This window comes from Glycine max, chromosome 14 (genome assembly GCF_000004515.6).
Source record: "Glycine max cultivar Williams 82 chromosome 14, Glycine_max_v4.0, whole genome shotgun sequence".
In the NCBI taxonomy this organism is placed as follows: domain Eukaryota; kingdom Viridiplantae; phylum Streptophyta; class Magnoliopsida; order Fabales; family Fabaceae; genus Glycine; species Glycine max.
In genome coordinates this window covers 1,971,569-2,113,073 of record NC_038250.2, presented here as the reverse complement: position 1 = coordinate 2,113,073, position 141,505 = coordinate 1,971,569, and the positions used below count along the sequence as shown (strand labels likewise).

General features: G+C 31.3%; 14 protein-coding genes, 1 non-coding gene and 2 pseudogenes across 28 annotated transcripts; 9 read left to right on the top strand and 8 right to left on the bottom strand.

Annotated features, from left to right (window-relative positions):
- Positions 1 to 12,589: 12,589 nt before the first annotated feature.
- Positions 12,590 to 15,412, bottom strand: LOC100806016 (WRKY transcription factor 71). The gene is made up of 3 exons (XM_003545098.5): positions 14,586 to 15,412; positions 13,970 to 14,110; positions 12,590 to 13,489 (listed from the first exon to the last, which is right to left on the bottom strand). The coding sequence occupies exons 1-3, from the start codon at positions 15,065 to 15,067 to the stop codon at positions 13,105 to 13,107; spliced, it is 1,008 nt and encodes a 335-aa protein (XP_003545146.1). The 5' UTR covers positions 15,068 to 15,412; the 3' UTR covers positions 12,590 to 13,104.
- Positions 15,413 to 23,399: 7,987 nt separating this feature from the next.
- LOC100790457 (uncharacterized) lies at positions 23,400 to 25,645 on the top strand. Its single transcript, XM_003545138.5, has 4 exons — positions 23,400 to 23,677; positions 23,992 to 24,191; positions 24,775 to 25,250; positions 25,427 to 25,645. The coding sequence occupies exons 1-4, from the start codon at positions 23,500 to 23,502 to the stop codon at positions 25,461 to 25,463; spliced, it is 891 nt and encodes a 296-aa protein (XP_003545186.1). The 5' UTR covers positions 23,400 to 23,499; the 3' UTR covers positions 25,464 to 25,645.
- A 16,937-nt stretch (positions 25,646 to 42,582) lies between these two features.
- On the bottom strand, positions 42,583 to 45,901 carry LOC100804411 (pentatricopeptide repeat-containing protein At2g42920, chloroplastic). Its single transcript, XM_003545095.5, has one exon. It carries the CDS (start codon positions 45,899 to 45,901, stop codon positions 44,297 to 44,299), a length of 1,605 nt encoding a protein of 534 aa, XP_003545143.1. The 3' UTR covers positions 42,583 to 44,296.
- Positions 42,758 to 43,519, top strand: LOC100804941 (AT-hook motif nuclear-localized protein 16). The gene has a single exon (XM_041009201.1). It carries the CDS (start codon positions 42,758 to 42,760, stop codon positions 43,517 to 43,519), a length of 762 nt encoding a protein of 253 aa, XP_040865135.1.
- Positions 45,902 to 49,434: 3,533 nt separating the features above from the next.
- On the top strand, positions 49,435 to 53,389 carry LOC102664492 (PLASMODESMATA CALLOSE-BINDING PROTEIN 5). The gene is made up of 4 exons (XM_006595691.4): positions 49,435 to 49,901; positions 50,936 to 51,439; positions 52,713 to 52,743; positions 52,883 to 53,389. The coding sequence occupies exons 1-4, from the start codon at positions 49,841 to 49,843 to the stop codon at positions 53,058 to 53,060; spliced, it is 774 nt and encodes a 257-aa protein (XP_006595754.1). The 5' UTR covers positions 49,435 to 49,840; the 3' UTR covers positions 53,061 to 53,389.
- Positions 53,390 to 58,747: 5,358 nt separating this feature from the next.
- On the bottom strand, positions 58,748 to 61,382 carry LOC100803875 (glycerol-3-phosphate acyltransferase 1). The gene is made up of 2 exons (XM_003545094.5): positions 60,216 to 61,382; positions 58,748 to 59,759 (listed from the first exon to the last, which is right to left on the bottom strand). Exons 1-2 carry the CDS (start codon positions 60,945 to 60,947, stop codon positions 58,869 to 58,871), a joined length of 1,623 nt encoding a protein of 540 aa, XP_003545142.1. The 5' UTR covers positions 60,948 to 61,382; the 3' UTR covers positions 58,748 to 58,868.
- Positions 61,383 to 66,102: 4,720 nt separating this feature from the next.
- On the top strand, positions 66,103 to 71,223 carry LOC100778725 (DNA primase small subunit-like; annotated as a pseudogene).
- A 5,210-nt stretch (positions 71,224 to 76,433) lies between these two features.
- LOC100305373 (MAPK) lies at positions 76,434 to 86,175 on the top strand. 2 transcript variants are annotated; one of them, NM_001251280.1, is made up of 11 exons: positions 76,434 to 76,516; positions 80,477 to 80,528; positions 81,938 to 82,346; positions 82,714 to 82,841; positions 82,978 to 83,037; positions 83,269 to 83,298; positions 83,577 to 83,732; positions 83,972 to 84,117; positions 84,308 to 84,409; positions 85,235 to 85,392; positions 85,480 to 85,916. In NM_001251280.1, the coding sequence occupies exons 1-11, from the start codon at positions 76,434 to 76,436 to the stop codon at positions 85,914 to 85,916; spliced, it is 1,761 nt and encodes a 586-aa protein (NP_001238209.1). The 2 variants fall into 2 exon arrangements, with proteins under 2 accessions (NP_001238209.1, XP_006595489.1); XM_006595426.4 differs by lacking the exons at positions 76,434 to 76,516; positions 83,269 to 83,298 and adding an exon at positions 83,317 to 83,466 and having other exon boundaries at positions 80,316 to 80,817; positions 83,972 to 84,183; positions 85,480 to 86,175.
- Positions 86,176 to 90,500: 4,325 nt separating this feature from the next.
- On the top strand, positions 90,501 to 91,614 carry LOC100817215 (transcription factor PAR1). Its single transcript, XM_006595690.4, has one exon. The coding sequence runs from the start codon at positions 90,938 to 90,940 to the stop codon at positions 91,355 to 91,357; it is 420 nt and encodes a 139-aa protein (XP_006595753.1). The 5' UTR covers positions 90,501 to 90,937; the 3' UTR covers positions 91,358 to 91,614.
- Positions 91,615 to 95,805: 4,191 nt separating this feature from the next.
- LOC100814031 (peroxisomal and mitochondrial division factor 2) lies at positions 95,806 to 97,747 on the top strand. 3 transcript variants are annotated; one of them, XM_041009200.1, is made up of 2 exons: positions 95,806 to 96,006; positions 96,392 to 97,747. In XM_041009200.1, exon 2 carries the CDS (start codon positions 96,400 to 96,402, stop codon positions 97,339 to 97,341), a length of 942 nt encoding a protein of 313 aa, XP_040865134.1. In that variant the 5' UTR covers positions 95,806 to 96,006; positions 96,392 to 96,399; the 3' UTR covers positions 97,342 to 97,747. The 3 variants fall into 3 exon arrangements, with proteins under 3 accessions (XP_040865134.1, XP_040865133.1, XP_003545158.1); XM_041009199.1 differs by having other exon boundaries at positions 95,847 to 95,991; XM_003545110.4 differs by having other exon boundaries at positions 95,980 to 96,132.
- Positions 97,748 to 100,385: 2,638 nt separating this feature from the next.
- Positions 100,386 to 103,881, bottom strand: LOC100803344 (uncharacterized). Of its 3 annotated transcripts, none has more exons than XM_006595687.4 (4): positions 103,607 to 103,881; positions 102,460 to 103,280; positions 102,227 to 102,319; positions 100,386 to 100,670 (listed from the first exon to the last, which is right to left on the bottom strand). In XM_006595687.4, the coding sequence occupies exons 1-3, from the start codon at positions 103,701 to 103,703 to the stop codon at positions 102,233 to 102,235; spliced, it is 1,005 nt and encodes a 334-aa protein (XP_006595750.1). In that variant the 5' UTR covers positions 103,704 to 103,881; the 3' UTR covers positions 100,386 to 100,670; positions 102,227 to 102,232. The 3 variants fall into 3 exon arrangements, with proteins under 3 accessions (XP_006595750.1, XP_025981075.1, XP_006595752.1); XM_026125290.2 differs by lacking the exon at positions 103,607 to 103,881 and adding an exon at positions 103,509 to 103,570; XM_006595689.4 differs by lacking the exon at positions 103,607 to 103,881 and adding an exon at positions 103,379 to 103,510.
- A 1,791-nt stretch (positions 103,882 to 105,672) lies between these two features.
- LOC100807077 (probable xyloglucan endotransglucosylase/hydrolase protein 16) lies at positions 105,673 to 107,230 on the bottom strand. Its single transcript, XM_003545100.3, has 3 exons — positions 106,961 to 107,230; positions 106,585 to 106,778; positions 105,673 to 106,054 (listed from the first exon to the last, which is right to left on the bottom strand). The coding sequence occupies exons 1-3, from the start codon at positions 107,228 to 107,230 to the stop codon at positions 105,673 to 105,675; spliced, it is 846 nt and encodes a 281-aa protein (XP_003545148.3).
- Positions 107,231 to 111,500: 4,270 nt separating this feature from the next.
- LOC100802819 (taxadiene 5-alpha hydroxylase-like) lies at positions 111,501 to 113,591 on the bottom strand (annotated as a pseudogene).
- A 3,610-nt stretch (positions 113,592 to 117,201) lies between these two features.
- LOC100799601 (uncharacterized) lies at positions 117,202 to 125,540 on the bottom strand. 9 transcript variants are annotated; one of them, XR_005888421.1, is made up of 3 exons: positions 125,377 to 125,540; positions 123,994 to 125,240; positions 117,202 to 117,420 (listed from the first exon to the last, which is right to left on the bottom strand). XR_005888421.1 is itself a non-coding variant. In XM_006595686.4 (2 exons), the coding sequence occupies exons 1-2, from the start codon at positions 125,448 to 125,450 to the stop codon at positions 124,184 to 124,186; spliced, it is 1,131 nt and encodes a 376-aa protein (XP_006595749.1). In that variant the 5' UTR covers positions 125,451 to 125,540; the 3' UTR covers positions 123,774 to 124,183. The 9 variants fall into 9 exon arrangements, 1 of the variants encoding a protein (XP_006595749.1); XR_005888425.1 differs by having other exon boundaries at positions 125,373 to 125,514; XR_005888422.1 differs by lacking the exon at positions 117,202 to 117,420 and adding an exon at positions 117,445 to 117,616.
- Positions 119,607 to 121,400, top strand: LOC121173472 (protodermal factor 1). Its single transcript, XM_041009198.1, has 3 exons — positions 119,607 to 119,855; positions 120,045 to 120,792; positions 120,894 to 121,400. The coding sequence occupies exons 1-3, from the start codon at positions 119,687 to 119,689 to the stop codon at positions 121,216 to 121,218; spliced, it is 1,242 nt and encodes a 413-aa protein (XP_040865132.1). The 5' UTR covers positions 119,607 to 119,686; the 3' UTR covers positions 121,219 to 121,400.
- On the bottom strand, positions 122,620 to 122,777 carry MIR10186I (microRNA MIR10186i). The gene has a single exon (NR_161722.1). It is a non-coding gene; the product is annotated as a microRNA MIR10186i (primary transcript).
- A 7,690-nt stretch (positions 125,541 to 133,230) lies between the features above and the next one.
- On the top strand, positions 133,231 to 139,511 carry LOC100802290 (probable galacturonosyltransferase 15). Its single transcript, XM_003545091.5, has 6 exons — positions 133,231 to 133,614; positions 135,266 to 135,309; positions 136,465 to 136,611; positions 136,729 to 137,310; positions 137,765 to 138,067; positions 138,930 to 139,511. The coding sequence occupies exons 1-6, from the start codon at positions 133,413 to 133,415 to the stop codon at positions 139,224 to 139,226; spliced, it is 1,575 nt and encodes a 524-aa protein (XP_003545139.1). The 5' UTR covers positions 133,231 to 133,412; the 3' UTR covers positions 139,227 to 139,511.
- Positions 139,512 to 141,505: the final 1,994 nt, after the last annotated feature.

The following is a 141,505-nucleotide window of genomic DNA, read 5'->3' as shown; positions in this document are numbered from 1 at the left end:
AGTTCAACATAATGCCAATCCAAGGCTTAATTGTGTAAAAGGTCTGTTGGACAGCAGTGTAAGCGTAACAGCTTTCCAAACACAGCCTTGCACATTGAAAATTTTAAAACTTATGTGGTAATAGGGCTTATATAAATTAAGAAGTTAAATAGCTTGTGGAGATGTTCGTATGCAGTATTTTGACTTATTTGTGTTATTTTCTCAACAATTTGATTCCTTATCATGCTGCTTCTCTCCCCTCTCCAAATTATTGGGCTTTACGGTTAGATATAGCTAAGGTTTGTCTCTACAGTCACTTATGTGCTTATTATACGTGTAGAAGCAATGTCCCCATGGTTCAAATTCCAACTTGCACAAATTATCTGACAAGAAATGGGCATTAAATCTTTTTTCATTTCTAACAGTATAGTTAATTAAGTTTTCATTTCAAGATGGCCAGCACCGAATGATGCAGTACCCCAATAATTTGTAAAAGTGGTTACTTTCCTTCACAGCACATTGTTGGTTCATGCACTAAAATTGTGAATGGCTAAGCTAGTTATGATTATCTTTTGATTCTTTTCAACATAATTTTTGTTCCATTCCATTGATGCTAGTGTCATAAAGGAATCTTATCTTTCACCAATAAATTAAATTGTACAAACATTTTTGTGGATCTTAGAGAAATAATGAGAAGGGAAAAACTTTTAAATTTGCATTTGTTATTTCAATCCTTTTTTTATTCTCTTATTTCACCCAAACGGAAAGAGAATCTAAACATGGGAGTTTCTTGAGGAAGAACATATTTGGCAGACAGGCAAACAAATGATTCAAGTTGAAGGCTTCAAACGGTGGAAGTGGAATACATAATAATTCAATATTCTGATAAAGTAGACCTATTTTCACGGACTAGCATCTAGGCTTCTTGATAACTATCTTTCTCTTCTGCTACGTTCCACTTTACAAGCTCCATGAGGAATGGGGCAAGTTGGCCCATATTTGCCACAGTTTTTGACTTCTCCTTCCTTCCTTTTATAAACGTGTTATTTACTGCATGTTTTTAAATTAATACTTGGTTCACATGTATAATTGTTAACCTTTTGAGTTGATTATGTTAACCTTTTTTATATTAGTATTTATTTTATTGAAAATTTACAATTAATGGTCTTTTATTTTTTTTTCAATATGTTAACATCTATTTATAACTTACAAACATGTACTACTTCTATACAAGCAATGTTAAGTATGTTTGTTGGAAACATGGTAGTTAGGAACAGAAGAAAAAAACGCATCTATTTTTTTAAAGACGTGGAAGCTATCAGCTACTATTTATTAACTTTAGAGATAATATAGAAATCTACGAATAATTAACCTGCATGTAAGCAACACATGCTAGTTGTACATACAATTTTCATTAGTAAGACTCTGTCTAGTACATGTGAAATATTGAAGAAAAAAAAGTGAAGGGGATAGAAATGCAAAGAAGTGTACGACTTCCCTCGATTGGTACACGTGAAATAAACGAGAAATATTAAAAAAAAAAAAAAACAATTGATGGAGTCCATAGTCATTAACTTCCACTCACTACAGAGAAGATTTGAGTGAAAAACTTGAGGCAACTATCAATAGATATAAACAAAATGAAGATCATATATAAAATGCAAAAAACTTAAACTACAATCCTAACTACCGTAATTGTTTTTAAAATATTATCTTTTTAAAGTAATAAAATTCAAAAGACATTATTAAAAAATAGAAACAAGCCACGTGTAAGACAATTGGGTATGTTTTAAGAGCCCAGCCAGGTTCGAATTGGTTTTTAAACTAGTTTTGAGCTATTTTTTTCAAATAAACATATTTGAATGAAAATTAATTTGGTTAACCAAATTGATTTTGTAGAAACAATATGTTAACCAAATTAGTTTTATAAAATAGTACACTCTTTTTTCTTGAATTAGATTGAGAAAAAATCAACTCGATTTAGATTTGAATACAATTTGATTCAATCCAAACAGATTTTCTTCGCACTCTTACATTTATGGGTGAAATCCAAGTATTGTAATATCTCACAATCTTTTTTATGAGAAAAAACAACATTTTCTTTCCACACGGCAAAACACAAAACGCTACTTTTTTCTCTTAACTGTGAAAACAAGCTCTCTGGTAGACTATGGAGTATGGAAGATGCACATTGCATATAGACAATTTGAAATTTAAAATTCTAAGGGCATCTCCATCACTAGTTCTTAGAAGGAAATTTTAACTTCAAGATCTTAGGGTGTGTATGGTTTATATTTTCATTTTATATTTTCATCTGAAAATTATTTTTATTTTTAAAGGATTAGAATTTTGAAAACATGTTTGATTTGATTTCTTATTTTCTGTTTTCAAGAAATAAAAACACTGAAAATGCATTTTCAAAAGGAAATGTATTTTTAGATTTACTTAAAATTACATTTCTTGCTACCGCGTTTTCATTTTACTCAAAATGAGGTTTCAAAATGTTTTCAAAAATCTAATCAAACGCATTTTCATTAACATTTTTTATTTCTAATGAAAATAAAAATAGAAAACAGTCAAATCAAGCATCCCCTTATTTTTTAAAATTTATTATTGGAGTTAACAGTAATGCAAATCTGATTCTTCCATAACAACCATCAAAATCTACGCTGTTTCCAAAAAAAAAAATTGTCTCTTTGCCCAAAAATCCACGAGAAGCAACTATCATAAATGGGAAAAAGGTGAATTCCCTGAGGATACTATTCACAGGAAGACAATTTGCTATATTCATCTCTAGTGCAAAAAGGTTCAACTTAGAATTTTAGGTTTAGTTTATTGAAGAAGCCCAAAATTCACCTCACCCTCTATGTGTTTGACTTAAAAAAGAAAATGCTACTTGAATAATTAGAGAAATGTAAAAATTCTTCTCCTTTATTATTATTAGTAACATTTTTGGAAGTCACAGAAAGAAAACAAGTTGAAAAAATTCTTCTCCTTTATTAAAAGTTCTTCCACTTTGAGATTTTCTTTGTTATAATGGATTGATTTTTCTCCTAGCTACTTACTATCTTCCAACTTAAATGTTTTCGTTTATCTAATCATACTAGAAAAGTACTTACTAGAACTTATTTCAACTTCAAAGTGGTCATTAAAAGACTGTTTATGTCTAATCCCAAATTATATTACCTTTATTTTTGTCATATGATGTAATGGAAGAAGGGGGCACAAGAGAAAGAATAATTATGTATCAAAGCGATGCGTGGCTATCAATTTTAAATGTCTACTCTAAATAGCACTTGCAAAAACAAAGAGAAAGAAGTTAAATATGAGAATATGATATGATTAGAAGAAAAACTATACATAGCAAATTACTACCCAATTTTATCAATACCATTTAGATAATATTTTTCATTTTTTTTTTACTTCCATCACACGATATACTTGCCAATAAATAACAATGTTTATTGAATAAAAAGAATTGGTTATAAACGCTCCCCAAATGAAATGGGTCTCGATCATTTTTTTTTTGTCGTGGTTAGTGGCAGCAGTATTGAAACAGAAATAAAACCACTAAATATTGATTTGGAAATAAATTCTCATTCTTAACTTTTTTTATGTCCTAACAAACAAAACACAAAATAAAAATTAAAAGGTAATAATCGTCAATTGTCATATTTTCATTAAAGGTGTCGCATAAGTATAAATTTTAATGTTAACGAGATTGGGCTAATGGCAAGATTAATATATTGTACTTTTTATCATTGATTAAATTTAACTTTTTAATTTTTAAGGAATCAATTTGTCAGACTAAATTGAGTATTTATCCTAAAAAAATAATAAGAAAGTTTAATCTTTTCTATAAAATATGAAGAATTTGTTTTACTTAACTCAAAATAAAAAATTTACCTTAATTATTAGCTTAAAGTTTGAATTACTCGGAAGAAATTGCGTTCTATTATTATAATAATTTAAATATAAAAATATTATCCTCTTAATTACTATATTCTGACTTAACTAATTTAATTAATTTTTTCATTTTATCTAACAAAATTTTAAATTTCTCTAGAGTAATTAGTTTTCATTTAATTAGATTGGATGTCATAAATTAAATTTCAATTAAAAAATTAGTTAAAAAAAAAGTCCGTGCATTGAACTGATAATAAAACTATCGTCTCTTACGAAACTGACCCTACAGTCCTCATGTCTTCTTCCTCTTTTACTCTTTTCATCTCGCGTTGTTGGTGTCTTCTTCTTCGTCACAAGCTCCAGCGTTCGATCTCCAACATAATCAATCGTGTATTTAACATAACGATTATGTTGGCCAACAGTAAAAAAAAAAAACATTTTCTTTGTGTAAGTGTAAAATGGTATTATTTTTATTTTTAATACCATTTCTTTGTGTAAGTGTAAAATGGTATTATTTTTATTTTTAATACCATTTTCTTGGTGTTTGAAAGTTTTTTTTATTTTAGTCTTTCTAAGTTTTTTTTAATTTCAGTCCATTTAAGATTTCAAAATTTTCATTTAGAGTTCTAATAAATTCACATAGATCAAAATTAAAAAAAATTATATAGACTAAAAATGAACAGAAATCAAAATTAAAAAAATACAAACTTATAATAATTAAAATTAAACAATTTTTTTACAAAGACTAAATTTAAAAAAATATATATTTAAACTTTTAAAATTTATTAAATTTCTTTGCTTTTCCTACTTTCAAACCAAACAACTTTATCTTATTTTTACTCAACTCCCCTTCTATTTTTCTCAAACGAAACAACTATAATTTTGTCACTCTATTTCTTATCTATTTCTCTTTTCTTTTATTATTTACTTGTTTCTACTCCCTCTATCTTCTTTCTCTCTATCAAACAAAACCGTTTTTCACATAATTTTATATATATTACACGCATACTACTGAGTATTTGGACTTCTAAAATAGAGTAGTATAAATCTATGCTAGTTTCCATAGTAACTAGTATAATTATTTCAAATGCTATTAGAAGAGTATGTAACATGAGTAACCAGCTGTTTCTTATAAATTAGCTTGTTTGGACCCTAGTTATAACATGAAATTAAAAAAATGTAAATCCACCTTCTGCTACTCTTACTTTTGATCGAGTTAACAAGTTGGCAATATTCAAGTCACGTTGATTATGCAATTGGAATGTGATGGAAAGTATTGCCGTTTTAAGGCATTGCTTTGAGGTTGGAACTTGCAAGTCAGACAAAACAAGTCTATTTCTATAAGCAATAGCCACAAGCATGTCACTTTTTCAACCACGGAATCGATTCAAATATCAAAAGTAGAGGGACTTTGCGAGATTGTCGTTGGTGCTTCAATACTTCTTTAGTTCTCCTTCATACACGGCGTCTACTTTTTTGCCAGATAGATGCACCACTTCTTCTGTCTGCATGTCTAATTCCACGTCAACTGATCTTTTTTTCAAGGCTAATGTTATATACCATAACAAAAATATGACTATTCAGTAATATTATTTCGTTGGTATGATGAAATTAGACTTAGATTCTTAGTTAATCAAGATATTAGAGGTGATCGGTTAGAATTTTTAATAAAGATTAATTATTGCTAAAATTCTTACACTCTTAACATTTATGACATGATAAAAAAATCCAATGTACAAATAAGTAAAAGGATTTAGTACGAAAATATTATAATTTGCTCGAGGGATTAAAATTTTATTTTTATAATAAATTGATTTTAAAATTTCCACAATCATTTATAAATTTTAAAAAACTTTAACTGCATTGTAAAATTTACTTGGATTTTTTTAACATGTTTTGTATTCATAAAAAGATTAAAAATAAAATCGTACATGAAATACTACTTCAGTAATGAATTTATTTCTACAAAATAGGATAATTTTTACTGTCCCACATTAATGAAACACTTTCCTTATTGTATCAAGATATGCCTTGCATGTCACTCAAACTTTTATTGGGCAACAACTTTGTTTGTATCCGTATGTGTAGACAAATGAAAAGTCGCTATTGCAAACAAGTTGGGCAACGACAACTGGTGCATTTATATAGCTAGACTATTTTTTCAATTTTGGGGACGGGTAAAAGGGGTTAATTTTACAAACAAATCATAAAAGTAGATCCCTTTTGAAATATTTTATCAAATTGTGGTAGACAACACCGGAAAACTCTAATAAAGTTTCAAATAATATTTGTATTGTTGATAAAATTTGTGTGGCATTCTATTTGTCAATGAGAGATATGTGTCAACTTTTCACATCGGTCTTGTTACAAGAGTGTAGATGTCTCATCCGCTGTTAAACTTTTCACCAAACAGGTATCTCTAACCTATTAATATTTAAATCAATGTATTATTTTATTGATTGAAAGATATTAAATTATCTATAAAGTCACACATTATCTATAAGATACGATTATATTTTACCTTCTATGTATAAGCAAGTGTTTATCTCTGACAATGTCTGCAAGCTCTTAGTTATTATCTATAAGTCAAAAATTATCTATAAGACTACAACAACCCCTATAAACAAGAACTAGTAACGATGTTCAACTAATATAAATACAGGTTTCATCAAACCTCTTAACATAACAATCATATCTGATCAGTCACAAACTCAGCACACGGCAACAAGCATGTGCCCCCTCTCTCTTTCACTCATACGAGCCTTATTAATCATATATTTGAGCGTCAGAGTCATTTATTTTACAGCTCTCTCCTCCTATTAAAGGCACATCTCCTAGCCAACATGTGAAGTTTGAGATCTCACTCAACTACGTTCATCTTGACGTGTCACAATTCTAAATTTTAGTAAGAATAATATTTAAAAATATTGATTTATCAATGCTATGTAGTTATTTAGTGTCCATGTGAGAAACTACGATTTGCTACTAGTATTGGAGTGTCTTAATATTAATAAATCGAAAAGTATATATGACATTATTTAATTAAATTAAAGGCTTTTAGTATTGATTGTCTCAATTTGGTGAAATATTTCAAATTATTTAATACTTCATTTGTAAATTTACCCAGGTTAATCCGCCTTCATTTTTCAATAGGCATCTTGAAAGTGAACTACAATTTCAAGTTAGTCTCTTATGCTAATAAATTAAAAAGAGTCCCTCAAAATAACTTTTGTCTTCCATATTTGTCTTCTATTACAAATAGGTCTCTGAATAGTATCGTTAAAATGTAATTTAATCGTTGCATATAAGTACTAAATTAAATTGCACTTTAATGATAATATCTATCTTAAATGTGTGAGGAAGAATAAATATGAAAGCTATAAACTACTTTTAGGGGCTTCTTAATTTATTTGATTTAGAGATTAATTTAAAATTATCATAGATTTTCAGGGACTAAATTGATCATTTAACCTTTTTAATATGAATGAATCCATAATTCTTTGTGACATTATGGAAACGATTATTGTTAATAACACTTTCTAACACACATTTTTTATTATTGATTAAAACTTATTAAAAAAATAAAAAATCAAGAAAATTTATTAAATAATGTGTCTTATGGAACTCATTAATTTTTATAATTTTTAATAATGAGAGATAATGCCTTCAAAAGAATGAATTAGAAAATAAAACCTACAACATTTTTCTCTCTCCCTTCTCATTTTACCACCAAGTCAACCCTAGAGAAATGATCATAAAAAAATAGTGTAAGAATGCTAATTTCATTGTGTAAACAAAATTTATCTTTTCTATTTAAAAAAAAAAACATGTAAGCGTCTGTTTCCTTGAAATTTTCATTTGACAAAATTTGATATGGATCGATGTATGATTTTTTTTTCTTTAGTTTCTTCTTTTGAAGATAATTTTGTCTAAAACATAGGGAGACGTACACTAAATATGAATATATTTTTCAATGGAGATCAAAACCTTATTTTGTTACATTGTGAGTAATTAATCTCTTTCATTAGACTTAATCTAGCTTAATGGTAATTTCCTATCTGTGTATAGATAGAATTTAACCAATATTTGTTTTGATTAGCTTGGTTAAGTGTGATAAGTTTCCATTTTTTAATTTTTAATTAACAAACTAGTCTCTTGTTCTTTTTTAAAATATTTTTGTTAAAAGAGCTAAAGTATAATATTGTAAATTAATTAAATATTTCACTTGAAATACTAATAAATGAATATATTTTTGGATATGCATGTATTAAAATAAAAAATATTGTCCATAGTGTTGTATTTGACTTGAACAAAATTTATTCTAATAAAAGATACATATAATCTATACTAAAAAAATAAATGAAGATATATTAGAATAAATAATAGGTCTTGATTTTTTTAAGTAGCAAATATTATGATGTTGAGATAGTAATTTTGTGTTGACTAATCGTTGTTAGAATAAACTAAAAGCACACGAGACAGACAAACTGTTAAGGATTCAAATTTTGTCGCGAGAAAGGTGAAGCTTATTAAAAAGCTTCTATGGCGACAGAGAAAACGATAAATCAATAATGGAGGCACTAAATGATTCATTCATGGAATTAATTAAGACGGTTTGGATGGTACACAGTTTGTTAATTAGTTCCGTTAATTATGGTAAACCGAATTTATAGCCATAATGATTTGGACTTCTGCGATCTACAAAAGTTGTGATAATGTTTTACGTGGGAAAAAAATAAATCAGTTTTGTCACTTTTTATTTGTCTCGTGATCATTTAGAATTTGTTTATATATGGAATATTTTTCCTTCGTTTTCACAAAGTTATCAATTATCGAAATAAAATTAACAGTAAATTATATCATTTTTTAGTTTTAATGTTTATATATTAAAATGTTTTAAACCTTGGAGCAGCCCTCAGCTATACCGTTAGCTTCACCTGCTTTGACTTTGTATGCCATATAACACTCCCCCGTTAACGTTAATGTTACCTGTGTCAAATTTCCAATCAACATTCTATTAAGAATTTAACATGGTCTAGTTGTTCAGTATTTTAAGATATTACTTATCAGTAAAAAAATTAATATATATTTTTAATTTAAATACAATAGAAATTACTAAACTCTCATGTATATTAAATATATGGATAAAAAAGGGAACTTTGAAAATGATAATGTAAAATTTTGTACAATATAAAAAATATATACTATAGGTTACACTAAAATATTGCTTTTAGAGATTACTATTTTAAATTATTTACAATAATATAATTATACATAACTAATTAAGAAATAATGTATACTATTAAAAATAAATTCCATATATAAAAATTATCCATAACTTTATTGAAGCGTTGTAAGCATCATCGAGACTTTATATATTGTCTTGTCTTTGGAATACAAATTTGAAATAACAAAATGTCCTTTTAATTTAGGGTGCATTTTTAGAATACATGTATTATAATGTGAATCACACATTTCTGAACCAACATCCCAGATAGAATGTTCATTTATTTTATCTGAATATATCACACTTTCATGATTATTTGCCTTGATGGTAAATATCAACATTTTTCTGTCTTTTTTAACTTTAGATTTTATCATTAAAGAATGAAAAACTTTAAAAGAATTGCTATAAAAATAATTGTAGATAATAATATATCTAATATTAAATTTTTTATGTTCAAATAATAAAACAATAAACACAAGTTAGTACAACATCGCAGAAAAATAATCAACACAGTAACTCTTCTCAAAAAGGTCAGAGCGAGGCAACTTGCTAAGCAAATGAGTATGAGAGCACTGAAATTTTAAGCAACTTGTTTTTTTTTTCCTTTTTAAGTATGATTTGATCTGCGGAAAACATGCATTTAGGATTTTAGGCCCCCGTGTTTGAATAGTTACACACAAAAAAAATTGCGTATTTAATTTTTAAGTAGAAAATAAATAAAAAAATAAAATATGCCCATTATAGTCATATACTAGTATACATTTATAAGTTAGAACCAGTAAAGGATTTTATGGATATCACGTAGCCTAAAACGTGCATTTCCATTTTCCAATGCATTACTTTTTTCTTATAAAATTCTCAACTTGGATAGCTGTATGGCTAGTTGGATTATCATTAATTCATCGTAAACAACTAAACAGGATACGATTAATTATGAAAGTGATTGGTAAACGTCAAATAATTGTTTAATAATGAACATGGAAAAGTTAAGGGTAACTAATCCCCATTTTATAGTGTATGAGATCAGATGAAAAGAAGGGAAGAGAATAAAGAGGGTGAGAAATATATTTGATAAATAATATGATGAAAAAGGAAAAAAGAAATACATAAAAAAAAGTAGAAAAAAGAAAGTTATTTTGCAAATGTCACAGCATTCAACAGACATCTTAACTACTTATAATTGTCTTTCTAAAACCTGACGGCATTAACTTTTAAACCCATATGGTCTTTGCAATATTTATTCTAGTCCAATATATACATAATTTCAGCCAATATATTTCAATCACAAATTCTGGCTTGTATATATCATGAATTTATAGGTTGGTCGTATATACTCGTATTAATATAAAGCTCGTGAATCAAGGATAAAAAATATAAAGCTCGTGAATTAATGATAAAAAAATATAAAGCTCGTGAATCAAGTTATTTTAAACAGGAAAATTAATCCAATCGTATTAGTTTTGGAATTCTAAAATGATAATGCTCCTGAATATTGAAAGTTTAGAGCATAAATTTTGCAATAATGAAAAAACAAACAAATCTAGAAACAAGATTCGAGAAGATGCCTGCAACATATTGTTCTTAAATCAAGAATAAAATTTCTCTCATTTTCTTGCTTTTTTTTTCGTTGCATATATTTTCTTGGTTTATCTGCGCTTATTTTTTAATTATTGTCTTCGTATTACTTTAATTATCATATGCCTGGCATGGATGGAAGAGGTACATACCATTTCGCCATGTTGATTAAGAAAGAGGGCTTTAATTAGAATGTCATATTTACACAATAATAAGAATTTGTATACTTATCTCAACTCTTTTTAAAAAGTATATTAAAAAAAAAGCCTTAACATAGAGAGTGTTAATATAGCCTATTAACTGTGCTAGTTTAGGTTTAAGTTTGAGTAAAATTTCGAAAAAATTGTCCTTTTCAGTCAATCATCTTACTAAATTCAAATAAGTTAAAGTGAATTCTCAATAATGAAAATCTAAATCAAATAGAAAATATAGTATTAGTATAACCTAAAAAGTACACATGCACACAAGTTAAAACTACACTACAACATAAACACGAGAAAATTAATATTTTAAAAATGAGCCAAAAAATTATAATTTATCTAATTATTATGATATTAATATGATCTATATTGGTATAATATTTTTTTTAAAAAGGAAAGAAATATGTAATTACAATTTCAAAGTGTTCATATATGAATATGGCACGACATGATTATTATTTTAAAGTGTCTAAATTTCCTAAGTATAACAAAGAATTTTCATGATATGTTTGGATTTTTAAAATATATGAATAACAATTATGGATGTACTAGAGGGTAAAACGAATAGAATAAAATTACTTTCATTTGAAAGACTAATAAGACAGCAAATGCAAACTCTATTACCCTTGTTTTCAAGTTGCATTGTATAAAGTAGCGAGACAGAATTATTGTACTTATTAATTAATCTATTAAAAAAATTCAGTTCCCACTTTTACCCTAATTTTAAGGGTGAATTAATTAAAATAGGTTCTCTGAGGAAAAGAATGGAGAAATAAAACCTCCAGTTCCTTTTCTTTCATTCCTTTCTATTTGTAAATCATATGGGGATCTAATAGTAAGCAAAAAATGCTATGATACCATTGGTTCTTCTTTTTTTTTTTTTTAAATAAACAAATAAAGGAGACACTGAATTAATTTCTAACAATTTGTTTATTATTATCCTTAAAGAAAAATAGATCATTAATTCTAGATAACTTCATCTCGAACTAGTAGACCCTAATATACAAATGGTTTAGTTGGTAAAGATTTATTGTTATTTCAGCTTGCATTTGAATCATCTGGAGCTATATTGATTCCTCCATTTGGTTTCACGACAAAACAGAAAAAAGAAGATAAATAGTAAAACAGTAGCTGAAGATCATATCAATCTTAAAAGTTAGGTATTTATCGACAACCAAAAGTATAGTTACACACGCAAGCTCGTACACTACAACTGAAACGTCGATATATATATATATATATATATATATATATATATATATATATATATATATATATATATATATATATATATATCCCCATAATTTGTAATATAAAAACTGTAAAATGATTGACATATATATGAAATTATCAATGCAAAAAAATAAGGACCATGAATAGGAATTAATTAATCAATAGCTACGTTACCATCGTGTTATATTGAAAACTTCTATTTCTAGTAGCGTACTCCTTGACCACTCTTTAACTGTGTTAGCTGGTGATCCAAGAAACCTTCACTAAGTAGTCCTATCAATATATATACCTTTCACTGAAAAAGATCAATCATTAATGGTACGTTAATCGTCTTGTCAAAACTATCTTTCTCCACTACATATCCGCAACTTGTAAAGTACTGAGATGCAAAACACACCGCCCATCTCTGACATTTTTGACAAAATTTACCAAACTATATTTAAGAATATTAATCAAGATCAATGTCATCTGCAGTAATTCTAAATACTCATTTAATGCTCTTAGATCCCCGGCCACAACCATAGACCTGTCTTTCATTTCCATACAAATCTAGGTACATATATATATGACTTAAAGAGAGAAGGAGGTAATTAACCAAGTAAGGGGAAGCTACTGCTTAATTACTACACATACTTATATATAGACAGTGTGAAAATACACTGCAAGCTCCACCATATGCTAATAGAAATGGGTTAAGTGCATGTTTCATTCTGTTTATCTTGAAAAAATAACTATTTTTTTTAAATCCTAGAAATGTATACTACTAAAAATTAATAAATCAGTGATCAAATTTAGTGATAGAAAATTACTTTTCCTTCACCAGTTAATTTCGGGATCACTAAATTTTAGTAACGGAATTTTTTTTTAAACATATATAGATCATTCCGTTACTAATTTTAATTTTTCTAGTAGTAACATAAAATATAAAACCATTATTTTTCCTAGATAAAATAAATCAAAACATGCACTAGGTTTTTAGTAAGTTCATGGCACTTGTTTGCCAGGGAATGATGGTAGTAGGTCTTGCAACAAACCATAGTCACGAGAGAGTTGGAACTGCTGCTGCTGTTGAGGCTGGGGATGGAGATTATGGGAAAGGTTTTGGTTAAACATTGGATTTTGGTGATCATTTTGGCTATAACTTGGAAGCAACTGAGCAAGAAAATCTTGGGGTAAGCTTGACGCCATATAAGAGGAACCAAAAAAGGAAGGTGATGACAACATGCTTGCAGCACTGCCCCTTAGTGTTGCTGGACAGTGATGGTTGTGTTGCCCTTCATATGTTGTGATCACGATTGTTGGGTCCTGGAATGATCTCTCCACCCTTTTCTTTACACCGCACTTCTGACTCGTGCATCTATAATAGCTCCTGAATTATATATAAAGAATCAATGTTACATTCATACGTGAAATGTGCAATTAATTGATGAGAAGTATATAATTTCTTGATGAACTAATAATTTCTTGGTATTGTTGAATATATATACGTAAGTGTAATATTATGGCCATATTTACTATATATATGGTATGTCTCCAATTTCATCATTAGATAGTTGATAACAAAAACAAGCCTCAATAAGTACTTAGAAATAAGCTGTTACACAACCTCAGTATGACAAGAATATGAATCATTACATCGATATGGCAACAAATAAATACACAAATAAATAGAAGACTTTGTGTGTCAATATGTGATGATTTTGGCACACCCCAATATTCCACAGCCCTTCTTAATCATTTTTTTCGGCTGATACAAATACAAGAGCCCTCATCATTTTTGCCTTAAAAGGTTAATATTAATGTACAAGTAACTAGATTAGAAATTTAGAAATTGGAAAAAATAATTAACCTTGGGTATGGACTATTCTTGACCGCTTTCTGTCCATATTTTCTCCATCTGTATCCATCTTCAAGGTGATCGATCTCACTTTTAGTCAAGAAGGAAAAGCGAGGCTCTCTTGGCTTTTTCTCTTTCTTTTTGGGTTTGTTCCTGAAACGCTCCAAAACATCAGTCAAATTCTCCGCAAGATGGCAGATAATACTCACCAAACCGATAACAATTATTTTAGGGTTAAGTGCCTATCATTGTTCCACACTCCACCATTTTAGTCATACACACAAAAACCTACACACAACTGGATATAGTATAAGAGAGTAGAGACAAGATTGACCAAATTCATTCATAAGAGACACTGAAAGTCATAAACAACTGAAAAGACACGAAATGATATATGGGCATACTATAATTGCATTAGTAAATACTACTAAATAGTAATTCAAAATTCAACATACCCTCTAGAAAATAACAGTTAATAATTAATAAGATAATCATGTCCTATTCATGAATTGTTAAAGGAAGAAAGAGAAAGTCTATGAGGAAATTAAAATCTTCTTACCCTCCATTGATCTATAAGAAATCACAAAGAAAGAGGGGGGAAAGAAGAAGAATTTTAATTTAAACCTACTCTTTCTTAGACTTTTCATCTCCTTCTTCACACCCTTTTGGCTGCTTATCTTTCTGGCTCTTGGTTGAGTCTTCTTCTATGATTGCTTCAGCTTCATTGGATGATGAAGACACAGATGAATTAGGTGTTGATTGTTGGTTCCCACTGACCCCCACAGAGTCTCCTCCTGCACTAGGCTTCTTGGGGTTTTCAACAATATTGGAGGAGATCACTTCAGAAGATGAACAAGACATGTCAAAGGCTCTTGAGAGGGTGTTGTAATCCATGGAACCATGTAAGCAGTCAGTGAAAGTGGTGTGATGATGAGAAGAAGGGTTATTATGATCATCAAACCCTTGAAAGTTTAATTGTGAGCCAATTGGTGCTGAGTTGTTGTTGTTGTCCCTAAAGAATGGAAAGCTTGATGATGAGTGGTTGAGTTGCTGATCATGGTGGTGGTTGTAATGAAAGGGATCATAAAAACGGTCCTTCTCATTCTCCATGGAAGAGAGAAACTGAAGAGATGGGAGAATTGGAGAAGGAGAAGGTTGGAGGAGGAAGGGCCAGATCAAAAAATAAAGGTAGATTTGAGAATGATATTTCAGCTAAGACTTAAATTCGATGTGGTTGCTTGTTATGGGAAAGTGAGCTTTTGGTTTAGAACTTTGTTTTTCTTCTTGCTTTTATTCCCTTCTACTTTTGCACCTCACTTTAGTGTTTGGAGCTAATTGGGGAGTGTTTCTCTATCTTAATCTTTCTAAAGTCAGTGTGTGGTTCATTTTTTTTCTAAAGCAAATCAATTTTTCTTCTTTCAAAATAAATAAAGGAACAATTGTTTATATATACCTGCTTGTGCATGTGGCGTGATATCTTGATTTAATAGTGATACACCGTATATTCTCAAACAACATCTAATCATATTTTACGTATATCACTTGTTTAACACACTTTAATTTGTGTTGTATTTTTTTTTTTGTCTTATGAGAACGTTAAAGTTGTCGTCGCATGACTTTAAGGTCAGGAGTTCAAATCTTAAAAATAGTAAGTCGCTTTATTTTTTTTTTTCTGTTCATATATTATGCAATTTGACATATTTTAAAGGGTGTAAAAAAAGTATATAAAATAATTAACATGAGGCAAATATTTTAATCCTCAAAATGCAATTGATTCGAGAATTATTAGTCAGTTGGTTGAAAGATTTATTACCTATATAGTTGATAGCGACTTGTCAATTAATTAAAGCACTCCTTTATTAATTTATTTGATCGTTTTGAATCTAATCAAAAGAGAAAGAAAAATAACAAGTTGAATAATGCTTGCATGCTAAGATGTTTCTCTTTTTATATAATAAAAGATAATTGATGTTAAGAAGGCAACAATGCTATGTATTTTTTAATATAGAGGGTTTTTGGCTTGCTTTGTAATGTTTAAGAAGAAAAATTAATAAAAACCTCAACCTCAAATTTACATTCTATGTTCATTTGAGCTCCACGTATACGGTTTGGTTTGGTAGGATCTTATATGATAGCGTGATTGATTATCCGGGGTCCTTGCATTAGTATGTTGACAAGGCACAATACCTTCTAGCTAGTAAACAAATGAATATAAAATAATTTGTATAAATACAAATAATTAATATGTATTATTAAATAAACAAATGAATATAAATAATTTGTACTCATATACATTATCATTACTATCATTGTTGGAGATATTTTTTGATAGAGAAGGAAGTGTCATTGGGGGGTCACGTTGTTAACAAGGGAGTGGTGTTAGTCAAGAATTCCGACTATACACAGTTTGTTTTTGGAGGATTATTCTTACACGTGTCATGCGATTGGGCACCGGCATTTGACCGGAGAGTGACACGTACGAGAGATTCGTTCGCTGCTATTGTTGATTGTTCGGCTCCAACGTAAATTCTTCGGTATAACAATAGTTCTATGTTATATATTAATTAAATACATGAATCCATTTAGATACAGTAAAATTAAAATCATAGTAAAAAATAAAATAAAAAGCATAATGCATAAATAGTAGCATAAATTTAATAATGCGGATTTTATTCTTTCTATAACAACATACAGGGCAAAAAAAAAAACTTATGCTGTTCCTCATCACGCCTATGTCTATGACTATGGCTATATATGTGTTGCTGAGTGGGTTTTCACGTCACATTCCTTTTTTCCCTTTCTTGCTGCCCGAAGTTTGTGGCACGCATCTGGTTCCCTTTCCCTCCCTTATGCCTGATCATATGCTCATATGCTCACACTATCATATTCACATCAAATCAAAAGAGGAAAATAAGATGATCAAAATGTGATGTATATGTATATATCCAACGCCAACCCCATTCCCCCACTCGATCTTCTGTATTTATAAACTTCTCATTTGTCTCGTATAGTTGCATACACTGTTTTTAATTAACTATAAGCAAGAGAATAAGTCTAAGCAGATCCAAACAAACTTATGTTTATGTATGTGCAATAGGACTTCATACGTGAAGCATATCAATGTGTGTGTAAGCATTAAGGTTGTTTATGTATGAACTTTTAGACTTTAGCTCCAAATATAAAGTTTCCTGTCCTCTTTTAATTAATTAGATGTACAAGTCAAAAAATTCAATCTAAAGAATAGAGGTAAAGAGTAGATCAATCCGCTAATGAATTATTAATTAACTTCAGGCGTCTCATACATAAGACGAATCAAAGTCTACCATTTGTCGAAATAATTAGTCCCTTACTATGTTATTTAGGTCATCTTTATATTTAATTAGTTATTCATTCACACTCTTCCATAACTCAATTATCACTTAGATAATAATATATTGCCCCTTCAAGTGTCTCCTAACCCGAATTTATGATGGGAAAGAAATCTAGCATCGAATGATTTCTAGGATATATGATAAAAAGTAGAAAACGCCTTTAATTTAATTTTAGTCTGAGATCTTTTGTACATCGCTACCTTTTTTTTTTATTTCCTTTTTCTTTTTCAATTCACATCAGAAATTAAAGATTTTTTCCACATGTCAGTGTAGACTAGGAGACTCTAAAATAGCAATTTTTTAGATAAAAATATATTTTTACAATCTGTCGCCATATATCGGTGCAATTCTTATTTTGTCTTGTCTTTATAAAGGAGGCAGCGTATCTACTGTATGATGTCAAAAGAACTCACTATTTCTTTATTTGCTTAAGTTTTTTAAGAAAATATATAAATAATTTAATTTATATCTATTGTTAGCGTTAATTTAACCACCACACCATTCTTTTAATTAATATATGTGGTGATTGGGTAAATTCCTATTGTGTAAAAAATACTTTACAATACATATAAACAAAAAATAATAATTATTTAATTAGATTTTGATTATGATATAATATATGAATATAAGTTAGTTAATCTGATTAAAATACAATAGACTAATTTAAAAGCGAATATTTTTAGAAAACAAGAATTCATAACTTTATTTGAAGATTACCATATACAATACTTACTACTTAAACCGTTAACAAGTGACAGTGTAGCAAAATATAATCGGGAAAAAAAAATAGCATAACAAAGTTTTAGCTTCTTACAGGTAAAGAAGTCAAATTCAATCGTTGAATATATAATTAAACTTTCTGGCATTCATCCCTTCATGTATAGTACGCTGAAAACAAAAACCTCGATTGAATCCTGGGATGTTCACTAATGAACAGACCCTCAACTTAAAGCTAAAGCTGTTTGTTACAAATTTACAATAATATTTAATAGCAAATTAAACATGAGAGTTGAGACCTCTTTTTAATCCCTTTTGGAGACAAACTGGTGAATGATCCCTTAAAAATAACAGATAGGGTTGCTGAATAATATATATGTCTGCTCCTTCTCAAAGTAAGACCTCCCATTCCCAATTCCCATATATATCTGAGAAGAAAAGTTGGTAAACCAAAGACTTTTTCTTCTGTTTGGTGGGTGCAAATGCAAACACAACAATCAGAGCACCGCCCATTCAACAATCATAGCACATCCTAATGTCCCCACCAAACCAAGCTGAAAGAAACGTCGATAAAAGGAGGATCAATATCTTTTTATTGTTGTTTTCATTTTTAAGTAATTAGGATTCATGTATTTATTGATTAATTTTATAGTATGTTATATTAAAACGTGTCACGCCTCATATAAGTTTTATAATTTGGCTAATCTACGTATTAGAGTCGTATTAATTATATGGGTAACCCTGTTTTTGCTATCCGTGTTTCTTAATCCAAACATAAGGTTTATGACAGAAATGAAAAAAACATAGTTCATGATGTTATACTTTATTTTAGTGGTGTCCAATATAATTCTTTTAAAATATTTAAAGCATAAAATGGTTAGCGAGTTTTTTGTTTACGTGATAGCATATAAGTAGAGTATGATATGGTAATTTATATCATTAGGGGCAATTTTATCAATAATCAATAAATATAAATTTGACAAACAAATATATTTTTACTAGTCAAGTATAAAGTAATTTTTGGTACAAAGTCGAATATAAAGTATTCATATATATTAGAAATAAAGAGAAAAGAAAACTAAAATATAGAGGTTGTAGCATCATTGCATTGCCTTTCCCTTGTCTTTGAGTCCGCCTAACCACGGACCACAGGATTTTATTACAAGCTGGAATTTTTAGTTTAACTACCTGAGTTAATTAAGCTCAAATAATAATATTACGTTAGATTTTATTAAATATACAGTTTTAAATTATCAATAAATTATATCTGTTCACATATGTTAAAAAAATTAAAATTTTAATTAAAGTGAATTTTTGGTATTATGATTATATGATATTTCTTTATTTATGGATTATTTAAATAATCTTACATTATAACAAAGTTAATTTTCTTTAATATATATAGATATATATGTTGTGTTGACCAAAAAAATCTAAAGAAATGGATGGCAAGCAAGATTTCCTGGGTTCATCATTATATCCTTCTTTCTCTGACAACTGAAAACTCTTTACGAGGAGCATGAAATTGTTGACATATCTGAGTGCTTTTGTGTTGGATTAGACTTGGTTGGTAACTTCAATCCGACTTGCTGGCGTTCATCCCGTACAACGTTAATTTTAATGCTAAAAGCAAAAAAATTTAGATCGAGGATGTGATTCTCTTCTCTCTATCTAGATTGTTTTTGTTTTTTTTTTTAATGATCTCTATCTAGATTTAAAATCTAAGTTTTCGATGAAAATTGCAAAAATTTCTTGTCAACAATAAGGTATGAGGTATTTTTTTAAAAAGTTATTTATCGTAATCAGGAATATGATGGAGACGAACAAAAACTTTAAAATGAGTTAATAACAAATGAGACTCATCACCAAAATTTATTTAATTTAGAAATAACATTGATGAAACCCCTTTTAAAAGAAAAAAAAAATGTTTTCAGAAACGAAGTTTGGATTTAGGAGCCAAATACATAAGGAAAGTGATAATATCCTATGATGTACGTTTTAAAAGAATAGTTACTCTTAACCAAATGCGTAAAATAATTATGATTTTATTTTACTTCTTTGTTTTTGTTTGTAAAAAGAATAAGGAAGAAAGTTTATCTATTTATTTAAGAAAATGGATGTATATTTCTAGTTTAGAATCTCATGATTTTTATTTCTTTAAAAATGAATATTTTGTTTTGAAAATAAAAGGGTTAAACTTTGAAAAATTTTGAGCTCGACAAAGGGAAATATCACTCTTACGTAAATAATTAAAAACTTATATAGTTACCTAGTTTTTTTCTTCTTTTTTTTTAAATTGTGGTTTGATTATTATTTTTTATTTGATTATTCTAAAAACATAAAATGTTATTTCATATTGAATTAGGGTACGTTAAAAAAAAGTTAGAGTAGATTAAAAAGCTTAAACGCTAAAAGTTAAAAAATATATAAAAATAAAACATAATAAGTAACAAATATAAATTAGATTAAATTCTCAAAATCAAAATTTGAAATCCCACCAAAATTAATCAGATCGACAAATTTTCGATCTAATTCTAATCAATGATCCAAATCGATCAATTTTTTTGTTGGACTGGTTTGGATTCATCAAGTTATCCAGTTGATCTAGATTTGTGATCACCTCCATTTCTAAATACAAGGTTTTTTAAGTGAAATACTAAGTTATTAATTATATTTAAAGCTTGAACTTTATCTCATTGTGTATTCCTTGATGACAACAACCTTTTTTCTTTCTTTTTCCAATTCCATCTTTTTGCTTAAGAGCTAGTCATTGAATTAGGGATCTACATATGTTGTTATGAAGTTAGGCACCCATATATCCACAAGGATATTGATAATTGTTATACATACCTAATTTGTATACTTGAATTACATAGCAATCATTTAATTTTTTTTCTCTTTTAATGCTCCTTTTGACTTAAAAAGATGAAAATTTAGCTTCTTTTGAGTTTTTATCCCAAGAATGCTAAAGTTAGTAAATTTATAAATTTTTCTCTATTTTTTGTAAAGTTTTGATACACCAATAAAGGACTAGAAGATGTTGAAGAATTGAAACAACATGTTCAACGTGCCATTGCACGCTCAGTGAGAGAAGCCAAGCTAGAAGCTGCTTGTATCATGTATGGGCGCTAAGCACGCGACTGGAGGCTTGACGCATGATTACTTAAGCCAATTGTACTTTACATGTGCGCTAAGCGCTCATATGTAGGCTTAGGGCACAGTGATTTTAGAAAAGCATAATTGTGTAGCATTTTTAAGAATATAAAGAGGATATATTGTATCTTTTGGAAGAAGTTGGCAACAAGAGCACGAAAAAGAAGCAAAATATTCACTTGAGAACTCTTCTTCTTCCATTTTCTTTGTTTCATCTCTTGTTGTTGTGTCTCTCATGACTATAAGAGACTAAATTACTCATGGTTGGAGGCTTGGATACTAAACACTCTTTGATGTAATGATCTTTACTATCCATTTAATGCTATTTTAATATTATTGCTTCCTTTTTAAGTTTATTGTCGTGTTTATGGTTTGATAGCTCATTCACATGTATGCTATAGGATTTTAATCATTGGGAAATTTTTTTTACCCTAAGAACTTGAAGGAGCTTCTAGGTAATCTATGTCTAATGATAGAGTGGTGCTATTTAGTCTTATTTGTGCATCTTTAGTTTTAAAGCAAATTACTTGATTTAACTCTTCAAGGATTAGGAGTAAAATTAAGTGATTTAGGCTTTCACATGAGGAATCATGGTTAAAGTAGTTTAGTTGATATAGTTGTAATAACTTTAAATAGTAAAAAATCTTTAACATTGCATCAAGAGTAATTTTGATAAGTCAAACACCCAATATTTCCACAAAAATCAGCACCAAATACCATTTTCCACCTCTAAGTGTTTGTTTTTTTCTGTCTCTTGCATGTTGTTCTACTTTTCTATCCTATGTTATGATTGAACTTTGCATTATCACTATGAAAGATATCTAGTTTTAGTCATTTATTTATTTAAAATTTGATATATGCAAACTATGAGTACAATCAAAGTTCTTGTGAATTCGACATTTGATATTACCGTTTAAATATTATTTCGACAAATTGGTACATTTACCAAGGAGTTACAAATATTTACTTCTATACTACATTTCATTGTATAAGGACTTTCATTTGTTGTGGATTGAGGGGTGGTGCCATATGTCCCAAGGACATGATAAAATTGTTCTATCCACCTTCTAATAGTTCACACCAATGTTCCTTGCACGTTTAAGGGAAAGTATTCACTCGAATTACAACCTCATAACATTATGTTGGTCTTCCTTGTGTTTGTGGTGTTTTGAATGTCACTTATAATGATTCTAACACTAAGTTAATATGGGTTAGAATCAAGGGATGAAAGATAAGGTGATAACTTACCTTGCATAGGGTGATCTAAGGTATTTGTAGTACTTTTAAGTTAACATTAATGATAAAATTGGTTAAGCATTGATAATGACAATGATTGAAAGATTCTTCCAGAGACATTCATAGTTAGTTATGCAACTATTGGTGTAGGGTTGTTACCCTACATGTGCAAGTTCTTATAACATGTAATTGAGCTCTTTTGATAAATGATTTCACCTAATGTGTCATTTTAAACATGGACTAGGAGTTCAAAATATGAATAAATGAAGAAAATAAAACTTTATAATAATTGATGAGGAATGATACTTGTATAACAATTTGTACAACAAATCTTACTGTTAAAAGAGAGAAAACGAGAAAAGTGAAAGAAGAGATAAAATTTTAAAATATAATAAATGATATAATAAAAAGAGATAAACACATAAAATAATATAATATAAATTATTATAAGAATTATTGTACATATATCTATCTCATAATTAATTATATAATTATTAACTTTCTTATCATAGATGATTATAAAAATATATTATTCATAAAAACAATTAGATAGTAACCACATTTTATGAAAATTTTCATGAATCCTATTTTTAATAATTTAAATCTTAAAAAGGAGATTTAGTCCAAAGTAAAAGATTCTTCATATAATCGTTACCCAAGGGAAGTGCTTAAGAAATATATATAAAAAAATTAATTAAAAATCACATTAAAAGTGTATTTATAACATTTAATGTTATATTTTTTATTTCATTTTTTACAGGACAATGATTAATAAAATCACGATAAGAAGAAAAAAAAAAGATAAAAAAGAAGTATAAGTTTTGTTTAAAATATTATTGAGATATTCTTATTATGATTTTCATTACACTCAATTACTTTTTTAATAAAAACCTGTGTTATTCATTTAATTCGTTAATAGTCCCGACCCTAACAATAATAACAGAAGTGATGAGGTTTATTAACCTCCTATCTAAAATTCTTAGCCAATGTAAGAGAAAGAGAAATTGTGAGTGTGTTGTGTCTAACGGCCCAAGTCTAACGTTGTGGAGCATAGAAGAGAAAGGGATGATATTGAACTGTGTTAGAGTGACAGCTATGCCTATGATGGCTGTTCCTTCATGGAGATCCACGTGCTGCTGCGCTTCTTCTTCTTCTTCTTCTTCAGTTTCAACCATCAACACTGACCAACTTCGTTCTCAACTTGATCACCTTCATTCAGAGGCTGACGCCACCAGAGCCAAGGGTACCCTACTTAACTTGCCCATCTCTATTATTGTTCTTGTTCATTCTTATTTCATTCTGAGTTACTTTCTCTATCTTTTTTTTTTTTTTTAGATAAGCAGTTACTTTCTCTATCTGAATCAACCGTGTTTCCTGGACAACACCCATTATAGCCAGTCCCATGAATATGATTGAAGTTTTACTTTTTTTTTACTTTTTCCACTACAATTCTCACCAAAAGAATTGAAATTGGACTGCTGTCTAAAGGGTTCATGTAAAGATTGAGGATTGAGGCTTATATTGAAATAATTGTGTGTGGTGGTTAACACTTAACAGCAACTAATGCTAGATTGAGGTTTCTGCGACTGTCAGAGGTTGCAGAGAAGCTTCAAAAGCAAGCAGCTATAAGCATTCAAAAGGGGCAGGAAAATTATGCAAGGGAAATGCTTTTTCAGAGGAAGAAAGTGTTGCAGGCTTTAGACAAGTCTAAAAGACGCATTGAAGTGCTCGATGAGCTTTCCTCCAAGCTAAGTGAGGTAAAGTGTATATAAATTATGGAATTCATCAGTACTATTGTAGTATCTTGTTTGTTCACAGTTTTAGTTTCTATTGTAATTATGGCAATATCAATACATTTGAGGGAGAACAGCTCTGTTAGATTCTTAATGTAATGTATGGCCAATATGTTTGAGGAAGGGATTTATTTCAAGTGTTTGGGAAAAAAAGTTGAGATTTGTTTACAAGTAGAGGCATGTGCACCTGCAGAAGGGACTGCATATATCCCTCTCAAGCTATTGTTTTCCTCTCTATCAATATATCAATCTGTTTTCTATGCTCATTTGAGGAGGATTCCCAGTTTTCATCTGGTTTGTACAATGATTGTCTCAACTTTTCTATCTTAAATCTGTATTTCAGTATGTTCCACTGACTGATGGCATAACTATGCCTGTCAACCTAGACTATTAGTGTTGAATATCTCGTGTATTTTAAAAGATATGTTTGTTTTGCGTCTATGTATAATGTTTATTCCCACCCACACTCTGTATGCTACTGTTGCTTTTACTCAAAATGTTCATATTTTAGTAACTGTATAATGAAAGAAACGTATTGTGGGTTCAGGCAATATCTTTGAAAGAAAGTCAGCTAATTGGAAATGTTACTGTGAAAATTGAAGACACAACAGAAGATGCTTCAAGTCCAGTTCGAATTATTGCTCCAAAGGAGGAAGTTCAAAATAATGTCACTAAGGATGAGTCAGATCCTGATACGGCGGAATTTGGTGGTGATATTCAAGATGTGCAACTTTCTATCGAAAGTGAAGGAAGTTCACTGGATGATAAGGAGACTCAGCATCTTCTGGAATCCCTTAGTATCAGCACTCCAAATGAAGACAATATAGCCAGAAACTCGTCAGAAATATCCTCTTATGAGGACTTCATGGAATATATAGATCTAAAACTCAGTGAAATTGAAGCTGAACTAGTGACTGTTTTGAATGTCTCAACCTTGGTACTGGATAATGAAGAGAGAGCAAAGAATTCTAGGTTGCAACAAACAATTGAACTCCTTGACAGCATCCATGGCATTAGACAGAGGTATAACACTTCGATCTATTAAAGCATAATTTTTATAGTCTCCTTTGAAGATTTAACTATAAAAATCAATTTAGACTAGGTGCTCTGTAGTGATTTTGAATTATTGATATGAATATATTCATATTAAGAGAAAATAATAAGTAACGCAACACTTTTTCAAATTTCCAAACTCACAGAATTAGAAATACTAAGGAGGCAAAAGTGAGGATCTGATCAATTTTGTTTTGCTCGACTCATCTTCTGCTTCCAGGTGAGAACTAACTTCATTTGTAAAAAAAGGTCTGCCACAATTTTCTTGTATCCCTTAATCACTTAATGTGGAAACAGGAAAGACACATTTGAGATGCTTATTATTAGTTTATTAAAATTAAAAGAGGTGTTGATGTTTTGATTTACCACTATTCTTTCCAACACGCAATTATCTGTTTGGTCATGGAGGAGAAACAGATTGAGAAATTTGACTAAGGAATAAGGATAACCGAGTGAAGTTGCTTGCCCTTGTCTTTAACTTGCATTCCAAAGTCTTTTGACCTTATTCTGTCTCATAAATGCACATAGTAGTGAAGTTTTTTTGGAGGATTCCATGAGATGTCCTTTGTGTGCCTGCAAGTTACCACCTAAAGTTCTTATCGTTGTCATGATTCATGAGAAATTAGATATTAAATCATGCATCTACTTTGTATCAGGCAGGCTAAAAGGTGTGGCTTTTTTTTTTGTGAGTTTTAAATATGGCTTCCATGATTCACAATTTAATATATTTGTTTCATGCAATACCATAAACTCCCATCATGTGTTTGAGTTTACACAATCCATGCATGATGCATACATCATATGATGTCAGGAGCTTCTGCAACTGCGGATGAAATTATTCTGTTTATGGACTCGTGTAAATTGTGTTAACACTAGCCATGATAAGTGTTGTTTACTGTTTAACTCATTTATTAATCACTTACTGACTAAACCATTTGTTTCAGTGTTATAGCTATTATTTTAGCTGCTGATTTTCTAATTCCATTATTGTGATGTTAGCAATTTGCACAAAAAGCTTCGTGAAATGTTGAGAACAAAAAATGTATTCTTAACTAGACTGCATAAATTTCTGTGTGAACTAATGTACTATGAAATGTCTCATGCATGCTATTTTAAGCATCTTAGTTTGAAGTAAGGCATGTTCAACTCAGGCCTCCATGAGTGAAAGGGTTGAATTTTTATTAACAACTAAAAAGGTTAACCTAAAGTTAACTTCACTTACAAATTTACTTGCTCACAAACCCACTCGTGGCAGCCATCACAGAGTAGAGTACCTTCTTCTCCGAGTGTAAGGTACCTTTATGCAAAAAACATTTTCAAAATTTATTCAGAGTAGGGTACCACTGTAATCCAAATTTATATTCTTTTAACATTGAGGTATGACATCACATCAAGAAACAAATAGAACTAGTACTACGAAGTACAAATAATAATGGGCACCCGTGATCTTATGCTTTTCAATTTTCACAAGTATCGGTGCAAGTAATGGCCAATGCTTCTATAGTTCTACTCACCGAATATCCGTATTTCATGCATATGGGCAAGTGACAGCAAATGGCTGGTAATGATGTGCAATACACTTATAACGTTTGACCAAAAAAAATAAAATAAATAAAGGATGAGATAACACTAAGGTTATCTTTTGTGGCCTGATGATGGTCTCAGGTTTTAGTAGCAGAAACAGTCACTCTACAATAGTGGTAGTCTCGTATATTGCTCCTGCCCTTTTAGAAGAGATGTTTGGATTTAATAGACAGTTTCCATGAGGTCAGCAAGAGTAATCTTGCCATACATGCCATGTTCCAAGGAATCAAATTGTTTGCTTATTTGGAGTATGTCTATTTCAGTAATCTTCCCCATTTGCTAAAGCTTGTATATGACAAAGTCAGACTTGCTGCACCAGTACAACTAAAATAGTTAACAAAAATGAATGAAAGTAATATAACTTAGTCAGTATTCTCTATTGAACTGAAAATTTCTGCGTCACCTCTGCATGCAGATTGAGGCCTATTGGCTCAACCAGGTAATCTATTTTGCTACGTTGCCTTCTCATTTGCTCAAATTAGCACGTAAATTTCTATATTGCGACATATATGTTTCGAAGACATTGTAAACCAACCATAGTGGAGTTATGTCATTATGCATCCTAAGAACCCGAACCGTTGACGCTTGAACTGAGTACATGTTCCATCATCAATCATTTAGCTACAGATAGTTCCTAACTAAGGTCATTCTGTTGTTTTGGTTAACTCGGACGGAAGAGGGTGAAATCATATGGCCATAAGAGAGATGTGAAAGGACTTTTAATTAAGAAGATACAAATTTACAGTAGAGCGTTGGGACAAAAGTGAAAGATGTTTTTTTTTTTTATTTATCCTCTGCTACAACATTATAAATTCTTGATTTAAAATAAAGCATACCTGATTGATCCATCATTATCAAGGTCTGCAGCTGCTAAATCTGATAATGTTATCTTCTTCTGAAGAACCCATTGTGCCATCTTACAATTTCTCTTTTGAATACTATATTCAGTGAGGTATATAGAGGCCCTGGCAACTGCCGGTGTGCTTACCAAAAGCCATATAATTGCAAAGCATCTTCCGGTTACTGTTCTGAGAGAAAAATCCCCATAACCAACCGTTGTAACAGAAGTAATGGAGAGATAAATACTGTCATCCCAATTCAGGTCCTCAACTAAGTGCACTGTGACTGTTCCTATAGCAATGCAGTCAATCACAACAGCCAAAGCCAGACAGAATTTGGTTCTTATCCTCATTCTTCCTTTCTCTTCATCAACCATATAAGTCCTGAGAATTTTCTTATATCTATTCTCATCCACCATGCTCAACAAGAAGGCCTCTTGTATATCACAAATGTATGCAACCAATCCATTGAGCAGAAAACCAAGAAATCCAAAACCCACCAAAATGAAAGCACATGTAAATATCTTGGTAAACGTGGAGTCAGGAACGATATCTACATATCCAATATTGCAAAGAGTTACCATCGTAAAGTACACAGCATCTACAGGCCTGAAAGTGGTACTGCCCCTGAAACTCCCACTAGTCATGTACACTGTCACCCCAGTTGCCACATACAAGAAAACACCAAGAAAAGATAGCTTCACTATTGAAGTTGATGACTTGTGTGGTTCAGAGGGCTCTTGAAAATCCACCCCCGTGTCAGTGAATAATAAAGATGGTGCAGAGCAAGAGCGAAGGATAATCTTCCCTTTATTGAAGGCCAAGTTGGCTATGAGGTGCATAGAAGTCTTGGCTTCATTGGTGACATGATGAGAACTATCTGTTTGGTGAGTCTGCTTCTTTCCTAGAGCAAGAGCTCAGGAGGGACTCCTGCATGGTGCATTCAAATTGTAGTTGGGGACTAGTGATTACAAGCTAGTATCATGCAAGGAAGCTATATGAGGCCCAATCCTAGTGCATTATCATTCCTTATTGGATACAAATTATCATGCACCAGTAATAATGCCAAATAAATCTTTTGCACACTTATATAGCTACTGTATTAGGTACATAAATGAATTCAATGAAACACTAATAGCTTACTAATTATAGTTCAGTAGTTGGTAAAAAATTAAAAACCTGCAACCATGCCCAGACTGAGCTTTGCATGACATTTTGGGTTATGAATAAGCGACCTCGAACTGCTTCTTGCTCCTCAATCATTTGTCTTGTACTTTTCATTACTCCTTCCAGCAACACTATTGCTGCATTTCCTCTCAACTGTTGAAGAAGTTCAAAAACAATTTCCTCTCGTGCATGGAGTGACCATTTCACTCTTATAACCTGTTAGGTCATACAAGAGATAAGTATAAAATTTTGTGTACACAATTTACATAATTACTTATGTACCCAATTTTATTTTATTTTTACATAATTACTTATTTAAATAAATTATTAGAGCAGTGCAATCAATTAAATTGTGCGATATGTAAAAGTTTCACTCGCTACTACATTTCTTATTTTATTTAACAAAGCTACAGTTTGTAGCAGACTCTACTAGTACAGTATTAGTCATGCTGTAATCTGCATAATTACCTGGGTTGATAATCTTCTAATTTCTTGGTTCAATATTATAGTGAACAGATGCAAATCCTCATGATTCCTCCTACCAGGAAGGAAAGAACATTGTGTATCCAAGTTACAAACAAAAAAGATAAAATGCACACCTATGTTACACTTAAGTTCTTATATATTTTAAAAAAATCTTATATATAGTGGTTCAAAGCACTTGCAATCACCTGTTCATAAACATCAATTCAACTTCATCTGCAGCCCCAAAGATGTATTTACGAAACAACCTATGATATCATGTGCATTAGTAAGAAATAATTATGATGACACTGCCCTGCATATTAGATAATGATTTTAGATCACGATAGAATGTTGAAAAAGTAAACCATTCACAAAGATCCAAAACTTATATTTATCACCAAGAAAACTGATTAATATAGCTTATGGTAATCATAGCATCAGATTTTAAGAATAGGAAATTAATCAGTTTCAGAGAATATTGTTAACAACAAATTAAAGAGAGAGAAGGAAACAGGGTGAAATTACAACCAAATTCAGTCTAAATATATCCAAATGAAACAAACAAAACACGTACATAAATTAATACTAGAGCTAAAGCCATTAGGCCCACTACCCAGTTTGATGCCCAAAAAAGCAGGATCTATGAGGGAAATTCTAAGTTTGAGTTACAAGAACTAAACTATAGCCTTGTGTGACTGAACAGAACCTTTTGACAGTAGTAAGAACAAACAAAAAGGGGGATTCTATCTTTCTCTGTTCAGTTCCTTTCTTTTTATTCTTTATATGGCAAATCATGGATTTCTTAAACCTAGTTTCCCTCTCTGTTCATGCCTTTCAAGAGGGCAATGCGTTCCTTCTAATCAAAAGTAACTGGTTTTCTCTGTATTATTTTTTCTTGGATAGAAATAACAAAAACCAAGAATAAATAAATCTTCTATGAGATTAATTTTTTAGTTCATATAAATATGATGAAGACTTACAAGTATTCATAATCTTCACTTCCATGAAGAGGATAGAAAATCCATTTACTGAATATAATAGATCATGAATTTCCACTTCACATGCAACATGGTGGCTTGCATCATGACACAGAGTATGTTTCTCTTTAGCATATATGCATATGATTGTTGACTATGAAAAGGAATAATCAACTGCAAACAGTAGTTGTTGAAGCTCCAGTTGCAACACTCAGACAACCCAAATAGACCTAAATCATATTTTGAACTTCATACATTTGGTCTTAATGTGTTATCCACCAGATTCCTTTATCATGTTCCTTAAAATTCTGACAGCAAGCAGATAAAGCAATTTCATATATTCTCCCAAATTTTATACATACTCTTTTACTTAGATATTCGTTACAAAAATATTTTTTTTCTCCATTCTGTGTGTAATTTAATCATATCTAACTAGCAATAGAGCTTAGAAATAGTATACCTATGTATATATGCTTGTATTTTTGAGATAGTATCCACATAGCGGTTTAATTTGAAGAATTGCAATTCTTGTACGCTTTACCTTGATAAAAAGCACTGTCTAATGAACACACCATCTTAGCAATTTAGATATTCATAGTTCAAGTGTAAATTTAATTACACCATTTCCAACAGATTCAATCAAGTTTATGTTTATCTGATATTTGGAGGTTATATATAAAATTACCAGTGGAAGAAAACAAAATCAAAATATTAATTAAAGGGAAAACAAGATTATGTTTATCTGATATTTGGAGGTTATATATAAAATTACCAGTGGAAGAAAACAAAATCAAAATATTAATTAAAGGGAAAACAGTAATCATCAATAGAAAATCTAATTTGGTAACAAGATATAAATAATACTAACCTATCATCCTATCGGCCAAATTGATAGGTTAGTCACAGGGTTCCTAACTTAATACTACCTTGCCATAAACATTAATGCAATGTCTGCAAATTATTATGATGATGATGATGATTTCAATTTGGATGCAAAGCACAAAAATAATAACCACATGCAACAATTAACACAAATTAACTGTTGAATAAAATTGAAATGGAGAAAAAGAGGCATACTCGAACCAAAGAGAAGAGAAGCTAGGCTTTTATTTAAAGGAGAGAAGAGAGGAAAAGAAGACTAGGAAAAGCGCTACGATGTTCATGGTCACACCCACAGTCACGGTCACCAACTCAACCTCTTTCACGTAACGCCAACATTCCATTAATATATATGAAACATAATGTTGTTATATATATATATAGAGAGAATAATTTTGAAAAATAATTAAATTATATTATTAGCTAAAATATCAAAAAATAAATAATTACTAATTCAAATATTTTTTTAAAGAAAATATTTGAATAATAATTATAATTTTTTAAAAACTTATATAACTTGTTTATAATTTGAAGAATATTGATTGCATAAATAAAATATAATTTTCTATAATTTAGTTATATTATTGGTTTGTCATTCGACACATACTAAATATTTGATAGGATTAAAATTTAGGCTTTAAATGTAATTATGATTCCTCTATTTTATTTCATCCATAATTTTAATTTTTCTATTTTAAAATTGAAGCATTTGGTTCTTTTATTTATAAAAAAAAACTTGATTTTGGTCATTTCATTTTAAAAGAAAGACATTTAATGCTCCTATTTTAGAAAATTTGTAATTCTAGTTAACTTTTCAATTTTTTCTACATTTTATTTCTTTTGTTTTGGTCTAATTTAATCATAAACTTAACATATTCATTTAAGATATCCTTAAGAAATGATTTAATTAATTATAAAATAAAAAATAAAAGAAATAAAATGTAAGAAAAATTAAATTTTAAACCAAAACTATGAATTTTCTAAAATATGGGATCAAAATTTTGAATTTTCTAAAATATAGGGATTAAATGTTTATATTTTAAAATAGGAGAACTAAAATTATAAATTTTTAAACTAGAAAAATCAAATGTCTCAATTTTAAAATAAAAAAATCAAAATTATGAATTGTGTAAAATAGAAAGACCAAAATTACATTTAAGCCTATAATGACTTAAATACAATTATGATCCCCTATTTTGTTTATGTAATCAATATTTGAATTATAGAAAATCAATAATATAAGCCTAAAACTTACATAACTTGTTTATCATATTTTATCCTTACTCTGTTTTCATGTTTTATCATATCCTAACAATCAAATGAATGATTAACTTAATAAGCAGAAAGTAAATTCAATAATTTATTAGTGGAGATTGTCAAGATTTACAACCGTGATTGTGATGGATTTTATTTATTTATTTTGCTAAAAGTGATTTCGATGGATAGAGATAATAATTTTACTTTTACTTTTTTTAATGCGACGGATAGAGACAACAAAAAAAAGTACTCTAATTTTTCAAAAAAAAGGTTGGAATGTGAAATAAATAATGTAAATATAATAACTCAAATAATTAAATAATTAATTTAATATAGTAACTCAAAAGGTAAATTTTTAAAAGGTACACCAATCCAATTTAGTGATTTTAAAAGCAAACTACAACAATTTGGTGAAAAATCCTTTTTATGATTCGCTGTGAATAATGATTTAGGTTTAACTTCAAGTGGTAAGGAATACGATCTTTGGTCAAGTAGAGAAGGCAAGACTGAGAGTGAACAAGCTGGTGTGCTGTGCAGAAAGGATCACCTTACGTGACTAATTCTAATGGTAATCTTATTTTATTGCTTAATATCATCCCTTTCTAGTTAATGTTTCATGTATGTATATTGACGTGGGTTTCATTGTTGCTTTGTCTTTCAATATTGTCATAAATATTTGTAGTTTATGTCAGAACCTGGTGTAGCCACTGACCAGGAAGAGATTGAGTTAGTTTGTCCTTCAGTTACATTAATTTTCCATAGCATCTGTTATGGGGGAACATACGAATAGGTGAATTTTTCAAGCAATCTGTTGGTTCACGTGAATTCAAAGGAATTATGTTTTTTTTATTATTTAATTTTGATCATACAAGTGATCCTTCTTGAACAATTTAATTTAATCTCAAGTAAACCCTTAAAATAGTTTAAAACCGTATAATAATTTAGTCATTAATTACAATTTTAAAAACAATCCATCAAATCGTTCTCAACTTTATAATTAAAAAGTCACTTTCATACATGCAAATGAAACTCCAGAGGGATTATGCAAAACATCTTCAACATGCATTATTAATTTGTATAACTCAAATTATTCCTTAATATTGTTATTTACAGACTAAAAATTTAGATTTTTTTATGAATATTAAATTATATGTTATTTTTTTATTAGTAAATGTTAATTATTATTTTTGTTAGCAAAAAGATTTAAATTCATGATCTTTCTCTTCCTTTAACTTTTTTCTTCATCAGATCAATCTTAGAATCCCCTCCTTATAAATTTTATATGATGTGAGAAAATGAAAATATTGTATAATAATGACACATTGGTATAACACTGTCATTTGAAAACTGCAATATGGAATTATTTGTCTGTAAAATTGATGCAGTGATTTATCAGCATTTGCTCAAGTTTCTGGATCTGGAATTTCAGCAAGTTCAAGCCATTTTGTTGGTTAAATTTGAAAATCGAGATAATCCTGGATAAATCTGAAGTTGTGTATAAACACTTTCAGATTGAATCAAATTTCGGGATTCAACCAAAATTGTTCAATCGGATAAAATCAGAAGATTATAATACAAGAGTTTTGTTTTGGTCTTGTGAGTTTTTCACCCCGTTATGCTTTCTGAACCAGAATGATTATTTATAATCAAAGAACAGGTGGTTTTTGGCGGTTGATGGAAGTTATTTATTTTTAAAAATTGCCGTTAATGGAAGTTTAAGTAACTTCCATGTAACTTCCAACCGTTGATGGAAGTTTTTGTAACTTCTATGTAACTTCCAACCGTTGATGGAAGTTTTAGTAACTTCCATGTAACTTCCAACCTTTGCCTAAACCGAACATCTCGTTATTACATTAAAACAAGCGTGCACTCTTATTTTAACATAATAAAGAGATCAATTACACTAAAATGTCCAACAAACCTCCCCCATTTTAGTGTAATTACCGATCAAATCACCAAAGTCATAACATACCACAAACTACTGCATAGATGAAATATCGTGACGATTGAATTTCATCTTAGCAAATTATACGTTTCAAATATTCGAATATCAGGGTGTCACTAAGGATTGAACCCTTTCTATTCATAATGAATACATGAAGATAATCTGCACAATAGTTTATAACATTACTCTTGCTCGACACTAGTTTTACTAGCCTGTGTCCCTATCCTTCATAAGCATATCAAAGCCAAGTCCCAGCTTCTTGAAGCGGCTAAACTTCATGCTTATATAGGTAGTCCTTTTCTTTCTTGCACCTGCAAATGCAATTTTTCAAAAGAACCATTGAGAAGTTATACTTCAACCTCCTTAACTTACAGAACCGAACACATTCCTTTTGGGATACTTTCGATGATGTGTTCCAATCTCTACATGTTAAGCTTTCCACATTGAATTCAGCACCTAATGTCATATTAGATGGGAATTGGGTATCTTAACATAAGAGATTTCAGATGGACTTTAATCCTAATCCCACAGCCGACCTTTTTACGAGATCTCTACTTAACCCTTTGGTTAAATGATCGGCCAAATTATGCTGAGTTCTCACAAACTCCACTGATATCACACCATGCATGATTAACTCCCGAACCATGTTGTGTCTAACACCCAAGTGTCTAGACTTCCCATTATACACTTGACTATATGCCTTAGCCAAAGTTGCCTGACTATCACACCTGATAGACATGGGAGGTATAGGTTTGGGCCACAATGGAATCTCATAGATTAGATTTCTTAGCCACTCAGCTTCTTTACCAGCTGCTGCTAAAGCTACAAATTCAGATTCCATTGTTGAATTTGTAATGCAGGTCTGTTTCTTGGATGCCCAAGAGATAGCACCTCCTCCAAGGAGGAATACCCAACCACTTGTGGATGAATAATCCTCCATATTGGTTATCCAACTTGCATCAGAGTAACCTTCAATAACCGAAGGAAATCCAGTATATGTCAAACCATAGTCAATGGTTCCCTTTAAGTACTTGAATACTCTATTCATAGCTTGCCAATGATGAGAACTAGGATTACTTGTAAACCTACTGAGTTTAGCAACAGCATAAGCTATATCAGGCCTAGTACTAATCATTGCATACATGAGTGATCCTATCGCCCTTGAGTATTCAAGTTGAGACACTGCTACACCTTTATTAGGTAATAGCTTCAGGTTAGGATCAATGGGAGTACTTACCGGAGAACAATCTTTAAAATTAAATTTCTCCAATATCTTCTCAATATAATGTGATTGAGAGATGGAAATACCATTGTTTCCACGTTTGATCTTTATTCCTAAGATCACATCCGCCTCCCCCATATCTTTCATATCAAACTTAGAAGACAAAAATGCCTTAGTTTCATCAACTTGATCTTGGTCGGTACCAAAGATCAACATGTCGTCTACATACAGACAAATGATAACTCCTTTGCCATGAGTATCAAACTTGCTGTATAGACATTTATCTGCTTGGTTTATAACAAAACCACTAGACAACACAACCTCATCAAATTTTTGATGCCATTGCTTAGGCGCTTGTTTCAAGCCATAAAGAGATTTCATCAATTTACACACCTTATTTTCATTTCCTGGCATAACAAACCCTTCAGGTTGTTTCATGTATATCTCTTCATCCAATTCACCATTTAAGAATGCAGTTTTCACATCCATTTGGTGAATCACCAGATTGTGGATAGCAGCAAGTGCTAACAACAGTCTAATAGTGGATATCCTAGCAATAGGAGCATATGTATCGAAAAAATCAATACCCTCCTTTTGCCTAAAGCCTTGGATAACCAATCTGGCTTTGTACTTGTCAACAGTACCATCCACTTTCATCTTTCTCCTAAAGATCATCTTACATCCTAATGGCTTACATCCAGGAGGTAAGTCAACCAATTTCCATGTATTATTTTGCATGATGGAATCCATCTCACTTTGGATTGCTTCTTTCCAGAATACAGCATCCCTTGAAGCCATTGCTTCACTAAAAGTCTTTGGGTCTTCCTCAACATTAAGACAATATTGATATTGAAATTGAATATGATTCCTTGACCCTTCAACCAAATAGAGTTGAAAGTCATCACCAAATGACTTAGCCTTTCTTACTCTCGTACTCTTTCTAGTTTCAGTACTAGTTGAAGGTATATCCTCAATATTAACTGAGACTTTCGACATGGAATTCATGTCCTTTGGCCTAGGTATAGATGTAAACCTTTGTTCATCAAAGATAGCATCCCGTGACTCTATAACCGAGTTCACAGCAACAGAATCATTAGATTCTAGCACATAGAATCTATATGCTTTAGAATGTTCAGCATATCCAATAAATATGCAATCTATACCTCTTTCACCTATGGTTTTCCTTTTAGGTTCTGTAAGCCTGACTACAGCCCTACATCCCCAAATTTTGAGATAACTCAAATTTGGTGTCTTTTTGTGCCAAAGTTCATATGGGGTAACCTTATTCCTTTTGTTAGGAATTCGGTTCAACAAGTAACAGGCTGTCAACATAGCCTCACCCCAAAATCCTTCACTTAAACCCGAATAGGATAACATGGAATTCACCATTTCTTTCAAGGTTCTATTCTTCCTTTCGGCTACACCATTTTGTTGTGGTGTATAGGGAGCTGTAGTTTGATGTATTATTCCAGTAGATTGAAAATAAACCGGATCATAATACTCACCTCCCCTATCCGTACGAAGAGTTTTGATTAGCCCATTTTGATGAAGTTCTACCTCTTTCTTATAAATTTTAAATTTATCAAGAGCTTCATCTTTTGTATTTAATAAATATACATAACAATACCTTGATGCATCATCAATAAAAGTAACAAGATATTTTTTATGACCTAATGATGGAGTAGCATGCAAATCACACAAATCACTATGAATAAGGTCTAAGACTTTAGTCTCACTTTTAACATCCTTAAAAAGGTTTCCTAGTGATCTTGGTCAACATGCAAGTTTTGCATTTTTCAATGTTCATATCAAAAGGAGGAATCATACTTGTTTTTTTGACATATCTTTTAATCTTTTGTAATGAACATGTCCTAATCTAGCATGCCAAATTTCTGATTTTGTCATATTAGTTATAGAACTACACGAGGCCATACAAACAGATTCATGAACAAAAGGAACATCAATGTTTAATTTAAACATTCCATTACAACGATAACCAAATCCAACAAACGAACCATGTCTTGACAAGATGTACTTGTCACTTTCAAGTACTTTCTTGAAACCACAATTATTTAAAACCATACCAGACAATAAGTTCTTACGAATACCAGGTACAAATAAGACATTATCCAAATACAAACTTTTTCCGGAAGTAAAAACTAAATTCACACAACCTAATCCTAGGATTGGTTCAGTTGCAACATTGCCCATCTTCACAATAGAGCCATCATCGATTGGTCTAAATTCCTTGAACCAACGACGATCTTTGCACACATGGCTTGTTGCTCCCGAATCAAACCACCAAGCAACGTCATCATCCTGCACATAGAATGCATCAGATATTAGTGATACATAATTTGAATTCGTATTCGAATTAAAATTATTCACTACAATCTGACCTTGTTTCTTTTCAGGATCATTAGACCCACTTGGACCAGCCTTGTTCTTTCCTTTGAACACCCGGCAATCCCTCTTTAAATGACCAGGTTTCCCACACTTCCAACATGACAATTTTGTCTGTTTGTTTGGACCTTTGTTCTTATTTCCTTGAAATTTTCGTTTGTTACCTTTAGCATTGTAATTTTGCTTAACTGTTCCACTTTCTTCTACCATATTAACGGAAGAGGAACCTGCTACAGTTTTATTATTGACTTTGTCAATTTCCTGAGCCCTCAGCGACTCCTCAATCATGAAATGACTACCAAGTTGAACCAGAGTCAACTCTTCCTTCTTATGTTTCAAGGTATGCTTGAAGTCTTTCCAAGAAGAAGGCAGTTTATCAATTATAGATGAAACTGCAATGGATTCATCCATTTTCAAATCATGTTGAGTAAACTGACCCAAAATCCGCAGCAGTTCATTATATTGCTCCATAACAGGCCTCGAATCAATCATTTTGTAATTAAAGAAATTACTAACTAAGAATTTGTTACTTGAGGCATCTTCTGCCATATACTTGGATTCAAGAGAGTCCCATAATTCCTTAGCAGACTCAACATTTTGATAAATATCAAAGACAGAGTCAGACATACCGTTCAGAATGTGTCCACGACAAATGTAATCGTCGTTCTCCCATTTCGAACGCTTCCTTGTTTGATCCAGAGTTTCGCCTTCCATATACACCGGCATCGGTGTACTCAGCACATACACCACATTCAATGTTGTCAAGAGAAAGTGCATCTTCTTCTGCCATCTTCTGAAATCCTGCCCTTCAAACTTGTCCAACTTCGCAAACTTGCTTGTCATCTTCGAACTATCGTTCGTCATCTCGAAAGATTTGATTCAATCTTTTGTTGGTTAAATTTGAAAATCGAGATAATCCTGGATAAATCTGAAGTTGTGTATAAACACTTTCAGATTGAATCAAATTTCGGGGTTCAACCAAAATTGTTCAATCGGATAAAATCAGAAGATTATAATTCAAGAGTTTTGTTTTGGTCTTGTGAGTTTTTCACATGTTATGCTTTCTGAACCAGGATGATTATTTATAATCAAAGAACAGGTGGTTTTTGGCGGTTGAAGGAAGTTATTTATTTTTAAAAATTGTCGTTGATGGAAGTTTTAGTAACTTCCATGTAACTTCCAACCGTTGATGGAAGTTTTTGTAACTTCTATGTAACTTCCAACCGTTGATGGAAGTTTTAGTAACTTCCATGTAACTTCCAACCTTTGCCTAAACCGAACATCTCGTTATTACATTAAAACAAGCGTGCACTCTTATTTTAACATAATAAAGAGATCAATTACACTAAAATGTCCAACACATTTTCCATGTCAAAGTCATTCTGAACACCCAATTACTGGCAATTCACAAGCATCAAACATGACAACAATTTTTGATTTTCATACAGAAATGGTTGATGACCTACTTTCATCTCTTCAAGAGCATGAAGAGCACTCAACAACACCATATGCCCAAGACCTAATTGTGCAGTCCCCTAAGCACTACTACTTTCAACAATTTATAAGACTACCCCAAGGTCTTCAAATAGCAATCAAGAATCTGCAGCAAGCATTATCAGGTAGGACTGTATATGGAATACACCAATCTTGGACTCAATTTCCTCTCATGCATAGATTGCCTCCAATAGAGTATCATGCATTTGGTTCTCAAAGTTTTTCCTCTCCCATCCATAACGTTGTAAGTTTTCTGTCCAATAATCCATGCATGTATTTCTTCAAGTGACTTCAATAAGATTTTATCATAAGCTCTACTTTAATGGTTTAAGCGTTGTATTATTTCATGATTCTGCTCTACTAATACTAACTAGATCTTTATTGTCATTAATATCAGCAAGGTATGTTTCCTTTATTGGGTCATGGAGCTGGACCAAGATCTTTGTCTTTATCATCACATTCTCATCAACTTTTGGCTCCCTTACCGTATACACTTGTACAGTCTCACATTCTGGCACCTTCTCCACCAACAAATGTTGTGCATTCTCATATTCTGACTTCAGAAAGTCCTACACATAATCTGGTTCTGACTACTACACATTATACAAGTCTTGTACCTTTACCTTCTCAGACCCTATACATCCAAGAAGAACTTGTGCAGCAAGGAGATTTTCAAGATTTGTCATCCGACGGAATACATCGAAATTGGCCAACAAACCACCACTGACAGCAGCTTACTTTCTACGTATTGTCTTTTTTCTACATTTCTTTCGTTTTTATTAGTTGAAGAGCCTAACGATTGAAAATATGTTTAAATACATTTAGTTTGAAAATGTATAATTTAGTTTTTAAGAACTTATTAATTATAAGAATAGTGTCTTTGGTCAATCACAATGCTAGTCCTTTTATAATATTTATGGTTTTCTATTTCTAGACATGATTTTGATTTTTTTTTAACTTCAATGTGTAAGTTGTGTCTCCTTGGATTCATCTACATGAAAATTAAGAATTAAGTAAGTTTGGACAAAAAAGAATCGACAAAAAAGAATCTAAATAAGATGAAAATTATATGAAAAATGAGTATTATGTGTAATAAAAATCTGAAAAATCTAATATTTATATATATTCTTTTGTCATTACTAATAAGGCTCATTTTTTATACAGTTTTCATTGGTTTTAGTCGTTAATTTTTTTTTTATTGGTTTTAGGCGTCGATTATTTACAGGTTTTGACCCATAATAAGTCCAAATCTATTGACACTAAAAAGGAATTCATGCTTGATGCAATGCGAGAGGATCCAAAACTAATCAGATGTCTAAGACGTTGTATATGAGAAGATCTCAAAATTAGATGCTAGGATAGCGTCTCAAATGTTGAATATGCAGTAAAAATCGTGTGGCTTACCATATATAGCATTCAACGTGAATTCCTTTCTAACGTCTCTAACACAGACCTTCTAGTGAAAATCAACCAATGTTGATTCTTTGAAATAGTTTTACTTAATTTAATTAATTAGTTTTAATTTTAAAATTTGACTTGCATTTTAAAACTACAATCTAGATACAATATATCAAATTGATGAGATTTACTTTTTCTAAGATTATTGTCACCTTATTAAAATTTAATTTTTATATATCATATTAAATATACACAAAGATAATATATCTTTAATTTGTTTACTATATATTAATAAAATAAAGTGCCTATTTTAATACTAAAGGCGTTTTTAATATATTTTTTTTCTTCATACGTGTTAATTTATCATATTTAGTAACATGATATTTTCCTTACATGTTTTAATTTTTAAAAAAAAATACTTATGCTTTGGAAATATTTGTGCAATGCACCAATAACTTATTTAGTTTGCTTAGACCACATTTGTAGCTAGCAGGGCAGATGAACAAAACAAGATGGGAACCGCATATGAGCATTTCGGAATGAGCTCAGTTGCTGGAAAGCAGTTAACAAACAATAACATGGTAAGACTGTGGAATACAAGACCAGACTTGGATCATGTCAAGATTCCAAAAGCACGAGAGTCTTCTACAGTTATGCATAACAAAAAAAGTCGCAGAGACTGTGAAACAAAGGCTCCAAGTCATGTTGGGAATGCCAACAAAGGTTATTACAGTTGATAAGGACTGAGTTCATGTTCCATAAGGATATATAAGTTCATTCTATTGTCGATGTGAAAATTTTGGTGAGAGATAATCTGTTAGTATCTTTGTAAGCGTTTTTTTTAGCCTCGAGACCTCCTTAGGTCTTGGTGAAAGCCGGTAGTTTGCATGATTCACCACCTCTTCACCTCCCTCCGTTTTCTCAACCTGTCCTTCAATGCATTATTCGGCAAAGTTCTTTAAATCTCAGAACTCGGCAGACACAGAACAAGACCTCGAGCAGCAAGGAGAATTTCAAGATTTGTCATCTAACAGAGGCCAGTCAGAACTTGATTGCCTTGGAAGGCATTCTTCTTGGTCACGCTTCCTCTTTGTCCCCTCATGAACTCAAAAGCACAAATAATCCAAAGTTCCCAAGTGGAAGAATGGTACAGTGCAAGAACTTGAGCATCAAAACTGGTCAAGAAATCACTAGCAGCTTAGTATTTTCTACATATCACTCTTCTCTGTCATTTTTTATAATTAGTTGACAATTGCTTATGCAGCAAAAACTGTTTGCAGTGTTAGTTGCAGGGCTAACAGAATAATTGCAGTGTTACTGGGCCGAACAGAATTACACACTCAGTGTTTTCTTCAAATTCCCCTCTCTTTCCCCCTCCCTTGCTCTTCTTTCTCTACACTAACTTGACTTCTTTTTTGTCACGAGGGAGTGAAATAGAGTATTTTTGTCATTCATATGCGCGTGAGCGTTCAATTGTATATGCATCAGACAGAACTGAACACGCATATCATGTTTGGAACAAAGGGGCATGCAATTCTATATTATTATAATGTGAGAAAGGAGGTGTAGGTGGCTAATATTGCGAAGTAAAGCGTAATAATTATATGCCATTAGATATCTGTTGGAGAAGGCAATTGACATGAGCCAAGTTAGGCAGAGTTAGGCTGAGTAATGCAAAAAACAATAATTTGTGGTTGGTTGGTATTACTTAACTCCATCCTACAAAATAATCATTCTTTTGGGGTCCTATTAAAATTTATTGTCACAATTGAACTACTTAAGCAATTCTATGAAGCAGAAAAGAGCGATTTGCTCTTTGTTACTGCACATTTTCCTCAAAGTGTCTTATGTTTGGTGAAATGGATAGAAAGCAAGAACAAGACAAGGGAAACTCAAACATGTCTGGCATTGATGTAGCTCTAATATCTCCCAAAGTCCCAAAAGCAGTTTCACCAGTTTCTTCTGCAGCAGCAGAAGGGGACACCTTAAGGCGACCACGTGGCCGGCCAGCTGGCTCCAAAAACAAACCTAAGCCACCAATAATTGTCACCAGAGATAGTGCTAATGCACTGAAGGCTCATGCCATGGAAGTAAGCTCAGGCTGTGATGTGAATGAAAGTTTGTTGAACTTTGCAAGGAGAAAGCAACGTGGCCTTTACATACTCAATGGAACAGGCTGTGTAACAAATGTAACATTGCGCCAACCAGGCTCAGCTGGTGCCATTGTGACCCTTCACGGTCGATTCGAGATTCTTTCACTTCTGGGGTCAATCCTTCCCCCACCAGCCCCTCCAGGGATCACAGGCCTCACAATTTACTTGGCAGGTGCTCAAGGGCAAGTTGTGGGAGGTGCTGTGGTTGGTGCTTTGATTGCTTCAGGCCCTCTTGTAATCATGGCTGCATCATTCATGCATGCTACTTTCGATCGCCTTCCATTGGAAGATGATGAACTTGCTGCTGCAATGCAGAATCAGCATTACCAAAATGGACGCACCCACCATCTTGATATTTCTGACTTGTATGCAATCCCACAGAACCTGCTCATGAATGGTACAATGCCCCCAGAGATATACTCTTGGGCACCAGGGAGGAACTTCTCAAAAACCTGAAACTTAGCATACTATTTGTTAGTTGTCGTCTCACATTCACAAAATGCACTGTCCTGTAGCTGTCAGGGGTCTTCCAAGGTTGACATTGCAAAACAAGATGATATGCTTATTCTGATGTATTAAGAATTATTTTAGCAAATTAGTGGGTATAATGATTTTCAATACAATAAGATCTACTTTTCAGAGTTAATATTGCATATTGCAGCATTTTGTGTTAGAACTTCAAAGCAAAACATGCATGAAGCACAGAAGTTGAGATTGGTAAGTCTAGCAAGGTTTGAACTACATTCACTAGCAAAAAAGCAAACTTTAGTTATCACTACACTAAACCAGCTAATAGTAAAGGTTGTATAAATATTAATTCTAAATAGCTTTTTTCTGGAGGCCTAAAGCAAGAGTTTGAGTCACCTTATGCATGGTTTTAGCCCTGCAGACAGACCTAGATTCAAATTTATACACGCTTTAATAGACACCACGTTCTCTAATTAAGTTACCAATATGACTGGAATAATTTGGGAAGACATAATATAACAATAATGAAATGGATTTTTGCATATTTGAATTTCATGTCATGGCCCTGTGCCCCAATCTTACTCTTTCTACTTTAGGAACTTTTTTCCCCTTATCAAACTAAAAATCCCAGTGTATTGACAAACAAATTGGATATTTGGTTCGATTGTGAGATCCTCATATATTGTAATTCTTCTCTGTATTAAAGCTACTTCCTTGTGTACAGATTGATTTTTAAATTTCACGAGTTCATCCCTTCGGAGATAATCAATCTTGAAGTGCAAAACTGGAGTCATTCAGTAAATAGTAAATCTCTCGAGCTTTAGGATGTAGCCTCCCCCCAGCCAAGAACTCATGAACCTCACCATATAGTTCTATTGAACTGCATCCTGGCTCCTTCTCTGCCAATCTTTCTCTCATCAAAATTCTTTGCTCCATTGCCTCTTCAAATTGGTTGGATGCAGCCTGAACATTAGACATAAGTAAATAACCACTGGCATCACTTGGATTTAACTCACAGACTCTTTGTGCAGCTCGTTTCGCAATTTCTACATTCCCATGCTTCCTACAAGATGAAAGCAAAGACCCCCATATAATAAAATCAGCCTTTAGAGGCATACCCTTTATTAGTTGTTCTGCTTCTTCTAGTAGCGCAGCTTGACCTAGCACTTCAACCATGCAAGTGTAGTGTTTTATGGATGGCTCAATCTCATACTTATTCATCATCAGAGAAAAATAGTCCCTTGCTTTTCCTACTGCTCCTATATATTTACAAGCAGTTAAAACACCAATGAAACTTACATGGTCTGGCTTTAAATCTGAGGCTTCAAGCTTAGAGAAGTACTCAATTGCTTTTCTCTCATAACCATTCAGGGCAAGTCCTATTATAATGGAGTTCCAACATGATAATCCTCTTGTGGGTGATGCCTCAAACACTTCAATAGCCTTTACAATAACTCCACACTTGCAGTACATGTCAATAATTGCTGTGAGAACAATGACATTCAACTCAAAATGACCCCTTTTTACATAATCATGAACCCACTCCCCATGTTTAAGTGCTCCTAAATGGGCACAAGCACTTAACAAGCTCACCATTGTAAATTCACTAGGCTCAACCCTTTCTCCCTGCATCTTGCGGAAAAGCTCCAATGCCTCCATCAGCCTCTTATTCCTAACATAACCACTAATCATAGAATTCCAAGTAACTCTGGTTCTTGTAGGCATGTTATCAAACAACCTCCTAGACTTATCAACCTCCCCACACTTAGCAAGCCCCATAATCATAGAATTGCAAGCCACCACATCAAGATCCACAAGTTCATCAAACACTCTCCTAGCCTCACTCAATAACCCACTATTAGCATACATGTAAATGATAGTATTTTGAATAAACTGGTCCTTCTCAAGACCCAACTTAACAACCCTCCCATGAAGCTGAGCTCCATCATAGCCAGCACCCAGTTGAGCATAAGCCTTGAAAACAGAAGGGTAAGTCAAGCGTTGGGGCAGAACTGAAGAACACAACATATCAACAAAAAGAGATATTGCAAGATGAGGGGTTGAGCTCCGAGAGAAGCCTCTGATGATTGTGTTCCAGCAATAAAGGTTTGGGCTTGGAATGGTGGTGAAGAGCAAGTAGGCATAGTTGATGTCACCAGATGAAGAGGCGCAGAAAGTGAGGACGCGGCTAGCAGCAACGGTGTGGTGAGCAAGGCCGGTTTTGATGATGTGGGCATGGATCTTTTGGAGGTCTTTCATGTTGGTGCATTGGGTTTGGAGCATGGTGAGGCATGGTTGGTCGGAGATGAACTTTGCTATGGAGGGTGATGATGATGATGATGGAGGAAGTGCAGAACAAAGAGTTGACATTGTTATTGTGTGTGGTCGGGACCGAGGAAAGATAGATGATGAGTGGACACTGCACTTCCCTTTTGAGCTGGAAATTCATAACTAACTAGATATAAATCAGCAAACTGTGGGACTACTAAATATCTAAGAAAAAAATGATCCCCTCTTTATCAAATTAGAAAAAAAAATTATAAAATGTTTTTTATTTTATTGGATTCTTTTAAATAATTAAGTAATCAATACATGATTATAAAAATATGAATGTTTTAATATTCAATAGTTTAAAGCAAACAAAAAGGAAAAATATTTAAAATTTGTTTGTGCAAAAAGTCAAATAATTCAAAAGATATTTCAAAATTATTAGATTAGTTGTGTTTTACTTTAAAAGAGGGCCTTCATCTATTTTTTTCTTTAGTTTTATTTTCTAATATTTTTCACCACATTCGCTTTAGTAGTATTTTCATACTCAATGAGTATAGTTTAGTTTGTAGCAAGTTGAGTTTGTGAGAAAAGATTTTGATCCGTTAGAATATATCATTGAAAAAATAGTTTTAAGTGTAATTAAGTTTGAATCAAAGATTAGTTATATAACTGATTTAAAGGATCATGTAAAAGTATTAAGGGGTTTCACCAAAAAGAAAAGGTCCTACTTATGATAATTAACAAAAAAAAAATTGTATTTTTCTAATGTCTGAATTCTATTATCATGCATCTTTTCTTGGAGGTTCTTTTGTAGGTTATTTAGCCTTTTTCAAGTTGTTTTTACCATTAAGCTCCAAATGAATTACATCTGAAAGCATTTAATCTAGTTAGTTAAATTGTGATATTTGTTATGAATGCGGGTTAACACAGTGGTTAACTATCTAGAATGAACTTTTATATTTTTTGAGGGTCCCCCTGACGTCACTTTCACCCCGTTGATGGACATCCTTTCTTAGAGAGATTCCTTAGCATCTTGTAAGTAGTTGAGTAGTTGCAATTGGATGGAACTTTTTGTGGCTCTAACCTGTGTAATAATCCTTTATATAATAACCCTCTATTGACTGTCACAGGCTCCCAATATGTCATTGATATTCTGTTGGGTAGTATTTGAACTGTCTTTCCATTCTATCATTTTCAACACCAAAAAGAAAATTGTGATATTTGTATAAGAAAAATTAACTAAAAAATAATAACCTGAGACTCAATTGCATTTGATCCTCTAATATGTCACCTACTATCTTTCATTTAGCACTTTCTAACATACCAAGTATTTTTAAAATAAAAATGAATTATAAATAAATTTATGTAACCTTTAATCAAAACCTGAAAATACTGTAATAATAATAGGCTATGATTTTCATGATATAACATATAATGAGGATTGGATGGTTATCAATTGTAAATAAATTCTACACTTGATCATTAATATTTTAAATTAAATGACCGTTCAAATCTAAGATTGGTGTCAATCAAATAAAAAAATCAATTATGATTGTTTGTATTTTAAATAATTGAATCATTAATTATTGACAGTAAATTATTTTCCGAAATAACTTTAGTTTTGGGGATAATTTTTTTTTTGCTAATGTATATTATTTTAAGTAATAAAAGATTTTAGATTTCAACTTTATTGTCTATCATTATATTTAAAAAAAAAAACTTTTGTGATCATGCCAATCAAGAAGCACAGTCTACTCAACAGATAACAAATCACATTATTTTACTTTAAAAACAATAGAAAATTGGGAATAATATTATCTCGTATGACATGATCTAAGTAATTTATAGTGGGAATTCAATGACTTTGATACAATTAGTTAGTTCACTTCAATATTTATCAAAAATAAGTTAGTTTAACTCACTTCAACAAAGTTTGACCTTTATGCTGATGAACAAACATGGGACATGGGTTGGGCTGCAATATCATGGCCACCGTTCTTCACAACAAAAACATGGAATCAGTTAAAGTTAAAATTATGAAAAAGCTGATAGGACAATCAAATGGCAGCAATAGGTAATGACACTTTTGCTCCTGCACGTACAAGTCACAGTCAAATAACAATTAACAACCCAACCGTGTCACACCTTGATTGAAAACAAAAATATCATAACTAAAAATAATACTTTTAATTTTCCCTTGATTTAGGAACATAATAACTGCATGTGTAAAAACAGGGCATAAAAAAACGGAGAGAAAATCAGAAACACAATTTTCATATAGAGGATCTTAGGAAGAAGATTGAATATAGGGAGCGTTTCACATGGATGAATTTTTTCATTCGTGAGAATCGATTTTTTTTTAATAAAATAAAATAAAATGTATTTGGTTCATCATTATGAATTTTAGATATTTTTTAGGAGTTAAAGAATTATCATTTTTATCAATTATTTTAATTATTTATTATATTATATAATTGAATAAAAAATGACATGATGATTTTATTATAGTAAAAGAAAAATTAAACTAAAAACAAATAAGTTGACGTATGATGATTTGAACGTTTTTTTATTTTCATTTAAAAAATAGAAAATAAGAGTGAATATATATTTTTTAAAAATTCATAAAATATTTTCTTTGAAAAAATGAAAATATTTTCAAAAATAGGTTCTAAAATAAAAATAATATATCAATATTTTCAATCTTTTCTGAAGAAGTAAGAAATTTAAAGTATTTTGTTGTTGATGCATATTTTTTAAATCTTGAAAATTTGAAAATAAAAATTATTTTCAAAAAATTAAAACATAAAATAAACATTCAAACCAAGTACCACTTCCACCTTCCCATGAAAAAGTTTTTGTAAAAAATTGGTTAAAAAATCATTCTTAAGAAATATCTCCTAGGAATTTTATTTTTTAAAATGCATACCAAATATGAAAAACTAAGAAAACATTTTATAGGAGAATTTTTTTTCATGTTGGACAATCATGTTTACGGAAAACAAGTAAAATCTTTTTTGGTTGATCATAAAAAACATTTACATAAATTTCTTAGAAATCAAAAAGTTATGTCATATTTTTTATTAATTATTTTAATTATTTATCACATTAATAATAGTAACGTAATGTTTTTATTATAGTAAAAAAAATTAATCTTAGAAAAGTATTGTCACATTTCCCATATGAGAAAGTTTTCATGGAAAACATATTAAAATACATTTGGAAAACATTATTTTCCAGGCATCATATTTTTTAAAAAACGAATAGCAAGCATAAAAAATAAGATTACTAACCCAAGATTACTAGAAACACAAAATTTATCCCCTACCAATGTGTCTTAAGTTTCTTTAACCTATGATATCTGAAAAACCAAAATCTTTTATCCTACAAAATGCTACCCACAATGTCTCTTTTTCTCCAATTGCAAAATGTAAATAAGCCACTAGCAACTTGAATTTTACATAATCTTAGACTTCCACAACAAAGTACTAACATAATGCAAGACATTTTGTTTAGATTTAAATCCTGCTAAGAATAAAGGAGAAAAAACAAGAGAAGAAGAAGTCACAGACAACAGTAAGTAAAAGGAGAAGAATAGAAAAGAGAAAGGCAAACTGTACACATCAGCACCATCATTACAATCATCACTTACAAGCCCAAACCGAGTCTATATTCCAAACAATTCTTCCTTTACTTCGTTTTCAACCTTCTTCGTCACCTTTTCCCCTCCTTTTTGCTCCTTCTCTTGCTTGCACCCTCCAACACTCTCCCTCACCACACCCCATTTTTGCTTTCTTAAACCCTCTCCTTTGTCTCTCACAACCTCACATAGTCTTCCACTACCACTATATATACTTTTAGTTGCATGATTAACCCACAAAACAACCATCTTCCCTTTTTTCCTCTCTAGTTCATCATATCTTCCTTTCTCTTTCATTTAATCAAAGGAAGAACTACTATTACTGGGGAACCTCATTGAAAAAGAAGTGAGAGAGGACAAGTAAGTGCCAAAGAAGAAGAAGCTGAATAGTTAGATTAAAGATGGAAAGGAGTGTATTTTACTATGTGATATTTCTCTTAATGTGTCATTTCCTCTGTTCAGGTAATCCCCTTTCTCTAGTTTATTCTATAGTTCTTCTATCTTCCTTTTTATTTTTTTATCTTTTGTTTAGCTCTGATGGTTCTATTCTGATATTGTTTCTTAATTCTCACTGTCTTTGGTTCTCATTTTCCTTCTGTTTTCAAATTTTCAATTGCTTATTCTTTATCTCCTGTTCATATTCTGTGTTTTTCTCTTTAATTTATATTCTTTTGGACCACTTGAATTTGTTTTGAATTCTGAAACCACAAAAAGCTTTTTCCTTCTCTCAAGTTTGGCATCTCAATTGTTTTATTCTCTTCCAGTTTTTTAGTTCAACTAGTACCATTATGGATATACATGTTGGACTGATTGGGAGAAAATCACCTTTTGTTTTTTTAGTTTGATAGTCCATCTTGGCTTCGTTCTGTTGGAATATAGTTTACTAATTGAGCTTTTCACTTTTTTTGTTTATGGATTAATAAGTTTCCTAGATAAAAATATTGTCTCTTGTATTATTCCATTAAATACTTGTTCCAGCAATTATAGAGCCACACCGTAGAAAAGTTTAAACAAGTCCTTTTCTTGCTAATTTTTCTGGGGTTTCACATAGGACAGTTGCATCCAACCTTTCTCCAATTCCACCGTTTCTTGAAAAGATACAAAGGGCTCAACTGCTTTGACTCACATATGCCTCTCTCTACATATAGGATACCCTACCTGTCCTTAAATGACTGCCCTTCTAGTTACACTATTCCAAGTTGTTGCCTTTTGAAATAATGGAGAGGTCTAAGTCTTAAGGGCATAAATATAATAATTAGTTTGAATCAAAATTTCTACAACTATTTCAATGAATAGAAAAACAAATTTTGCTTTCCATACCAGCAGGAATGTTATAGCCTTATAGGCAAAATTTGAATCCAGTTACACTTTTTTTGCATCCCTTTGAAAAAGGAAAAGGCTTGGATTGATTTCAAATCTATATTTTAATTTCTCTCTTCACATGCTTTGGACATATAGTACAGAACAAAGTAATTCAGTTGTCATTTCAAACACAGGTTCAAGTAGGACACAAAAGGAAGTACCTGGACATGTGAATGTACTAGGACATGATCAAGGGAAACAAGAATTCACTGCCTCAATTTCTACAGTCCAAAGGGATATTACCACTCCCATCACCACCATTCCAAACTTAGTTCCAACCACTCCCACCATTTCAACATCTCCATTCCTGAATCCTAATTCCAATCCAGACACAGTCTCTCCAGCCTCCACAATCCCATTTACCACTCCCACCACTGTGAATTCTCCAATCTCCTCAGGTGCAAGCTGGTGCATTGCAAGCCCAACTGCCTCGCAGACTACTCTACAAATTGCATTGGACTATGCTTGTGGCTATGATGGTGCTGATTGCTCAGCAATTCAACCTGGTGGAAGCTGTTACAACCCAAATTCCATCAGGGACCATGCTTCTTATGCCTTCAATAAGTATTATCAAAAGAATCCTGTTCCAAATAGCTGCAATTTTGGTGGAACTGCTGTCATCATTAGCACTAACCCAAGTAAGGCCTTTGCTGTTATAATTCTCCTTCCAACTTTTTCAATAATGTTGTGAGAGACAAATTTTTTCAATTTCACAACAAAAATTAGGCTTGATTACAAATTTTTTCCTTACTTTTTCAATTTCACAACATCTTTCAATATTTTTTCCTTCCAAATTTGAGTCCATTATTTTAGTTGTGGCATTTTGATTTATCTGTTTACTTACTAATATATAATATTTAATAGAAATATTAACATGTCACTATAATACATTATCACATTAATATTTTCATATTGACATAATATTCTATTACTATATTGTTATATTAGTATTTCTATTAAATATTAGATGTTAAGTTGACAGATGAACTAATGCATAATTAAAAATAGAGATCAAATTCACAAATAAACAAAAAAATAAAAGAATAAAATTTGTAAAACTAAAAAAATTAAACTTAGAAAATAGAAGTTGAAGTTTAGTAGATGATGAAAATATAATTATAAAAGGAAAGGAGTCTGCAAACAAGTAGGAGAAGAAGTGTGTGCCAAATTGATACACACAGAGGTGGGGTCCCTTGGGTTGGTAATCAGACACATCCCTGTGCATGATTGTTGGGTTCCTTCCATTTTAAAAAGACTACAAAAGGAAGAAACTTTTATTGCATATTTGAATTGATTATAGACTGTGACTTGGGGTTGGGGATGCAGGAGCTACAAAACTGCCATCTGAGTGATGCAAAAGTCAAACTTTTATTCAACTTTTTTGGAAGCAGCATCTCCAAAGCCCCCTTTATCTATTGTCATAAATAGTATCTATAAGTCGCTATTCATCGCAATTTTTTTCATTAATTGTGCTTATATACCTAGCTTATACGGAGGAAAAACATAATGCTTCGTACAAAATTTATGAACTCATTGGTTAGGATTATTTACGGAAATTAATTATTTCTTAAAGATTTTAACTTAAAAAATTATGAAAAATATTTTTTCAAAAAAATAATTATATATATACGCACTTATTTTAGTTTCTTTTTCTCTTAATTGAATGCCGTGCTTATTTAACCAATTATAAATTTGAAATATCCATTCTCACCTCTCACGTGTCCATTTTTATAACAATTTTTTTTCGAGCATAACAATACCTTTATTACCTTTATCTTGTACAAAACATAGACATTAAAATTTGATGTACATTTTTGTTTTATTTTCCAGCACAGCACGCTATGCTCCTTCAATATTATTTAATTTTTGGTTGTTGAGAACATTTGATGAATGCATTTACGTGTTTTGCAGGCACTGGGGCATGTGAATATCCATCAACTAGGTGACCCTTTCTTGACCATATATATGCTTTCATTTTATTTAATATACATATACTATGCTTTTATTTGTTACTATGTTGCAACAGTTCGAACAGAAAATATCATATTAATTAGCTTGATAATTGGTAACTAAATTTGCAGCACTAGTACATCAGTGTTGAACACAACAAACTCAAGCGGTGCCAACGTTTTTGGTTCAGTGCCAGTGCCCACAGAACCCTCTCCCTCTGCTGCTGCTGCACCTGACACATTAAATGGCTTTGCAGATATTTGTATCGTTCTGTGGATAATTTCAACTTTGCAAAGAAATTATCTCTAAAATGGTTGAGAGTTGGATGTTGCTGCTCTGAGCAAATAATTTTTGCCCCTTTTACAGACTTTTTGGGAGACACAGAAGCCAATAGTTACATGACCATCAACAGCACATAAATGGTAGAAACACATGGTAGAAAGAAAAGGCAATTTAAGATGATGAACATTTGTAGAAATATATACTGTACATACCTCTTCTTATTTAATTTTCTTTGTGTTGCTCACTTTTTATTTTTGTTAGAATTGTTAGAACTTAGAAAAATAAATATATCTTTGAAGTTGCCTTGTGCCCTTATCTGTTTAGTTATATAGACCAGGATCAGTTTTGTTGTCTAAGCTAAGGCTCTACATCTAATCTAATCTTTAACAAACAGAATGGATTACACTAAAAAGATGTAAATTTCTTACAGATATAAGTGATCAACTCAGACAAACATTTTTTCCGTACGTTTTACTTTACACATGAATTAGAAACTTGAAAAGCGAAAAGTAATGATTACCTATATATAAAATATCATGATAGAACAATTTCAACCAATAAAATAATTTTTGTTGCACAACTTTACAATATAATGTATACAGGTTGATTTAAAGTACAATTTCTTAGGTGTTTATTTTTTTTCCAGCGTGTAATTAAGATCAATATGTTGGCATTACAAAAGGATATGTACATTGGAGGGTATCATCTTTTGGTTCTGACCATTGGAATTTGTTCACATGGCATGTAGTCATATGCACAGGGCATAGGTGCCCTACTTATTGTGTTTGTAGGCATAATAATAATTGAAATTTATTTGCGATGAGTTTGGTAAATTCCCCCAACTGGGTTTAGGGTTACCTTTTTCAGTCACTATACAACCAACAACCTTCTTTACCTTCACAAGTAATAACCTGAACTACCTACCTTCTAGAAACATGTCACTCACCCCCTGTTATGTTTGGAGTAAATTAATAAGGTAAATTGTAGACCTACGACATAGCTTACATAAAGTTTTTTTTTGTCTATTAGACTCATACTTTTTTAAAAGTCTATTAAATTAAATAGATCAGGCTTAGGCTTATTAAAAAGTCTTATAAGTCTGATAGGTCGGCCTATATATATACTTATATTATTTTTTGGGTACAATTAATATTATTTTTTAAAAAACTAGCGGATTCCTTTATATTTCTCATTATTTTTATTAGTTTTCCTATTTCTGTTAACAGTTCCTTTTTCTATTCCTATTCCTATTAGGTTTACTTTTTCTTTTAGTACGTTCCTGTGTTCTAGAGCAAATAAAAATCATATCCTATCATATGCTATTACGTTTCTATACAAAAATCATATCCTATCCTATTATGTTTCTATACAAAAATCATATCCTTTTTCTATCAATTTTTTTTTAACTTTGTTATTAAGTTCCTAACCAAACAAAAATCATATCCTATTATATCATATTACGTTCTTGTACAAAAATCATATCTTATTAAGTTCCTATACAAAAATCATATCCTTTTTTCTATCAGGTTATTTTTTTTTTTTTACTTTCTTATTACGTTCCTAACCAAACAAAAATTATATCTTTTTCACTTCAAGCTTTTTGACAGAGGTAATTAACATTCTGTGTTTAGCCTAGAAGGTGTGTTATTTTTATTTTTTTTTTGTAAAAACAACTAGGAGTATTAAAGATTTAATGTGAAGAAGACTTTTAAATAGACTTTTAAATATCAGGCCAGGCTAGACTTTTAAAAAGGTCAGGCCGAGCCAAAATAAAAGCCTTTGATAGGCTATAGGCTAGACTCAGACCTCAATCGTAGACTAGGCTCAGGTCTTTTAAAGTCTCGTCTGACTTATTCTCACCCTTATCTAATAAGCTCAGTAAATATATTGATTAAAAAAAATTAAAAAATTATTTTTATTAGGAAATAAAAAATTATATTATTCATAATATTTTTTTTATGATTTATTCAATAAATAATATATATTTTTATCTTTTAATTTTTTAATCAATATCCTTAAGATATCGGTTAGTAAAACTAATATATAATGACCTTTAAATTCACGTCTTAACTTATTTTAAAAGCAAATTAATCATTATACAACAACAAAAAAGCAAACTGATTTTATATGAATTATTTTTTAAAATAAATTTTGTAAAACTAAGTTTATTTTTTAAAGTAAAGATAAATGTACTTTTTAAATCAAATGGAGAGTAAATACATCTTAACTGATTTTAAAACCTAACTCATTTTAAAAGTGTCTTTTGTATTTGTTTTTGTTGTGTCTCCAACTTTAAAAGTGTCTTCTATTACGGACATTAACTCTTAATTTGTTAGAGTGGTTTTGAATTTTGATAGAATTATTTTTCATGGAATCGATTTTGGGCAGTTAATTGTTAAATGTGATTAATAAGTGTGTCTAAATTAATTTAATCACACGCTTATATTGTGTATTTTTTTTAAGAAAAAAAGCATGAAAATGAATTTTGATACTTTAGAGCAAGCAGTTACTTAATCGACAAATAACAGTAATTTAAAACTACTATTAAAGTCATGTAATTGAAAAAAAATGATAACTACACTGAAGGAGTCACACGCAAAGAAATGACCAGTTAAGAAAATTTACTATAAGAAAAATTAAAATTAGTGGAAAAATTAAATATAATTTTTTAAAAAAACTATCACTAAAATTTTTGTGGTGATTAATGATAAAAAAAATTTCGCCTTTTAATTTGATCACTAATTCTTTGATTTGTTTATAGTAAATTATCATGTATACTATATCCAACTCAAAACATATTACTTATTTTTTCTATACGTGAAAATATTATGAGATTTCTAACTTGTATCTATCATTTTTCTTTATAATTTTCATATTTAATATATATATATATATATATATATATATATATATATATATATATAATTTTATATTATCAATCAATTAAAAATTATTTCAAGTGTGACATTTAAAGTAAAAATTATAAAAGTCAAACAATTTATCATACATATCAATTTATAATTAAATGATGGTATAATTTTTTAACAATATGAGTGCATCTAGTTAAATTTAAATAGTAATTAATTTTAAAGAAAATAATATCATGGACCCTTTTACTGGTATCTCTTTTGTTTGGTAGTTCTATGCAGTTGCGTATCAAACAGTAAACGGTTCCTTCACAAAAAATTAAAAAACCGTAAACGGTTCGAAACTGTTCAATGGCTTAAACTCGGAGTGGACTTCGTCATTCTCGACTGGGCCTCTCTTTTTTACCAAAAAAAAAAAACTGTGGTTCATGATTCATGATTGTGTCATCTTATGACCAAAAGTTTAATGTATTGTTAAATTTAATTTAACAAAATGATGCTTTTAGCATTTTTTATAGGCATGAAATTTATTAATTTAATTATTAAATCATAAGATATTATTCTACTAATTATATATATATATATATATATAAAAAGTTTTTGGTAATTTAGGCTAAAATACAGAAACTTTGAAAATATTGAGATTCATTAAGAGAATGATTCTTTTTAATACCGGACTATATATACTTTTTCATAGATAAGAGCTTAAAGATTGAAGTCCTGACCAATGTTTAAGAAACACAATTACTTGTGAACCGTGTCGTTGAATTGTTGGTAATATATTTTAAATCATTTATCGTACATATATCAAAAGAAAATAATGCGATAGAACATCAGTTTATTTCTGTATTATATATAAATTCATAGACTAAATATTTATTTTAAGAATTTTAATGATTGGATTAATACTAGACTAAAAGTTAAAATTTATAAAAAGGTTATTGAAGATATCATTGTCAAATTTAACATCCAATATCAGTTAGATAATTCTTTTATATAAATCTTACGATGAAGTGACAAAAAATATATGATGGAAACAGTATTGGTTTGGATCAATATTAGTTTTGTTAAATGTCTAAATCTGATGAACCGACATTCCATTTAACAAACTCACATAGTCACATACCCAACAAAAACAAAGAATGTGTTATAAAAATGTTTTACTATTTCTTGTAACATTATACTCATTTACGCTTGTCTAGCCTTATAAGTTTTTTGGAGAGTGATATTAAAAATTGGTAAATAATTTCCCTTTATAATAATTTTATAGAAAAAATGCATAATTATTTTAAATTTCATAGTAAAAAATGCGTCAATAAACAAAGTTTATAACTATCATAAAATATGTGGCTGTTCCATATGGTTTTCTTAAGATCTTTTTGCCCAAGTACAGTCTTGACTTTGACTAAAACATTGATTCAGTTTGGCCCATGGAAGCAACGTTGTCTTCATATTTAAAGTCTTGAGCAAAGGGGTTGTCTTCATATTTAAAGTCTTGAGCAAAGGGGTTGGTAGTCTTTGTTAGTTCGGTTGGTAGTCTTTGTTAGTTTAGTTGGTAGTTTCCCCGACCCTAGTGCAATATTGCATGAATATGCCTAAAGATAAGAATAGGATAACAAAAATATCTTACAAAGGCTAAATTCCAATTTCTTCTATTTTATAAACATTTCTTCATCATATTGCTAAAACCTTTTTTTTTACTCTTTAAATTTAATTTATGTCGTGAAAAAAATATGATGAGTTAATTAATCAATTTGTTTACAGAGAGATATTAACTACTAGCAATTAATTTTGACTATTTGTCAATGTAATTTTATTTTTTTTTGCAATATTTATCATATAGTAATAATAAAGTCCATACAATATCATTTAATGAATATTAGATTTTAGCGTAGTTAAATTAACTAAATCCGTATTAACAAAAAATTAAAAGTCTGTCCACAAAAGTATGCGGTGAAAATTAACGTGTCAACATATTAAACCCCTATCCAAATTTGTCAAATTGCAGCAGACAAGGTTACTTAGATAAATCCTTCCCATGACACATTAATTCCTTGAATCAATAAAATTAATGTGTCTACCTACCTGTCAACATTTTTGTCATGATAACGATAACAGGGAGGGGTGGGAGGAAGAACTCTATCTTAGTTTAATTAAAATAATCACTTAAAGATTAAAAAATATATAATAAATATACACATGTGCTGAGTACTAATTAATTTTATACAATAGACATGACTTGAAGTGCTCCTCTTATTCTTATTATACCTTGCCTTGCATGATTCTCTCTCTCTAATTTGTTGTTATTTATTGTATTTTACTTAGTATATCCGTCATAATAGACACGTTCCTTGATATAAGTACACAGGCTGAACATTTTTTAAGATGTACAATTTCTTTTAATACTACCTTTGTCCCCGTAAAACTCTTCTAACTAATTTACAAGAATTAAAAAAATTGGTTAATTCAATGACATTGAATTTACGAATAATTATATCATCTTTATAAAATTATTCTTAAAATTATCGGAACTAATCATATCATTTTTTTTTCTTTGTTCATTCCATCTAATTAATTAATATAGGTTAAAGAATTATCTTCTCCAATATTCGAAGAAAAAATGTACAGTATTTGTTATTTATTAACTAATTAAAGTTATTTTGATATAAAAAATTAATGAATATAAGAGACAATTAGAAGAAAAAAAACTCTTACAAAGAGTGAAATACAAATTTGGTGTAAGTTATGTAAGCCCAAGATTCCTAGTCAAGTCCTAGTTACTTTAAGGAAGGAAGCAGTGTACGTAAAGTAGATATGCTAGTGCTTGACACTATCATTCAGTTAATATCACAATCATAAATGTCATATCCAATAAGAGCAAAAAAACAAAAGAAGAAGAAGAAGAAAGAAGCACAAAATAAGGCAACCTAAAAATAAGTGGACAAGACAATATGACATTTCATATCTATCAATAGCATTTTCTCCACTTGTCTTCATGCACAATCCCTTCATTCCCTGCCAGCATCATGTACTTATCCCTCCTAGTAAGTGTGGTGCACTCAAATCCCAAAGCACAAGCCAACTTTTGCTGTATATAGTTTGCCACTTCACAGCTTGACCTTCCTCCGGCACATGTTAGTTCCTTGGGAACCTTTCCAAGAACCTCAATATAGTAGCTAGGCCTTGGATTCATGAGAAAGAAAATAGGGTCCAAGCATTTCAAACCGCTTGCTGTGGTCCCATAGAACATGCTCACATGACTATTGACAGCCACAGGAACAATCTCATCAGCCAATTCAGCAAACAGTGAGCTGAACCTTAGTAAATATGGCTCCCTACAAGTTGTTCCTTCAGGACACACCACTAAATCACCTTCTTTGAGGAGCCTTTGCATGGTTTCACCATCTTTTCTTCTGTCCCTTGTTAGTCTCACTGTCCTAATAGGGGCTATTAACTCAGACACTTTGCTTAGGCTGTATGTGACTGCAGTCAAAGGCTTTGCCAAACATGTGCTTAGGAAAACAGGATCAAGGAGAGTCCTGTGGGAGCATACAAATAGGACCCCTTTGTTTTGCTCTGACTTTTCTTCTAGGACATTGCCTTTGACTTGCAGATTTATGCCACTCCAAACCCCTAATGCCATTGCCCATCCATAAGGAAGTAGAATACCCAAAAGGATTCTATAAATGGCTAAAAGAATTCCTAATGGAAACCACATGAACATATATAGAGTTGCTGAGGGAGTAGGCAGGAATGCTAGTCTTCCATCATGGAATATTAGGGGCTTTGGATATTTGTCCCTTGGCAACACTGAACTTGGGTTGCCCTTGCCCTCTTCATTGTTCACCACATATGCTTCCTGTCATTATCATGTAGCTGAAATTAGGCACAATACATTAATAGATCTAATAAAATTATGCCTACTAATTACAATCTAAAATCAAGATTTTAAAAAAATAAAATTATCGTGACTATTTTGACCACAATGTCAACTAAAACTATAACAACATTGGTTATATTTGTTCGTAATTTCCTACAATATTAAAGACCGTGACACAATCGAGACAATGACTGCAGTTTAAAATCTTGATATAAATGCAATAGATTTATGATATGCTGTGCTAACAGAACTTGTCATAAAGGGAAATAAAACTGTTCACCGGAATAATACGTGCAGGTTATATGTTGAACTTTGATTAGTCTTTGTTTTTTCAATTTAAATGGTTTTGTTTTTTTAAGAACATTGAAGTATTGAACACGCAAGAGTTAAACAGTTAGAGAGGTGATTAAACAGTGGAGCTAACTTGAGACTTACCTTGCAAAGGGAGAGAAAAAGATGATCATGAACACTAGAGCTTCCAACCCCAATATCAGGCTTTCTGTCTCCAAAATAATCCTTCAGTGCTCTGTGCTTCACAAGCAAGCCAGAACCAGAAACCAAACCACTAAAGTAGCAACCAACACTGTGCAACTCTGTGCCAACAACAGCACCGACACTCAAATACTCCCTAAGAAACCCTTCCACCATAACTCTAGGCACACTAGTGAAAACAACTTTAGACCCTGCTGAGGCCAGAACCTCATAAGCATGAAGGTTGAGATTCTCCAAATAAAACTTGGGCAAAACAGCCCTTGACATATTTTCCATGGCACTTGTTCTTAGCCCACAAAAGGTGATGAAGGTCATGACCCTAAGACTTAACTCATGGTCTAAAATCCACAACACAGGACAAGACAAGAGCAAGAGGAGTGCCCTTAAAATGCTGCCACCTTCAAAGGCAACAAGCATGAAATAAGGAAAGAAGGAGTGGGACCTCAAAAGGACTCTATGAATGTCACAAGCAACAAGTGTTTGTGAGCCTCTACCCTCCAAATCACATTTGGTAACGCTAGGGAAAGAAGAAGGTTGAAGGGGTGGTTTAGATGACAAATACCCCAAATGGAATCCATAACTCTTCATTTTTCTTGCTGCTCTATAACACGAGTTAGCAAGCAGCTGGTACAAGACCCAGTCTGCAAGTCTCAGAAGCACCATTGGGAACACCATGCTATTTTTTTTTTTTTATTTCAAATTGGTTGATGGTGATGATAAAGAGAAGGAGCAAGGGAGGCAAGAAGTAAATGGAATAAGAGGAGTGGGACTGTGTCTATCTGTGGTGAAGAGCAAAGTGTGCAGAGAATATTTATAGAGTCATTAAAAGGGTGCAGGAGAAAGTTTTCATTGTAGCATTTGGTTAACCACACCGCTGGCAATAACTTCACCTTCCACATTTTTTTTTCTTTTCTTTTGATACCGTTTTTAAGCACTGGCCATAATATATAGTAGCATTTTTTTCTTTCATGCAAGTGCCCTCTACATGTTGCCAGATAATATTAGCTTGGCTACTGCTGACATAAATAGAGTAGGTAGGTTAAAATGTTGGTGACCGCTTAAGAGAGAGTCTTTGTTTGAAATGTTGGCCCAAACACACACTGTGCTACCTATTTTAAATTCCATCCAATACTGTTCAATTTTCTCTTGCCACAGGCCAATACCAGGTTAGATCAACCACATCATCGAAACAATTGACTTTTTAAACCAATTAAGAATCATCCCTAGTCAAATTGTTCCTATCAATAAAAACTGTCGTTGACTACTAGTTCTAGTTCTATTTCTATTTCTATATTCTGAAAGAACATTGATGATAGTAGCGAGTAGTGTCTTGGTTAAGGAATTAAGAATATTTTTTTTTTTATTGAAATATTATATTTTCATTATTTTTTTCTCTTTATGAATTTGTGATGTATATTAAAAAAATATTTTTAATTATTTAATAAGTGTCCGGAGGCACGGGTTAGTAAGATCTAATTCTTTTTAATATATTTTTTTTTATTGTTAATAAAATATATGTGCAATTTTATTTAGTGAAAACCTTGTATATATAAAAATGGGTTGAAAAAATATGTTGAATGGTAGTAACATCTTTTTTCTTTGTATTGGGAAATTTTTATATTAAGGTACAAAATTAATTGAAAAGTTAATGGGCAGTTGAAAACTGACAGCTGAAAACTAAAAAAATAATTTATTAAATAATAAATGTTTAGTAAAACTAATTATTAAAACAACTAAAAAAATATAAAATAACAGAAAAATAATAAAAATGAAAGAAAATATGACTTATAAATATGTGACTTCCATAAATATATTGAATATAAAAATATAAAAAACTACGAGCTATAAAAATTTACATGTTAAAAAAATTATTTCAAATAGTATTTAAAAAATATTAAAAACTAGTAATGAAGTTACTAAAAATAAATTATTTATAAATAGTCAATTAGAAATTAATTAAAAATTTTGGGCAACGCAGACTAAGTATTAACCGTTTGACTCTGTTTTGTTATTTTGTTGTCTACGGCCTTATGCATTGCATTCCCAAGGCTATTTACTGATCGTAGGTGGGACAGTTATAGAGTTTGAGTTTAATTGCTTAACAAATCTGTTGTCTGTGACGTAAATATCGCAAGTCGCATGATTCATTTGAAATAAATTAATACAGTGATATACTACTAATTGTTTAATTGAGATAATTAGGCACCTTGGCAAAATCATACTTTCTGCATAGTCTGATATATCTCACGAGTTACAGTGACTTTTGCATTATTCAAATTAAATACTAGTATATATCTCATTTTATAAGTGTAATTGTTTAATCATTTTATCTGCATGGTACTTCTTTTACAGTTAAACACTAGACGCGTGAGTAGACTTATATGTTTTGACTGAAAAAATGAGTTATTCGTCACTTCAACTTAAATGAAGCCATATTTATGATAGTAATATTGTGATGATTTGTACTTGAGAAGTGAGAAGCCAGCATCTGTTTTTTCCATTTATTGTTTTTGCCATTTCCTACAAGCCAGACAAGGTAGGTAAAGGTTGAGCAAAGTTATTCAAAATGTAATGACATGCCTTTGGTACACAATTATTGAAAACCTTATGGAACTTATTTCTTTGCTGCTGCGTTCGTGTGACGGTTAGAACACCAATTCATGTCACCTTCATTTTGGGGTTTGGTGAACCCCTAATCATTTGATATGGCTGTTCAATGCACATAGTTTGCATGGAATCGTTAAGAAGATTCACGTATCTTAATGAGTAATTGTTGCCCAAGTTAAGTTGTCGGATCATCTCATACACACATAAATATATAGTTATAATATATTTATTTGGATAAGGCCACTACGCATGCTACTCCTAATTAACTAATATTTTTCATTAATAAAAAAAATGGAGATGAGAAGAGAAAAAATAGAAACACACTACTACAAAAACTGGATAAAACCGTCTTTGTATCCTTAACGGTAGCATGTGCCAAGCACATGAGTGGGCCAACAACAATACAAAGACGGTGCTCTGGTGAGACCGTCTTTGTTTTTGTTAGAACTTTCACGTGGTAGCCTCGTAATTTGAGGATGTAAATTCCAAAGACGGTCTTATCCAGATACCCGTCTTTGGATTTTTTATGGTTTCACGTGTAGGTCATGTGATTGGAGGCATTAAAATACAAAGACGGTCGTCACCCGACACCCGTCTTTGTATTGTTGGTGGTTCACGTGTAGGCCACGTGATTGGAGACGTTAAAATACAAAGACGGTCTTAACCCAAAACCCGTCTTTGTATTGTTAAAGTAGAAACATGTCATCATCTTCGTCATTTAGATACAAAGGCGGTCTTAGCCCAAGACCCGTTTTTGTATTGTTGGTGGTTACATGTGGAGACCACGTGATTTAATGCGTTAACATACAAAGACGGGTTTACTCGAAGAATCGTCGTTGTATGTTTTGTTCGTAGTTGTCATTCAACAACGGTCGTTGTTAGGACCCTTCGTTGTATCCAAAATTGTATCACGTTTTCGGCACGTGCTTATTACTTTCCCTTTCTTTGGCGCGGGGTAAGACTTCTTTAGTTGAAATTTCGTCTGAAATACTCTTAGTTTGGCGCCCTAGCATTGTCTCCGACAAACACCATCTCCTGTCCGTCGCGTGTTGTTTTGTTTGCAGCCGCCGCCGACAAAGGTAAAGCCGCATTTTGGTCTTCTTTGTGTATCCCTTCATTTGCATGTGTTATATTCGTTCATTCATTTGACGATTCTGCTTCCTTGTCGTCTCAGGTCGTTAGTTGTTGTTGGTGGTCTACATCGTGGTGTACATTGTAGTGTTTAACGTTTGTAAGCTGGTTCCATAAGGTAAGATACATTGTGTGTTTTGTGAGAGAAACTGTGATTTTTGTTTAGGTTGTTATGTAATCTGAAGTTGTTAAATGTAATTTTTTTTTTTTTTTTTGTGTTTCAGTGGTCGTTGATGAAGTTGACTTGCGGGCGTTGACTGAACGACCTTTGGGAACAACCTCCTTGCGGGCAGTGACTAAACGGACAGATTATCACTTTCATTGAGCATCGTTTTGTCTAAGTTAGTACACTGAACTTGATGAAACCCGTCATGTTGAATTTGAGCTTGACATTTATTGTCTTTATCCTTAGTTGTCTCTGTAATTGAATAAACTGGAGGATAAATTTATTGTCTTAGGACACAACCGTCGTAGAACACGGTTGTGTCTACGACGGTGCTGTCCACACGGTCGTCGTAGTCTTTCTTAATTTCTAAGACGGGATTGTCCAGCAATCCATCTTAGAATTGTAGAATTGCATAACCGTCATTGAAATTGATCGAATTTACTACGTCGTTGCAGACGACGACGGTCTTCAACCGACGTAGAAAACCGTTTTTAATCGACGTTGAATTCTGCTTTTGTAGTAGTGACATGATTATTGTGATTATGGAAATAAAGATTAAAAAAATTGTATTATATATTCTTTATATGAATAACATAACAAGATCGAGAAAAAAATTATACTTATATAATAAATTGTACGATAATTTGTCCAATCAAAAGAGAGAAAAAAAAGAGAGAAATTTGAAATGTAACAAATGAGTCAGATACAACAAGTGATGTTATACAAATTTTGCAAGTGTATTACATTTCTAAAAAAAATATAACATTTAAGTAAAAGAAATACTTGAAGCATGTACGTGCCTAAATAAATATGTAAAAAAAAAGCATAAATAGAGAAAGGGCCATAAATAATGGGGAAGGAAAAGAGTCGCAAGAGGAATAAAAAAAATTGATAAAATAATTTTTTTAATATAAATATACTTTTTTTTTCCTTTTATACTATCTATAATTTTAAGAGTTTTACATTAGTTTGTCCAAGAATAATTCTAAATTCTTCAAACAATGAGACATTGCAAAGCGCATGTCAAGTAACAATCCCATTGGTATTGCTTGCATAATTTTTCAAGCAATTGGAATGAACACAATTGGCACAAAATACGTCACTTTTCTCATGTAAGTAAATAAAGCTAAAGAATATGCACCAGATATTGAAAGTAAGTTGGGTGAGCTTGCAATCAAGCTCTTCAAAAAAAAAAAAAAACTTACTCAAGTTTGCAGGAAGTTCATAAAAAGTCTTATTAATTTATTTCATATTTGGTTGCTTTTTTACTTTCATTGTAATTTCTAAAATATTATTTTTTATTTTTTATTTTATTTTTTCTTTCATTTTTTATATATTATATGTTCTTTATTTTTAACTAAATGATTAAACACAATGATTAATGTGTTGATAGTTTTGCTTGGTCATTATCTTTGCATCATATTAGTTAAATTTATTAAAAATTATTAAATTATTAAATAAGATGTGAAAAAAATATAATTTTTAATAATTTTTAATTAATAAATGATAATGTGTTAAAAATGTGTCAAAGAATATATTATTATCTTTTCTTTAAATGAAAAAAATACAAACATAAGGACATTCAGATTTACCTGTTGAATGAATTGAATATAGATACATTATTTTTATAAATTACTTACATACGAACATTCTAAAAATAATTTAATTATAAATTTGCCCGATTAAGTTAATTGAATCATGGCCTTCAATTATTGTTTTTTTCTTGGCAAGAGGAACTAAATGTGGAGGTTTTTGCACTTCTACTATTGTTTCCTACACTTATTACCATTGTAGTCCATTATTTTGTATGTTTAGTATGAGTTTTCCATAATGTAGTGGAAAGTACAAGAAATAATAATGGGAGTGCAGTAAGCAACAGAGGCTTAGGCCCATTAGCGTCTCAGTTCCCGCCACATTTATCTTGATCTTCCCGCCATCTCGTTCACACACCAATCACTTCGCTCTCGATTTCTCCGTTTCCCACTTGGCGAACACAATTCTCCGATTGATTCAGTTCATAATTTCGGTCGCAAAGCAAATGATCCCACATCAAGAACCCGATTTCAATCTCAATCACCTCAAACTATATTACGGTTCGTTACTTTCACTTCCCGTTTCGTCTTTTTCTTTTAATCTCTGTACCAAATTAGCATGATTTCCATTGTTTCGTAATGGGTTTTAACCTTTTCAACGTTTTCTCTTCTCTTCTTTTCGTTTTCTCCAGGAAAGCTGTTTCCTTTTGTTGATTTAGTCAGATGGGTGTCTTATGGCAACGGTAATAATATCGCCTAATCCATGCTTCCAATGGGTGTTGAATGGCGATGCATTCGTAATTTTAATTTTAAGGATTAAATATATTTTTAGTCCCTGCTAATAGGATGTTATTTGTTTTTTAGTCCCTCTGAAAAAATCGTGTCATTTTAGTCCCTGCGATGGGTGTTAGGGGTGGTGTACTGGTGTCTTTGTTCTTCACAAAAAATCGTCTCTTTTTTTGTCCTTGGTTTATGTAAATAGGAACCACACACTGATGCATTTTCGTAAATGATGACTAAAAGCATATTTGACTCTAATTTTAATTTTAATTTGTTTTTATGGGGGGATTATTTGTAGATGGGAAGCACCCTGGTTGTGATCAATCCTACATTGGGCGAAGAGAGTTTTCCTTCACTCTGGAGAATGATATATATCTGCGCTTCCAATCTTTCCACAATGCCCACGAGCTCGAAAACTCCATCAAAGAAAAGTGCCCTGTTAAGATAGATATTGGACCAGTCTACACTGTTGATGTAAAATGTCCCCTTTTATCCAAATCCTCTCTACTTTGTTTTCATTATTATGCTTCAAGTCTTTTATAACTCATGCAGCAATAATGCCAGCGTTTCTGTTCTTTACTAATCTGTTCCTTGTATTTGGTTCAGCCTGCAAAAAGGAATGCCTATGCACAGAGTGGTGATAATAATGTCTTTGCCCCAGTTGAGAGGGAGTTGATTTTTGATATAGTAAGATTTTTTCTTCAGCCTTGGAGTGAAGCCTTTAGCTATTGTGGCCTTCTTAACATTTGACACCCTTTTGTATTTTGAGTTTCTATAGGATATGTCAGATTATGATGATGTTAGATACTGCTGTTCGGGTGCGCTGATGTTTGTTTGGTTTGCTGGCCGTTGATGACTACAGCGATCAAAGTGATTGATACTGCCTTAAGAGGTAGTATTTTGCATCTTATATGATATTGGAGAAGTGGTGCAATTTTGTCATTTATATTGTTCATTACATTGAAAAAACAATTATTGAAATAATAAGATAGCAGTACATCTCATATAACATATAAAGACCATGGAGTTGATGTAAGTCACCTGGCAGAATCCTCCTAAAATAACATAAGTTTGCCTCACAACAAGTATGATTCTCCCAATTCATAACATAGCAGGGGAAAGTGACTTTACTGGATTTGGTCATCTCTCACCATGATAGGTTTATTTTTGCTGAAGCAGAAAGAGACATGATTTCTACTTTAAAATTTATGATAATAGTTGTAGTCTAGGCTGTATCTTGTACGTTTCATTATTTCAACATAATTTCCTGAACATTGTTATTGCTGGGAAATATAAGGCTTCAACAATGCCTAATATACCTGTTAGAGGAGGCTCAATGCTTAAGTTAGCCTTCACTCTGTGATATGTGGTATGGTATTGCTTGATTTTAATTACACCTATTACTGTATTGCATGCTTTGAGGTTCATCAAGCATCTCTTCTGCATTTGTTTTCATCCCATTTCTGATCTTTCATTGTGCTTAATCTTTATTCAATGACTGAGTTTTTTTGTCCTAATTCTTTTTTGAGATGCTCTTCATATATGAAAATGGTCAAAATACTATGGGAGGGAGGGATATAGAATATCCAACATGCATTCTTATTATATTTAGTGGCTTCGTATATGGCAAGATTGAGCCTATCTAGTGGTGATTGCACAAAACAAATGGGTGTTATTTGTTTGGGGGGGGGGGGGGTGGTATCTGCATTTTTTGTAACTGTTGTGTTGACTTTTGTTTTGGGGCTTCTGTTTCAGATGACTTTGGTTTCAAACACATTCTCTGGGTATATAGTGGGCGCAGAGGTGTTCATTGTTGGGTCTGTGATGGAAAGGCAAGAAGGTGAGGCACTAAACAGTAAACAATCAAAAGTTATCCTTTATCTACTTGTGGCTGTACAGTCATAAATTCAAATAGGTTGCCTTCACTTATACAGGTTGACAAATGAACAAAGAGGTGCTATTGCTGACTATTTTCGTGTCTACAAGGTATAGTATACTGATGACAAGTGGGTTTGTCAATACATGTATAAACTTTTTGTTGATTTCATATGCTGTCCAGGGCAATGAAAATAGTCACAAGAAGGTTTCTTTGATGGGTGCTGCTCTTCATCCTTTCTTGGCGTAAGTCTTAATATGAATCATTAACTTTCTGAATCAGATCTCTTATTTCATATAAAAAACTTCGTACCCCATTGCCCAGAGGCTCTTCGCTATGCGAAGGTATGGGGGAGGGATGTTGTACGCAGCCTTACCTTATTTCATATGCTAAGCAATATTTTATTTTTCCAGGACATCATACACTAATGTTCTCAAGGACTATTTTGAGAAAAATCTGCTTACAGGTCAAAATTTACTTGCTACCGAGGAGAGATATGAGAAGATCCTTGGCATGATTCCTGATGAATGTACCTTGTTTTCTGTCCTCCCTTCATATGAACCTTGTTCTTTCATTCCCTGCTATTATCTTATGCAACACATGGGTTACTTTTGCAGCCATTGCTTCTGAACTTAGGGGAAGATGGCAAGATAGTAGGCGGTCTTCTAGTGCAAAAGAAGACATCAATGTTGTTCGATGGGAACAGTGCAAACAGTTGCTGCAATCTGGAAAACATAAGGTATTCAAGCTTCCTTTTAGGAAATGTAGAATATCAAGGTCACAATTCAAGCCTCTATTGTTCATATAAGATGATTGTAAATTGTATGATTCATTACAGAAAATGATGCAGGATTTGCTGAAACATGTATCATTTGATATTGCTATTTATTATTAATGTTTTCCTAATCCTTTTTGTAGGCACAAGGGCTGCGTCGGTGCATTGAAGAGATTGTGTTCTGCTTTACCTATCCCAGGCTAGATATGGAGGTTCATCTTTTAACTGGCCTTTTTCTCATATCCACTGTTATCTTTCATGCTATTACCATTTCTGCAGTCATTATACTGCCCATCAATGTCTCTATAGAAGACCAATAACACCTTTTGACTTATTAAGACTGTTCATGTTTTAGGTTTCTAAACACATGAATCATTTGCTTAAAGCACCATTCTGTGTACATCCTAAAACAGGTTAGTATATAATTGTGCACAATTATTATTGATATATTTTTTATGAGGCTCGAGAATTCACTGGTGACATTATAATCATATGGTTTTATGGTTTTATGATTTTATCTTTATCTTTTAATTATAAAACTATCTCCCAGTTAAATTTGATTGATAGATTCATTAGCTCATTTGACTGTTTAGCATTACATGGTATTATTCTTTGTTCTAGGCCGAGTTTGTGTCCCCATTGATCCAAAACGGTGTGAGGAGTTTGATCCTACTACAGTACCCACCCTTTCACAGGTAAATTCATTCTGCAATGATAGTTTTCTGATATGCATTCCAGGGAGAGAAAAACTTTCCAAAACGGTGCTTAGTTCAATGGGTATGTTTGTATTTACTACTTCGGATCTGGAACTTGCATAAAGACACATGCTCCCTTCTCCAACACATTTTCATGTGTGAAAAGGAAAACACATAAGGATGCTGCTTTCTGAGAATTTCTGAACATGTCTTGTGTTTATGTGAATCTTGACATTGTGAGTTGTATGTAACATTGCAGCTGATAGAAGAGCTTAATTATGAAGGTTCAAGAGCTGATGTTGATGGTGGTATGTTAATTTTATACTCAATCCAATTTTCCTGTTTTACAAAATCTTCACATTGTCATCACCACGTGTCTTGGACTATGGGGATCCTGTTTATGTACATTGATATGTTCCTTCAATTCTAATTGTGACTTGGATTCCATTACAAAGGAAAGAGATTTTTAATGCCTTGTTTGATAGCAGAATTCAATAGAACTACGCTTGGAAATGCAATTACGCTTTTCAGATTGTCATTCTTACAGCCTTTACTAAAAGCCTGCAAGGTATGGATCATTTCATAAATGTGGGTGAAATTTAGTTATTTTCCCTTAAACATCATTTTATTGCATTAAAAAACCTATGCAATGTAAAAACCTTGATACTGGTATTATGAATCATTTGGAAAAATCTATTCCATGTGAAAGAAGTAATGTGAGAATGCTAGGAATGACTCTTTCTGTTTCTCATTTATACGTGTATTTTTTTTCTTTATTACAATTCAAATTCTTTAAAACATTGGTGTCGATCTTAATAATATGATACCTTATTACAGATTCAGCATTCAAGTATTACCTTACCTATCATAACTATTTTAAATAATGAATATTGCAGGAGGAGATAGAAAATTCCTATTACTTAAAATTGCAGCAGTCAAAGAATTCCCTTGCTTGGTAGTGCCACCTATTCTTGATTTGTCAAATAGAGCTGTCTTGGGGTCACATTAGTTGACACAATCAAATGATGAAATGTTGGTTGTACTGTTGAATCTTTTTTTTTTTTTTTTTTTGTATTTTCTTGCAACCACAATCTTTCTTTCTACTTCTGGTGAGAGAAAGGAAGTTGATTTGAATCTTTCCATCCACTGTATAAATTTTGGATGAAACAGGTAGGTGTTCCGTGGTATCTACAAAGGTATTTCTGCCAATGCGTAGGAATAGTCAGGGATCAATTTCCATTAAATTCAGCTGTAATTTTAATGTAAAGGACTACAAGTTTATTCATTATATAGTTTTCCGGGTATTTGAAAATTTGAAGGACTGAAAATAGTACTATTATCACAGCACAGCCCTTACAGTAACCCTAAAATTATTTTTTTTCATACTTTGTCTAGAGTTTTGTTTTATAGAAATTTAGGTACGTGACCATTCTAGGTCTTATCGTGGTTGCCATTAACAACCGATGTAATTACTAAATTCCCACTATACTTAAACTAGTCCACTAGATCGTTTGACATTGGGTGGCAACTAAGGAAAAATGTGTTTCTTGTTGTGCTGTTGCTAACACGTAAGATGGTAAAGTCTCTCACTAGACAAAAGATTATATAGTAGAATTTGTTATTATGTGGCTGTGAAGCAAGGTATGTGAAGATACAGGAATAACAAACACAACAAGACATTTTAGGAAGTCCAAAATCCAAATGGAGAGCAGTCCCATCAGTTGGTCCCACATCTTCGCTGGTGTTCATATGGCAACCGTATATTCTCGTTGCCCCTCGATGGAACCCTTCATCCCAACTCAATTTCTTAAGTATGCTCAGGATCATTTTATTAGAAATATTGAAGATTATTTATAAACTTTTTTTCACTTCAATTTCTAAGGGATATGTAATCCACGAAGCTGTGTACTTATATACGACTCCTACATGTATTCCTTCCACTAAACTATACTTGGTTGTATTTAGACCCCAAAACATAGGGAAAGGTCAATTATGTAAATATGCAGCCCTGTGCTCAGACAACAACTTACAGATCCGTACACTACGCCTAAGGGTTAATTTTTTTTCGGCTGTTTATGATTATTATGTCAACCTCAATCATTCCTGCGAAAATGTTTTTTTTTTTTTTTAATAAAGATGGGCTTGAATTCTGAGTCAGTCACAAACAAGTAATTCCAACTAAGTTGGTATCGTTAATTAGGATGGAGAGAAAATACATGTCAAAAAAATATCATTAAAAAAAAAAAAAGAGATATATAAAAAGTCATGGGAGACAACAATCAAACCCCATGAAAACTCAACTTATCTATCAAAAGAATTTATAGTTAAAAAGACCTATCTTATTTATGTTGTATTTTCATGCCACAAAAGGAAGAAGGCAATCCCACTAATAGAAAAAATTAACTATAGTTGCATGAGAGGTAAGAAAATTTGTGTAAATATCGTCTTCTATGTAAATATGACCTATTTGAAAGTTCATGCTCAAAATTAAGGTTTTTTTATTCCAAAAAAAATAAAAATTAGGTTTCTGTTTTTTTCTCCTCAAACGTAATTATCATAAAATATATTAAATAAATAAATAACAATGATCTAAGATGTCATGTGTGTTTTGTGTTATATTATGGACGCGAATTAAGAAAAAAACTACATGAAATGTTTAATACAATTAACTTTTTTATTTTAATTTTTTTATAAATACTTATTTTTAAGTTAAATTAAAAATTAAGCCCCTACACCTGACATCATTTTTTGTTTTTATTTCTACAAGAAAACATTCCTCATTTTATTATTTACACGAATAAATGGTCCTTCTCATGTTACAACGATATTAGATTTTGTCCTTATATTTACTATTTTTCATTTTAGACACTATGTGAATGAATTTACACTTCATTTTGAATATTTTTTTTACCTTTTCTTTGTTAACATTTTGGTTCATATACTTAACACACTTTTTCCATTTAATCTTTATCGGAAAAATACTCTAACACTATTATAACTAGGGAAACCGTGTCTCTAAATTTTTTAAATGAAATAAAAAAAGAGTTAAATACAGATAATAAAAAACGTGACAAAATAAAAAAAACTAACAATATAGAAGTAGTGAGGAGAGTTACTGTAGATTAGAAAAAAAAGATGAAAGTTTAAGAAATGGTTTAAAACTATCTAATGAAATGTGGACCGAAAGATATTTCATTTATTATTATTGTTATTAGTATATTGTATAGATAATGTTAAGAAACGTTTGTAAATTTTTTAGAATTAATAGTGTATATATTGACCGTTCAAAGAATTTTTACACCATCAATTAATTATAAGCTATCATATACGATAATTTAATAGGTTGTTGCCTTTTAATTATTATCTTATGAATAATATAAAAGACGATTTCTAACTGATTAATAGTATAAGATTTATTTTTTATATTGGTAATACATTAAAAATTAAACTCTTATTTTTATGTGAGAATTAAAATGTAAAGTTTCATGTAAAGACTAAACTGAAAAATAATATTAAGTGTGTAAGTACTAAACTTTTAATATAACCAATATTTTTATTAGACGCTTTACATTTTTTAACATTTAATTTTAAAACACTAAATCATAATATAGTTATGTTTGTTTTGTTGGCTTCTTACTTGACAAGGTGGGGTTTGAATGTGCTATGAAATTAGCATATTATATACCTCTCTCTCTATATATATTATGATATTTGTTAACATGAAAATATCTAAATTCAAGCACAAATTTATAACAACAAAAAGCAAAGTTGTAACACCGTAGTCCATATGAATGTAGAACACAAATTGAATTAACCTGTTACTAAACTAAATCAATTATTTATGTATATTTCGTTTAACATAAATTCATTGATTACTTATTCAATTGACTTCATCACTCATAAGTCATAACGAATATTGCAACGATGTCACATATACGAACGAATGCCAAAAAAATTTATATTTTATCATGATTGGGCCACATCACTTTACAACATCACAATCTTTATGCATCATGATTGAGCCAAGATATATAACAGGCCAGGTGAGTCCCCCCTTATGGCTAATTCAAGAATCTTTTTTGTCATATATTGACTATTGGTTATATATACTATTGAAGAAAAAGGAAGAAATTTTACATATTTATAAAATAAAAATAGATCAGGCTCGAAAATCTACATTTGGAAAAGCACACAAGAATAATTTATAAATGAAATCTTAATTAGCACCACTAAAAAAACACTTGATTATTTAAAATCAAATTCAACAATACAGTTATATTATCAAATAAGAATAAGAAGGTTAAATATAAGTGAAAAAAAGATCTATAGACCTGAGTTTACTTATGTAGTTGCTCATGATTCATTGATATAAATTTCTCCCATCTATCCTCCTTAGTTGCAAAATAATTAGTGACCGATTTAGATGAATAAGATGACGATGGTGAATTCCTTGTATCCAAAATATACCTAATAATAGATTAAGGTGGTGTGTCTTGTGAGTGAAATGATAATTGCTCATGACTCATTACCATAAATCACTGATGTTTATACCTAACCCAACACATAATTATTTTTTCCGTTAATTATTTATGTATTTACTAGAATAATTTACCGAATTAAAATTTTGATGAAAGTCATCGTTTGTTGTCTATAAGAAATGCAACTTCAATTTATTATACTATTTTACTGTTGTTGCTACGTCACATAAACTCCAACCATACGTTGAACCCTGAATTAGTGATTATTTTATTTGTTTTTTCAAGGCAATAATGATTGCATTAATTTAAACTAGAATTGAAGGACAAGAGGGACACGAATGAAATGGAGATATATAGAGGGGGTTGCTGATTCGCCAACAATACGTTTCAGGACAGATAAAATGTCCATATTGGAGGTTATGGACAACCTTTCATGCATCTAAACACCGACCTTAGTATATTCTTATGATGACTTTTTTTTAGTAAATTACTACATTATTTTGGTATAGCGTTGTCCTCTTGTTTTTTAAAATTACTTTTTTTAATATAAGTTTATGATATTTTAATTTTTTTTATAAATCTTTAAACTTAACTATTTACTATTATTTTGCTTCCAAAACATTTGTTAATATTATCATTTAAGTTACAATTTTTTTTTTAATTTTTGATTATAATGTGATCGACGAACTGCATATTTAAGAACTTATTTAAATTTTCCTTACTTTCAAAGAGATTAATATAATAATATCATACACTTTTAAGAACTAAAATGATAGTTTATTGGACTCTTTTGTTAGATATCCTATTTTTCAATTAAAAAAACATCATTTTTTTACGGCTAAAAGAAACCATCAATGACAACCATCAAACTAGGTTTTTCTATAGTATCTCACAATAAACATGCATATGTTTCACATTTTATATATCACTTCTATATTATAAGGTTGAGAGATCATATGATTATTTTGTCTTTATTTTTTTTATAAGAATTTAATTAAAATATAGTAATAGTATATTTTCTTATTTATTATCTAGTCAGTGTCATATATGATAATATTATTTTTATAATAATTATTTTAAAAATTATATTTAAGATAATTTTTAATTAATAGTGTTATTCTTTTGTACAGGCAACTTATTAAAACTAAACTCCTTTTATAATAAATAATTATTTATATTCTACTTAGTGTTTATAGTTATTAAAATAAAAAAAAATTATTCGTGGAGGTCTAGGAAATCCGAATTAGTGATGTTGAATTACCTAATATAATGACCTTAACTAAATCCATAAATAAAACAAATATATATACTTTTAACCATTTCATTTTTTGTGGCTAAATGTGACTATCATCCATAAGTTGGAATAGAATTATACAAAAAAATATATATACACTTTGAAAAACTATATTATATTAAAAATTTAAATTAGGAAAATGCAAGCAGACACGAAAACTGGTTAAGAAAATAAAATAGAAAACTTTATTAAAATTATACAAAAAAAAAATCCTTTCTGTTTCAGATAATTCTTGATTTTAGTAAATAAAAAAGAACAAATAGTAACCAATAATCTTAAAATATTATTAAAAAATGTGTTGTTAATACACCCTTAACATAATTTTGAATATATTCTTCCGCGTTGGTTCATGAGTCCAGATAGCGTGAACGCGAAACACGCGTTGCACGTGCTACGTTGCGTAAGCATGCTCATGCTGTTCCCCACTTTAATATTGCTAAAATTTACAGCAAATTAAAGTATGTACGTAGATATTCAATTAAAATTGAGCAAATCAATAATGTATTCCACATTTCCGCTACTAAATGCTACTCCGTATCACATCAAGGAGCAAACTATTTAATGTTTTATTTTTTATAACTCTCAATGCTATAACTAAAATTATGTTTGCTTGGAGTATAATTTTCGTGGAAAATGCTAAAAAATTGTCAATGAAATGGTTATAGGTCTTTTAACATAATTATTGTAGATAATTGTTGTAACAGATAGTAAACTTATTATATATCATAATTTATGATTAAATGATAATATAATTTTTTTATATATAAATCATTTACTCTTTAAAATTTTCAATCAAAAATAAAAATCGGAGTGAGATGATGCAGACCATGCATATTGGAACTCCTACACGCACGTCCCCAACTTCTGAGTCACCAATTCTTAAAATGGACGATGCCCACAAGGCCACAACGTTCATGACATTAATGAGGATCGATATGGCATCTCACCATTTTGATAATTTTTTTTTTGTATTTTTTTACTTTTTTATGGTACATTTTTTATAGGTACAGTATATTATTTTACATATTATTAATATTTTTTTAGTACTATCATTTAAATATATAATTTTGAACTTTTTTTTTTCATTTCTATGATATATGATTGCTAATAGGTTCATCACAGATCAATATCATTCTTTTGCGTTTGTATTATTAATGTCTTATTAGAAGAAAAGGACATATTTATAAAATGGTATATTTTCATTTCAAAGATATCATTGTGTTTGTACTATTAATGTTTTATTACAAGAAAAAGACGTGTTTAAATGGTATATTATCATTTCAAATATTTCTTTTTCAACATGAAGTCATATTTTACACAGAAATTCATCATATATTTTACACTTTGAATAATGGCCGTTCAGAAAATTGAATAGCGACAAATTTTAGTATATGTTAAATCCTTGGTCAATTTTGAAACGTTAATTGAAAGCATAATACACAATTTTTCGCTTCCATTTACGGCATCTAAACAAACTACATTTTTCAGAATAATGCTCAGTTCTATAAAACGATAAAATGCATACACACTAATGCAACTGTTTTGTGGGAAATAACTTTTCATCTTCAACTATTTTTCTATGGTTTGTACTGTTAAAATTTGGTGATTGAGCAGCTTAAAAAGCACTTCGTAATCCAATTTCCAACAAGCAGTATGCCACTATGTTATACACACACACACAAAAACAAAAAAAAAACTACGTTGAAATTAACTTTAGCTACAGATTAAAGAGAGCAGACGACAGACAAAATAGAACTAATTTTATATATTAATCTCGACCACTTGGTTGTTGAGTAGATTTTTTATTTTTTTTTATCTGATTGAGTAGATAATCTCGTATATCATTGTTTTGATTTTTGAAAACGATTCACTCTGTCTCTGTTGAATGTATTGATAAGTCCTGTGGTTAATTAGGATGCTTGGTATTGTTGTGTAAGTAGAGTAAGTGTAAAGGAAAAGAAAGGTCGAAGTCTGAGTATTAGTATTACGAAATGTGTATTTGTCATGCAATTTCTGCAAATATAATGCAGCTTAGGTTTAGGATCATACGGGGAACAGAAAAAAGGGGTGACAATAATTGATGTACTTGTATAAAACAAACATCTTCTTGATTTGATTTATTCATTATGTTTTTATGCTCAATGAATCTCTAGGGATATGTGTAAACAAAGTCACATTCTTCCTATGTGACGTGATTTTTTTTAAGAAGCCTTTAAAGTGTACTTTTAATCTGCATTATTATTCGGCCACCCTGTGAACTGCACTGACTTTAATTAATAACAGTGAATTTTAACTAATGCAGTAAAATAAAAATAAAAACACGTATTATATTAGATTATTTTTACATCATCTAGTATCGTATAAAATTATTTGTTCTAAAGAAAAAGAGTAAAGAACTCTTTTATTCCTCAATATATAAATAATTCGCAATCTAATATATGAAAAATAAAAAATTCTGATTTAATTCTTTAATGTCTAAAATGTGCGATAATACCTTTTGTCATATGTTAATATCAAATTGATTTATGAAATTTAGAATTTAACTTCAAATTGATTATTTAACATTATAATTTAATATTAAAATAATCTTATAAAACTTAATAACTAATATGAAACTGTTCTAATTTTTGTATATTTAAGAACTAATTCAATATTTTTCATGTTTTAAAGACTAAATTACCAATAATTTATGAATCCGGAGATCAAAATGGTCATTAACTTTAAAAAGTATTCCCTACCTTTTGTTATAAAGACACCTTGGATTAGCTTAAAAGAAGTAATAATAAGTCAATATGATACTAATAAATAAAAGCAAATAAAAATAAAAATAAACATCAATATAAAAGATAAGGTATTATTATATTTTATATCTTTTGGCATGCTTTATTATATGTAATATGTTTAGTAATTGAAGATCTTGATTTTCTTTAGTAAATATTACAAATTAAAATTGGTTTATTTTTACTTGTGAAATTGTAATATATAATTGATCATGAAAAAATATTGGTCTTGATAGAAAAAAAAACATGAGACAAAGTTTACGCTTAATTTTTGTTTATAGAAATAACGAACACTAGAAGTGAAAATTGTTATCTTTAGAATTCAATAGACAATTGTTTGGTTTTGTGGTGAACTTTCAAAAAGCGTGTAAAATATGTCTTGTTATTGTTACTAACAATACTAACACCAATAATATTTACTCTTAATTCCTTAACAAAATGTCTTGTTTCATTTCAAAGACAATAAAAAAAAACATTCATATTTCTCGTGAGCATCGAAAGAACACTTTTTTTCCAAAACGATTGATAATCAAGAAGTCCAAAGCATTTCATATTATTTAGAAATTTAGTTGTTTACTAATTAGATTGAATATCAATATCTTTATCAACTTAATTTCCATATTGAATCAGAATTGAGATATACTTTCTCATCACCAGGAAATAATGATATATATGACATACTTGTTAATTGAACTTAATACTCTCAATATAGGAGTCAAATATTGCTTTAACCTAAAAGTAATCAATATTAGCGGTGTTTTTATCAAATTTGGATTAGTAAACTTTACTAAATCCTCAATTGAACTTTCTCACTTCTGAACCAACAAACTTTCGGAAATGTTAATATCAGCTTCACCATCCTCGTAGTTCCTAATTTTTCATCACCCAAAACTAGAATCCAATTAGCAAACTCTTTAACCTTTGTTTTATATTCAAAGTTACAACCACTATAAAATCACGTATTTTGTACTGAGTTAAACACTTTGTAATATATTTCCATAATTTAGAAGAGTTAATAATTGTCAATAGAATTTTCACTTTGTTTACATTTGGAATACCTAGCAAGATATATTTAAAAATTATAATCATCAAAAATCATATAATTATATTCTTTTAATTTCAGCTAATTTATTGAATATTTTAAGATGAATAAATTTAATTCTAACCTAGTATAAGTACATAGTCTTAAGTTTAGGATCATAATATAAGCAAGCAAGTGGACAAGTTATAATTTAGTTTTAACTATAGTTTTGGTTTTCTAATTTGGATTATTTATTTTCTCATTCTTTTGGATTATTTACAATTTTAGTTTCCTAAAGTTTTAAAAGCTAATTAGGCCTCTTATTTTTAAAATTGAACACAAAATTTATTTATTGATTTTCTTCTAAAAAAGAACCATATTAATTTTCTTTATAATTTTTTAACCAATTTTTTTTGGGTTCATAATGAACTTGATACATAAAATAAAAGACTCCGGATTAATTGACACTAAATATCTCACTTATACCACTTAATACTTTTATGTAAAATACAAAATTAAATAATCTCATTATTAGATTAATTTTTATAATTTTTTTATAAAATATATTAAATTTATAAAAAAATCATGTTAATTAATTCATCGTAATAATTAAAACAAGTGACAATAAATATTATAGAATTTTTTTAAAAAAATGCTATATTGAAAATTTTAAATTAAAAAAAATATATGGTAAGTATGTTGAAAGTTGAAACCTGACACGTGTTTGGCACATTCCCTGTGCCATGTAAGTTGGAGAGGGGACAGACAGGTAATTCCACAACAGTATCTGCCACCTTACTTCGTCACCTGTCTTTCGGAACCTGAAATCACGAAACCACCCTCCACACTTTCTCAAAATACCAAATACGCCCCTTCGGTATAATAAGAATCCCATATCCGTATCTCACAAGCGAATGCGAAGGAGAGAGAGAGAAGAGCCACCCTTTCTTACAATAAACAACAACTCATTCTTTCAAGGCTTCAACAAGAGAAACTTTCATAGTTTTTCACTCCTTCTCCCAGTGTCGGTGTGCTCTTCTTCTGGGGCATTCGTTTTTTGCTTCTTCAGCTCCAACTTCACACGCGCTTTTGGTGGAAGAAGCTTCACTGGGATCACTATGGTGGGTGTGTGAGAGAGGGATTACGGATTAGTGAGTTTTTGTCACTAAGTTAGAGCTATGTCGTTTCATGATTGATGGGTGGTAGCAGTTTGGTGTTGGGATTAAAGGTGGGGCTTTATTTGGATTCTGTGTTTGTTGAAGGAGCTGGGGTAGGTGGGGCGAATGTGCTTGAGTTTTTTTTTTAAACCAAAATTGAAACTTACCTTTCTATGAGTTTCTTCTGTTTCGTATTGGTGGCTTAATTTGGAGTAGCTGTTGCCTCAGAATGCAGCAAGATCAGAGAAAAAAGGTGAATTTGTTGTTTGTTCTCCTCATTTCCAAGCATTACTCTAATTAATTGCTATACAAAAATAATTACTTTTTCAAGCTTTTCTCTGTGCTGAATGAATAAGGAAGGTGCCCTTTTTTGGTACTAAGCTGAGTTTAACCGAATGAATTATAAAAATAAAATCTTGTCTTGTTTAGTGTTGGTGGGTTACTACTTGCTACCGAGAATTTTAGATTACATAAGTCACAGTGTGGGAGTGAGGTTCTGCTAAGTTGTTGGTTCCATGGGGCTGTGTTATGATGTTAGTTAGCTCTCTCCTAATGTTTAATCCATCACATGACACCATTTATTTCCCCCACGTGACATTTGGTTGACAAGATCTTTATTATTTTCACCATTTTTTTGGGGGGGTCTAATGTGTTGATGAAATTTGCATGATGCTTCTTTGAACTGGTTAGATGGCATTCCTAGGGTTGATCTTCCATCCCAATCAACCCACCCTTTTGCTTTTCTTTGTTTCTACGTATTCTGAAATGTGTCTTGCACGCTTTAGGTGCGTTGTACGAGATTGACTCTCCGAAATAAACGTTGGTGAATGACAAGAAATGATGATTTGGCAAAGAAAAAAAAAATCGTCTTAAAATGAATATTGGTTTGCCATAAGAATTGTGATGTGTTGAGTGGTTTTAAGTGCTGTATTTCCCCCTTCTTTTGGCTTTGTTAAGCTGGGGAGTGAAACGTTGTATGGTGACAATGTGTTTCTTTATGTTTATTTTTGTTATTTTTCTTGTGTTAGTCCAATCTATGCAGACATGATCAGATTACTGCAAATCTAATTTCTACTCTCTTTCTTTGAGTCTATGATTCTTCAATACTGAGTTTCATAATGTAAATTCTATTGCACACACAAATTTTGTGTTATGTGTATTAAGCTTATGATGGGTCATGGATTCCGAGATATAAATTAATTTCCCTTGTAACACAGCAAAGAAAGATTATTTATTATTTTAATTTCTATTTATCAATTATGAAAATTTGTTTCCCAATTGGTGCTTTAGCTTGATTTATTAACATTTCTAGATTATCAAATTTGGGCTTGCCTGATTTTCCTTTGCGGATTACTTTAATATCTTTGTTACAGGGCTCAATGGAGATGGAATTTTTCTCCGATTATGGCGATGTCAGCAGGTACAAAATTCAAGAGGTCATTGGAAAAGGAAGCTATGGTGTTGTTTGTTCAGCTATTGACACTCATACTGGCGAAAAAGTAGCAATTAAAAAGATTCATGATATCTTTGAGCATGTATCTGATGCTGCGCGTATTCTGCGTGAGATAAAGTTGCTTAGACTTCTTCGACATCCTGATATTGTTGAAATTAAGCATGTTATGCTGCCTCCTTCTAGGAGGGACTTTAAAGATATTTATGTTGTTTTTGAGCTCATGGAGTCTGATCTGCATCAAGTCATTAAAGCCAATGATGACCTAACAAAAGAGCACTATCAATTTTTTCTTTACCAGTTACTTCGAGCATTGAAGTATATTCACACTGGTATTCTTCAATATTTGATAGTTACTTGTTCATGAATATCTTCTTTTAATGTGCATTGTGTTGTTAGTGACTATAGCTTGTTTTCTCTCTACAATGAAATGTAATTGAAATTGTGTCATTCCTTAGCTTTTTTCTTACAAAGATGTCAGGATCATCTATATTTTTTTCTCTAACTATTGCTGTTGTTGACTTTTTTTTGCACCTCATTCCTGGATCTCCTTAAACTTGTATAGTACTTTTATGGTTTTGCCAAAATGTTTTTCTTATTCATTTGTCCTTTTTATATTTTACTTTGTCTATTTATCAACATAAGGTTGCTGGCATCAATGTCAATATTGCTCACCAATTACATTTCAACACATTGCAGCAAATGTCTATCATCGAGACTTGAAGCCAAAGAATATACTAGCCAATGCAAACTGTAAACTTAAAATATGTGATTTTGGGTTAGCTAGAGTTGCTTTCAATGACACACCAACAACTGTGTTTTGGACGGTATTCCATCCCAACATTTTCTCTGTTTGTTTTGTACCTTTTCAACAGCTTTGCTAGATTTTTTGCTCCCTCATATAAAAGATATTGGTAACATAGGGGCTGATGTTTTCTTGCTTACTTAAATACATTTCTATAGGATTATGTTGCTACAAGGTGGTATAGAGCACCAGAACTCTGTGGATCATTTTACTCAAGGGTATGGCTTTTTCAAGATTTTCAGATATCATATAAGTGGTAGAGAACCTAATTATGCATAGTCTTGACTCACACCATACCTAATTCATGCTCATTAGTTTTGTGTGTAGAAATTGCATATCAACCCATGATACATGCTTTCTGTTATCTTCTTTCTCATCAATAACTAAAAGTAAGACCCAAGACCAATCTGTTATTTATTCTTAATCCACTGGTTTTCTGTTTCTATTAGTTTTATTTTGTGTCTGCTGATGAGCTAACGGTAAGGTACTGACTGCAGTATACTCCAGCAATTGACATTTGGAGTATAGGTTGCATCTTTGCTGAAGTATTAATAGGAAAGCCTCTTTTCCCTGGGAAAAACGTTGTCCATCAGTTGGATCTGATGACAGATTTGCTTGGCACTCCCTCGCTGGATACTATATCCAAGGTAGTTTCTTTTTTTCTCTTTAGAGGGAAAACTGCTTGTATTTTCTTAACTAAGTTTCACTAACATCATTGTTTGGCTGGTTTACAATTTTGAATCTGTGTTGGATGCAGGTACGCAATGATAAGGCACGGAGATACCTAACTAGTATGAGGAAAAAGCAGCCTATACCATTTGCACAAAAATTTCCTAATGCAGACCCTTTAGCACTACGACTACTGGAAAGGTTGCTCGCCTTTGATCCAAAAGATCGGCCTACTGCTGAAGAGGTTTTTATATTGTTCTCTATTTCTTACGTGTGTGTGTGTGTGTTGAAAAATCATTCTACTCAGATAATTAACTGCTTCTTGAGCTTATGCTTTTTCTTTGGAGTTTGGAGAATACAACAACAACAACGCCTGATCCCACTAGGTGGGGTCGGCTAGTTTGGAGAATAGAAATGTATAATTGATGTGCAACAATATGTGACTTCCTTGCTTTAGAATTCTGAAGGATTTGACATTTTCAGGCATTAGCTGATCCTTACTTCAAGGGACTTTCAAAGATTGAGAGGGAACCTTCCTGCCAGCCTATTACAAAAATGGAGTTTGAATTCGAAAGGAGAAGAGTCACAAAGGAAGAAATTGGAGAGTTAATTTTCCGTGAGATTCTAGAGTACCATCCTCAATTATTGAAAGACTACATAAATGGAACAGAGAGAACTAATTTTCTTTATCCAAGGTTTTTATTTTTGGTTTATTGATTTATACTTCAACTGTTTATCTTCTTTTCCTTAATATTTTTAATTCATATGTTCTACTCTATTATTCTCTCCTTACCCTTTATTGGTGCATATTCTTCACAGTGCTGTTGATCAGTTCAAACAGCAGTTTTCTCATCTCGAGGAAAATGGTGGTAAAAGTTATCCAATTATGCCACTTGAAAGAAAGCATGCATCACTTCCAAGGTAATTCACTAATGTAGTAGTATCTCATTGGTTTCACTTGTCATTGGTTGTAATCATAGGTTGTTAACAATAGGTTACTTTGATTGTATTATATTTAAGATATCTCTTCATTAGATATAACCAGTTTTTTAAAACAATAACCGGTTATGTCAAATCATAACAGGTTGTACAAATTTGGTTTTGGTTATGGTTATGATAACAACTTGTAGTCTGGTTATTTAGTAGTTATGGTTATGGTTACTTGAATAACCAAATCATGAACAGCGTTAGACATAACTCAATCCCACAAAACTCACTTGTAAGGTGAGGATTATCCAAACTTTATAACCTCCATTTACATCATATCTCTAGTTGATACTAAATACACCCCTTCAAAGCTGCAATTAAGGCAGGTCAAGGATGACCGCAATTAAGATGACTTTCCAACAGTTTTTACATAGCGTAATACAGTATCAAAGTGGTGTTTACACCTTGTAGTTAAATGTTGAGATCTTACATTGACTAGAGACATGGATTAGTAGTGAAGTCTAAGGGTTGTATATACCCTTCACTTCAAACCCGCTGTTGATATTTATTTGAGCCATGTTTTATATTGCTGCTAATTACTTTCTATGTGCCCTTTTTCTTAATTCATTTCCCCACTATCCTATTTATCTGCTCTTTGAATGTCTCAGCATGGCATGAGATGAAATCGACCAAAATAATCCACATCTTCTCCTGGCTGCATTTGCTGTTACAACTGTTTCATTCATAGGGAGCCTAATCAGATTACATCACACTGAACTTTTGTTTGTTTGCTTTCCTCTTTTTTGGAATCATTGACAGGTCAACAATGGTACATTCAAATATGGTACCCTCGAAAGAGCAATCAAACATTGCTTCCTGCATAAACCGGCAGACAACTGGGGAATTTAATAATAATTCCAGGGATACAGAAAGTCCTGCGCCAAGGTCTATTCCGGGTCTGCAAAAATTTTCACAAGGTATGTGATTGTTATCAATTATCATCATGCCTTTGTTTAGTTTGTATGCATTATTAGTAATCAATAAGCTAACATTCTTGTATTCAGCAAAACCTGGAAAAGTTGTTGGGCCAGTGATTCCATACGAATATGCAAGTGTTGTCAAGGGTACATATGATCCAAGGACATTTATGAGAGGTTCTGTTCTTCCTTCTCAACCTATCCTCCCTACGAATCATTATCAACGATCAACCTCTGGAAAACAAGAAAGGTCAGCAACAGAAGCTGACAAGGGTGTATCTTTACAATCAAAACTTGCTCAGCAATGTGGTGTGAATGCCAAAATAGCACCAGACACAGCTATCAATATTGACACCAACCCTTTTTTCATGACACGAGCAGGAGTGAACAAGATAGAGCAGGATGACCGAATAGCCATTGAGACAAAGTTGCTGCAGTCAAAGGCTCATCAATATGGTGGGATTAGTACCACTGCTCATAGAAAGGTTGGACCTGTTCAGTATGGCATGACAAGGTTGTTCTAGAAGAATGTTGTCTTGTGAATAGTTTGGCCAGGTGGAGCAATCCTTGTGGAGAATAAGAAAAGGTTCTTCATAGTGGAGAAGTAGCAGTCTCTGGTGGTGCTTTGTGTAAGACGATGATGATGACATGAGTTAGTGCTTCCCCAGAAAGAGCCAGCTTTCTCTGGGCAAACCTTGTAAACATTGGTTTCAGTTATCAATAAACTGTACAACCGAATTTGAGTCCTATCTTGTAATTCAATCCACACATTCCTTTGCTCAAGATAATTTTTTTTTTTAAAAAAATTTTCCTGCAATAACTATTTTCCAAGTAGAAATAAATAAATCAGACTGGTACGTGTACTACTGTACGAGTAAAAATGTGGATAATGTAAAGTGTTTTTATGCGGGTTATACACACCGGATACAAAGGAGTTTCATTGTTTAACCATAGTGTTTTTAACCACCTTTGGCCATTATAAAAACAGATTCCTCACGAGTTTCTTTAACAACTGGATTCCATTTAAAATTTTATCAAATGGTTCAAATGCTACCAAATTTTCCTCACCTAGGCACAGTAACAATTTATCCTTGAAAGTAGGTTTGGTGCTTGCATAATTTCCTTCTATTTAGGTTTTTTATTTTGAAAGAAGAAAAATACCTCATTGTTTTATTGGAATCAAACCCCAAACAAATAGTTTGAGCATTGGACCGAATACGACATCACAGTATTCATATGATTTTAAAAATTTGAACGGACATGTGCCCACCTTCACCCCTCATGGAGCCACATTGGCCTTCCATGTGGAGGAAGTTACTGTAGCTACCTTTTGGAAGCTCTATCTAATAGCTAGCTATACTGGATAAGATTAACTTTTATGTGGAGGCTAGCTTTTAGAATGTACAACCACTTGTAAGTTGTAACTCTTGTTTTTTCCTACTTCTTACTTTAGAATAGTTAAAATGCTAATGGTGGAAAGTGTGATGCAAAGAGACTTGTTTAGGTTGTTACTAACCTATCAGAAAACCTGGTGGAACACTCTTATAATGTTGCATTGCAATTTGCAGCCCGTATAATAGAATTGAAGAAAAAAAAAGAAAAAAAAGAGCCACAAGATTGGCTCTAAAATGTACTGTAACATTGTTTGTTGATTTACATTGATCATTAATTTAAGGTCATACATTAAAAACATTAAAAAGAATGACCTAGAAAATGAGGTAAATCCGAAATTGAGACAATGCATTTGAATGATCTGGTCGCTTGTTTATTGTTTGGCATTTACTGCATATGCAAGCTGCAGACAACGCGGGGCTCACCAATAAAAGTCTGAGTCAGTTCATGTGCTGATCATTAAGTTATTAACAGGTTGAGAAAAATCGTCATTCCTCCCTCTCTACAAGACCAACTGTGAATATTCCTCACCAGCTGCATGCATTTAGTTTTCCTTTTCCTTTTTCTAAACCTAATTGCTGATATTGTTGCAATAAGTTTTGCTCCAGTGATTTTTTTTTTTTCCATTTATTTTTCCTTTCCTTGTTTGAACCTTTGTGGTGCCATCATGCCTGCCTAGTTCATTTATATTCATAGAATTTTCTCTAATTAAAGATGATTAATTCAATGTTTGGTTATCATCATTCACTATATGATTAAATAAGTTAAATGGTATCAACACGGGTTAGGCCTATAGAGATGGAATAGAGTCTTGTAATATGACTAATCAAAGTTTAAGTTTTCATGTTTAGTATCTGACCAACGGTTCTTTAAATAAGATTGTTTCTAACAAAAATACACGTGATTAGAAAAAAGTCAAGTTAGTTAATATTCATGATTATAAATGTTAAACATTTATTATGTGTATTCTTTTGTGTTTTATATATCAATGTCCTCCGTGACCTACTAGGAGGGGAAATAATGGAAAAATGTCATTAGGTATCCCTAGAGGCCTACCATGTGAGAGCTTCATTTGATTGCACAGTAAGATGATTTTGGAGATCTTAATAAGTCCAAAGGATGAATAGATAACGGAGAAAGAAGGTCTGTTAAAAAATTGTGAACAGAAACAAAACTCAGGTAGGAGGATGTCCACACATTTGCAGTTAGAAGAGATGCATGATATTGAATTATAATAGCTCTCTCATCAATGATATGTGCCAAAGCAAAGCAAGGCCCCTATGTAACAATTTGATTTCAATTTTCGTACAAGAAATGGTGGTACGGACCCCCATTACCCTCCAGAACAAAATTAAAAGAATTATGAAGGATTGAAAAAAAGTGTGGCATTAAAAAAAATGGGTGGTGTAGTGTGTGAATGTGACAAGAACAGAGGGATCCGAGTGGGTCTGAGCACATGGAGTCCCATATGCCCAACACAACCAAATCTCTCATACAATCTCCATGACCCAATCCGCCGATTGGTTTCCTTCTTGGAAACACCACCACCTCCCCTCTCTCATTCTCCACCACACTCTCTCAGGGCCACACCACTCACTAATTACCGACACCCTCACCAAAGCTGCAACCTCAATCACTCCCAAATTAACTAACATATATCTCCATCAATCTTCTTTTCACTCTCTCATCACCATTACAACACCATCTAGTGTGTCCAATTTTTAATCTACCATTTATCTTATAATGTTGTGTTTAATTTATTCTTCCCAGTATTTCTTAATTTGTTGAATGCTCATATAATCATATTATAAATCAATTTTATAATGTCGTTTAATTCCGTATTATCATTCAAATTATTTCAAAATAATTATTTTAAAAGTTAATAAATTTATCATTTATAAAATGATGTATAACTTAAATACAAATAATAAATGGCTATAAAAAAATTTGTGTTGTTTCTCTCTCTCATTTGGGTGAAAAATAGTTAGTATAATTTACTTTTTTACAAATATCTCAAGTTTTCATCACCGTTCACTTCTTTCGTCCTTTTATTTCTGTTTTCTTTATTTTTTTACTCACGATCAATGATTTTTGTTTTAAGGAGTATTAGGAACATACCTTTAAATATATTCTCTCTAATTAGTCAAAATTTATTGAAAACTATAAAATTAGAAGAAAAAATGATTAAATATAACATAAGACTCATAAAATCTAAATATTTTTAACAAATTTAAACCCATTAAAGAAAGAGGGTTAAAAAGAATGTAATAAAAAACTTGTTTCTATTATTTCTCTTTTTTGTTTTACACAGTGACTCGATTTTTATATGTGTTCTGTTAAATTTATTATCTGTGCAACATTTTTTTTTATTGAAAAAAGCCCTATCATTCAAGGCAGTTGATACCTTTCATTTCAGATTATTGAATTTTTTTTTACAGGCATTTATTATTATGGATACGATATAATCAATCATTTAATAAACACATTGTAGTCATGTTTCTTCTGTTTTCTCTTTAATTAAGGGAGTGACATATTTTTATACGAAAATGCCACTTAAATGCGAACTTAACTTCTTTATCCACAAAACCAACTTGTCCTAAATTAGCTAAGCAAGGAGTATTTGATTTCCTTAAATTCCCAAGTTGTTAGTTTAATAGGGTTGGGATTGATATGGTTCTAGCAATTTACATGATTAATTTGGCCTAAAAGGGTTAGAAGGGGGGGTGGGGTTGTGGGGCTCAAGGTGGGGTCACTAGAAAGTAAACACGTGGCAGTCATGCGAAGGGTGGTGATGGAGATCATATGGCATATGAATGAAAGAGAAGAGAGTGGAGAGGCACATGGGTGGGTGTTAAGTTCAAGGAATTCATGTGAGCACATGTGCTTTCTCCCCTTTGTTTTGTGTCCTGTGGGACCATTTTTTATGCTCTCACATCTCCACTCCACAGCTCACAAATCCTTAACGGGGTTGCATTTGCAGTCACTTGTAACCTTTATACTTTCACCTTTACCTCCACCATTCTATCTCTCTCTCTCTCTCTCCAAAATCCTCTTTTGAATCTTACTAGTTAAGAATCCTTAAAATCTAATGCCCATAGATATTTTATAGACTATTAGCAAGATGCATGTGTTTAGTATGTTATAATTGATCATAAATATCCCATTAGTGCATCTAAGATGCCACTTTCCTGTGATCTTGCAACACCCTCTAAAATCTATGGAAATAGTAATTGTTTGATTCCTTAAAAAAATTTAGTTTAACATATTTTTATTAATAATCATTAGAATACTATGATATTTTTATTCCAACCTCCAAGGAAGAAAACAATAAGCAATGATAAAGTAACATAATACTTTAATTTTATTATAAATTTTTTATACTATAACCTTATTAAAAATATTTTTAATATAATTTTTAAATAATTATTATAAAGATAAAATTTAGATACAAATCTATAAGTGTTATTTGGTTTTTTTTAATCAAAATTAAAGTTTCACTTCTATAATTCTTGTAACAAAGGATTCTGCATTAGATAAAATTTAGATGCGGGCTCGTTTAAGTTTTATTTCGGTAATACACAGTAATGTTTAATGACATTCTTTATTATGCAGATTATCAAAATTAAACTCTAATTTGATAACAAATTAAAAACATCAACAGGATTTATGATATTGCATTTAAATTTTGTTTGTTATAAAGACAAAACTATTATAAATTTTGAATATATTATAAAAATAAACAAATTCGTGACAAGATAAGAAAGTAGAAAATAACTTAAAAAATAAACAAATACCTAACATGATAGTAAAATTTGAATGTATTTAGTGGTAGCATAGCATTAAGAAAAGGAGAGAATTTAAAAGGGGAAAGGTAAAAAAATTGATGAGGGGGTGTTTGGTGTGGAGCGTGAAGGCCACCTCATTGCTCCAATCCAAAACTTGGGGGCTGCTTCTTCTTCTTCTTTGTGTTGTGAGGCCAAAACCAGTGGGACCAGCTTCGTTGGCATTGACATTTCTAGAGCTCAACAATAATTTAACATCTTCCTCCTTCCCTCCCTCGCACACAAGACAACCACACCTCATATAACTCCCTCACACATTAATCTCCCTTCTCTCTCTCTCTCTCTCCCACACATCACATTACTACAACTACATGCCATCACCATCATCCATGGAACAAGAAGATAACACTATCATACCCACATTCCTCAGAAAACCTGCAGAAGACCAGAACAACAACAACTCTCCCACCCCTTCTCACAAGTCTTTGCATGTTTTCCGCCGCAGCAGGAGGCGGTGGAGGAAGGAAGTGGCAGTGAAAGATGCTGTGCAAGAAGAAGAAGATGAAGAAAAAGAAGAAGGAGAAGATGGGGGTGATGACAGAGAAGAGATAGAGAGGAAGATTCATGCATTACAGAGGATTGTGCCTGGTGGTGAGTCTTTAGGTGTGGACAAGCTCTTTGATGAAACTGCTGGCTATATTCTTGCTTTGCAGTACCAAGTCAAAGCCTTGAGGGCTCTCACTGGTTTCTTTGAGAAGTTGGAGAAGGAGAAAACAAAGTTTGGAGGTTGATGATGAACATCAACGTGAGATGATGAATGAATGAATATAATCCATGGTGATGACCATGATGGATTATGGAAGCAAGCAAGCAGCCTAGGTTAGGTCCTTTTGGTTTTTCCCACAGACCCCCATTAGTTAGAATTTTTATTTTTCTTCTTTTAATTTTTATGTTTTCCTTTGTTGTACTTTTGGAAGTTGGGATCAAGGAAAATGTTTATCCCATGATCGATGTTCTTAGATTTTTAATTTTTAATTTTTTTTTTGAAGTTCTCACCAGTTCTTTCTTTCTTTCTCACTGTGTTATTATTTTTTTTTTCCATGACTTTATCTATATATCTTCTTGAAAGTTGATATATTCTTACGCCGCAGATTAGTGTTACAGAAGGAGTTATTGATTTTGGGTAACTGTTGTAGGAATCTTATTAACCTGCTTCATGATCTGGAGTGGAGTAAAGTTAGAGTGGATGCAAGTGTATGACACATTATGGTGTGGCTTCGATGTACGTGGGCTGTGACAGGGTTTATTTTTGGTTCATCTTGGTCCAGTGGGCCACCCCTATTGGGTCTTGAAATCTGGATGAGATCAGACGTTTTCTAAAGTAACATGGCACATACACATGTTGTCATTGGTCACTTTCTCTTTTATTTTGTTGTGAAAACTTTGCTTTGGAGATTTTGGAATAGGGTTGTTTGACTTTTTTGGCAGTTAGCCATTACTACCACGATAACTTAGACTTAGAATGCGGTATACAGAAAAGAAAAAAAAAAAGACAGCACCCCCCACTTGAAGGGTTGTAAACTTCACATGGCTTTTTCTCATCCGAGGATGACATGATCTTCCATAATTTAAGGTAAAAAGGTACACATTGGCGATGATAGTGTTAGCCGAATCTTGTACAGCCATTAATTTGTTGGAGATGCATCACTCTTAACCTTCTTGATTCTTACCCTATGCATGTATTTCAAAGATGGAACATAGCTTATAAATAACAACAAGAGTCACTAACTTTAATATGTTTGCTTGCATTTTTAGTGGTAGGAAAAGCAGCTCACTTTCTTTCAAAGTTAACAATCACTGCTTAAAAAAAAAGAAAAAAATTTATTCAATCAGTAAAATTGATACAACAAAAAAAAGTTGTTTCCTTTAATTTTAGAATATATTGTACATATAGTATAATATATAATGTCAAATTTTCCATGTTTAAATACAGAAATTTTATTAAAAAGGAAAGAAATGCAAGTAAAAAATTGTGGGCATAATAATAAATAATACCTTTAGTCCTATATATATAAGAAAAAAGTGATAATATATATTATCACTTATTTCTTATAAATAAGACCGAACGTATAATGAGATAAAACCGAGGCTGCTATGAGCAATGTAGCTACAACTACTACTGCACAGGCACTCCCACTACAGCCACTGTTTTGGAGATCCAACAGAACACCACACTCTGGCAATCAAATTCCAGCATGCTTTTGCTGAAACCCATCTGCATTCTCCAATTGCAAACTTCCTGGAACAGTCACAATCACAGCCACAGCCACCAAATTTTTTGAGACCGAATCATGATAAAGCTTATCACGTAGGCAAAACTTAACTTGGGCCTGTGACATTGTGAACAACAACAATATGTATCCATCATAGCACAGAAAGCATGCATGCAGCATCAACATTCAACATTGACAACATGCATGAGTTATCTAACTTCTAGGTGGCTGACTATTTCTCATCTGCATAGCCACCAAATTTATCTCCAAAGAGTATATATATATATATATATATATATATATATATATATATATATATATATATACAATAACCACCACCAGTATTGTAACGCCACATTCACTGATGAAACAACATTATAAAGCTTTGCTCATGTACAATTCAAATGAATTGGCAGGCAGGGGAGAAATTTGCCCACATCTCTTCTTATATGATGTCAATGTCACTTCATCTACAGAATAAACTTGTGATACCAAAATCATGTTAACGGTAATTTTTAACTAAATAATAATATAGAACTATTTTATATTATCAATATATCAATTATTAACACATTCTTATGTAATTTTGTATTTAAAAATTAAATTTTATTATAAAATTTAATAAAATTAAACATTAATTATTTTTGTTTTAAATACAAACAGTACTCCTGTTGAATGTATTGAAAATTATCAGGTAAAAAATAATAATTAAAAGAGAAACATTAATTTTTAAAAAATCAAGTGATATATCATTTTAACAAAAATGATGGAAAATGAGGTTAAAAAACAAGACAAATAAGTTTTGTTTTGGTTACTAAGGAGGGCTGAAGCCCCCCAATGATTTTTTTTTTTTTTTAAATCTTACGTGATAGGTCGCAATAAATATAAAACCATTCCTTGGATGCACTCAATATATGTTGGATAACCTGGGGTTGAGACTAGAGACCTCTTGGGTTGGGGATGAAATAGTCGCAGACGTAGAGGACTAAGTCCAATTTATATTTACTATTTTATATTAGAATTAGTTTTCTTATATGGCATAAATATTTTTAAATTCAAATAAAATACAATTAAAAATATATAAAAAAATATAAATTACTCATGTATTAGCACACAGAAATTTCAAACGTTAGAATTACTCAAGTATATAGTTATTATTATTGTTTTTTTTTTAGTTTCGTAATATAGTTATTGTCGAACAAAAATTTAACCGTTTGAATAAATATTGCAAGTCTATATTAATATATAGTAAGATATATTAAAAAGAAAATACTACAAGAAAATAAGAAAAAATCACACAAATTTATTTATCATGGTTAGACTCCTCATGTTTAAATTTATAATCTAGTTACATGTTCTCTAGTCAACTCAAACTTTCCCTTCAAATGATTGTGGCCTCTTCTCCACTTAAAGTGGTGTCTCCCAAGGTTGAGTGTTTATTTTTTTAATCTCAATAACTCCTATTAGATATAAGAAAGTTTTCTTCTCTTAAATAGTTAAATTTCTTTAGATTTTTTTTTTACTCTTATGTCTCATTGTGACTCTGGATCTATAGTATATTGATTTATATAGTTCTTAGTGATTTTATTATTGTCTTTTGAAATAGGATTCTATAGTTCTTAGTATTGAGTACTAATATCATTTATTACTTTGGTCGCTGTTGAAATAATTGGTCACACTCCGTCAATGGTTACATTTCTTCTCTTCTGGCCACCACCTTCACCCAACCTTTCTCCCATTCTTTTTCTAGGCATCACTTTCATCCCCTTTATTTTTTAGTTATGTGTTTCTCTATGTACCCTTCTCTTTGACTCTATCTTTTTTTCCCATCACATTTCTTCCTTTCAACTAAACTTGTTACTACCATCTTTTGCAATTGTATCCAAACTAAAGTTACTTAGGCAACACTTCCCTACTCAAATTTATTATTTTTTTATGAGGTCTTCTACAGAGCACTACTTTACTCAGGTTAGTTGTGACTTATTTTGGGCCAACTCAGTTTGAATTGTTGTTGGACAAGTGTCGATATAAAAGAAATAACAAAAGAAAAGAAATAAGTGTAGAAAATCTTAGACTCTATTAAGGTTTGTTTGTAATGGGAGGATGTGATTACCATGCATGTTTTGTTATGTTCATAGTTTGCTAATATGTTTATCTATTTAGCTTTGAGCGTGTTTGATTTGGTAACGTATATTTGTTGTACACTTCTTTAGCATCCTATATATAATCTTGTAAGTGTCTTTGGACATTTTCAACTAATGATCATTTGAAAAAAAAAAAAAAAAAAGAGCAGTGGCTATTGTGAGTTGCCTGTCATTTGTCCCTTTCTAAGCTAACCTTTCACAAGTATTTGCACTTAAAAGAGGGTGTAAGGCGCTAATCTTGTTACAAATATTAGTTGAGTGGTATTGGCAAAGGAATGCAAATTTCAACCTCTAAATTGATACAATTAATCTACCCAAATGATTTTAGGCATGCTTTACCTTCTTACCTTATGGGTGGTGATTGTTATTGTATTATGTTTAAGAAACATGTGTGGTTGATTGCCCAATCTCTATAGAGTTAAGTTTGCATATATTGCATGATTGACAATTGTGACTTTGTTTTGTATGTCTATCTATATCATGATATTTGAAAATGTGAAATATTGTGTATGCTATTAATATATTAATATATGAAGTAAATAATAATTTGATTTGTTATCATTATTCTTCCTCATTATGTATAATTATATGATTTTCTTTTAATGAGCTTTACCTTGTATGTTTTCTTTTTGTTTGACTGTTTTAACGAGCTTAACCTTGTATTCTTTTTAAAGATATGATATTATGTAGAAATGAAATTGAGGTCATTCTCTACAATCTCAATGCACACCCACTATAGGTTTGTTTTTAGTTTTATTTATTTATTATTGATTATTGATTGATACATGACATATATAAACAAACAAATGGTGTAACATTCTTATGCTAAATATCTCTGAGTGTTGGAATTTGGAAGTGTTTTCAAATCCGAACATAAAAAATGAAAATGGAATTACCCGATCGAATTTGACATGGTGGCGCACCCATCACGGAGAAGATAATTTCAAATCTGAACCGTCGGTTGATTCTAATCAGACTTTCTGAGCACCTCCTTTTGTGAAGGAAAAGGTGAAAACGAAAATGGTAAAGTTAAAATACCACTCAAAACCCTAGTCACACCCATTTCATAAAACAAAGCTCTTCCTTTGTCACTTTCCTGGAAAATTTATCTTCCGTTTTCTCGCTGACACCACCGCACACTCTCACTCTGTACTGTCCTTACCTTACTCTTGCTCTTTGCTTTTGCTTCTGCTTCATAAGAATATACCTCAACAATTATTTATTCATTTGTTTTCTTTTTTGTTTACTTCCTTGTATAATTTGATTCACGGACCGTTAATCAGCTACTTCGAGCTTATAATTACAATCCATTTTCATTCTTATTTTTATTATTATTTTCCGCGGTGCAATTTCGATTTCTGGCTTAATTTACCGCTTTCGGTGTTTGCGTTTTTTCGTTGTTTGGCAGAATCAACCATGGCGGACGAAGGTGTTGCCAACGGCGGCGGCGTCGACGATCAGTACGGCGAGGAATCGGCGACTAAGATCGCGGCGTTGCAACGCGAGCGCGACGAGTTGGTGAGCGAAAACGTGGCGAGGAAGGAGGAGATCAAGAAGCTGACGGCGGAGCTCGACGGATTGAGGAGCGACGGTGCAGATAAGAGCGAGAAGATCGAAGAGCTGCAGAGAGAAGTGGAGCAGTCGCGCGATGCTGCGAAAGCGACGGAGGTTATCGCCGCAAGGGCGGCGGACCTGGAGACGGAGGTGGCTAGGCTGCACCACGATATGGTATCAGAAATGACTGCGGCGGAGGAGGCGAGGGCAGATGCCGCCGAATTGAGGAAGGTTTTTGGGGAGAAAGAGTCTAGGGTTGAGTCTCTGGAAAATGAATTGGCAGGATTGAAGAAGGTGAAGGCTGAGAGTGACGTTAGGGTTAGGGATTTGGAGAGGAAAATTGGAGTTTTGGAGACTAAGGAAATTGAGGAAAGGAACAAGAGGATTAGGTTTGAGGAGGAGACTAGGGATAAGATTGATGAAAAGGAGAGGGAAATTAAGGGTTACAGACAGAAGGTTGAGGAATTGGAGAAGGTTGCTGCAGAGAAAAAAACTGAATTGGATGAGTTGGTTAAGCAGAAATTAAGGTTGGAGGAGGCACTTAGAGAATCTGAGGAGAAAGTGACTGGTCTGGAATCGAGTATTCTTCAATTGCGCAAGGAAGCAAAGGAAGCTGAGAGGGTGATCATATCGCTGAATGAGAAGGCGGTGGAGACCGTTGAGTCAATCGATAGAGGTTTAAATGGTGTACACAGTGAAGGGAAGGGATTGAAGTTGCAGTGGCCAGTGGTGGCAGCAGGGTCTACAGGAGCTGTTGTTGCAGCTGCTGCTGTAATCTACGTGTGCTATGGGAAACGGAGGTGATTTTCTGTCTCACCGGAGAGTGATGAAGGAGTGAGGGGAATTTGAACTGGAGGAAGTTCTAGAGGTTAGACATACCAGGTCTTTAGTAGTCATAGATATGCTGCTGCAATTTTGTTTGTCACAAAATAATGCTCCTTGTCTGGCTTTTGTTTTTGAAGCCTGTTAATTTTTTGCTCATGTCGAAGTTGGCATACTACTTGTTTGGTTGTTAGTTGCTTATTACGAGTATCAAATCATTGTGTGTTGGATTTAATAAATAGGCTGCAAAATTGAGATTACTTGTTTCTTTGTGTTTAGTTTGATCCTTGTTAGCCTGGAGGATAAACAATGTCACTGATGTTAGTTTAAGGCGGCACTTGGTATCACTTCTTGTCAATCTATTCAATTTCTAAAGTTGATTTCTGAATCCATGTTCATTTTCACAGCATGTCTTTGAATATAGAACCCACCTGGTGAATTATTTGATGTTTCAGGATTAGATGATATCACTGATTTATTGTTGTTGTTGTTATTGACTTTTGTCTTGCAATGTGGTCAGAGAGAGATGTTTTTTCGGGTATTGTTCTTTTTTTTCCCATGCTTATAGCCTATTTGTCGTAATTGTATTCAGAAGAATTTGTATTTGGTTGAATGTTTTTTTCAGTTGTAGTTGTAGGTGGTGGTGGGTTTGGAGTTTGCAAGCGTTGGCTTGCATTGCATTCCTTTCTTTCCACCTTTTAATAGTTTCTGTTAAGTTGACTAGTACTATTAACCTTTTGCTTTAATTTAAAGAGACACAAGGGTCTATTTCGTGAATTTGAAGATCAATGTCAAACAAGTTGTGTCGACTGCTATGCTAACGTTAGATAGATACTATTACTAAGCTATTGCTGACATAACTTGATAGATACTAAGCTATTGTTTAACTGCTTAGGAGGCGAAATTTCGTGAAGCCGTGCATTTTTGTTGGAATTTATCTTTCGTTTCTTAAGTGAGGAACAAAGAATTTTTTGTGGTTTTCCAACTTCAATTTTTATTAACATCGAATCCACCTAATGCGTTAATGTTGTTTATGCGCGAAGAAAGTCTGTTTATATAAATCAACTTAATCTTTAATTTGATTCTGATTTGTAAAAATCTCAACTATTATGCAGTGTTGGAAGAACCCGGCGCGAGCTGCAACCAAATTCAACAAAATGATTTATTATCGGTTAGAAAAATGGTTCCCGCTTTAAAGAGCTTAACGTTTTATCTTGTTTAAAATTAAAGGTGTAAGTAAGCTCAATCAAGTAATAACTGGGTTAAACTTTTTTTGGTACTACATAATAACTTGCTTAAATATAAAATGAAATTGATTTTTTAAGGCGAACTAAAAAGTCAATTTCCCAAAAGAATAAAAAAGAAAAATTAGCCACTATAAGTTGCATGATATTCAGGTAGAAATAGCTTTTTCCGAGCACACATATAGTATGGCATCTATTTTGTAGGGTCATTACTCATTACCAGTGTCACTTTTATAAAGTCAGAGTGCATCAGCTTTCATTTAAAAATAAATTATCCTTGATATTCAGCTTTGGATTCGTAAGACTGTGTGGTAAGCAAAAAGCGTTGTAGCTACGCAGTGTCAGCCTTTAATTTTTGGGCCCAACACCAGGCAAGGATAGATCTTATCAGGAAGAGAACCTTTCACTTGCACTTCGTTTAGATGGCTGACAATAGGGAAGAAAATAAAGAGAAACAAGATAAAATTTTAAATTTTTTTGTTTATTCGAGAGGAGAAATAGATAGATTTTTCTAAACATTCCACTCACCAAAAACTTATAGTGTTTAAGCATATAACTTATTATTATTATTATTATCATTATTAGTGCTTTAATAAATTTCTTCATTTTCTGTTTCTTTCAAATTAGACTATTTTAATAAAATTCCACTTTTTAATAACATATCATTATTTTAATTATTGCACTATTTATTTTATTTTTTGATGAAATATTTGATCTTTGAACAAAAAAATGATAAAAATTCAAAATATACTAAAAAACTGATTTAAACCTATAATTGAAAAAAAAACTCATAGACATACCCTTTTATGTTATTTTTACTTCCATTTATAACTTAATTTAACAACTAATTTTACTAATAATTTTTTATTCAATATTTTTACTGCATTTTTTTAATTCAATATAATAGCATAACAATCAGTTAAAAGTTTCTAGCTATAAAAATTATTTTTTCAACATCTAACTAATTAACTATTTGACCAAATTTAATAGTAAAGTTTGTTACAACTTTAAAGCTATTACTGTATGGGCTATGTTCCATCTCTAAAGCTATGATAAAACTTTATAGGTTATATTTTCGTTGTGTATCTAGTTGAGATACATTACCGAAATATACTTCCATTACATATGCGATTAAAAAAAAAAAACAACTTACCCCAAAGCTCGAGTGAGATGCGATGACTGAAGAGGAAAGTGATAGGGAGTGGGGGAAGGGAGAAGAAGGACAAGTGCGACGGAATCGTGCAAGAGCAAAAGAGTTTGAGAAGGAGAGGAATGAGGTGTTAGAAAGTAGGGGAAAGAAGTTTAAGAGTTTAGGTTATGGAGGGGTTAAAGAGGGTAAAATAGGAGAGCATATAAAAAGTCACAAGTAATTTTATGTATTTCAATAAAAAAAAATATTTTTAATTATTTAACCAATGTCTTAAAAACACTCCTTAGAATTTGTAAAAAAAAAGAAAGAATTGAGAATAACAATCCCTATAAGTATATGTGTTTCTTAGATAATCATGCTCCAAACATTCCCTTCCTCTCTTAACCATCATTAATGGAATGTGCTGATCGTCAACCAAACATGGGACAACTTAAATCATCCTTTGAATGTATCATTTCAAAGCAATGGCCCTTTTCTTTGGTTTTTGATGTAGTTCATTTGTTTAACCCTTGGCCTTTATGATAAAAGACATTTTTTTTTGATAAATTATGTTAAAAGGCATTTCTATCTCTATACAGGAAGAAGAATGAAATGAGACGTGAGCTTACTTCGGATATATCATAATAACGCGGTGAATGTAAAATAACTTTTGATAATAAATTCTAGTTCATGGAAGTTTACAATATGCCACAACTAAAATGTACCATACCATACATTTTGTCGTTTTTGAAATGCAACAATGTAACCACTCTGAGTCTGGACCGAAGCAGAAAAGCAAAGCAGAACATGCCCCTTAATTTGAGGCTCAATGAATGCAAGCAGAACAGATTTTGTCTGAAAGGGCACCGTCACAGCCTATGATTGTGCAATGCCTCAGTAACCTTAGCTCAAGGTCCAACCTTCTACGATGCTCTGCCCTATAATATTAAAATATCAAATAACGATTCACAACTTAGAAAATTGCCCCAAAGCTAATCTAATTAATTTTGACAGATGATCAGATACTTAAATTTGATTATTGACAATCTTCAGGTCAAGAAGATCGAATCAGTTTTACTACAAGTGTTTTCTTAAAGGCAAATGTTAAAGTATTCTACTATCAACATTGATTAAGAAATTTTAAATAAAATATTTTTATTAAAAGGTAAAAAATTATATTATTTATGATTTTTTTATACTTTTTTATTATTTATATAATATATATTTTTTATTTTAATTCTTTAATCAATACTCTAAAGTAAAGTTCTGGTCAACAAAATCCCTTCTTAAAATATCATCTCAGTATTTAGAAATTTGACGCGGCTTGAGGAGCATCAGTGATTATAACGCATACATCAATATCCCTTGAAATTATTGTTGATATCAATAAACCACATTAGTACCTTGCTGCCAAATGGCACTAAAGGACTATTGAATTTGTCTGTGGTCACTAAAGATTTCAGAACTGAAGTCTTGGCCAAATATGTTGAATGACTATGTAATATGGGTATAAAACTATTAATTAATCATAAATTATTATTAATGTAATTTTTTAAAAAATTAATAAATTATTATATGTAATAATTTGTAACTGGATAACAGAATAAGATTATTTTAGAATTTTGCCAATCAATCCATTTAGTCAAAAGTATAAGCTAATAAGTGATAACCACCAATGTAACCATATTGACATAAAATGCATGCTAGATTGGATTCATCATCATTCACCAGTAAGCATTATAAAATTTCAGGCAAATATTCTTGTTTAGAGAAGGTACTTTCATTACTAATATGTAGGTAATTGATTCACAGTTGGACTCGTACTTCTGTTCAACACTGACAATTGAGGCTGCTTCGCATCAAGTTTTTATTTGCATAACAGCTTATCATTCTCCTTGCAATGTCCAAATAATTTGAAAAACTACTAATTAACGTCATATTTTGCAGCTAAGGTAATCAAAACAATTTTCTGATACTTAAATCGAAGCAATTTTAATCCTTGTTTTACCGACAGTTTGAAAGGGAGTTGTAAAATTTTGTTTGAGAAAGCACAACAGCTCTAAAGCATTGTTATTTCCATATCCTACTTTTTTTTTTTTTGTTTCAAACTTAACAAGACAAAATGCAATAAAAAGATTCTGATGCCAACTAGACTATTCTCTTTAGTGGGTTACACAAAGTCTTAAATTAAGGAAAATGTATAATGTGTATCCCAAACGTCTCCAAGTCAAATCGTGAAATATTTCCATTAGGTTTATATGTTATTATAGTGACACTCAATAGAACCCATTAATATCATATCATAATTAAGCTATATACCATTTAGGTATACAGTTTAATTAAATGCTCATTCAAGAAGTTGTACAAAGAAAATAAGTCATTTTCATGAGCTGAGTTAAGTTTCATATTAGCCCTTTCAAATATTTGATTAATCAGTTATTTATCATTTATTATTGGCCAAAGAAAAAATAATCCTTGTTTGAGGTTTACTCACCTTGAATTATCTATCACCACCCCTCATAATCTCAAAGAGTCCGCAGCAACTCTTCCAAGAGGTGTTTTCCCTTTGAGCCACAGGAACAATGTTCTGTCACAACAAAAAGAGTATGATCACTACATGCATACATAAATGCATATAAAATTGCAAAGACAAACCTTATAACCAACACTTGCTTGGCACAAACTGAAATGTCTATATGAAACTATCATAAAGTGTGAATCACCCACCGGATTTTCAGTGCTTTCAGCATCAGGAACACTTGGTGATGGTTGAAAAGACTGCTTGGCACTTTCATAGGATGACTCTTCTTGACCACCTGATGGTTCCTCAATCTCATCCAATGTTGGCTCAAAATCCAATGATTTCTCAATTATGGTTGGAGCAACCTGGTCATTCTCATCTGATTTTAGAACGCTTGTCTCCACAGTTTCCTCTGAAGCCACATCAGTTAGAGGCAAAGAAGAATCACCATAGACTTCATTTGCTTCCTCACTCTCTCTAAGCAACTTATCTGTCACAACTGAAGACAAAACATTCTTCTCCTCTCCACCAAACATCATGTGCTTAAAAAATGTTTCAACCACAACTTCAGTTTCTCTTTGTCCCTCATTTCCTGAAACAGAAAGGAGCTCATTATTGCTCTCTGAAGAAGGCAAATCCGTTTCCTTCACCTCATCATTAACCACAGCTAGATCAGATAGAAAATCTTTCCCTTCCTCTTCCTTCAATTCCAACTCTACTACATCTGATTCCATTGTATTCTCAACTTGACCATCTTTCATAGCATCAGGCTCAAAAGTCTCACAAACTGATTCAGAAACATCTTGTGTCACTTCAACTTTGCCTGAGTCAACCAGCTCCTTATTCTCCTCATTTGGTGGTGCCTCTTCATCAGTGATGGCAATATCGCCATTTTGGGAATCATCAACTTCAACAACCACCTCCTTATCTTCTCTCAAAATTTGTGTTTCTACTTTGTGGCTGTCTTGTAATGCTCCATTGAGAGATCCTTCCATTTTCTTGATGTGGTTTGGTGAAACAGCTGTCCCTGCAGGTAAAAAGAATGACCCTATATTATTCTCTTCAACCACCACAAAATAACAAACATAATAGCCATGGCAAGTAGGTGCCAAACTGCCAATGAACCTTTTTCTTTCTTAAGAGATATAAGACCAATGTAGCCTAAACGAGTTTTGTGTTAATTGTTATTGAATGAAAAACAAGAAAATTAACAAAAATAAGATTAAGGAAAGTAACAATAAGAAACATAGAATACCCAACAAGGATGTACAAAGAACAGATGGACAAAAAAAAAAAGAGAGGACAAAGCTTAGGTGGTGAAGGTAGATAGAGAGTGTAGTAAAGAGTGATTACCTTGAAGTTGATCAGAGTGGGAAGAATGGTGGTTGAGAATGGTCACAGTTTTGTATTTCTTGGCTTGTTTTGCTTTCCTTCTTGAAGCTGGAGGCATGGACGCTGACTGGTTGTTCCAGAGAATGGTGGATGAAGATTGATGTTGTATGTGACTTCCTTTTCTTTCTTTTTCTGCTTCTTCTGTTTACTTATATAAGGAATAAGTGCTTTTAAATTGAATTGAAACGCTCATGGAGGGAACTCAAGTGATGATGAAACGTTATGGCCACAATCATTATCACTGCCTAATAAAGGAAGTGCTTCAACAGTTCCATCTCAACTTGAAGTATATTCTGAGTGTGCGTGTAAAGATGTGCAATTTTCATCTAAAGTAAAATTCCTTCAACTTGTTTTAATTTTAATTTTTAAGAGAGTATTAGTACCTTTGTGTACCAATAAAAAATAATTTTTTATATTTTAAAATCACATCACAAGTTAATTACCATTTAATTTCAATGGTGTTTTAAATTTTATAACTACACATTTTTTTTCTTCAGAATTTTAAAATATTAAACATGAAAAATGTGCAAGTGTAAATGAAATGGGCAACAAAGTAATTCAAGGCCCGTTTAGCAATTACAAAATATCAAGATACTAAACAATAAGTCATATTATCAATTCCATATTACAAGTACAAATTAATGTCTATTATTTATTGGTCTATTCAAGGTATCAAAATCCTTTAATATATATAAACACCATAAAATTTTCCTTAATTTTTGTTGTTGTGATTTTCCAAAAATTTATTAGATGATTTAATTTGTTGTCTTCAGAGTGAAACGTTGCAAATAAAAAATGCATTGAAAATACGTGTGAGAGGTTTTAAAATCAACAAAAAACTGTAATTTATAAAGGGTTTTTTTTAAGCAACAAGGATAAAAACAATCTTATTAAAATGTACTAATCATATAAAAATTTTGTACTTGTAAAGAAAATATAAAATTTGTATATTATCTGCAGTCATGAAATGTCATGTATAAAAAAACTCTTGGCCAAGTGACTAATAATAAGTATTTTCTTACTGTCATGATATGAAAAATATATAGATTTTGTGAATAATTAATCCTGATGAGAAAATTTGATTAATCTTTTAAGATATTTTCCTCTAACCACAAGACTAATAAGTGTATGATCTAAATGTGCACACTCTATAACTACAAACAACGCTCATTTTAATAGTTTTTAAATTCTATTTATCTCCTTATCCTGTTAGATATACATTTACTTCTTTATCTTTTAAGCTGTCAAATTTGGACAATCGTTCAACCTAACATAAGAAGTCGAAAAGTCTAAGACAGGGATAGAACGACCATGCGATTTTGGTGGTCTTCATGGGCCGATGGTTAGCACCTTCTCTGGGTGCTTTGCATCCCATTTTGAAAAATATTTCATAAACATCCATAATACTATCTTACACTTAGACAGAGAATTAAAAAAGAGACAAAATTATAAATATGATAGAATTTATAACATGAAGAAAGAAATAGAAAAAAAATAAAAGATATTGATGGAATATTTAGATTATGTATGTATATCATTACTCTATCTATTTAAAGATATTCAAAGCTAATCTTCTAATATTTTTTTAGTTGAGGTGAACAAATATAAAGATCTTCTAACTCTATCGAAATTGATTTTTTTTTAAGTGGGCATTACCTCTTATATGCACTCAAAACGATCATTGACATGGATAATCAAGGTTAATTGCATAAACCATATTAAAAATGTATGTAGCTTTTTGACGGTAGATGTCAACGGTTGATTGAGAAAAACTACATATTTCTGGATTTAATAGAAAAATGAAATATTTTCACAAAGTATCAAGGGTTACAACTTTCAAAGACATCTTCAAATTAAAATGGTTAAGCCAAGAAGTTTAAATTCATCATATAATTAATAAAACTATTGAACATTTATGCTTTTCTAAAATAATAAAAAATATTCTTCATTGTACATTATAATCATGCATGCATGGTTTGCCCATGAACATGATGATCAAGCAACCTTCAATGGGAAGTCACAAGTGTTTATTTATTCTTGCGGCAATCGTGTGGAAAACCATGAGCAAAACGTATGAAATCCCGGCAATAATCGTAAACAACCCATCTTGAATGGATCTCTTTGAGATGCTTCCTGATTTGAGCATCAAGACCTTTGTTTCTTCCACCATTGAAACCCATGCAAGATGAGGCCCCTGGTCCAGCAATGCACGCATTCGCATTGAAATTTCTAAAACCTGATATGAATGGAGCTTTAGACCAATCAATCTTAACCTTCCCCCCTCTTGTTGCCCAAAAGTCTCCATTCCATAAAGTTGCATAAATCTTCATTGGTTGACTTGTGGGGAATGGAACACGGATGCTCTCCCTGTTGTGCATCACTCTGATGGGTGTGTTATCCACCAAGATTCTACAAACACACACAAAAGAAAAACATACATATTTATACTATATTGTACCCATAAGTAGAATTATACAAATTTATTTTGTTCCTTACATTATTGAATAAATTGTAATTTCACAAGCAATCTAAAAGGTTTTTAAACTCTTATTCAAGTATAAACATTATATATTTATATAGGATAAATTTATTAACTTTTATAATAATTATCAAATAATATTAACAATAATTTCTTATTGACCCTCTGATAGAATAATTTTTTTTTACATATACAACATTAATCTTCAGAAAAATTATTCAATTAATTTTTACATGATATATGTATATTAAGTATTATAAATTAAATAACTTAAATACATGTTACATACAAAGATTGTCACCATAAACAGGTATGCCTAATAATTTTTTGCACCTTGAAATTTAGTCTATGACTAGGCCATATTAATGAACTGGATGTCTATGTATAAAAAAGCTTTACAACGACGAGTGCATATAAATTAAATTCTTAATTTTATACATTAATTTATTTTGTTACTTACATTATGCGCTGAGTGTTCCAATCAATGGAATAGGTGTGGAAGTCCTGTGTAGGATCAAACCAAAGATAGAACTGCATCTCACGACCACCAGTACCATTGGCATAATAATTGGTTGAGAGAATGTATGGATCACCGGATAAGTTGCCCAAGAACTCCAAATCAATCTCATCATGGTTTGGCCCTTGAGAGCTTAGCTGCATATATATATATATATATATATATATATATATATATGAAAAAGTAATATGCATGAATATTATGTAGTATATGTGTATGTTATAATGTGTTTACGTGTGTGTGCGCATATGTGTGCATGCATGGATGGGAGAGAACAGGCAAGTGAATGATGGGTTAACTTGGAACAAGATAGTCATACATAAAATGTAGTGACAGTGCCTGCAGAATTTCCAGGTATAAGTTTGATTTGCATGTCAAATCGTCCAAACAAGTACTCGTTCTTGGTTGCTATGCCCGAGCCAGAAGATTTGTCCATTGCAAGGGACATGCTTGAGCCTCCATCTTGTATGTTAGCTCGACTATCTCCAAAGAGAATGTTAAAATCAGTGTTGAAATTCCCACCCAAAGCAATTGTTGTTGAGGCTAAGCAGCTGAGAGAAAGCATGAATAAAACATATGAAGAAGCCATGTTAATTTGATTATCTGAAAAAATATGAATCCGACTAAGGTATTTAAAGTGATGCTGCATTCACGGATTGAGATGATAACAGTAAAATGCAGTGGATTCATATCAATTTAGCTGTCAAAGGTGGTTGTGGTAACTGTCTCAAGCGCAATATTGCTGTCACAATTACAGGTCAAAATCTTGAAGAACCGAAGAAAATGTTTTTTAATCACAAAATTAAAGTTCTGATCGGAGGAGAATTGGTTTTGATGCATAGATATGCGTTGACAAAATTTTAAGTTGAACACAAGTCAAAAGCCCAAAATAAGTTAACACTTAAAAATGTAGTCTATATGGGCCGGACCTTGAAGAGCAAAAGAAAAAAAAAACAATGGCAAAAAGGTCTGATTGGAGGAAGTTGGTTTTGATGGCAATTTTTCTTTTTGGGCTTTACATGGCTGTGTCTTGCACAATTAGGCAAATCAAAGCCCAAAAAAAGTTAATATTAAAAAGGGTGTTGCTAGGTGCACCCAGCATTATTGCTGGTGCACCCAGCACTTAATATGAAAAAACAAAAATACCCTTGTGTATTTTTAAAAATATTTTTGTGCACCCAACTCATTCAGGTTGATCCGCATAGATTTTAGTTGATTCACAGTTGATATATATGATCCGCAAGTTGATTTTCAAGACTTACGGATCAACTTGATCCGTAAATCTTTACGGATCAACTTGATTCATAAAGGGAGAAAGAAGGAAGGGGTAATTTTGTCATTTTAAAAGAATGTTGGGTGCATCAACAATAATGCTGGGTGCACCTAGCAACACTATTAAAAATTGTAGTATGGGCTGGACCTTCATTACACCCTTCTTTTTTGTTTAAGAGACATGCAAGGCATAGATTAAAATTAAAATATAAGTTGTAATATTAAAAGTTTAAATCTTAAAAATATCATTATAAAAAGACTTTTATTTTATCCCCCATTAGATGCACATGGGAGATAATCATATTTGAGTCAAATAGGATCATTAAGGATAAACAAAAATTTCTTCTAAGTATTTAATATAACTACATAGTTAAGACCTGAATATCAGATATCTGATTAAACTAAAAAGAATTCTAAGTCAGTTAATCCACATGTTTGATGATGAAAAATAATAATTAATTAAACACTAGGAAAATGATTAAAAGAAATAAATAATACTAGTTAACTAGTATCAAAATTGCGGTAAAGTATTGAGTATGGTACACGAAAACAAAACTACGTGAGTACGTGGTGCTGGCGGCTGAGTGTACGCTAAATTTAGCGCCCCTTGGATCGATGACTTGAAGGTAGGAAAATCAATTTTGTAAGCTATTTATTTTATTTTATTTTATCTGTATTACTTTTTTTACTTTAAAGAAAAAAACTCTGCATAAGAGTTCCTGCATGTGCAGCATGATGGTCACACACACTCACACCAAAGGCTCCTCTTGGTATAGAAGTTGAACCAAATTCTAGAAATTGGAGTAATAGAATGTAAATAATTGACGGTGCAAATATATATCACGATCAAGTAGTTATTGTGCAGTGCTAGCTGTCAAATAGTGATGGTGGTGGTGAGCTAGGTGCCCCCAGTGGGTGGCAATTCAGACAGACCATCTTAACTTCTTCACGTTCACAACAGACCACTCTGCCATATATCAGTATTCAGTGCCGTGCAATGCATATAGTCAAAACTGTATCAGAAAACTCGTGTAGCTAAGTCTTCCTCCCCAGACCCACATCTACATCTACTGCTAGCACAACTAGTAATATCAGTTGCTACATTTCCGATCCATTTACATCTGGATATTATTATTTGATTTTGACCGTGGATCTCATCCAGCAAAAAAAGCTACGTGTCTTCTAAATTTGATGTTTGAAGGGTTGTATTCCCACAGTCCGAAGTCATGGAATTAATCCTTGAGACGTAGAGATCACCGAAATAAATTTTGTTTCTCCCAACAAAATCTTTCTCTAATGTCAAAATAGGATGCAATATAATAATTCTTACAGGCATACTCAATAAATAGTCATAATTCCTTTGGTCACGTGTAGTAAAGTTTATTTGGATTTTTTGAGGTGTTAACCGGATTTAAGACTTCTTAATAGTTAGTATATATGTTCTCAATCTCGAGCTTGACCATGTTGTGGATCGTCAAATGTATGTGTCTTTCAAGCTTAACTTCAAGGGATTGTGGAGTGTTCGATCGGGAATCATATAGCTTAATAAGCATTTGTGCTTTTAAGACGTTTGAGGGATTCTCAATTGTCCAATTGAAGAAGGATGGACATCTAATCCTTGGACCCAATATAATGGTCAAGAGTCAAGACAAAATACACCCAATAAATAGGCATGACTTTTTTTTTATCAGATGAGATCATGCATAGTAGAGCTCATTTGAATTTCTTGAGTTATAAATCGGATTTACGACTCATCATAAGTGTGTTATCATCAAGCTGTGTTAACAACATTTATATCAGAATCTTAAACTTTCCAAAGAAATGAGTACAAACACATTTTATTTTTTATCTAAAGATAGGAAACTAAATAAAAATAGGGTCAATTGTTTAAACTTTTTTTTTTTTTACATAAATTCTTTATACTTTTAATTTATATAAAATTTCTCCCATTATAAAATATTTTTTTTCATATTTTTATTTTTTCATTATTTATGTTATTCTGATATAAAAAATTCAATTACAAATTTAATAATGTTTACTTTTAATAGTACTACCTTATAAGTATTTATTGTAATTATGTGTATACAATAAAAGGAGGTTTGTATAAAACAGGAGAGAGGGTTGATTTAAATTTGAGAGATTTAACATTAGAAATTTAACAACATATTTTAATCTAAAACTTTAAATCTTAAATTTATAAGTCTTTTTTTCAGTTATAACCTTCAACTATTCGATATGAGATCTCACCTCACACTTATAGTTATAATGGGATTAAAATTTGTTCTGTTGTCATGGATGAATTGTGGGCCATTAAAATTGGTTTGCAGATGCTTGGAGTCGTGGTTTCCAACAGTTTGAAGTAGAATCAGACTAGCAAGTAGCCATTATATTGCTCACTACTGGATGTCCTACTTACCATCCATGCTTTAGTTTAAGTCAAGAGATAGTGAAGTTCCTAGAGCTTGGAGGTAGCATTTCGTAACATCATGCCTTAAGAGAAGGAAATCTAGTGGCTGATTGTTTAGCTAAGCTTGGTTTGTTGTTAGATAAGCAGCTACGATTTTTTGAGATTGTTTCTCAATTTTTATCAACTGTAGTTTTGACAGATGTATCCTCTATCACGTTTTCTCAGGATTTTTAATGAATTAATTGTTCTTAGGGGTCTCTCCTTCCATTCACCAAAAAAAAGGGAGAGAATTTGTGTAGGTTTTAATTACATAGAAAAAATGTACAAAAAATGCAAAATAGAAAGGAAGTTCGAGTAATTTGCTTACAAAAATAATATAATATTTTTATATGTAAAATTAAAATATAAAAGTATTTTCTTAAACCAAAGAATTCATTAAAAAGGTTTAATTTTAAGCATTTTTGCATTCGGTTCTCAGTGATTAGGTGATCACGAATGATATGCCTGTTATGTTTGTTCTAATCATACTTTGATCTCCAGTGCATCCGTTTTCTCTTCTCAGTGGTGTTTTGATATTTAATACTTGATGATGGTGACATGTGAGGAAGCAGGAGACTTCATTTCTAAATTGTAAACGTGTTATCTTTTGAAATACACCACTATATATGTTCATGTTTGGTATGCATTCATACTATATGTGAAAGACCACGTGAGTTTGTCTTTTATAAATAGCGTCCTAGCTTGTAACGTATAACTTAGTATATCATATAGCAATGATTAATGAATGAACGTGCCCACTTCATTAATTTCCATCTTCATCCTTGTTTAATTAAACATCAGACGGTTCTAAAAGATTAAGAATTTGATAAACTAAAAGAAGCATAACCAATCACGTCTTTCATCAGTTACTACGTACTTTTCGCAATAATTTTATGTCAGCCATTTACTTTGGAAATGTTGAAATGTACGCAACACCAATATCTTTTCTGGAGTTGTGATCTTCAATGGATTTGTTTCCTAAACATTCTTTTTAACTAGTATATTCCAAAGATGTTGTTCATGTGCATCTTTTATAATATGTTCTGAATTTTCTTCCAAATCTAGTCGAAAACTGGATCCATACCCAAGTAAATAACATGTGCAAACGCCTCAATTCAAGGACAGCATACGATAGGAAACAAAATAATATTAATTATTGTCTTATTGGTAATGTCAATGTGTTCCAAGGTTACAATATTTTTATATGGTAAAACAAATTCATTTTGAGGGTTGTATGATCATGTATACTTGGGAGAAATTCTAATGGGCATTCCAAGGGAAGGGAAAGGCAAAGGATCCATTGCGACTGGCTCATCTGGGTGGAGTAAGAACCACTCATATTGGGTCACAACATAGTGCACAAATATGAGGATATTTAACTTAGCTAGTTGGTACCCTGCACACGCTCTTGGCCTTCCTCCAAAGGGAATAAATGCATATTGGGGTATTCCCTCCTCAAACCTACTTGGGTTGAAACTCATAGGATCCTTAAAATACTCTTCATTGTAATGTGTCCCGTATGTTGTCCATAGCACCTGAGAAGAGCCACAAGAAACCCCGTGTTATATGATTTAATTCCAAATTGACAAATTATGAGATATGCATGCATGGATTTAAGAAGGAAACAAGAAAGTAGTATTCACCTTCCATCCGCTAGGTATAATGAATCCTTCATATTCAATATCAGTAATAGCCTTCCTGAAAGAACCAAAGATTGAAGGGAACAATCTCATGCTTCATTGTGAGATTCTCACCCCATCTTTTGTTGCTCATTATAGCAACATGTTCTGCATAAAGTAAGTAGATAATTGAAAGAGAAAATAGTCTATACACTTACGTTATGAAAATTTTTTATAATATCATTTAATTACAATTTGATATATATGATAAGTTTTTTTTTTACTTTTATAATAATTATCTTATAATAATTATCTTAAAAGTTGTATTTATTATGATTTTTGATTAATTAATAATGTAATTTTTTTACACTAACAGTGCATAGAAATTAAAATCTAATTTAAGTATGATGATAGAATTAGATTACCTTGAAGAAGTTTTCCAAAGCAATCAGGATGCTTAGCCAACATCTTGAATGTCATAGCAACAGCAAAAGTAGTATCATGAGCTGCAAAAACTAGTAGTACCACATTGTCTATGACCTCTTTTTCTCCCCTTGGATCATCCCGTATACCAATTTGGACAGCAGCATTCCATCTGGTTCTCTTCCCATGCTTCCTTCCATTTCCCTTCTCTTCTCTCTCACCACTTTGACCAACATCTTTTCTATCTCCACCCTGGCCTTCTTTGCTCTCCAAAATTTAGAACCTGGAAACATGACTGCTGGAGAAAACACTCCCTCCAACATTCTTTCAAAGGTATCTAGCAAACCTGGCTCCACTTTGATTCCTAATAAACACTCAAACACTACGCTAAAACTGAGGACTTTTGTTGAACGGTAAAGACTAATCTTATGTTGGCCCTTCCAGTTTGTAGCTAAGTGAAACTGAACAGAATTGCACAGTTTTAGAACTAGCAGCTCAAGTCCAGCATAACCAAGGCTTGTGCCAATAACACCACGGAGGAATCGGTGCCTTTCCCCATCTTTCTCCATGATAGAGTCCCTTCCCATGAGCTCAACTGAGGAAGAAGGCCAAGAGCTTTTCACCAACTTGAACTCATTAGACAACAAGAATTTATTGGCCTCAGCTCCATTCACAACCACAGTTGGAGACCCCATGATCCTTGTTCTGAAAATCTTCCCATGCTTCAGAATGCGAGGATGAACAAACTCTTCAAACAATTGGTTTCTCCTTTGAGCATTGAAGAATTCCATGGTCTCCCCTATCAATGGAAACCCCATTTCCCCTGGGGGGAGCTTTCTTTTGTCTTTGTAGCATTGCTTGTGTCTCAAGAAATTGAAAGAGACTGGCAAAAGTAGTAGGGGAAACAAACCCCATAAATTAAAATAGATAATATCCCCAAATATTGGTGAACTTGTAAGGATCAAGGACTTAGAAAAATTTAAGCTCATATCTATAAATTGTTTTAAGATTCAAATGTTGGTTTAGCACATTTTTATAGGAACCTGTGGTTTGTGGAAGAAGATAAATGAAGTCAAACCCAAATGAATTTTACGATTGTTATAATGTTGATCATCCTTGAAGTCAATTCCTTCCTAATAAATTTCTAATTTGTGACAAACAAAAAAAGAAGAAAAAATAGTACTATAGCACCACAGCTTGTGAAAAGAATACTGTAGGATTCCTTTCTGTAATAGATTCATCGTCCCAAAAGAATGACACGTAATCATCATTACATACCTGAGAAATTCATGATGGAAAATAAAAAAATTTCTCTTCATGGTCAACGCTAGAAGCTTTTTAGTTACCCAAGAATCCCTAAAAATCTGGTGAAGTCTCGTTGTTTTATGTGACTTTGGATCCTGTTTCAGTCATCATGATTGCTCATTATTGCAGCAATGTAAATACTGATTGTTGTCTGATGGTGCAGAATCACCGTCTCTGAATCTCAACTTTAAAACATCTTCTTAAAGTAATTAGAAAAGGTAGGCTGATAAGTTTGAGATAATGTTGTTTGTAACCGCCTAAGCACAGTGGTTGAACATTCTAAACAAAGTTTTCGGTGCATGGCGATAAATTAAATCAGCATCATTTCCATGCATCTTAGAAAGCTGGATTTTGTGAATTTATTGCTTGTTGGGGGATGTTTAGCATAGAAGGTTCATCATTTCATATGTCAAAGGAACTCTATAAACAAGCTGTGAATGATTTGTATACAGTTGTTTTTTTACAAGAAATATTATGATTACTTTAATAACAAGATTTGTATTTGCTCAATGTCACCAAATTTTGACTCGTTGTTAGATTATTACTATATCAATCATCGGGCCAAGATTAACAAATTGTTTACACCTTTTGGTTAGGTGTTTAATAAGAGGTTATGGATTGTATAACTGAGATTAATAAATTGCCTGTCTTTCATGTTTAGCATATCAGGGTGTAAAGTGTGTTAGAATAGAGATGAAATTCTACATCAAGTAGTAAAAAAATTTAACATCATATAAATAAGAAAAAGATCCATAATACTAAATCTTAAGATTTTGGATTAAAATGAAATGTCAAATTTACTTATGTTGTTATTGATGACTCAGTCTTCCTTAGAATAGCAACTACGTTCATAAACAAAAGTTCAGTCTTTAACAACTCGTCTATTTTGGTAAGTAAATAAAAGAAAATTATTAACAACGCTATGGTCCTTCCAATCTGGTATAATAAGCTCGTCGATTCTATCACAGCCATATGGTAACCACCGAAACATATTGCCAACGGATTGAGATTGTGGACTTCGAAGGAAGCAACAACTTTTATGTCAGGAGGGAAGCTTCCTATAGACATAATTGTTAGCATGTGATAGACTCAGAGAAGTTAGACGGTTGCATTCAATACAGCCAAGACTTAATTATCAAAACTTATGCAGATTAGACGATCGACAGCATTATCTTTTGAACAATAAAAAAAATACGAAAAGAAAATAAATGTAATAAGGTAGTTAATGTGAGCAAAAAAGATAGAGAAAATAGTGTTTACTTCCAATCCTAAGGTGAAATATTCAAGGTAAAATTTGAATTCTTCAATGGTCTTTTACGAATTAAACTCTAGGGTAATTACTTGTAAGACTCTACCAGAGTACTAGTACTATCCAAGACAATGTATGTCATACAAGGTGAAGTAAATTAGAATTTGAGTGTGCATTATAAAAAATAAAAAAAGAATTTGAGTGTGCATATTTTGTGTTTACACTTATGGCTCTCTTCAAGCTAGGATGATAATTCTCATGCAAGATAATGTGACGAACGCTTAATCCCACAATTCGGGGGTGTTCATTGCTGACAGTTTTATGTCATATGTTTCAGCATTTCACGTTCGTATATATGAGCTCTTGACTCTTGTGCAACATTAGGAAGTGGTGAGGAACATTAAACATTGTTGAGTAGTGATGAATTGGACTTCTATAGTTTTTGGGTCAACATGTCTACTCTAATCAAATAGACCAAGATGGGTCGAGTAACAGTTCGGAACAAATAATGTTATAAAAAATATTCTAAATACAATGTTACAATATATAAATAACATTACTTTTCTGTGCACATGTAAATTTATAATTATAAACATGATTTAATAGTGATTATTCCGTTAATAATTAACATAATGGATACCTATGGCCTTGTTATTTATTAGTCATCTTCCAGCTTCACTTTAGCCCGAGATTTGCCCAACACCTGTAACCAATATTTCAGGAATTATTAATTGTTTAGAAGGGTGGTCCTTCACCAATGTGAAATGAGTTATTTCTGTTAAATTTATGCAAAAACAGAAAACACCTTTCTTCTACATTTTTTCGGACTTGAATCCACTGGTATGCTGGATTTAAATTTAGTTAAATATTTTGCTTATTATGTTTCATAATTAGAATATAAAATAACACTCTTATTTAATTAAAATGTGGATAATGAATTTGAAAATGAGTGTCTACCTATACATAAAGTATAAGAATATTGGATACTAGAATTGCTACCTATATAAAAATGAATTGGAGATGAATAATTTTCTAAAATACAGCTATATGAAAATATCCTATATCACCTAATGAAGTGATTGAATATTTGTGATTAATATGCTAAAGTTAAGGTTAAATCGTTTGGGTAGTACTTGAACTCGATCATTGATGGAAATAATTCTTTTATCAAACTTATTTTTCAATCAAATTTTAAATTAGTCAGGATTTCTTTTCCTTAATGAATCAAAGTGTTAAGTTAAGACAAAAAAAATCACCATACAAATGAAAAGCAAGGTTTATGTGTCATGAATATTTATTTATTTCAAACAGAGAAGGTGCTCCTTGGAAAGTCCAAAATGTATGTTTACCAAGGCAGTAGGCACAAAAAATCTAAATTGAAACTCCAGCAAATGAAAAGGTGTTGAAACCTATGAAACATGAACTCGAACATGGAGACAGACACAAATATAACACGGACACATTAAAATCTATAATTGTTGTAAAAGTATTGAATAGTTAGAAATCATATGCTTTGCTAAAATTATAAGTTGTTATCACACTTATTTGTATGTACTTCTTTTACTTATTTTTTATGATTTTATTTACCAAATTTATTTTCTCATGATTTGATTTGTATCGTGAATATTTTATAAATTTATAAATGAATGTTCTTATATGGTGGTGCTAGTAAATTCTTTATATTTATATTTTTGAATTATTATTAAAATTATTTTAAATTATGATATATTTAAAAATTAGTTAATATTTATTTTCAATAAAGTTCAATATTGAAATTTTAATTTTCAAATAAATATTAAAAAAATTTACATAGAAGACATTGAATTACTCTATCCAAATAAATAAATTAAAATACAATTTGAAATGCTTTATTAAAATAAATTATTTGTAAAATGAAGAGAATTCAATTACAAATAATTCAAATGCATGTATTTTAATTTCCTTAAATTACTAGAATTCTCCATCCGCATGGTAAATATCTACTTCATGTAATTCAAAATATTTGTGGTGTGTCCAGATAAATATCTATTGCATGTTGTGTTGGTTTAGAGAAGTATTTGCAGCGTGTTCAGTTGTTTGAAAAAGTATTGGCGGCATCCAACTCCCTATCTGACATGATGTCCATCGAGTGTCCAAAGAGTATCTAACACCTGGACATAACATTCATTTGAAGTGTCCATCCTTCTTAGGTTGCAAAGTGTCTCAATTATATTTTCAAGTTTCACACGTAAATAATTTTTGTCAGAGTATTTCACAATAATTTTTTAGTTTTTTTTTTTTTTTAACTTTACATATAAAATCAATTTTAAATATAAATGTCATAAAGTAGTAGGACAACGTGTTACTAAACCCTAAGAAACTTGAAAAGAGAAAAATCCAAATCCTTATTTATGTCCTATTGATGAAGAATAATATACAAATCCAAGCTTTAACGAATGAACTCAGAAATGTCCCTTCCGAAGCACCTGTCCCAAAACAGTCACAATCCATGAAAAGTTCACAACTCCATTGATGAGAGACTTTCCAGTTCCTACTTCCACAACCATGGATAACAATAGCATTTTACTTCCTTACTAACAAATAGACAACAGCTTTGTCTTTTCTATTTAGTCCATATGCGACAGCTCACAGCCAACTTCCTCCAGTCCTATACACTACAGTCTACACACATTTATTTATTTATATCAACAAATATTTAAGGATATGTGTTTGATAATTTTTTCTATAAACATTTATAGAAAAAAAATAAGTAAAATATATTAATTAAACTTCTCCATAAATTAAAATTAATTTATGCACCTTTATTTTTGAAGTTTTTTTTTTCTCTTTTGAGGGTGAAAAACTAGATGTTATTCGGTAGTAGACACAAAATGATTTATGTATGTTTGGATTAAAATTTGAAAATTTAAGTTTAGGTTAAACTTAAGTTTGTAAAAACATCTCAAATATTATTTTTCCACAACTGAGTTTCAAGACAAAATTTTAGTCTCAAATATATTTTTGGAGACTTACTAAATATAATTTTAAATTCATTTTTCTCTTAAACATACTTTTAGACCCTCCACCGGAAATTCAAACACACACACACTTAGTAGACACAAAATGTTCCACTAGGAAGGGAAGTATTTCTCATGCAAATCAAAAGCTAAAGATGCTAATTCATGGGCAACTCTATTGCTAAACAATCTGTTATAATTCCATGAAAGGAGTTGCTATAAATACTTCTAAAAAATTTAGTAAACAGAGTATACGTAAACAAATTTGTAATATAAAAATTCAAAATCGATGCTCGAGTAATAGCAAAATGTGAGGACAGCTTGTAATCTTGCCGGCAAAAAAATGGGGGGAAACACCACTCGTATTATCCACTACTCTCCCAACATTTTTTTTAGTAAACTCACCTACCCTCTGCCATTGTCATTTAGTTCGGAATGACTCACACTTGTAATATTCGACATTAGGGTCCCTTTTCTCTCTCTTTTTTTTTTTTCAACTGCCTTAGTTCAATATATTTTTTCATGCAAAATGATTATTACATAAATATTGAATTTGCATACTAAAAAATGTTTAGATTGAATAGAATGATAATTGTACAACAAAAAATTGAATGCTAATTGTTATTTATTAATTCAAATAAAAATGTGAGTAGTATTTAAAAAATAAACAGAATTTTCAGATAAATATCATATATTTATTGCAATTTATGTGCTAGACTTGGTACAAAACAGTGATAACCGTCAATAATATGTAGCTAACAAACTACTCTAAGGTGAGGATCCATGTAAAGTGAAAAAGTTAAAAATTTCCAACATCCAAATTTGAAATAAATTATCACATTAAATTTAGCCCACTTTAAAAATCAACATTAAATACATCTTTATTTTCTTACTTTATACATATATTTTAAGTCCAAGAATAAGCCATAAAAAGTGGAAGAAAAGAAACTGAGGGAAATTGATAAGTTACACCAAGCTGGTGAGTTTTTTATTCATGTTTTCTTTTCTTCTCTTTTTTTTTTTCTTTATTTTCTTTTTGATTCATACCTTGTGGGTTTTATATTACACTATCAGCTTTTATATATCTACGAATGCATGGGAGTATACATACATAGATATTATACAAATGACTATATATTACGTAGATCCAGCAAATTTTAAGGGTATCATTATAATAAATACTTAGAAATCTTTCATGGGGCATAATATTGAAAAATTATTCCTGGGGCACGTCTCCATTAGCCCCAATAAATGCATCGGCTGCTGGAGATTTCTCTGTCAAGTAGTATTTGATTTGATTTATTGAAGGTTAAATAAATGTATAACTCACTAAGCTTACAGAATATAAACTGGTTTACGCCTGTAATTAATGCCATAATAAGACAAATGCAACACTCAAAGCTAATGAGTAATGTCAGTACAATCCAGCTCAAGCTTATGATCAACAGGAAACAAAGGCCAGAGTTAGCAGAGTGCGTTCAACTAAACTCAAGTCCTGTGTTTTAAAGCTATTTTAGAAAATTCAGGCATTATTGCATGAAGTAGTAGTAAATATGGAGTAAATGCTCCTGCAAAACATCAACTAACCCGCATACTCCTCCACCTGCTAATATTTACTCCACTCTGTGAACCATTTTATATATTCTTCCCAGTCCACTCCCCTCTCCAAACTCAACACCCCCCCCCCCCCCCCCCCCCTTCTCTTCTTTCTCAGTGTTCTAAGCAGTCAGAAACAATGGAGAGGAAAAGACACAGTCCTATTTCTTTCACTATGTTCACATTGCTACTTGGAGTGCTTGCTCAGAACCTTGTCATCCCTGTAATATCTACCACTGCCATCATTGTGGACCAGAACTTCAACTCTCCAGACCCACATGCAGGAACAGATTTATCAAATTCTCTATGTAATTCTCTTACTCAACTATATAATTTACTTCATTATTTATGCAAAATAGAAGATATCATTTCCTTGCTAGCTACAGTAGGCCATTTACTTTCAAATTTGAAGTATGAAGGATCAAGAGCTCTTAAAGAAACTATCTTGACATTTAACTTTAAAATCTAATAGTATATGTTGCTTTTACTTCTTGAAGGTTCATACTGCTCTCCAGATCATGGCTCTGGGAGTGGTGGGCACGGAAGCTCACCACACCACTCTCAACATGGAACACCCTCTCATCATGGATCTACATCACATGGAGGTGGTGGAAGTCACAATCCAACCCCATCAACTCCCCCAGGTGGTGGAAGCTATGATCCAACTCCATCACCACCCTCAGGTGGTGGTGGAAGTTACAATCCAACCCCATCAACTCCTCCAAGTGGTGGAAGCTATGATCCAACTCCATCACCACCCTCAGGTGGTGGTGGAAGTTACAATCCAACTCCATCAAGTCCTCCAGTTGGTGGAAGCCATGATCCAACTCCTTCACCACCCTCAGGTGGTGGTGGAAGTTACAATCCAACTCCATCAACTCCCCCAGGTGGTGGAAGCTATGATCCAACCCCATCACCACCCACAGATGGTGGAAGTTACAATCCAACCCCATCACCACCCTCAGGCAGCAACTGTGGCACACCACCACATGACCCCTCTACTCCAACACCCTCAGTCCCAACAACACCATCAACCCCAACAACACCATCAACCCCATCAACACCATCACACCCTCCCTCAGGAGGAGGTGGGTACTATAACTCACCACCAACTTATGGAGGTGGTAGCCCCCCAACACCAATCACTGTGAGCCCACCTTCAACCCCAATTGACCCCGGCACCCCCACTATCCCCTCCACACCCCCTTACCTTCCTTCCCCAACTCCCTTCACTGGTACATGCAAGTAAGTTCCTACTTCTTTTCACTACATTGCACTATAAACTATGATATGATATACAGCCACACTGTTAAGTAACCTATGGGACCTTGTCCTCTAAATTGCAGCTACTGGAACACTCACCCAGGAATCATTTGGGGATTGCTAGGCTGGTGGGGAACCTTAGGCCATGCATTTGGTGTCTCTAGTATGCCAGGATTTGGTGCCAGTCTCAGCTTGCCACAAGCACTTTCCAACACTAGAACTGATGGGCTAGGAGCACTCTACAGAGAAGGGACAGCTTCCTTTCTTAACTCCTTGGTGAACAACAGGTTCCCTTATACAACCCAGCAAGTCAGAGACAGATTTATAGCATCTCTTGCCTCAAATAAGGCAGCAGAAGCGCAAGCCAACCTCTTCAAGATGGCCAATGAGGGGCGAATGAAGCCTTGAGCATGATATAGTTAATTTGGTTTGTGTGTCAGTTTATTTAGTTAAGAATATTATGTCCAAGACTTATTCTAAGAGTGTGTTATTTAGGTTTTTATCTTGTGTAATATGGATATCGTTTTACTTTACAAGTTCATGTTAGCCTTTATGGTTTCTTATTTTGTAATAAAGTTTATATATTGTTACTTCAATAGTTCAATTATATCTGCATCCGAAAGTACAAACTTCTTTTCATTATATATGAAAAATGCAAAATTCTTATTAAGATAAACTTCTTTCATCATATAAAAATCACTTCAACTCAGCTAAAATGGAAGGCAAAATCAGAATCTGTGATATAATTCATCAAATAAAAACTGAGGATTGTTATAAGTACAGCACTAAAAGGGTGCATCATCTTCTCATTAATGAAGGTCCACCTATAAGGATGTAGATAATCTGTCAAAAGAAATTGATTACCCATAAAGTGTAATTTAGAAATAGCCCTAGTCTAGAAATGTCGATTGCTCATGCAACATGATTGCATTCAAGAGATAAGAATGATATGGTGAGTCTTGAAAACGAGAACAAGGAACAAACTGTAAAGAATGAAGTTGTCTAGAATTGTTTCCTAGTGAAATTCAAGGGAACGGTTTTGTTGCCAATATATATGCAAACAAAGACAATAGATGGACCAAGATGCTTGCAATGGTGCCCCTATGTGAATTGGGAATGATGAGTTACAGTGGCAGAGGAAGGATTAAAGCGCCATGTGAGCTCCAATTAATGTCTTTTTAATTGCCTCAACGGGAAGTGTACAAGGCTGTGGTATGGTCCAGAACAATTACACCGGCAGGTAAAGACTATAAAAGGAGGGTAGTCTTCCCAGTGTAATGTAAAAAGATTCATTATATCTTTAAAACACAAACACAAACAAAACCCAAAACGCGTCTTCAACTTACCAAATACTTTTGAGCAAGACAATAACTGAGATATTAAAGACCTCTACTACTTTAGTGTACTTCGTAGCTAGAAAGTTATATTGCTTTACTATATATAATATATTTACTTTTTTTACTGGTAAGGAATAAAACAAAGAACATGGATCAAATTCTTTGTGATTTAAAAAGAAAGTATTTTTTTAATTCAAAATATGTTTGAAAAAATTATATTAATTAGATAAGTATTTTGGAGAAAAAAAAAAAGCAAAAGCCTCAAAGAAAAAGTTGGGTTGTGCTTTTCTTTTTCACAAGTAAAAATTAATAAATTCTAGAAAAAAAATCTAAAAGAAAATTATATGATCAAAGCATTTATTTTAGTGGTTTAATTACCCATTTAATTCATATAGTTTTTAAACTTATCTCTTTTAGTCTCTATAGTTAATAAATGGACTTTTTAGTCCTTGAAATTTAATAAGTGAATTTTTTAGTTCATGAAGTTTACATTTTAATTCCCAAAAAGTTTCTGCCGTTAAATTTTTTTTAACTCTGTTAGTTAAAGAATTTTAACTGTAGGAACCTTTTAGGAATTAAAATATAAATTTCAGGGACTAAAAAATTCACTTATTAACTATATGAACTAAAAGGGATAAGTTTAAAAACTATAGGAACTAAATGGGTAATTAGACTTATTTTAGTTTATCTGAATGAACCCAAAACTTTTACTTTATGAATCCCAATGTGTATATAACTTTTAAGCTCCAAAAGCTTTTGAATGCTTAAGATGACAAACAAGAGGAATATGAAGTCATCCATATGTCCAAGGTAGTCAAATTGAGATCCCACCTAGGATTGGAAAAGAGGGGAACATGTATATCGTAAGATCCTAACAAGGATAGTAAGATCTCACATAAAATACAATATACAATGTTTTCACCCCACATCACTTCCATTTTCAGGAGCATTCTTGTGCTTAGAACCTCCACTTGCAGGGACAAAAACAGCACCAGATGATTACAAGAGTTTGGATGTTTATTGGTAGAATGGAAGAAAGCTCCCATAATACTATAGTTTAGATGTTTACTGATAGAAAGGAAGAAAGTTCCCACTTCCCATTCATAATTACAGCAGAAGGGAATGGAATTAAAAGAATTACAAGTTCATTGTTCCCATGGTGCCCTCATATCAAACACATTAAATCTTAGGATGAATGGCAAAAAAGATAATTTCATAAGTTGTTCCATCCACTCCCCCCAACCATCCACTCCCCTGTCAATTTGAAGGGAATAGAGAGGTGTGGAGTGGAAAGGAGTCTCCCTGATTCCATTCCTTTTGTATATCCTTTCTAAACATCCAAAGAATGGCATCTTTTACTATCTCATATAATTTTTCTCCTTTCCACCTCTCACCATCAATACAGGCAAAGGGTAAAAACCCAAGGAAAATTGTATGCATTTAATTAAAATACTGTCATAATTCTTCACCTTGAAAATTGGAAGCCCTCATCTAAAACTTGCTTCAATTTTATTCATTTCAGTTCTTATTTAAAAATCATGTTTGCATTTCTTATTTTGAATTTTATTCAAGTATAGATGTCAACTTGGGTTTAGATCCTAGGGCAAATAAGTCTAGTAGTCAAACTTGCAGGGTCAGACTCATAATTTGATAGCCATATTAAAAAGTGTATTTTGAAACTCAAGTCCACCAGGGTATTTGAATTTCAAAGATTAAACAATTATTCGTGCTTCGAATCTCAAGAAAAACAGTAGAAAGATTACAATTTTAACAAAATCTAAGATAACATTCAGCATACTGCTTGCCAAAGCACACATGGTATTGGTGCAAAGGTTCAGAGGCATACCTTTTACATAGATAACTTCTGACGGTAGCACCTAATTAAGAAATTCCAGCCTTTGAGACTCAATCTCTGATAAAGAAACCACTATAGCAGTTTTTACATGAGTCAATGGATCTCAGATTGAATTTCAGGAAAATTGAGACGAAGGATAGGTCCATCATATACAAGTGGTTTCAATGCAGGTAAGTTTTGATCAGCTCATGTGAGTTTCCAACCATTTAAAAATTTGGTCAGAATGCACACTAGTCATCTCATGGTAAGCAAATGCAAGGTTTAGCTCCTCTTGGATGTGAGGGACCAGATTCTTATCCAGCAGAAGAGCTTTCTTCTCCTCAAAAGCCTTTTTCCATTTGATTTGACGCCCATCTTTCCTCATATAACCATTTTTATCAATAAAGCCCTTTTCCTGAAAGAACTCAAATAAATTTCTGGAAAGAGCCTGATCAAGCCCTGGAATTCTATCAGCTAAAGTACTTGGTGACAATGGAAACTCCAAACATTCAACAACACCAACATCAATCCCTTTATCTTTTAAAACCTCCACATATTCATCTATTTTCTGCTGCCTATAAAGATCTTTGGGCATGTGAACAAAAAGGGTCGGCGGGTAGTCCCCTTTAACATCAATTTGCTCAAACATCCCCTCAGCAATCATGAGCACAGTACTACTAAACTTCATGGCGGTGGCAAGCACAGACACGAAATACCCTCCAGAAGAAGCACCCAAAGCCACAAGAGGAAGCTTCTCAAGCTTCTTTCTACCAATCCACCACTCTATAATGTCTTTAACAACCAACACTTCTTTACCAAATGTCCAACATCTTTGTGCACTTGAAATAGTAATGACAGCAAAACCTTGGGCAAGACCATGGAGTACAAGCAACCGTTCCTCAGGCAAACCAATGCAATCAGGGCATTTAGGGGACTTGTCCCAGAAGTTGATGGCCCTGCCATTGCATCCATGAGCCAGAAAGAGAACACCTTTAGGTGATTCAGGCACTTGCCATATCAAATCAGTTTCATTCCGGAACTCTTTTGTTGGATGCAAATGCACCAAAGAGTCAAAGCTATTCCATTTTTGTTTAGGAAGTTCATAAGCTAAAATGGGATTAGCACCATCACTGTCATAACGAAATACTAAAAGGAAAACCACTAACATTAGAACCAATGTAAAAAACATGAGGAACACAGAAACCCGGCAATTCTGAGCTCCACTCCATGGCTTTGGTTTGTATCCACGCTTCAACATGCTGCAAGAAGGGTTGATAGAAAGGGTAGAAAAGATCAAAATTTTACGAAAAATTTCTTGAGAGAAGAGTGGTAAACCATGAAGGGTAGATAGCGTTAAATCAAATGCATCATTCAAATCAGAAGGAGATTACCTACGGTGTTGAATCTCCAAAATGGGCACTACCTCTGAAGTGTTGAGTTGAATCTCTAGATGCAAAAGGACAACCCATTGTTGTGTTCGGTAAACGATTTGCAGTTTTCCACTTTAGTCGGTTACTGGATTGCTGTCATTTCGGAACTGTTGTTTTCACCTCCTTTTTTTCTAAGTTCATCCCTTACCTTCTTGATAAAATTTTTTTAACATTAACACCTGATCTTTTTCCGAATGATACATAATATCCCACCTTAACGATTTCAAATATTACTGGGAATTTGTGTAATAACAATATATATATATATATATATATATATATATATATATATATATATATATATATAAAACTTTTGACCAACTTATTTCCATTTTGCATACAAAAACTATTGCATATAAATTAAGATCTGTTAAATTTATACGAAAAAGTCAAATAAATATGTATATTTAGTTTAATTTTCTGGTCTATTAGAAGCAGAAATCCATGAAATTATAGAATTTCTGCCCAAGATCATAGCTGTAAATTAAGCTATATTCAATTTAAATGTGACTTTAATTCATCTTTTATTTTGAAATAAGAGTGAATACTATTATTCTACCAATATAAATTAATTATATTTTGGGTTCATGAATAATGTTACCTGCTGTAGTGTCATTTTGTGATTTAATGCGTACGTCAACTCTACTCACTAATCTCATCTTCTTGAGCAAGGTATGCACAAGGAACATCAAGTAACTTGAATGTATCTCCATAGTGAGTTTGACCTGTCCAGAGTAGCATGGAAATTTTTTTATTTATTTAATTAATAAAAATACATATAAATTTATTATACATGCAAACATATCATATAAACATCACTTTTAAAAGGTTCTCAAGTCATAAAATATTAAAGTATTGTGCCGTAAGTTAACTTTGGGCAGAAATCATTTGTTCTTTTACCCTATATTTGCTAATTCTATGACATGAATATTTTGTAACTTTGTATTTATTCAACAAGCCAAACCTTTGGATTTAATTCTAATGCAGTGGCATGATTTTTTTTGGTAAATTAAGAAAAAAAATAGACAAATATATAAAAAATAAAAACAATTGTTTGTTTCATTAAAAAAAAACATTCTTTTTACAAAATAAATTTAAACAAACGAGCTCACAATATATATTCCCACCGATATTCTTATTACAAGCTTGATCCTGCTGTTGTTTTCAGTATTTTGATAGGAGACAAGCAAATTATATTGTTCATCTTCTAGGAAAGATATCACAATTTCATGTTAGTCACTAGTTTTTTTTTTTCATTACATATCATCTTGTATTAAGACTATTCTTACCAATGAAATGCTTTGAGTTGTTTTACTAAAAAAGAAAATGCTTGATCCTAATGAAGAAGCATTCTTGTTGATACGATTTGTGACGCACATGCCATGACACGTGACATCTTGGGTCCCAGCCCGCACCTTTCAGACTCATATTGGGCTAACAACAGAACAGCGAGCACCTAACTATTTAGTGGGCCAATTGTGGGCCCACTCGGACGTTGCATGTTCTCTGTTCTGTAACAGAAGCACCAAAGACAACAAACCTCAATCATGTGCATGCTTGGTTCCTTCAGCCACTTTCACCTTTGCTCCATAAATTTAGCTTTTGACTTTGTGCACTCCATCACGTTCCTCCTTTTCATATGTGTCCTTTGTAAAGCAGATTCCATATTGGTTTCAATATGCTTAATCATTATATTTTTTTTTCTTCCTTTCAATTATATTCTACTTTTTTGTTTAATTCGTTACCCATTTTAAAATTTTAGGATTTCAAATAAGTTATTATGTCAATTGGATTTTAAAATTTTAGGATTTCATGGCGCTTATGCGTCTTTACTCTTTAGTAATTTGTTGTTAGATGTATTTTCTTACATATAAATATATACGACATTGGTTTTGGAAACATGCAAGTTCTTAAGCTCATTCTTGTATTAAAGTTCAATAGACTCTTCAGTTAGAGTCACTCTTTCTCACAAAATAATTCTTTCAAATTAAAGCTTAAACAGAATAATAAGGTAAAAACATATTTATTGTTTTATTAATTATTATACTTGAGCAAATTCATTTTCAAGATTCACATGTTAGAGTTACAATTAGCTTATGAAAGAAACAAAATTATCATAGACAATAAAACTCTTTTTCGAATGATTGTTACCCTAATTATATATATATATATATATATATATATGATTGTTAACATACTTATATCCTCTCTTAGTGTATGTGTATTAGCAATTAATACAAAAATGTGTAGGAAAAAAATCACTAATTTAATATTTTAATTTATTTATTTTAAGGATGTTACCGTAATTTAACATTTAATCTGATTTTAAAAAATTAAAAAAAGAGTACGATTTGTCTCTGGTCTTTAATGTCTTCCGTTTCAATGCATTTTCTCTTTCTTGCTATGTTTTAACTCAGTGATTTACATGGTCGCTAGCTAGTGCAGGAGCCCAACACCAATGAGCCAGAGGTGGTCGATCAAATTACAAGCGTGTTTGTTGCATTACAGCTTAACGCACTATTACACATGTCACAGAAAAAAAAAAAATTGACCATATTTTTTTATAATTTGACGTTATATTTTTTTTAACGTTGTCAAAGAGTTTTAATAATATTTTTATCAAAGATTTAGACAAAAAAAATATTGTTAAAAATCAAATAATAGTGAGGCTTTATTTTTGGAATTTGGATTCAATGTGGCATATCACGGTGGTCATCGGTAGTAGTCTAGTAGAGAGGAGATGACGACAATGTAACTAAAAAAAAAAAAGCCAAATGCATTGATGACATGAGATACCACAGAAGGGAGAGAAACCAAGTTTTTATTTTTTTTTTAAACAATTAAATGTTAAATTATGATAACATCTTTGAAATAAATAAATTAAAATATAAGATTCGTGGGTTTTTTTCCTACATATTTTTAAAAAAAGGTATGAGTCTCCATATATATATATATATATCAAGCCCGAAATATCATTAATTAATTTAAAATAACTTTTGCTTTCATGCGCTCAGTACCAGTAACAATTACATTTGGTTTCATTAATTTTTACCCGTTATTATAAAATAAAGTAAAGAAAATTAATAAAAATAAAAGTGTTGTTTATCCCCCTCATCACCCAATACCTCCTGAATACTTCTGAACCTCAAAGCATAAGCAAGCTGAAAATTTACAAGAATATCTAGAATTGCACCAACCTTGATCACAAGGGAATTATAACTTTCCTTTGCGCGCATATTCATTTTTAGTATCTAAAGTGAAATGTCGACCAAACTTGTAAGGATGGAAATAAATTTTTTGTTGTAAATTCAATATAGATAAATGTGTGATTCACATGCCATCAAAATAGACACATATATGCATGTGAGATTCAGGTATTATTACTTTCTTCTTAACAATTATATTTAGAAGCAAATATAGACGAAATTGACAAAAACACACACACAGAATGTAAAAATGTCGTCTGAAGTTAATTTAGAGATAAAAATAGAGCTTATATCATAAAATAGAATTTAATTAGGCGAAGAGTCCATAAACATGATAAATCTAGCTACAAGGCTCACTATCAGTGCAAGCTAAAAAAAATGTCTAACGAGTCATCAAAATGGTGACATAACATATATAACATGAAGCCATAGATAGTGATAGCTCAACAGTCAAGAAGTAGATATATACAGGTGAAAAAAGACAGCAGATGTTTCATATGGACTGGAGATTAAAGTGGTAAGGACTGAATTTAATGTTAATAGTGAATATGACATAAAGATATAATACTATACATTGAATGAAAATAATATCTCTCTCTCACAAAAACGAAAAAGGACAGACTTAAAAGTTAAAATTAATTTTAACTTATTAATTATTTATTGTTCAAATCCATAATTCTATCCACTCATCATCCTAATGATGTGAGGCTATTTTGTTTCCACGAGAATCAATTTTCATTATTTTTTTTAAAAAAAAAAACTGAATATATGTACAGCCACAACATCCTTGTCCATTTCATTGTATAATGACTCAAGGTAGTGTGAGTGCCATATTTCACGTCCATATTATCCTGAATCAACGAGCCCATAAATAAATAACGTTATCATAGTGGGCTCGGTGTGATACAATTCAAGAATAATTAATGATGAGGCGGTGATTTTCCGTATTCATAAAAAATTTGTCTATACATTATTATTTAATTATTGGCCAGAGATAAAAGATAGCATATTTTTTTTATCAAAAAATATTAATTATTATTACTTTTTACAGGAGAATCAAACTTAAAACATTTTTTAAAATTTTTTCTTAACCACTCAACTCATCTATGTGCTTGCTCCAATTCTGCATCAAGAATCAATCAGCTGGTCGTTCCGTTTGAATATATAGGAGAAATTAAGGTCAGACAATCATGTCGTAGTCCTTTGTGCATATACTGTTCCTTCCTGTAGGAGGTGTTTAATTTTGGTAGTCTTATCACGTTCGAGACCTTTATAACAATTTTTAAGGGTGGTCCATGAGTAAGAAATAAAGGGAGACTTGAATATTTATGAAGGCATTCAATTATATGTTTAAGTAAAATAATTAATTAATAAGACTCTAGAAAAAGGAATAAAAAAAGAAATTAAACCAAACTAATAGATACTTAAAATGCACGTGTTTGATTTTTAATTAATTGTCTTAGGTACCAATTGTAAAACTCATTTGTATGATATATCGATATAAGCAACTTGACAAAGATATTGCATCAACATGCATCAATGCATGTATAGTTATCATCATATCAATGTGAATATAACTTGAGTGTAACTTATTAGTTTAGTGTTGGTACTTGGTATAGATTGCTAGACCTGTTAGTTCCACTTAACATATGAGTGCTTGCTTTTTGTTGTATCAGAGCACATGCAGCTCTCTCTAACTTAGTTTCCTCGCTCTATAATAAGTTAATTACTTTTATGGATTTCCTTTTTTTTAACTCTTTTTGAGATTTATGATATTTTCCTCATCAACTTAGAATTACTTGCATCCAACCGAATTCTGATAATAGTCACCTGTAATTAATTCACGCTTTTCGTTAATTGAAGAAAAATTTCTTTGATCAATGTAAAAAATTATAATAGAATTTTAATTGGTAAATCATAAATGACTTTTTTGTTGATTAGAATAGTTTGAGATTTTAAAAGTTTAAAGGTTCTAAATATTTGTATATTTATATTCATTATCATTAAAAAATTATTTATCAATTGAGTTAATTTTATATAATATTTTTAATTTAACTTTTAAATTTTTACAAATATAGCTGCTCATTGCACGATATACTTAATTACTACTTTTTTTTTATTAAAAAGGAGAATAACAAAAGAGACAAATAAATTATTAAACCTACTAGTTATAGTAGTATTTTCTTTCTATTATGTCTTTTACTTTCCAACGTAATCATATCGTTTTACGAGAGGATCTAAATCCCGGGGTAAATTGGTAGAAAGAGAATAGAGGATTTAAATTAAAGGATATATAGTAGTATTTATTAAAAATAAATTCATATACAAGTTTTGTTTCCCATTATATATTTTTTCTTTACGTGTCATCCTCTTACCTATTTGCATCCCTATCTAATTCTTTAGGTATACAATCACTACCACTTGCCATATTTTTGTAGAACTCTACATTTTTCAAAATTTAGGTAAACACTTACTAATAATAACCATTTTTTTTCCTTGGCGGAAAAATATCGGTGTAGAAACCTACAGTCGTTGTAGCAGAATAAAAAAAAAAAACTAAGATCTAGCATACAGTCGTTGAAGTTTATAAATTTGGTTAATGATGAAACAGGATTATGTTTTCTCAGTTGGCATCGAACTACAAGTAATTAAGATTTCACACGCGCGCAAAAATTATTAATAAGTCAGATTAATATTAGTATTAGAATTGAACCAAACCAACCAATTAGCATGCACTGGTTGAACCAGAAATTAATAATCAAACCAGTTCATTTAACTCTAGAAACCAGTCTTACAAAAAAAACTGGTATAAAACCAATTGAACTTATCCAAAACTGGACGAATCATCCAAGTTTGAATCAGTTTGCCCAAAAAACTATTTCTATTTTATTTTTTAAATTAAAAACTTGATATTAAAATTGTTGATATAATTCTAAAACAATATTATGATGATAGATAATTGTATTTATTATCTTTATTTTTTAAGCGTAGTTACTACTAATAAATATTATTATGTGTTATTAAATTTAAATATTATGATATATTTTATTTAGTTTCATATTTAATTTTTAATATTATATATTATGAGTCATGAATTTTATAAATTAAATTTTTTTTTAATATTATGAAGTTATAAATATTATGTGATTTTTTGTTTAATATAATTTAATATATTATATCAAAAATAAAAATAATATTATTAATTATAATTAATTAAACCATTTGACCTCCCACTCTGTTTTTTAAAACCTTGATTTGGATGTGTTGCTGTACACAACGTTTTAAAAACTGGGGCCGTATGCCGTACCAAATACTACTACTTAACGTCAATTAAATCTAAGTGGTAGATTCCTTTTCATATGTCCATCCAAATTTAATTTATAATTAAGAGAGCATTGATAAAACCCATACAAAATGTAGAACTTGTGATAATCAATTTGGCAAATTTAATAATAATAACAATAATTTACAACTAGTTTAAAATATGCTATTTAATATTTTGAATATATATATATATATATATATATATATATATATATATATAATATTTTCTGAATATAGATTTGGCTAGCATCTCTAAAATATGTATACTCATGAAGAAAAATTTTAATATTTTAAAACAGTCATAATTTATTACATATGTACATAATATTAACTATTAATCTTATTTATTAATAATTAATAGTATTGTTTATTTTTCTCTCTAAAATAAATAAGCCCAAATATATACCTAGCTAGATATTTTGATTGTGATTGCTTTCTGAGTACATCTAGCGCGTTGAGTTGCACACATAATTCGATAATATATAGTTTTAGAATATAATCAATAACTATAGACTAATATTTTAAAAATGGATACAAAATTATAAGAGCACAAATTCGCATTGGAAAAAATTGAACAACACGTGGAGGTTGGAGACAGAATCACCGACTTCAACATTAATTTCTTTAAAAAAAACGAGTGAAAGTGGTACAGTGGTAGTACTTGTTTGTAAATAGTCATTTAAAACCTTAGATTTCCAAAAGATAGTACAATATTAAAAGTTTTTAAATATTTTTTTAGAATATCAATAAAAAATTAAAAGTATAAGTTTTTACTAAAAATGCTATTTTTTACTGCTATTAAAAATGCTGTTAATCATTATAGGAGTACATCCGAGTTATTTTTAGCATAATATATTATTACTATTTATTTAATGGCTCGGATTAATTTATAATATTTATTATAAATTAAGGGTATTTTAGTTAAAAAAATTAATACAAGAAACAACTTGAAAAAATCTAATAAAAAGTGTATAATATATAAAGAAGGAGGAAGTATTAATATTTGTTTTAATTTTTAAATATTTTCACTTATTATAAATGAAAAATAAAAATAAAATCATATCAACAAACGAATAAAATGTTGATTATTTCTATCAATATATATATTATTTTTGAAAAAACACTGGTCATAGGTAGAGGCAGTAAGCAGCATCTCGAAGATGCGGGTGTCACGTCATGGAGGTGTCGGTGAATGAGTGTCAAAAGAGTAAATAACGTGAAAACAAGTGGCGAAAAGAGAGATGGCAACACCAAGGTGTAATTGCAATATAATCATTTCCCGCGACTTTGGTTTTCGCATTTCCACTCTCTCTCTCTCTGCGGCAACTAAAAAACTTAACCCTCATTTCAATCGCAGAAACCGATCCAAACACGAATGCAACACACACTCTCTTCGTGACTCAGATCCTGTGCCGATTCGATCGGAGAGAAAGCTAGCTAGATATAGCTTATAGGGAATGGAATTCACAAGATGAAGTTCTATGTATCTGCAAAGGGGATAAAGAGAGTCGTCGCTGGAAAAGGATCCGCCAAGACCACTGCTCCTGCCTACACCGTTGCCGCTCGCCGGATTTCCAACCGGATGGTGGTGGTGCTCGGAATCGTATTGCTGCTCAGCTTTGTGAGAGTGGCGGTTTTGGTGCTGGAATCTTCTGCGGTGTGCTCCACCTTTGGTAATTTTTCTTTTCCGATTCCTTTTTTACTTTTGGTTCGTAATGTTTTCTTTTTTCTTTTACTGTTAACTGTTTCGTAGTAGCTAGTTCGGTAAGGAAAACTGTTGAGTGTGGGACAAGTACATATGAATGAATTTCAGTGTATATAATCATACTGAAAATAATAAATACCAAAACTTACTATTTTCAGCTTCATTTGTCTTCTTCTAGGTCCAACATAATAATCTCAAGGAAATTTACTAATTTTCAAAATTCTCTTGACGATTGCTTTAATAATACTGGTATTTTTTAAGAAACATTTTGAAACGAATTTTTTAATAAGAAATAGTTGCTGCAATTAAAACTTTTAATATATATATATATATATATATATATATATATATATATATATATATATATATATATATATATATAAACATGCAATAACATTCTTTTTGTTTTAATATTTGTTTTTTCATAGACAAAGCAGTTGTTTCAATTTAATTAGATGAAACAGATTATGTGTGTGGTTTAAACGTGAAATTATAAAACAAAAGAAAAGATAAAAGTGTAGTGGAATTTAAAATTAATTAAAATATTTAGAAATAATATTATTTTAATAAGTACTTTTTATCTTTAAAAATATTATGCTTTTATTTTTAGAATTGGGTGAAAAAACTAGTTTATTTTTGTATTACCTTTAATTTTTTAACTATTGATCTAATGGATTGATTAACTTAATGAATTATTTCTAATTTGAGTCATGGCTATATACTCTCTATAATAATTCAATGGAAAATATTTAAGTCAAATAAAATTATCTCCAATGAAAAATACCTATAAACTATAGAAAGATACCTTTAATTTTAATGTTTCCCTAATTAACCCCTAAATCCTATATCGCTAATAGGTTATTTTATTTATTAAGGATAATATTTAGGTGTAGCTTTATAAATGCTTTTAGCATTATTCTTCAATAAAATTAAAGCTTTATCTTAATAATCTATGCAATAAAAATTGACTTTAATTAAAGGTTTAAAGGTTAATATATGTTAGTGAAATAAAAGTCTATTTTAATAGGAGAATAGTATAAATGTACTTTTTTTTTATCAGCGGAGATAATAATATTATCAAATGCACTTATAATACTATGTGCACTTAAGATCACTAATCACCAATCAATATTAAATCTTAATCAGTAATCAAATCACTAGTTTAAGATGATTGAAAAAGATTTTCTTTATCTCATTGATAAGATAGCATGCTAAATGCATATCCGTATAAAAGAGAAGAAAAATACACTTAAAGGTGTCTAATTAAAAGAGTTGATATAGAATGAAAGTTTCACTCTTCATGTTACTTTATTTTTCTTAATTTAAATGTATTAAAATAATACTTAAATTTATTTAAATATTATTTTAATATATTTAATTTTAAATAATTCAATCTGATCTTTTTATGTTTTTTTTTCATACTTAAGTTATTATTTTAGTAGGAGATGGTATATAAAAATCTTCACACTGATAGGACATAAAAAACTTACATATTTAACTGGTTTGACTCAAAGTTATACAAAGATAAATTTAACTCTTAAATCATCCTTAAAATGAGCTCATTTTTTGTTGGAATGTTTATGACAACATCTATATATGAACCATTGTAATTGTTGCAGATTGCGTGGGATCGACATTTTTCGGCGGAGGAGACGCCAATCTGGTATAGAACCAATCTATTATTATTTTTATTAATTGACTTGTTTATTTTTATTTGAATAAACAACTTATAAGTAGTTCTTTGAATAACATTTTTTAATAAATTATATTATCATTAATTGGTTTTAAAGTGAGCTGGATAATGCTGGAATAAATAATTTTTGAATTTCTATGATTTATTTTTATAAAATAAACACAACACTAAGTACAATAATATATATATATATTATTTTTAATAAAAAAGCTTATAATTATTTATTTAACTGTCTTTTTTTATTATGTGTTGTAAAAAATAATGTTAAGATAAACGCCATAATTTTTTAAATTTAAAATGAAAATGAATTTAAATACGAACACTGCCAGCACGAACGATATATTGTTCATATGGGGATCCGACAAAAGAAAAATAACAAGACAAAATAAAAGTTTAGAAAAAATAATACGACATAATTTTTAATTTTGTGTTGTTTATCATATATTGTTCATACGGGGATTCGACAAAAAGAAAAATAATAAGACAAAATAAAATTTTAGAAAAAAGACTGTAAAATTATAAGTGACAATAACATATTAAACATATAATCCATTATTTAATAAAAAAAAACGTAATCAATATCTTACGGACACAACAAATGTTAAAAAAAATTATTTAAAATTTCAGAAAATGGGTTAGAAAGATTCAGAGATACTTTGATAAAAATGATATTTGACTAATATATTCTAAGCTTACAGATTAATTACCATTTGACATGTCAGAGAACCAACGATTTTAAATTACGCTGAAATTGAACTTTTATTTATACATGACAATGAACCGATTATTTCAAATTGCAGGTGCTGAAATTTAGTTTTTATTTAGAATAATGAGGAGAATAAGGATTGATTAAATTCTAAACCATATTATATAGAGACTCTAATATTACCTTATAAAACTGATTGAAAAAGCTTAAACACTTTGGTAAAAGCACATAAATGATTTTATTTATAACTTTGTAAGTTTTAAGTGAAATTTTAATTTATTCTAGATTTTATATATAGGAAAAAGAAAGATATATGAAAAAAAATAAATGAGAAATTTATTTATTTTTCCTCATATTTTTACGTTCCCGTGACTTTCATTCTCGTTTTTTACGGTGATACTGTATTTATGTGCATGAAGAAACTCAGAGATGAGTTGACCAGAGCGCTAATAGAGGCAAATGATGGCAATGCTAATGAAGGAGGAGCAATGTCATTTAACGAGCTTGTGAAAGTGTTGGCGTTAAAACAAGACCTCAAGGCATTTGCTTTCAAGACCAAAGCCATGGTACACACAAAATTTACTGATTATTTACGTTGTTATTGTGCTTTTGCTTGTTAATTACTCTTAGGATATAGTATATTGTCTGACATGTCATTTTATTTTATGTTTATATATATGTAGCTGTCACAGATGGAACGTGAGGTGCAATCAGCAAGAAAGAAGGAGTCACTTAATTGGCATATAGCTTCACACGGTGTTCCTCAAAGTCTGCATTGTCTTTGTTTGAAGTTGGCTGAAGAATACGCTGTAAATGCCATGGCACGATCTCGTCTACCTTCTCCTGAACATGTCTCTCGCCTTGTTGACCCCACCTTTCACCACATTGTTCTCCTAACCGACAACGTCCTTGCAGCTTCTGTGGTTGTAACCTCCACTGTTGAAAATTCAGCCAACCCTGGAAGACTAGTCTTTCACGTTGTTACTGACAAGAAAACTTATACTCCAATGCATACTTGGTTTGCCATCAACTCTATTAACTCAGCAGTTGTACAAGTTAGAGGGTTACACCACTGTGATTGGTCTAAAGAAGTGAACGCTGGTGTTAAAGAGATGCAGGAAACAAATCAGTTAATTTGGAAGCACTACTACAACAACTATAAAGAAAAGGAGCTTGACCATAGTGAAGAGCATGACAGATATTTTGAAGCTTTAAGGCCTAGCAGCCTTTCCTTGTTGAATCATCTCCGCATCTATATCCCTGAGGTAATACATGCTAGTTTTTTCTTTATTCTTTAGCTAGCCCTAATGCTAAGATTGATCAAGGTTTTAAATAACAGTGGACAACCACAATTTCAAAGTTGGAAGGTTTTTGTGGTGTTTGCAACTAATTCTGACGTTCGCAATTTCCTGTGAGAGGAATGTTAATAATACTCTCTTTGTTATTATTTTTTAATATTTTTTCTATATTGATTAAAATTTATTGATAATTATTATTGTTTGAGTCTAACAGTTTCATTTAATAACTCTTTTTCATGATTTAGACATGAGATTCACCAAAATTGATAATTATTCCACTTTTTTGTGTAATATCAAGGAATTCAACAAAACTATAGGACTGTAATTTAAAACCTCGAGTAAGATTTTAGTAATAACAAGACGAATGCTAAGTGATGATTGATGATTGTTTCATAATCTGATTTTTTGTGGACCATCACAGCTGTTTCCAGATCTAAACAAGGTAGTATTGCTGGATGATGATGTTGTAGTACAACATGACATATCTTCTTTATGGGAACTGGATCTTAATGGCAAAGTCAGTGGTTCAGTGTTCAAGTCATGGTGTGAGAACAGTTGCTGCCCTGGAAACAAATACGTCAACTTCTTGAATTTTTCACATCCTATCATATCATCCAACTTTGATGGTGATAAGTGTGCATGGCTCTTTGGCGTGAATATATTTGATCTTGAAGCTTGGAGGAGATCAGATATTACTAAGACCTATCATCAATGGTTGAAACTTGTAAGTATATGTTGATGAACATAAGGAAGTTATTAGACAACTGCATTTCTCTTTAAAATCCATTTTGACAAATTTCCATATGCTTCAAAATGATACCAGCAAGATACTGCTTTGACTTCACATTTTTACTTCTTAATTAGGGTGTCTCATCATTCTTAATGAACAACAACACGAGTGATTTGAAATGTTCATTAAATCTTTTATTAGTTTGTATGGACTATGAGAAATATCAATTAAGCAAGTATTATAATGTCTTAGTTAAATAATCCATGGACACTAATGCGCTACTAGACACCTAAAGAAAAATAGAGATATAAGAGAAAAATGTGTAGATATATGATGCATGTGGTATATCAGTGACAAGATAGATAAAAAAAATAATATTGTCATCACCTATATATATTTCCTCCCGTTTCGATTATATATACAAAAAGATGTATTTCATAAGGAAATTAATTAATTAATTATATTAAATTATGTTATTCTTAATTAAAAATAAGCATTTATTTCTAAATTATTTTTTATTGGAACTTAATATTAAACTAAAAAAATCTTATTAAATGAAGGATATTTTAAAGATAATTTCATTAAATAAACATGCAATTAAAATTTATTTATATTTGAGATAAAAATAAATAAAAGACTTTTATTGCTTATATTTATTTAAGATCGAAGTATATAAATTTATGTATGTGTGCATCTATCATTAGTCATCTTATAATTGACAGAGAGAGAGAAATATTAATTGTGCACTATACTCAATTCTTTATCATGGAGGGTGCTGTTTTCTTCTGTCTTGTGAATTCTGATGATCATATTAATTAACTGCATGTATACTTGTACGATTTGAAATTTGACACAGAACGTCCAGTCTGGGTTGACATTATGGAATCCTGGAGTGCTTCCACCTGCCTTGATTGCTTTTGCGGGTCAAGTGCACCCCATAGATTCATCATGGTTCGTCACTGATTTGGGTTATCGCCATCGATCAGAAGAAATTAGCAATAGCATAGAGAGAGTGGAAGCTGCTGCTGTTGTTCATTTCAACGGCCCAGCAAAGCCGTGGCTTGAAATTGGCTTACCTGAGGTTCGAACTTTATGGACTAGATATGTAAATTTCTCCGATAAGTTTATTAGCAAGTGTAGGATTATACTGTGAACAGACAAAGTTATTGCACCTCCAATATGGAGATAGAATCAATGATACCGTATGGGATAAGAGGGAAGAAGGTCTTTCCTTCAGTCTCTGACTTACGGTAATGCTCCATGCATGTCCATATATAAATATATAGCAAATAGATGAAGCAAGTATACAATACGTACCCAGTTAGAAGAAGCTAGCAGTAGCTCTACAGTTTAAGAATATGAAGATATAAGCATCATAATCCTGTAGCCTAGTAAATTATTTTGTTTTTCATAATGGAGATATTGTTTTACTTGAGCAGCATTTGTATCTTGTTAATTTTGGATTTGAGATCCTTACTTGCATTGAATGTTATAGTTAAATTAAGGGTTAACAAATCTCCTTGCATATTATTAACCCTTTTCAGTATGATTATCTTTAATTTTCTAGATTAATTCTAGGTATATAGATGCATGTGTTTTTAAGATGGATTGATTCTAATAGTAACCGATTTATAAAAGAGTATTTTACATTAGTATACTTAGGGTCGGTCCCCAACAATATATAAGCGTGGCTAAAGTAAAATTTGAGAGAATTTTGTTCATTTTATGAGAGCTATAATGTTGGAACCTTTATATATATAATATGCGTGACTTTTTCTTTATAAAAATTAAAAGTATATTTTTTTTATCAATCTAAAATTTAAATTTTAGTTATTTTACTCTCAAATCAACCCTAATTATATTTATCTCTTTAAATTTAATTATACCTATTGAATAATTAATATGAACGAGAATTAATCCTTCCTTTACTTTAAGTGCATCTATATAAATGCATCCCATTATTTTCATGAACACTAGTACTATATTTTTTTTTTACATAATTGAAATTTAAATAAAAATAATAGCAATATAAATTCCAACGTATTTTCATGAACACTAGTGCCCATAGAACACACTGATCAATATTTAATTTATTTTATATTTGTAATATGTATCTAGTAATAATGTTTTAATGGTGACCGTCTTAAAAAATAAAATTGCTTTTGGAATTATTAATTTTTTTAGCTTTTTCTAGGTAATAAAAGTTTATTTTAGATGTATATACCACATAATTTTAGACATATATTTGCAATTTTATCTTATAAATGATTAATTTTTTTATAAGTAAGACTACATTTTCTAAATTAACAAAATTTATTTCTAAATAAAAATAATTCTTTTAACATCAATTATATAAAGTAATTGTACCAAAAGTTAAATGCGGAAGGAGATTTTGAGTCAAAAGGCCTTAACAGAATTTGATATGTAAATCTTTATAATTATGTTTTTGAAGTAAGACTTCCTAGAAAGCACTTCAACACCAAACTTTTAAAACAAATTTTATCCATTCTATTTTTTGGTTATGATGGGTAACAAGTAACAAAATAATAACTTAATTAAAATAAGAGATGAGAAAAGAGCATATGAGATCATAATGAGTGAAAAGAATTTTACTAATTAAGTGAAAGAAAGTACAACATTTCTCTCTCTAAACACAAGAAAAAAGCACATTGACACTCTAATTAACAAAGAGAAAAATACTACTACTAAAAGAACGGAGAAACTATTTTTTCTCGTATTTTTTTTCTCTAACTAGACTAAATAAATAAAGGAAGAGAAGAGAAATGATTTTGGAATGTTAATAAAGGGTCCACCAAGCCTTCTTTTATAGCTTTGGAGTGCAAGCTAAAAGAAAAGCTCATCATGTGGGACTTTGTCCCTAACAGTTTATTTATATTTGTTGAACAACATGCACTAAAATAGTATTAATGTTAGTCTTGGACTCACTAGTTGCAGTATCAAGTCAAACTAAAGTTGAAATAAAATTAAAAAATCATTCAGCTTCAAATAAATTTTCTTTTATTCTATTTTGTTTGAGTTTTCACATGTAGAATACCACCAATAATATTATACTACCATTTATCTTATAACATTTATTGTTTTTCTATCTCTCTTGTATAAAATTTGTTTTCAAAATTTGATATATGATAACATTAATCTTATATAATCTTTGAGGATACAAACCTTTCAAAAAAGAAGCAAAGGAACCTGCCCAATTGATTGGTACAATTTCACTGTGACTCCAACCTGCTGGACAACAAGGAACAGACCCTGGTAACAAATGTTGCCGAGTTTGGTCACTATATATACTGCAAGAAACCGAGGATTTTGGAAGCAAAACTGCTTAAAGATTTAGGACAAAGGGATTACTACTTAATGCAATTTCTGTATGTATGCTGGAGGGAATGGACAGCTCTACTATGTGACTTTTTT

Coding starts and splice junctions, on each gene's coding strand:
- LOC100790457 (XM_003545138.5), top strand. CDS start 23,500: ATGATATTGAACTGTGTTAGAGTGACAGCTATGCCTATGATGGCTGTT. Junction 23,678..23,991: donor TGACGCCACCAGAGCCAAGG/GTACCCTACTTA, acceptor AACACTTAACAG/CAACTAATGCTAGATTGAGG. Junction 24,192..24,774: donor TTTCCTCCAAGCTAAGTGAG/GTAAAGTGTATA, acceptor TTGTGGGTTCAG/GCAATATCTTTGAAAGAAAG.
- LOC100305373 (XM_006595426.4), top strand. CDS start 80,794: ATGCAGCAAGATCAGAGAAAAAAG. Junction 82,842..82,977: donor CAACAACTGTGTTTTGGACG/GTATTCCATCCC, acceptor ACATTTCTATAG/GATTATGTTGCTACAAGGTG. Junction 84,184..84,307: donor ACTAATTTTCTTTATCCAAG/GTTTTTATTTTT, acceptor TATTCTTCACAG/TGCTGTTGATCAGTTCAAAC.
- LOC100814031 (XM_041009200.1), top strand. CDS start 96,400: ATGGCGGACGAAGGTGTTGCCAACGGCGGCGGCGTCGACGATCAGTAC.
- LOC100799601 (XM_006595686.4), bottom strand. CDS start 125,450: ATGGGTTGTCCTTTTGCATCTAGAGATTCAACTCAACACTTCAGAGGT. Junction 125,241..125,376: donor CATTTTGGAGATTCAACACC/GTAGGTAATCTC, acceptor CCCTTCTTGCAG/CATGTTGAAGCGTGGATACA.
- LOC100807077 (XM_003545100.3), bottom strand. CDS start 107,230: ATGGCTTCTTCATATGTTTTATTCATGCTTTCTCTCAGCTGCTTAGCC. Junction 106,779..106,960: donor GCACTGTCACTACATTTTAT/GTATGACTATCT, acceptor ATATATATGCAG/CTAAGCTCTCAAGGGCCAAA. Junction 106,055..106,584: donor TGGAACACTCAGCGCATAAT/GTAAGTAACAAA, acceptor GTGTGTTTGTAG/AATCTTGGTGGATAACACAC.
- LOC100803344 (XM_006595687.4), bottom strand. CDS start 103,703: ATGCCTCCAGCTTCAAGAAGGAAAGCAAAACAAGCCAAGAAATACAAA. Junction 103,281..103,606: donor CCACTCTGATCAACTTCAAG/GTAATCACTCTT, acceptor TTTTACCTGCAG/GGACAGCTGTTTCACCAAAC. Junction 102,320..102,459: donor CTGAAAGCACTGAAAATCCG/GTGGGTGATTCA, acceptor TTGTTGTGACAG/AACATTGTTCCTGTGGCTCA.
- LOC121173472 (XM_041009198.1), top strand. CDS start 119,687: ATGGAGAGGAAAAGACACAGTCCTATTTCTTTCACTATGTTCACATTG. Junction 119,856..120,044: donor AGATTTATCAAATTCTCTAT/GTAATTCTCTTA, acceptor TACTTCTTGAAG/GTTCATACTGCTCTCCAGAT. Junction 120,793..120,893: donor CCCTTCACTGGTACATGCAA/GTAAGTTCCTAC, acceptor TCTAAATTGCAG/CTACTGGAACACTCACCCAG.
- LOC100804941 (XM_041009201.1), top strand. CDS start 42,758: ATGTTTGGTGAAATGGATAGAAAGCAAGAACAAGACAAGGGAAACTCA.
- LOC100806016 (XM_003545098.5), bottom strand. CDS start 15,067: ATGGAGAATGAGAAGGACCGTTTTTATGATCCCTTTCATTACAACCAC. Junction 14,111..14,585: donor GATGAAAAGTCTAAGAAAGA/GTAGGTTTAAAT, acceptor GGAGCGTTTCAG/GAACAAACCCAAAAAGAAAG. Junction 13,490..13,969: donor AAGAATAGTCCATACCCAAG/GTTAATTATTTT, acceptor TATATAATTCAG/GAGCTATTATAGATGCACGA.
- LOC100803875 (XM_003545094.5), bottom strand. CDS start 60,947: ATGGTGTTCCCAATGGTGCTTCTGAGACTTGCAGACTGGGTCTTGTAC. Junction 59,760..60,215: donor TTTTTCTCTCCCTTTGCAAG/GTAAGTCTCAAG, acceptor TGATAATGACAG/GAAGCATATGTGGTGAACAA.
- LOC100817215 (XM_006595690.4), top strand. CDS start 90,938: ATGCCATCACCATCATCCATGGAACAAGAAGATAACACTATCATACCC.
- LOC100802290 (XM_003545091.5), top strand. CDS start 133,413: ATGAAGTTCTATGTATCTGCAAAGGGGATAAAGAGAGTCGTCGCTGGA. Junction 133,615..135,265: donor TGCGGTGTGCTCCACCTTTG/GTAATTTTTCTT, acceptor TAATTGTTGCAG/ATTGCGTGGGATCGACATTT. Junction 136,612..136,728: donor CTTTCAAGACCAAAGCCATG/GTACACACAAAA, acceptor ATATATATGTAG/CTGTCACAGATGGAACGTGA.
- LOC100804411 (XM_003545095.5), bottom strand. CDS start 45,901: ATGTCAACTCTTTGTTCTGCACTTCCTCCATCATCATCATCATCACCC.
- LOC102664492 (XM_006595691.4), top strand. CDS start 49,841: ATGGAAAGGAGTGTATTTTACTATGTGATATTTCTCTTAATGTGTCAT. Junction 49,902..50,935: donor GTGTCATTTCCTCTGTTCAG/GTAATCCCCTTT, acceptor TTTCAAACACAG/GTTCAAGTAGGACACAAAAG. Junction 52,744..52,882: donor TGTGAATATCCATCAACTAG/GTGACCCTTTCT, acceptor CTAAATTTGCAG/CACTAGTACATCAGTGTTGA.